This window comes from Vicugna pacos, chromosome X (genome assembly GCF_048564905.1).
Source record: "Vicugna pacos chromosome X, VicPac4, whole genome shotgun sequence".
NCBI lineage: Eukaryota > Metazoa > Chordata > Mammalia > Artiodactyla > Camelidae > Vicugna > Vicugna pacos.
Genome location: NC_133023.1, coordinates 104,144,943 through 104,280,259, shown reverse-complemented (window position 1 = coordinate 104,280,259; position 135,317 = coordinate 104,144,943). Strand labels below are relative to the sequence as shown.

Here is a 135,317-nt window from a genome sequence, read left to right as displayed (position 1 = left end):
AAATGGAAAAAATCCCAAACAATTAACAAAAGGACAATAAGAATCTACTGATTGATAATCTCTTTAATTGTGCAAGAACTAAATACTCCAATCATAGACATAGACTGGCTGAATGGATACAAAAGAAGGCCCATATATATATGCTGCCTACAAGAGGCTCAACTGAGATCTAAAGACATACATAGATTAAAAGTGAGGGGATTGAAAATGTTATTCCATGCAAATGGAAATAAAAACTAAGCCAGGGTAGCCATACTTATATCAGACAAAACAGAATTTAAAACAGAGACTGTAACAAGACACAAAGAATTACAAAGTGATGAAGGGATCCATCCAAAAAGAAGATATAACATTATAAGTATATGTGCACCCAACATAGGAGCACCTAAATACAGAAAGCAATTATTAACAGACGTGAAGAGAAAAATCGGTAGTAACACAATAATGGTAGGAGACTGTAACACCCCACTTCTATGAATGAATCGATCATCCAGGCAAAAAAATCCATGTGGAAACACTGGCCTTAATGACACTTTAGACCTGATGGACTTTACATATCTATGTTATAAATAACTGTATATATATTTACACACACACACACACACACACACACACACACACACAAACACTTCATCCCAAAGCAGCAGAATAGATATTCTTTCAAAGTGTGCATGGAACATTCCCAGGATACATTACAAGCTAGATCACAAAAAAAGTCTCAGCAAACTTAAGAAGATTGAAATCACATCAAGCAACTTTTCCCATCACAGTTCTTTGAGACTAGAAGTCATATACAAATAAACCCCTGCAAAACCCACAGACTGGTGGAGGCTAAACAACATGCTATTTAACAGCCAGTGGGTCACCGAAGAAATCAGAGTGGAAATCAAAAATACCTGGAGGTGAATGAAAATGAAAATGAAAACACAACCATCCAAAATCTATGGGACTGTAAGAGCAGACGCAGCTTTTGCAAGCATGTTCATAACAATGCCCTTCTAAGGTAGATGGGTTAATGAAGTTGCCATCTGCTGTAACTTGCAGTGTGGAGAGTGAAAGATTTCGAACCTTTGAATGACTTTTTTCTATTCTCTGATAGACATCTCTGGTGTATACTGGGCAAGACATAGATTGTCAGAAATCGTTAGAGTCTGGGGCACTTTTTTCTTACTGAGAAATAATTGACATACCATACCATCACCCTTCTGAAGTGTACACTTCAGAGTGGCTTTTAGGAACTGCACACATTTTTGTATCCATCACTGCTATCTAAGTCCAGAACATTTTCATCATTCTGATTTGACTCTATAAATTTTACAAAATCTTAGAGAACCAAAATCACAAAGATTTTCTCTTATGGTTTCTTCTATAAGCATTCTAGTTTTCATCCGTACATTTAAGCCTATCTTCATTTTTGAGGTGTGGGTTGAGATCTCTGGTTTTTGTTTCTCAGTGTTTTATACACACACACACACAGACAGACATACACACACATCACACACGCACACACATACACACACACACACGTCCAATTATTCTAGCATAATTGGATTGCTTTGCAACTTTTGTCAGGTCTATTCTGAACTTTCTGTTACGTTCATTTGGCCTATTTGACTGGCCCTTTGCTAATAACGCTAGGGACTGGCCAAGTATGGCTAATAGTCCAAACTCCTTCTGCCACCTATTTCTGTAAGCAAAGTTCATATTGGAACACAGCAATGCCTCTTCATTTACACGTTACCTATGCCTGTTTCTGCACTACAACAGCAGAGTTGAATAGTTGCAACAGAAGCTATATGACACACAAAATCTACCAAAACCACATGAAAAGATTGCATCCCCTGTTATATAGTAAAGTCTTGACATTAAATTGTGTGGGACCTTTGATACTGATACTCTCTTTTGTTTAGACTATTCTAGTTCTTTGACTTTACATAAAGACGTTACTCATAATACATTTGGGAATCAGACATTTATATTTAGAAAAAAATCCTGCTGGAATTTAAAAAATATACTGTGGTAAAATTCATACAAAATTAACCCGTTTAAAGTAAACACTTCAGTGGCATTTAGTTGTGCAACCAAGACATCTACCCATTTCCAAAACATTCCCATCACCTCAAATGGAAAATTCTTGCCCATTAAGCAGCTTCTCCCTGTCCCAAGCCCCTGACAACTAGTAATCTAACTTCTGTCTCCACGGATTTCTCTAGTTTCAATATTTCGTACACATGGAATCATACAACATATGACCTTTTGTGTCTGCTTTATTTCACTTGGTATCATGTTTTTGAGGATATAACCATTACATAGCATATACCAGACTTCATTCCTCTTTAAGGCTGGATATGATTCCATGGTACGTATGTATCAATATACACATACATACACATGCACACATACATACATAATACATATATATACATACATGTAGGTAGATATATCGCTATAGCTATAGATATAGATACGTGACACAATTTGTTTACTCATTCCTCCACTGGTGGACTTTTGGGCTGTTTCCACTTCTTGGCTCTTGTGAAGAGTTGCAACGAGCATGCGTGTACACGTACTTGTTTGAGTATCTAGTTTCAAGCCTTTTTGGTATATACCTAAGAATGGAATTAAGGGGTCATATGTTAATTTCTACGTTTAGCTTTTGAAGAACTACCAAGCTGTTTCCTTCCTGCTGGGATTTTCCTTGTGATTGTGATGATTCTATAGAACAATGTGAGGATGATTAACATCGTGACAATATTGACTCATGATTCATGAAAACCACACATCTCTCTATTTATCTCTTTCTTGATGACTTCCATCAGTGTTTTGTGGTGTTCAGCACACATATCTCACACATATTTTGTTGGACTTATACTAAGGATTTCGTTCCACGTTTCTTAGTTCTTAGTTATAAATGACATTGATCTTTTTTTCCAATTTTCAATTTTAAGAACAATGATAGTGTACAAAAATATATAATTAATATTTCTATATTGTTCTCATGTCCAGTGACCTTGCTAAACGCACTTAGGAATTTTCTAGGCAGATGTTGATGTCATTTTCTAATAGGGACTGTTTTGTTTTTCCTTCTCCTATCTGTTTATCTTTTTTTCTTCTTATACCTGCTTCGTTACATTGGTCTAGACTTCCATGTTTTCTATGCCTCGAAAGAATTTGCTTAAGAATGTACACCCTGGGCTTTTGTAAGTCTTAGAAGGAAGTCATTCAGGCTTTTACTATTAAGTATGAGGTTAGCTGTAGGATTCGTTGTTTGTGTGTTTGCTTTGGTGTTTGAATCAAGGCGTGAAAGCTGTATAAACATCCAGGCCAAAGTCACTCACATAGAAAAAGATCCAAATTAAATGAATAACATAGTCAACATAGCAGTGAAATAAACAGACAGTCTGCCTTAGTCTGTTTGGGCTGCTGTGACAAATTATCATAGACTGCAGACCTTACAAAAGATAGGAATTTCTTTCTCACCATCCTCGGGCTGGAAGTCCAAGTTCAGGGTGCCAGCATGGTTGGGTGAGGTCCCTCTTCAGGGTACTAATAGACTTTTCCTGGTATCTCCCGTGACAGAAAGGGTGAGGGACCTCTCTGAGTCCCTTTGATAAGGCACTAATCCCTCTCAGGAGGGTTCTTCCCCTGTGAAATTAATACTTCTCAAAGCTCAAAGGTCACACATCCTAGTACGATCACATCAGGCGTTAGAATTTTAGCATATGAATTCAGAGGGACATAAGACAGACCAGAGCACAGGCTGTGTTCAAGACATAAACATTGATACAGACTTGTGGTTACCGGGGGGAGGGGCGGGGTAGAGGGTGGGAAGGGATAGACTGGGATTTCAAAATTGTAGAACAGATAAACAAGATTACACTGTATAGCACAGGGAAATATACACAAAATGTTATGATAAATCACAAAGAAAAAAATGTGACAATGAGTGTGTATATGTCCATGTATGACTGAAAAATTGTACTGAACACTGGAATTTGACACAACACTGTAAAATGATTATGAATCAATAAAAATGTAAAAAAAAAAAGACATAAACATTGAACATTATAAAAATACTTCATGTGTAAATCCCTGTGTTAACAAATCCGCAGAGAAAAAAAGTTTTGATCAGGTCAACGGAGACAGAAAAGCCTTTGAAAGATATTCAGCACGAGTTCATGGCAGGAACTTCAGCAAGGTAAGATTGGAAGGTAAATTCCCTTTCCTACAATTGGCAGCAAACATACAGAAATGTGAAATGTTAGAAGCATTCTTGTCATGAACAGGTCCTAAAAAGATGTGATCACCTCTGATTTCTGAAGCTGCCCTGAAACAGAAAGCCCGAGCTACGGATATCAAAATAAATAAGAAATACATATATTGAAAAGAAAGAATGAATGTTCCTCGTCACAACACGATGACGTATCTAAGCAGATTCAAAGGAATGGGCCCATGGAAGAGTCAAATGAATACGAGATTTCAGAAAAATAGTGGATGGAAGATCACCACAGCAAAACCAAGAGCCTTGCCATACAAAAGCGATGACTATTTAGAACACGTAACAGAAAAATACCTCAATTTATAACTGCAATAAAAGTTAAATGTTACCTAAAAAGAAGCCTAACAAATATGTATACAAGGCCTTGACGGAGGCATTATACAAGTTTACTGGTAGATTCAGGCTAAAGAGCTCCCCCAAAGAGCAGTATGCCATATCCATTGATGGGGAATGAACTATTGTGACCATATCAATTCCCCTTTTGCTTTTCTTTCTCTTTCTCTCTTTCTTTTCTTTTTTCTGTCTTTTTTCCCCCCACAGATTTAGTGCTCTAAGTTTATCTGCCAAGATGACAGTCAATCTTGAGATTTTGTCTTCTGTTTCCAAAATCAACCCCGGAAAACATTACACGGGAGAATGGAATTAAGTGTGTGTGTGTGTGTGTGTGTGTGTGTGTGTGTGTGTGTGTGTGTGTGTTGGATAAAAGCAGATGGCAGGATGGGTAAGAGGAAAAGTTTAAACTTCTACCCTTGTTTCACTGTGAAAATTGGGAGAGAGCTCAGCATCTCTGGCCACAGAGGCCAGAAGCCATGGGGAAATATCAGGGCAGTGTGAAGGATGGGATGATTAAGGGCAGCAGAATTTGTGCTAATAACCACCTGAAGTCACCTTAGTGGATGAGGCCTGTCCTTTTCAAAATTGACCATTTAAATAGCAGAGAAAGTCTGGACGAGAAACAAGAGTATGGAGCATCGGAGTGAATCAGGCAGCCTAAGAGTGGCTATGCTTTCCGGAAACTTGGTGAGATGTAAAATGTATTTCTGACTCTGAATGAGGCTTAAGAGAATGAAAATCAGTGCTCTGAACTATGAAATGTTAGATAACCTCGAAAGAGCAGGACGTCCCCAAGTCCGGCTGCTCAGCCGCTTCCTTTTAGAGGGAAACGTTTCCGAAGTCTGGCTGGCTGGTGCTTCTTCTCTGACCCTCCGCGGCGGTCAGGGGCGCTGCAGCTCCCCACCCAGCATGGAGTCTAGGACTCAGAGTCATTTTCTGCAGGGGGTGCATCTGAGACACAAGCTCAGAGCTGACAGGGAGGGAGCCGGCCCAACCAGCATTTCATCAAGGACCCAGGAGCCAAGTTAGGAACTTCAGGAGCGAGTAATGGGGAGGGGCATCTTTCCCAGGGGGTCCGAGGAATCCAGCCTGGACCTGATTTCAGCCCTGGGAGACCCCGAGGCATGGCATCTGGATGTGATGTGCCCTGACTTCTGCCTGGGAGGTCTGAGAAAGGTACGGGCCTGGGTCTGGGAGGAGGCTCCAGACTGGCCCAGAGGAAGCCCAGCCCTACAGGGAGTCAAGGCAGGGGCCTGAGGGAGAACGAAGGCCCCACAGCATCCGTCTCCGCCCTAGGGGATCCTGGCCAGGCTTCTCGGGGGGACTAGGAGGAGGAGGGCCTGGTTCTCAGGGAAGGAAATTCAAGTGGGCAGAGGGAGGGCCCAGGGCCTGATAGGACCCAAGGTGAGCATGCAGATGGAGAAATGAGGGGATGCTGGACCCCAGAACTGGGGCGTGGGGTGGGGTGACCCAGAGAAACCTGCCCTGCTGAAAGCCCTAGGAGACACATGGCAGCGTGCCCTGACTTCCGCATCCGGGTCTCAGAGGGAGGGGGGACTTAGTTTAGAGAGGGGGACCTCAAGGGGGCAGAGCGGAGACTCGCAAGTCCTGCCAGGAGTCAAGGTGAGCACTCTGAGGGAGGACTGCGGTGACCCTGGACCCCAGAACAGAGTCTGTCCTGGGAGGCCATAGGGTGGAATGACCACAGGCACATTTCCTGACATCCGGGCTCTCAGAGGGACTGGGGACCTGGTATGAGGGGCGGGGCCTCAGGTGGGCAGAGGAGAGACTACAAGCCACCTGAGTCAAAGTGAGGACCCCGAGGGAGGACGGAGCGGACCCAGAAGCCCCGAAAAGAGGCCATCCCACAGAAAGGCGCCCCTGCTCTCAGCCATCCAGAGTCCCGAGGGCAGGACAGGCCCACGTGGTGTGTCCTGACTGCGGCACCTGGTCTCAGAGAGACCGGGGACTTAGTGTAAGTTCGCGGACGGGGGGGCTCAGAGAGGGAGAATCCCAGTTTCCGCCTGGCGTCAAGGTGAGGACCCAGAGGGAGGACTGCGGTAACCCTGGACCCCAGAACAGAGTCGGTCCCGGGAGGTCGTAGAGCGGGACCACCTCGGGCGGCATTTCCTCACATCCGGGTCCGCGTCCCAGAGCGAGCGGGGACCTGGTATGAGGGGCGGGGCCTCGGGTGCGCTGAGGGCAGAAACCCAGTTCCTGGCGGGAGTCACAATGAGGAACCTCAGGGAGGACTGACGAGACCCTGGACACCGGAAGAGAGGGGACCCCACGATTTCTACCTCGGCAGGCCGCGGGTGGACGAGCACATGGCAGCGTGCCGGGGCTTCCGCATCCGGGCCTCAGAGGGACCGGGGCGCTGGTATGGGGGGCGAAGCCTCAGGTCGGGAAGGCGGAGCTGAGGGCCTGTCAGGACAGAACGCAAGGACTGTGAGGGAGGACTGAGGGGACCCTGGACCCCAGAACAGAATCGGTCCTGGAAGGTCATAGGGCGGGATCACCCCAGGCCGCATTTCCTGACATCACGGTCTCGGAGAGACTGGGGTCCTGGTTTGAGGGGCGGGGCCTCAGGTGGGCCGAGGTGAGAATCCCAGTTCCTGCCGGGCATCAAAGTGGGGACCCGGAGGGAGGACTGCGGGGACCCTGGACCCCAGAACAGAATCGGTCCTGGAAGGTCATAGGGCGGGATCACCCCAGGCCGCATTTCCTGACATCACGGTCTCGTCTCGGAGAGACTGGGGTCCTGGGATGAGGGGCGGGGCCTCAAGTGGGCTGAGCGGGGAATCCCAGTTCCTGCCGAGAGTCAAGGTGAGGACGCGGAGGGAGGACTCAGGGGACCCTGGACCCCAGAAAAGAGTCAGTCCTGGGAGGTCATAGGGCAGGATGACCACAGGTGACATTTCCTGACATCCCAGTCTCGTAGAGAGTAGGGTCCTGGTATGGGGGGGGTCCTGCAGTGGGCAGAGGGGAGCCTACATGCCGTCTGACTCAAATTGAGGTCCCTGAGGGAAGACGGAAGGGACCCAGGACCCCAGAAAAGAGGCCATTCCACATAAATGTTCCCCTGCTGTCAGCCGTCTTGAGGGCCCAGGGCGGGATGAGCCCAATCGGAGTGTCCTGACTTCTGCATCTCCGTCAGAGAGACTCGGGACATAGCGTAAGGGGTGGGGGGGTCCTAGGTCTGTAGAAAAGAGAATCTGAGGTGCCAGTGGGAGTGAAGGAGACGACCGCGAGGGAGCACTGAGGGACCCTGGACCCCAGAACAGAGTCAGTCCTGGGAGGCCATAGGGTGGGATGACCTCAGGCAGCAGTTCCTGAAATGCCGGTCACAGAGGGACTGGGATCCTGGTATGATGGGCGGGGCCTCAGGTGGGCTGAGAGGGGAATCCCAGGTCCTGCCAGGAGTCAAGGTGAGGACCCCAAGGGAGGAGTGAGGGGACCAGAGACCCCAGAACAGAGGGGACACAACCGATCCTGCCCCTGCTGTCAGCCCTGGGAGGCCCCCAGGTGGGATGAGCACACGTGGTGTGTCCTGACTTCCGCATCCAGGGCTCAGAGAGACCGGGGACTTACTATAAGGAGGGGCTCTCAGGTGGTTGGAGCGCAGAATCCCAGGTCCCGCTTGGAGTCAAGTGAGGACCCTGAGCTAGCGCGGAGAGGACCTCCCACCCTAGAAGAGTGGGAACCAGGTCTCCTGCCAGCACGGGGGTCCAGGGCTGTGCCACAGTGTAGACCCGAGGTCTCCCCTCCTTTCTCTCCCAGGGGCTCCAGACAGCGGGAGGTGAAGGCCTAGGTCTGAGACACATGTCCTCGGGTCACAGAGCACAGGAGGCCGGCAGTGCCAGGACTGAAGGTGAGGTGTGGGCCCTGAGTGTGTGCCCGGTGGCTCCCGGAACAGAGGGGACCCCACGAGGCCAACATCCACTCCACCCACCCCCTGTCGCCCCCAAAGCCTCGGGCTGTGCCGGCTGCACCCTGAGGAGGCGCCTCACTTCCCCCGTCAGGTTCACAGACGACCGTCCACCAGGAGGAGAGCCCCTGTGAGGCCGAGGGCACCCCTGGAGAGGAGACCTGTAAGTGGCCTTTGTCAGAGCCCCCCAGGGTGGGTTTCTCAGCCCGGGCTGCTGACACTCCCTTTCTTCCCCAGGCCCGTGGGTCCCCATCTGTCACCCTTGCCTCCACTCCTGTCGGCTGCCGGACACCCGTCGTCATGCCTGTGGTTCAGATGGGTGACCTCCACCAGACTGAAGCCGACTTTCAGGACCCAAGAGAGGCTGAGGATGTGGTGGTTGCGCAGGAGATGGGGGCTGAGGAGGAGGAGGATGCATCCCCCTTGTCTCCCTCATCCTCTTCTTCCTCCTCCTCCTCCCCCTGCCCCTCCTCCTCCTCCTCCGTCCTGTTCCTGGACACCCTGGAGGAGGTGGATGACTCTGGGACACCCAGTGCCCCGCAGAGCCCTCGGGGTGTCTTCTCCTTCCCCACTGCTGACGACGCCGCCCCTCCATGGAGCCAGTCGGAAGACGACACCTCCAGCAGCCAAGATGAGGAGAGGCCCAGCACCGGCCTGGACCCCGCAGATGCCAAGTCCTCACACCCAGACCCATTCCATTTGAAGGCGGCTGACCTGGTGGGCTTCCTGCTCCTCAAGTACCGCACAAAGGAGCCAACCACAAAGGAAGACATGCTGAATGCGGTCCTCAGAGCTGACCAGGACCACTTCCCTGTGGTCTTGAGCCAAGCCTCTGAGTGTCTGCAGCTGGTCTTTGGGGTGGATGTGAAGAAGGTGGACCCCAGGGAGCACTTGTATGTCCTGGTCCCCACCCTGGGCCTCACCAGTGACGGGATGCTGGGCGGTGGGCAGAGCTTGCCCAAGAACGGCCTCCTGGTGATGCTCCTAGGTGTGATCCTCCTGGAGGTAGAGTGCGCCACTGAGGAGAAGATGTGGGAGGCACTGAGTGTCATGGGGGTGTATCCCGGGAGGGAGCACTTCATCTACGGGGAGCCCAGGGAGCTCATCACCAAAGCGTGGGTGCAGGAGGGGTACCTGGAGTACCGGCAGGTGGCCAACAGCGATCCCGCTCGCCACGAGTTCCTGTGGGGGCCCCGGGCCCATGCGGAGACCAGCAAGCTGCAAGTCCTGGAGCATTTCCTCAGGGTCAATACAAGGAATCTCTGTTCCTTCCTGTCCCTGTCTGAAGAGGTATTGAGTAATGAGGAAAATTGGCCCTGAGCCAGACTTGCAGCCGGGCTCCTTCCAGGCCCCTGTCCGGCAGCTTCTCCTGTCGGGCCGGAAGTGAGTCCATCCTTCACTGTGTATTTGGAGGGCGAGCAGGCAGCCTCCTAAGGGGTGACAGCCCGGGCCAGTTGGGGGGACACGGTGTACAGCATCTCTGGGCTCCTCCCGTCCCTTATGATGACACGGAAATTGATCTTTGTTTCCTGTAGGAATTTTTCAGTGGTGTTCCTTGTATCAGAAGATTTAATAAGCTTCACCATCTAACTTTGTCAATGGCATTAATCCCAATGTCTGTATCCTTATCCAGTTCAAACACAAGAGTTTTGCTGTTTTGTGAAACCAGTTGTAAATCTCCCATCTTACTGTGTCATCCTGAACAAGATAACATGGAATTAGAATTTGGGGGAGCAATGAGAAGAAAATGTCTCCCTCCCTCGGCCTCGCCCCAAGTGCCCTGAAGAGGGACGCCGGTACCTCGGAAATGCTCAGCCAGAGCGACCCAGTTCACTCTGGGTCCACGTGCTGATATCGCCTCCGTCTCCAGTGGTCGTGACCTTGAATAACCATGTTCTCTTAGGGGCAGGCCTGGTTTGTGGAAGGGAAGACATCTGGGTGCTTCTCTCTTTGTGCACAGGGCTCGTTGACGTTGGGGACACTTTGCTGTGCCCAGAAAACTTAGGTCCCGAGGAGGTTGTGGAACTGAAGAATCGAGCCGTCCTGAGCAACCTGCAGCAGAAGTACCTGAGCACGCTCTCCAACCCCCGGTGGTTACTGGAGCCCGTGCCCAGGAGAGGCAGAAAGGGCGTCTTCCAGGTAGACGTCCCCAAGCACCTGATCCCCTTTGGGCAGGAGGCCTGAGCAGTGTGGGCTCTTGAGGGGAGGTGACCGAGAGACCAAGCTAAACCGTGACACGGTCAGCTCGCCGTCACGCCCTGGACGTGCTCCCCTGGTTCGCTCTGAATCGGCGCCGCCCTGGAGGGCACTCCCCACTCTGTGCTGTTCCCGGAAACAGATGTGTCCACTGGGACGCGGGGACGGGGGAGCGGGACCCCTGCAGGGAGATGCCTCCCTGGGCTCGGTGACAGAGTCTCAAGGACTTTGGACCTCTAGGACAAGGGGAAGCGGCCTTGCAGACCGCTCATTCTGGCCCTGCTGATTCTGGATTGTGTAGAGAAATATGTTTTGAGAGAGCTGGTGAGTGTTTTCCCCGCCTTTGTTCTGGTCACAACCCCTAGAGGGTCTGAAGAGCATCCAGGAGACGATGTGGGACGGCTGGAGCAGGCGCTGAGTGCTTGCCAGAGAGTCACCAGCCAGCGACGGCCTGACTCACGGGCAAGAGGACATCGGACTCAGAAACAGCACCGTCTGCCTCGCAGATGACTCTCGCCCTGTTGTAAAGTGTCCCTTGGCTCACGGAGCCGGTGTGTTAGACGTGCCGCACGGCCGCTTCACGTGCCAAGAAAGGGTCCTAACTACAGCCCTGATGGAAGTGAGCAGTGCTGGTGTTCGCCTGGTGGGAGATCTTTTATACATTTGTGGGGGGTTTGGTCACTTGAGAGTAGGGATTCCAGTGGTTGTTACCTTCGAGGGTGACGGGCTTCCCCCCAGGCGTTTGACTGCAACCCCCCGTCTCTTCGGAGCCAGGCTGCAGCGCTCTCAGCCCTTGGTGGAGGGGGTGGCCCTACGTTTCGGCGGGCCTCTGTGGGGGGGGCCCCTGGATCGGGAGCTGGAGACGCTGAGCTGCTGGTCAGAAACTTCTGGCATCCTTGGGGGACCCAGGAGGAAGACCCTCCTGCTCCGGGATGCATGAGTAGTGGGGGGGAGACACCCCCGAGGTCAGAAGCCAGGCTGTCTGTCCCCTGACGGGCAGGCCCGGCCCAGGGGACCAGACCTCCCTGGGCTCGCCTCAGTGCTCGCTCCCCACCTCCTTGGGCGGGTGTCCGAAATGCCACAGCTTCAGATGAAAGAGGCCGATGGGGACCAAAGCCTGCCCCCGGCCGGGGTCTCCAGCCTCCGCGGGCTTATCTGGTGAGACGTGTGCGGAATTGAACGCGAGAAAGAACACGGACCCGCGGTTCTCGCAGATTCTTTATTTAGCCCCGGGGAGTTTTGCTTGTCTTTATTAAAGCCCAAAATGTTCATGGTTACAGGACGGTGCTCTTCGTGTGTCTCTAGTGGTCTGTGAGCTCAGGGCTTTGGGTTGTCCTTGAACCGTTCGCAGAGAGCACACTTGTAATCTGAAGAGCCCTCGGGCTCTTCATCTGCCGCGGGCCTCCTGGTTGGGGGCCATGAGCAGAAGGGCCGCGAGCAGCATGCAGTAACCCGTGTTGCACGTGGACACCACCGAGCTGGGATCGGGGCAAACGGGGGGGCTTCTGGGCAGCTCCCCTGCACCGTCCCTTCCGGCAGTAGCCGGGGGCACTAGCGTGACATTCCTGGAGGTGCCCTCCCCACTCGGGCCGCCCTGCTCGCTGGAGGGACGCTGCACTACCACCAACCTGGCCACCCGGCCGGCAGACAGGACGCCAGGGAGCATGAAGGCCCGGATGCCGCTGGGCACCTGAGCACGGGGGGCTTCCCTCTGGGTCTTCCTGTCGGCATCTTTGGTGGAGTCATTCTGATGGAAAAACTGGGTGCATCTCATAGGTGGGGCGGCTTGCTTCTTTCTCTTTGGGGTGGTTGCGCTGGAAGCGGGCCGAGCAGTTGCTCTCGGGTCACCTTTTCTCCACATGTTCTCGATCAGCAGGGGCTTCTCTCTCTGAAAGTTGCAGTTGTGGTAGATCTGAAAGGACATGAATCATTCTCGTCATTTCGGGGGAAATATTCACTCCTCCCCGCCCACCTCCATCATAAAGGTCTTGTTTGACTGTGGAGAAAAGGTCTTTTTAAATTCCTGGCAAGGTTTATTTCGCCCTGGAGTGTGCGCTCACTAAAGCTACGTGGTGCCTGGGCTGAGGTGTCACTCTAGCTCCCTGACGTGAAGTGGCCCCTGGGTCTTCGGTCACACCCGCAGGGCATCTCTAAGGGGCGAGCCTTACATGACACGCCGGACTGCCTCAGCCTTCATTCAGTACTGGCTCGCAGGAAAAAAGTCCCCCTCGGGAATGAACCCCGTTCAGCACATCACTCATCCGCTCAGGACTGGGAAGCTGTTCCAGGAACAGAGAACTCGGGAGACGGAAGGGCTGTCTACGTTACCATCAGCCTTTTCTTCCCCGGAGAGCGACCCAGAGTGCCGGGCAGGTGTATTTTCCTGAACCCGTAGAGGTTCAGTTGGCGGATGAAGCTCTTCAAGCTGTTTCAAAGATCCTGTCTGCGCCGCGCCGGCGAAGAACCTCCCGCTGGAAAAGGTCTTCCTCGATGATCAGCATGTCTCCCTTGTCGTTCCAGCGCACGGACTTGAAGGCCTCGTCCTCCACTATCATCCAGAGCTTTCTCGGGAAGGAGAGCCCAAGAACACCGTGGGTTCCGTCCACGTTGGCGGGACCTGGGTTTGGGTCCTGTGGTGGCTGGTTGTCTTGGGAGCCTGGATCTTGGCTCTCGGCCTGGTCGCCGGGCTTCTCCAAAATCTCCCTCGAATCCACCTTTGGATCCGGGGATGAACCCGATGGGGCCCCCGCTGGGGGCTCTCCATCAGCTGCGGGGGCCGCCGTGGCCGTATATTCCTCGTCGGGGCTCTGACTCGCCATGCAGCTAGTCTAGACCAGGCACATGCTCTCCCTGAGACCAGATCACTGAGCTCTCAGGGCAGAAGTGCCTTCAGTCTGAGCAGGGACGCCCAGTAAATAGTGTCCGCAGAATTCTAGAATCTCGGTAGCAGGGCAACCAGCGACTTTGGTCATCGTCCTCTTTATGTGTCACGTGAGGTCCCAGAGTTGGTCTGGACAGGGAGCCCTGGCCGAGGGGAGGGGAGGGGAGGGGTACAGAGCCCCCAGCTTCTCTGTTTTCCAGAAGTGTAGGAAGGTATGTTCAAGGTCCCGGCGAAAGGCTCCCATCTGCTGCCAGGCACCTTTCTCCCAGGGGCCAGGCCCTGAGTGGGCGGAGAGACATGATCCTGTTTCCATCCCCAAAGGTTGGGGAGGCCTGTTGCCAGCCTCCGATTTGTTCAAGGGCCAGGCCCTGGCTGGCCCTGGCTGGCCCTGGCTTGGCTGCCACCAAGGCGGCAGGGGTGAGATGGGCCCCGGGCGACTGCACCTCCCGGAAGTGGTGGTCCGAGTGGGCTGGTTGGCCCGGGCTGGCTGGCAGCGCCCGCCCCCCCCCCAACAGCTCCTGCCTTGGTCTCTTCCAGCTGCTCCTGCTGGCTGGTCGGTCCAGCTCTGATGGGCCATAAGGAAGTGTCCCGTTCTCCTGCCCCTGGGTCGAGCTGTCCCCAGAGTGGGGCTGTGTGGGAGCGTGTGGGGGCACTCCCCACGTCCCACTTCAGTGTCACCAAAGCACCTGGCACATAGGGTTCCCCCCGTGCCGCGTGAGCGGATGGCCGCATCCTCCCCTGTGCTTTGGAGCCTCCTTTTGAGCTCTGCTGTCCGCAGCCCCACCCCTCTCCAGAGCACATGGGATCCTCTTTAGTGCCCATTTCTTGCCATAGAAACTCCTCGTGGCCCGAGAGCACTCACTTTCAGAACACCTGCCTTAGTCCGCGTCAGAACACCTCCCTCAGACCTCGGATTCAGCCTCCCCTGAGGCTGCTCTAAGGCCCTCTTTCCTCTTCCCTGTCACTGGGGGGGTTAGGCTCCTGCCCTGCCAGATTGCTGGCCTTCCGCTTCCAACTCGGCTCTGCCCTGCTTCTTCCCCTTTGCAGTCCTTGATCTGGGGGTTCAGCATGTATTCTGATCTGTTGAGAGCAAGCATTTCCCTGGTCTGCTCCCAGGCCTGCCCTGCTCGCCTTCCCTGAGCCAGCCCCGCCCACAGCCCTGGGTACCCGTCCCGCCGTCACCTCGGTGGCAGGTACACTGAATAATTTTGCCTGCCCTGGGTCCGGTACTTTTCAAGGGGCCTACTCTACAGACTCACTGCCAAGGACAGTTCCTACTTGTTGAGCTAGACGTGACCAACGGAAAGCCCGTCCACGTGTGACTGAAAATAGATGAGGCTCTGTGTGTGGGATGGGACAAGTCCCGCCCGAGAGCCGTCTTCACCACAGATGGCAGGACAGACAGGACAGCGGTCTGGGGGGACACGTGTTCTGTAGCCGCTGTGGTGACTGTTCTTCATAGTCACTGCACAGGGAGAGAGAATGGGACCTGGAAAGGCCCGTCTGCCGGGCTCCTAGGTCCTCATCCCAGCTCTGCCGCTAAGGAGAGGCGTCTGTCCTCTCTGAGGGCCACTCCCTGTTCCAGAAGGGGAGGGCAAGGGGTTCGAAAGAGATTCTCCCAAGGGGCCTTCGAGTCTGAGGGCTGTCAGCCTTCGTGGAGCTCCTAGGCCGAGACTGGAGCTTGGGCGCAGGTCTTTGTGCCTCTAAACAGGTTTACAGAGCACTTGTTCGGGTCACTCCCTCCTGCAGGGACGTGTCCTTAGAGTTCGAACTTCAGTGGAGGCCACGGGGACGTCTCAGGAGGGGGCCAAAAGGCTGGGACATCGGCGGGCCGATCCCAGCCCTGTGGCCTCGCCTGCCGCCCGCTCCTTCCAGCCCTCCCTCACACCCTGGGTCTGGTGGGCCTGCCCCCTCACAGGTCTGCCTCCCTCCATCCCACGCACCCCTGCCCTCCCTGCCCCCGCCCCCGCCCCGGGCCGGCTGGGCCGTGGCTTTGTGTCGCGCCCCAGGGGTCGCTCTCAGCCATGGCTCAGGACACCTGTTACTCAGATACCAGCCCTCACGACGTCCAAGGCCTGCCTTTCCCAGCCTGGCCCGCCGGCCGCTGCGCCTGCCTTAGCCCCCGGTGTCCGCCAGCCCAGAGGACCCCCAACCGCTCTCCGTCACCGTCCATGGGCCCTGGGCCAGACCCGCACCCAGTCCCCGGCTGCTCTGGGACCCGCCAAGAACTCCCCTGTCTGGGCATGTCCTCAAGCTGCCTCGTCGGGTGGCAATGCCCGTCTCTATCCACAGGCCGCTCTGCATGTTGGGGCCCGGCTTCAAGGCCGGCCCGGCTTCAAGGCCACCTCGGCAGTCGGGTCTTCCTGTGGTCCCAGGCTCCCTCCCAAGGCTCCCACAGCCCGCCTTGCATGTCCAGTCCCAAGGTGGGGTGCTCCTGTCTCCCTGAGAGCTTGGGTGTATCTGCCTCCCCCTCCAGACCCGGAAAGAGGTCCTTGAGGACAGCAGACTAGGACAGGACGTGAACGTGGTCCCCAGCGTATCTTGGAACGAACAAATTTGTATGTCGCCCAGGAGCTGGCTTCAGTGTCCTTGAAAGCAGCTGTGCACGGTCACTGCGACAGTTCGAGCAGGTCGGAGGGCGCCTGCCGTCCCTTGGCGGTGCTGAGCGCTCTGCGGCGCAGCGCCGTGGACTCTTCCCGTCTGACCCGGGGCAGGTGGCAGGGAAGGCCCGGCCCGGGCCGGGGAAGGTGGAGTCGTGGGCCTAGGATCCGCCTGACGGAGAAGTAGAGCCGGCCTGTGGTCCACTGCGGACGCCCGAGCCCACGGCCTCAGCCCAGACTGGGGGCCTTGTGTCTGCCCGGAAGCCACCTGCACCCCACAGGGACAGCAGCAAAGGGGAGTCTTCCTTGTCCAGTGATGACTCATTTCGTAGTTGTCCAAAGCCAAGGAGACCCGGGAAAGCCATCCTTAGAAGCTCAAATGGCACAGGGGCCGTCGGGTGCAATGCACTTTCCAAAGGAGCCCCAGGCAAGCTCTGTTACGGCCGCTCCCCTCCCCCACTGGGGACAGGGAGACGGTGTCAGGATGTTCCCTAGTGTTAACTTTTCTGCAGCTTCTGAAAAGTCTACGTTAGGGATGTTATCCCATAAGAAATGTGGCCTTCAAGACCCAGTCAACCACAAACCCAATCCCAGTCTCAAGCCCGGTCTCGCGCTCTGGCTCTCGCTCTGTCCCTGTGTCTGTCTCCGTGACTGTCTCTCTGTCTCTGTCTCTCTCTGTCTCTGCCTCTGCCTCTGTCTCTGTCTCTCTCTGTCTCTCTCTGTCTCTGTCTCTGTCTCTCTCTCCACACCCCCACCCCCTGTGATGACCAAGTCAGCAGGTCAGGTTCGAGTTGGCCAGGAGGGCCCCGGGGAAGGAGGGGACCAGGGCAGGGTGCTGTCGTGTGGGATAAGGGCTGGGACTGGACAGCAGTGCCACCAACTGGCAGGGTCAGCTCTCAAGAAACCGCAGACAGTCCTCACCCTGGCTTTGACTGTCACAGTCACCTTCCTTTCTTGGTCCAGCTTTTACTACCTGGGCCTCAGGATCCTACTTTCTGTCACCCGACAGACACCACGAGGACACTGAGGAGAGAAGTGGACTCTGGGTCAGGAGGTGGGCCGCAGGCTGCGATGGGTGGGCGCAGCGTGGGCTCTAGATGAATTCAGACCAGGGGTCTCGGCCCCACCCCGTCACTTACTAGCACGTGATCCTGGGAAGGTTCCCGAGCCCCACGACCTCAGGGTCTTCATCTGTGCAGTGGGCGGGTGTGAGGAGGCCCGTCCCGCAGGACTGCAGGGGTGCGTGTGATGTGCGCCAAGCACCTCGCGCGGGGCGCGCTGCCTGTTGGAACCGCGATGACTGGCAGGTGCTTCTGATTTTCTTTGGCCCCAGACCCTCCCACTCCCTCCTCTGGCACTTGGCTGGTTGGTTTGTTATCCAGGTCATGTTAGAGAACACGCAGCTCAGTAGGATGTGGAAGAGCTAATCAGCCAAAAAGCATGTCTCCTAAATGAAACTAAGTAAATTCTCCCGATTAGAGGCTAGGTTACACTGAGGGGTGGGGGAGGGTTCCCAGCTGGACTCAACACCGAGCTCCTACGAAGGGAGTCAAGGAACAACCTTTGCCCCCTCCCAGCCGCCCTTCCATCCGAACTGTGGCTTCTCAAACCCAAAACACGCCTTCTTCAAGTCTGGCCGCCGCCACCACCCGGCTTCATTACCGTCACCTCCCACAGAAGGAAGCCCAGCTTCCCAAAGCCCCCACCTGCCCTGGCTCTGCGCACTTGCACTTGGGTGCTCTCTCCCGGACCCCCTCCGCCTCGCCGCTTCTTTCCCTTGTTCTGTGGGACTTCAGGGACATGTCACCATCTTCCTGATGTGACTGGGCTCCTAGCCTGTCCTTCTAGGTGTGGGGTGTGTCTTGCTTTTCCTAGTGTCCCCACTAACACAGAGCCCTCCGGACAGCAGAGGCTCGGTGAATGTGTGCGGATGAAGTGAGATGGTGAGCAGGGATCCTGTTGATTCACACTGATTTTCTCCTACTTTCTTAAATAACCCATGGAAACCCAATTAAACATAGGGATATTACACGTATAAAATGACAAACAAGAAGGGGTAAGAAGCAAGTTAATTATTTTTACTTTTATTGTTCTAAATCTTCCCTCATCTGTATCATTGCTAATTACTCTCACATTTCCCAAACAATTCTAATTGCAATTCCATATTATGTCATCCAGGATGACCAAAAAAAAAAAAAGAGAGAGGGAGAGAGAGAGAGAGATTTCAGTCTCCTTTACAGAAGAGGAAAACTGTTGTGTTTGAACTGGATAAGCATACACACGTTGTGATCACTGTCATTCACAAAGTTAGATACTGAAGCTTATTAAATCTTCTATTAATAGGAACAGCACTGAAAAACACCTACAGGAAACAAAGATCAATTTCCATGTCACCGTAAAGGACGGGAGGAGCCCAGAGATGCTGTACGCCGTGCCCCCCGAGCTGGCCCGGGCCCTCACTCCTTCCAAGGCTGACTGCTCGCTCTGCAAACACAGAGTGAAGGATGGGCTCCCTTCCTGCCCGGCAGGAGAAGCTGCTGGACAGGGGCCTGGAAGGAGCGCGGCTGCAAGTCTGGCTCAGGCCCCCTCTTCCTCATTGCTCACGGCCTCCTCAGACAGGGACGGGAAGGAAATGGGACCCTCACTGTTGAGTCTAAACAAATGCTCCAGGACTTGCAGCTTGCTGGTCTCCGCGTGGGCCCGGGGCCCCCACAGGAACTCGTGGCGAGCGGGATCGCTGTTGGCCACCTGCCGGTACTCCAGGTACCCCTCCTGCACCCACGCTTTGGTGATCAGCTCCCTGGGCTCCCCGTAGATGAAGTGCTCCCTCCCAGGATACACCCCCATGACACCGAGTGCTCCCCACACCTCTTCCTCAGGCACCCCCCCTCCCCCCAGGACGATGACACCCAGAAGTATCACCAGGAGGCCGTTCTTGGGCATGCTCTGCTCACCACCCTGCATCCCATCACAGGTGAGGCCCAGGGTGGGGACCAGGATGTACAAGTGCTCCTTGGGGTCCACCTCCTTCACATCCACCCCAAAGACCAGCTGCATGCACTCAGAGGCCTGGCTGAAGACCGCAGGGAAGTGGTCCTGGTATTCTCTGAGGATACTCAGCATTTCTGCCCTGGTGGTCGGCTGCTTCCGGTGATACTTGAGGAGCAGGAAGCTCACCAGGTCAGCCATCATTGAAAGCTCTGCACCTTGGCGCAGGGACTCGGCACCGGCAGAGTAGGAAGAGGAGACTGAGGAGGAGCAGGGGTACCGGGGGGATGCGGCCCCCTCCTGCTCAGCCTCCAGCTGCTGCACATCCACCAGGCCCTGGGCGTCTCTTGGGTCCTGAAGGTCTTCCACAGCCTGGCGGAGCTCACTCATCTGAACCAGGGACATAATGACAGGTGTTGGCAGCTGACAGGAGTCTGGGCAGCGGTGACAGGTGGGGACCCAGTGGCCTTGTGGGAGGACAAGCTTATCGACCTTCCCAGGGTTTCTAGGGCTGAACGAGGTTTACTTTGGTGTCCCATCTTTGTTGTGGGCGTGCGGGTCCCCTCACCCTTCCCTCGGGCCCTCACCTTGACTCCTGGGAGGACCCGGGACTCTTCTCTCTGTCGCCAAGGCGTGGTTCCTTCAGATAGGATCTGACCCGTCCTCTCACACCAAGGTCCTCACCTCCCTGAAAGCCGGGAGAGAAAGGAGAGGAGGCCCCTTCCCTGCTGTGATTCAGGACAAGGATACCTCTGGTCATTGACTTTGGTTTCTGTGCACAGTTCCTTGTTCACAGCTCCCAAAGCCCTTGGGATGTCCTCAGTGTTGAGAGTGATGAATGTGCTGTTTTTGTTTTTCATGTCAATGAGATGTGTTTGCAAAGCACCTAAAATGGGGCTGGTTGCCAGAAGAGCCAATCATGTGATTAAAAGTTTGGATCTTTTGGCCCCTCCCCAGCACCACCAGGGAGGGGAGAAAGGCTGGAGATTTGAGTTCAATTGCCAATGGCCAATGGTTTAACCAATCGTGCTTATGTAATGAAGCCTCCGTCAAACCCCAAGAGGATGGGTTTGGAGAGCTTCTGGGTTGGTGAGCAGGTAGAGAGCTGGGGCAAGTGGCACTGTCTGAGAGAGCGGGGAAGTCGGCCCCGCTCCCGCACACCTTGGCCCTAGCACCTCTTCCATCTGGCTCTTCGTGACTCATGCCCTTTATGTTCAGCTGGTGATCTAGGAAGTAATACGTTTGTCAGAGACCTGTGAGCCACTCTAGCAAATCAACCAAACCTGAGGAGGAGGGCGTGGCAACCTCTGGAGGTCTTTCAGAAGGACACGTCTTTCAGAAGGACAAGTAACAGCCTCGACTTGTCACCAGCGGTGGAAACCCAAGGAGGAGGGAGTTGGAATCCCCAACCTACAGCTGGCCATTTAGCAGCACAGGGAAGAACCTTGCCTTGCGGTGGGCTTCTGAAGTGGTGGGGGGAGGGCAGTCTTGGAGGACTGAGCCTGAACCAGAGGGTCTGATGCCATCTCTGGCTAGACGGTGTCAGAACGCAGTTGAATTCTTGAACACTCTGCTGCTGTCTGAGAACTGTTGTTGGTCCGGGGAACCTCTCCCCTACGTGGAAACTGGTCCCAGGATCCATTTACACAACATCCACCCCCAGCCCCCCGAAAAAACCAGAAGCACTGGCAGCGGGGATCGGCCCCTCTGCCCTGGGCGGAGGTGCCCTCAGTGCCTGGAGGCCATGCATCTCACTCCCGCCAGGGCCTGCTCTTCCCCCCTGCCCCCACCTGGGATGACGAGTTGACATCTGCCCGTCAGACCCAGACCTCAACTCCCTGAAGACTCCCACCTTCCCACCCAGGATGGAAGTGAGCACGGCACTTAGGGCCACCACTGACTGTTCCTTCCAGGGCTGGGAACACGGGTCAGCTGGACCCGGTGGGGTCCTTCCTCTCCTGAGATGGCGGGGTACATTTGGTCCTCACGGAGAGTCCTTGCCTTGACACGTGGGATATCCTAGGACCGCTCCCTCTGCTGGCCTGATGCTTCCCCTCAGACCAAGGTCCTCACACCCTGAGATACCCCACCCCCAACCACGTGACGGAAGTGATGGCAGGCCCCATCCGGCCAGACCTGACTGGGGACTCCTAGGGCTGAAACAGCTCAAGCCGGACACTGTAAGTTCCCATCTCTTTTGGGGTGAGGGTCTCCTCATGCCCTGCATCCACCCAAAGGGTCCTTTTCCTGAGCCCTGGCACATCCTGTGAGTCCTTCTGCTGCTGACCGGTTGTGGCTCCTTCTGCCAACCTCAGAACTAGGTCTGAATTCCCTGAGAGCCTGGGGCAGAGGTGAGGGGGCAGCACCATTGGCCACTCCTGCCCAGGGACTTCAGGGATGACAGGGGGCAGGGCCGGATTCTGTGGGCTCGCTCTCTACTCTCAGTATCAAGACATTCACATTTACGCCCAGCAAGTCCTGGAACCCTCCCCTCCGCTAACATGAGGTTGTCCCCTGCAGGCCGACACCACCATCGCACTGAGTTTGAGGATAAAGTGGGGAGGTGATGCCTCCTGACTTACACCCGGGCCTCCCAGGAAGGACCAGAGGAGCAAGTTTCTGTTGAGGCCCCCTCTACCTGGGGAGGGGGTCTGCCCAGTCCTACTGGGGGTTCCGGGGAGACCACCCTCTGCACATCTGAGCCACACTCCTCAGACCAGGGACTTCACCTCCCAAGGACCTCTGAGTAAGAGGTCAGAAAACATCTCACCTGGTCACCCTGCTCTGGGGCCTCCAAGACCCAGCACAAGGGCAAAGGCTCCCTCACGGTCCTCACATTGCCCCCTGGTAATTTAGGATTCTGTCCTCTGCCCATCTGACGCCCCGCCCCTCATACCAGGAGCCCTGTCCCTCTGAGACCGGGATGTCAGGAAATGCTGCCTTTGGTCATCCTGCCCTATAGCCCCCCATGGCCGACTCTGTTCCGGGGTGCAGGGTCTCTTGGTCCTCCCTCAGGGTCCTCACCTTGACTACCAGGGGGACCGGGGATACCCTGCTCTGCATACCTGAGGTCCCCCCTCCTTATATTAAGGCCCCAGTCTCTCTGAGACCCGGATGGGGAAGTCGAGACACCAAAGAGCAACGTGTGCTCATCTCGCCCTGGGGCCTCCCAGGGATAAAAGCAGGGGCAGGATCGGTTCGGCGGGTCCCCACTGATCTGGGGTCTCTGGTTCCCTCAGTCCTCCCTCAGGATCCTCACCGTGACGCCAGGCAGGAACGGGGATTCCCACCTCAGCCCATCTGAGGCCCCGCCCCTCAAACCTGGGCCCCATTCCCTCTGAGACGCGGATGTCAGGAAATGTGCCTGTGGTCATGCCACCCTATGATCTCCCAGGAACGACTCTGTACTGGGGTCCAGGGTCCCGCAGTCCTCCCTCACAGTCCTTGCTCACTGTCCTGACAGGCCCTCCGCCCTGCGTTTCCCAAGCTGAGGCTTCGCTCCCCACAGCAGCGCCCCAGTCCCTCCGAGGCCCGGATGCGGAAGTCCCGGCACGCTGCCGTGGGCTCGTCCGGCCTGAGGCCTCCGAGGGCTGACTGCCGGGGTAGATATCTTGGGGTCCCCTCAATTCTGGAGTCCAGGGTGTCCCCAGTCCTTCCTCAGGGTCCTCACCTCGGCGCCCGGCAGGAACTGGGATTCTCTCCTCAGCCCACCCGAGGCCCCGCCCCTCAAACCAGGTCCGCAGTCCCTCTGAGACCCGGATGTCAGGAAATGCTGCCTGAGGTGATCCGGCCCCATGACCTCCCGGGACCGACTCTGTGCTGGGGTCTCTGGTCCCCTCAGGCCTCCCTCAGGGTCCTCACCTTGACGCCCGGCAGGAACTGGGATTCTCCACTCTGCCCCCTTGAGCTCCCCCTCCTTGTACTACATCCCGACTCCGTCTGAGACCCGGATGCGGAAGTCAGGGCACGCTGCCATGTGCTCATCAGCACAGGGCCTACCAGGGCTGACTGCAGGGGTAGATAGCTTGGGGTCCCCTCTATTCTGGAGTCCAGAGTCTCCTAGATCCTCCCTCAAGGTCCTCAGATTCACTCAGGCGGCATGGAGCCTCCCTTCAGCCCACCCGAGGCCCCGCCCCTCAAACCAGGTCCGCAGTCCCTCTGAGACCCGGATGTCAGGAAATGCCGCCGGTGCTCACCCTGCCCTGTGGCCTCCAAGGTGCAACACTGTCCCGGGGTGCAGGATCCCTCCGTTCTCCCTCGGGGTCCTCACCTTGACTCAGGCGGCATGTGATCTCCCCTCTGGCCACCCGAGGCCCCGCCCCTCATCCCAGGACCCCCGTCCTTCCGAGACCCGGATGTCAGGAAGTCAGGACCCCACGAGTGCTCATCCCACCCTGGCCCTCCCAGGGCTGACAGCAGGGGCGGGGATCTGTGGGGCCCCTTCTGTCCTCCCTCAGCGTCCTCAGCTTGAGCCCCATCAGGTCCTGGGACGCCCCCTTGTTGACCCGAGCCCACACCCTCACACCAAGGCCCTCACTGCCCTGAGACCCCCCAGGGGAGTCTCTGGACTCACATGAGGCCACCAGGCCCAGGGCTTCCCAGGACTGTGGACGCCAGGGGCTGAGATGGATTCCATGGGTTCCCTCAGCCCTCCCTCTGCTCCTCACCTGGACTCCTGGCTGGGCCTGGACACCTCCCTCTGCCCACCTGAGCTTGGTCCCCTTGGACTCAGACCCTCCAGAGCCAGGACACCAGAGAGGGAAGCAGGGATGAGGGGGTGGGGATCTGATCCTTGCAACCCTGCCTGGGGTCTCCCAGGGGTGACCGCAGAACCGACCTGGATGCCTGCAAACCGAGTCCCCACACACGGTTCTACCTTGACTCCTGGCAGCGCTGGGCTCCTTCACTAGCAAACCTGAAGCCGGCCTCCCTCACCCAGGCCCTCACCTCACTCACCTCCCAAGGTTGGGGCATCAGTGCCCATCACATCTGGACCCCGAGCCCAGGGGTTTCCGAGGGCTGTCGGGGGTGGGGCGGAGGTGGATTCCCTGGGGGCCTCAGTCTCCTGTGTCCTCACCTTGCCTCCTGACAGGACTTGGGAGCCGCCCTCTACCCTCCTGAGACTGCGTCTCTCAGACCTAGCCTCTGACTCCCCGAGTTCACTGAAGAAATGGGGGCCGGGGAATGATCAGCCTGACAGCCCCGCCCGGGGGTCCCCAGGATTCTGGCGCGGGGCCGATTTGCATTCTTAGGGTCCCTGTGTTGTGGGGTGGTTGGACCCCTCTGTCCTTACCCCGGAGGGCCCTCACCCACCCTCGCACACAAAAGCTGCAGTCCCAGCAAAGATGCTGGAGGGGACCTGCCTCCTGGTGACCGTGAAGGGGCAGAGAGCAACACACCTTCCCTCGCGGGCTCCCCGACAACTAGCCTGACTTCGTAGACGGTCTATTCGAAAGACTTACCTTTTCCTGAAGAGGCTGAGCAGTGGCAGGGGAGTTGCGGATCCCTTGGGTTGATGACTGGATAATAGTACGTGTTCCAGAGCCGTGATTTTCACTTGTTAATTCTCATCCATAGTAAGAACTACATTTTTCATCTGCAGCTACTGTGCGTGTATCTATATCATGTCTAGACTGTATGTGCTTATGTACACGTACATCCACACACCACACACATGGACCAAACATGCCACGTGTGCCCCATGTGGAAACCTGGGCAGTTCCCAGACACAGGTGCCTGCCCTGGGCCCTGAGGCGCGGATCCCCGTCCCCTTGCGGGAGCCCTGAGAGCCCACCGGACCCGAGGGCACCATGCTTTGAACTACAGGCCTGCCGCCTGCCTGACACCCCATCTGCCCAGGGCAGTGAGCCTGCAGGAGAACGTGGGCCCCCCAGTCGGCTGGGAGAGAAGCCGAGCAGAGTGGGCAGGAGGAAGTGGGAGCAGGGCCCCAGCCTGAACACAAGAGCAGACTTCAGAGGGCCGAGCCTTTACCCCCACGTCCAGGAGCCTTCTCCATCCTCACACCCTCTGTCCTAGACCCAGACCCGCCTCCTGGGGCCCCGTCTCCATTTCAGGATGGATGGTGATCCCGCGGGGCTGGGACAGGCCACGTGGGCAGAATCCGGTGTCAGGCTCTCCTGAGCACCGATGCCTGGCTTCCCTGTGTTCTCAGCTACGTGGCATGAGGCACCAGCTGGTAGGACAGCGTGCAGGACAGCTGGGGCCCCCGTGAGTGTTGGCGAGTCGGCTCAGACCAGTGGGGCACAGGGCTTTCGACACACACAAAGCTCAGACTGAATGTGTGTCCTGCGGCCGCTAAGCCGAGCCAGTCGTGGAAACCGTCTGTGCCTCGATTTCTGCCCGTCAAACGGGCATAGTGATCGTACCCGTTGAAAGCACTGGTGCGCGTTTACACACGGTGTGGCCTGTCCCTACAATGTCTGGGCCAAGGACGTGGACAGTAGATGCAGCTGTTGTCACTGTGCGTGTACGATGTGCCTTCCCCACAGTGTGAGGCTTCTGAACCAGTGTGTATCTCCCGGTCCACTGACTCAGGTGGGTTTCCTCTTCTCACCGCCGCTCTGTTATTGAGAATGGGACCCCTCGCGTGCCAGAAGTGCTTAGACATGACATAGCTTGTTCTAGACCCAGCATGGGTGACGCTCAGGGGCCCTGGACCAGCACAGGGGAATGGACTGTGCTGAGGGGCTTGGCCCTGGGGAGGAGGCATCAGGACCTCTGCAGGTGCTCCGTCCTGATCCACACAGCCCACCACAGAGCTCTGTGAGCGAGGGTGTTCTGGGGACTCTCTGAGTGTCAGGGAAAGTTTCCACCGTCGGCCTTTCCCCTGGCCCCCCGAGGAAACGTTTCCTCACCCAGAGCCACATTCCAAGTTCTCACGGTCACAGCTCCGACTTGGAGGATGTGCCCGCCACGTGGTTGCTTCAGAAGCGTTTGGGCTCACACACGGTCTCTCAAGGTGGGAACCAATCTGAGTTACCTAGAGCCATCCTAAATTCTTTTCCTCTGAGCTTTCCAGTTGCCTCTTCTGCTTTTCCTCCTAGAAAGAGGAATAGGAATGATGTCCAGAGGACAAAATCTTGCACACACAGTGTGACTGAAGCTGCCTCCTGATGCTTTGGGCAGGAGTCTCAAAATCTTTAGCTTGACTGTGCCTTTCCCAGCTTGATACCTAGTGATCAACAGGTGTGAGGAGTCACTTGATGATCACACACACACACACATCGTAACTAGACACGTACTGGAATTGGGAAAATCTGGTACAGTGACAACACCAAATGCTGGGGAGGATTTGGAGCAGCAGGAACTCCCATTCATTGCTGGTGGGAATACAAGATGGTACAGCTACATTGGAACAGCTTGGCAGGTTCTTATAAAAGTAAACAAACTCTTACCGTATGATCCAGAAACCATATGGGTATTTACCCAAAGAAGTTGAAAACTTGTGTCCGCACAGAAACCTACACATGGATGTTTATAGCAGCTTTACTTAGAACTGCCAAACTATAGATGCAAACAAGAGGTCCTTACGTCGGTCAATAAATACACTTTGGTATGTGTAGGAAATGGAGTGTCGCCCAGTGCAAAAAAGAAATGAGTTATCAAGCAAGGAATAGACATGAAGAACCTTCGATGCAATTACAAACTGAGTGATTCTGAAAAGGCAACATACGGTATTATTTCAACTATGTGACGTTCTGTGAAGGCAAAATGATGGAGACGCTAAGAAGATGAGTGTTTGCAGGCGCTGTGGGGAGAGGAATGAATAGGCGCTGTACAGCACAGGGTGGTTAGTGACGTGAAATAGTCTGCATGATACCCCAGTGATGAGGGCATGTCATACACGTTTGCCAAAACCCAGGGAATGTGCAACAGCAAGAGTGAACCCCAAGGGAAACTCTAATTTCTAGGTGACAACGTAGGTCCATCAATTCTGACACATGGACGACTCTGGTGGGTTGCTGATAAGGAGGCAGGCTATGTAGGTGTGGGGGCGGGAAGTAAATGGGAAATCCCTGTACCTTCTCTTTGTTATTCTGTGCACCTAAAGGTGCTATAAAAATAAAGGCTTTAAAATAACATGAGGACACCCGAAGGGATGACTGCTGTCTGTGGGGAGCTGACTCCTCTGTTGCGGGATGGCGGGGGCAGCAGGGAGTGGGGGAGGGGCTGTGGGCTGCATAGACGCAGATGGCAGGACCGGTAGGAGGAAAGATCTCCCGCTTCTGAGCGGTTTCGTGCCTACAGCTGGGGCAGGGCCCCGGACACACATGCCTCAGCCCTGGGGCTCTACCGGGACAGCAAGAAAGATGGGTCAGTTGAGGCATTTCCCTCCTGAGACTCTGCTAATACCCACCTGACATCAAACCTGGGTGAGGACTGGCCTGTGCAAAACACGTCACTTAAACAGAACGTAAGGAAGACACGGACAATAAGGTGGCGGTACCAGAGCCATTCACACGTGGTTATAGCAGGTGCACTTTTACACCTTAAGTATGTATACCGTCTGCACGTACATACGAACCCTCGTAAAATATAAACATGCATCCAGATACACGCGTTAGTGCATACACAGGTGGTGCGTGGATGTACGCGTACATAAGCACACACAGCCTACACACGTGTCATAGATACACGCACAGTAGGTGCAGATGAGAAACGTACTTCTTACTATGCATGAGAATTAACAAGTGAAAGTCACGGCTCTGGAACAGGTACTATTACCTAGTCATCAACGCAAGGGATCCGCAACTCCCCTGCCACTGCTCAGCCTCTTCAGGAAAAGGTAAGTCTTTCAAACAGACCGTCTCTGAAGTCAGGTTGGTGGTCGAGGAGGCCCCGAGGGAAGGTGTGTTGCTCTCTACCCCTTCACGGTCACCAGGAGGCAGGTCCCCTCCAGCATCTTTGCGGGGACTGCAGCCTTTGTGTGCGAGGATGGGTGAGGACCCTCCTGGATGAGGACAGAGAGATCCAACCACCCCACAACAGAGGGTCCCTAAGAATGCAAACCGGCCCCGCGTGGGAATCCTGGGGGCCCCCGGATGGGGCTGTCAGGCTGAACAGTCCCCGGCCCCCACCTCCTCAGTGAACTCGGGGAGTCAGAGGCTAGGTCTGAGAGACGCAGTCTCAGGAGGGCAGAGGGTGGCTCCCAGATCCTGTCAGGAGTCAAGGTGAGGACACAGGAGACTGAGGACCCCAGGGAATCCACCTCCGGCACCCCTAGCTGCCCCCGACAGCCCTGGCAGACTCCAGGGCACTGGGTCCGGATGTCACGTGCACTGATGCCCCACCCTTGGGAGGTGAGAGAGGTGAGGGCCTGGGTGAGGGAGGCCGGCTTCAGGTCTGCACAGGGAAGGAGCCCAGTGCTGCCAGGAGTCAAGGTAGAACCGTGTGAGGGGACGCGGGGGCGGGGGCAGGCATCCAGGACGGTTTTGCGGTCTCCCCTGGGAGACTCCAGGCAGGGTTGCGAGGATCAGATCCCCACCCCCTCATCCCCACTTCCCTCTCGGGGGTCCTGGCTGTGGAGGGTCGGAGTACAATGGGATCATAATCTGTTGGGCAGAGGGAGAGGCCCAGGCCCAGGCCCAGCCTCGAGCCCAGGTGAGGAGCAGAGGGAGGGCTGCGGGATCCCCGGGGAATCCATCTCAGCCCCTGGCGTCCACAGTCCTGGGAAGCCCTGGGCCTGGTGGCCTCATGTGAGTCCACAGACTCCTCTGGGGGTCTCAGGGCAGTGAGGGCCTTGGTGTGAGGGTGTGGGCTCGGGTCAACAAGGGGGCGTCCCAGGACCCGGCCAGGGCTGAAGCTGAGGACGCTGAGGGAGGACAGAAGGGGCCCCAAAGATCCCCGGCCCTGCTGTCAGCCCTGGGAGGGCCAGGGTGGGATGAGCACTCGTGGGGTCCTGACTTCCTGACATCCGGGTCTCGGAGGGACTGGGGTCCTGGGATGAGGGGCGGGGCCTCGGGGGTTCCAAGGGGTGGCTACATGCCGCCTGAGTCAAGGTGAGGACCCCGAGGGAGAACGCAGGGATCCTGCACCCCGGGACAGTGTTGGACCTTGGAGGCCACAGGGCAGGGTGACCACCGGCGGCATTTCCTGACACCCGGGTCTCCGAGGGACTGGGGTCCTGGGGTGAGGGACGGGGCCTCGGGTGGCCAGAGGCTAGACGACATGGCGCCTAAGTGACGACCCTGAGGGAGAACTGAGGGGTCCCCGAACCCGGAAAAGAGGCCATCCCACAGACAGGGAACCTTGCTAGCAGCTGTCCGGAGGCCCGAGGGCAGGACAGGCCCACGTGTTGTGCCCTGACTGCGGCACCCTGGCCTCAGAGAGACCGGGGACTTAGTGTGAGATGGCGGGGAACGCTCAGATCTGCAGAGGAGAGAATCCCACGTTCCACTGGGAGTGAAGGTGAAGAACGCGAGCGAGCAGTGAGGGACCCTGGACCCCAAAACACAGTCGGTCCTGGGAGGTCATGGGGCGGGATCACGTCAGGCAGCATTTCCTGACATCCGGGTCTCAGAGGGACTGGGGTCCTGGGATGAGGGGCGGGGCTTCGGGGGTTCCAAGGGGAGGCTACATGCCGCCTGAGTGAAAGTGAGGACCCCGAGGGAGAACGGAGGATTCCTGCACCCCGGGACAGTGTTGGGCCTTGGAGACCTTGGGGCAGGGTGAGCACCGGCTGCATTTCCTGCCATCCGGGTCTCAGAGGGGCTGGGGTCTTGGGGTGAGGGGCGGGGCTTCGGGTTGCCAGAAGGTAGACCACATGCTGCCTGAGTCAAAGTGAGGACCCTGAGTGAGGAAGGAAGGGCCCCGGAACCCAGAAAAGAGACCATCCACAGACAGGGAACCTTGCTATCAGCTGCCCAGAGGCCCGAGGGCAGGACAGGCCCACGTGTTGTGTCGTGACTGCGGCTCCCTGGTCTCAGAGAGACCGGGGACTTTGTGTGAGGTGGCGGGGAACCCTCAGATCTGCAGAAGAGAGAATCCCAGGTCCCACTGGGAGTGAAGGTGACGACTGCGAGCGAGCAGTGAAGGACCCTGGACCCCAAAACACAGTCGGTCCTGGGAGGTCATAGGGCGGGATCACGTCAGGCAGCATTTCCTGACATCCGGGTCTCCGAGGGACTGGGGTCCAGGGATGAGGGGCGGGGCCTCGGGTGGGCAGAGGGGAGATGACATGCCGCCTGAGTGACGACGCTGAGGGAGAACTGAGGGGACCCGGGACCCAGAAGATAGGCCACGCCACAGAAAGGCGCCCTTGCTATCAGCTGTCCGGAGGCCCGAGGGGAGGTCAGGCCCACGAGGTTTGTCCTGACTTCCGCATCAGGGTCTCAGAGAGACTGGGGACGTAGTGAAAGGGAGGCGGGGATCTCAGGTCTGCGGAGGCGAGAATCTCAGAGCCGCCTGGGAGTGAGGGTGACGACCGCGACTTAGCATTCAGGGACCCTGGACCCCAGAACAGAGCCAGTCCTGGGAGACCACGGGGCGGGATGACCTCACGCAGCAGTTCGTGAAATGCGGGTCTCGGAGGGACTGGCGTCTTGATATGACGGGCGGGGCCTCAGGCGGGCTGAGGGGGGAATCTCAGCTCCTGCCAAGACTCAAGGTGAGGACCCCGAGGGAGGAGTGAGGGGACCATAAACCCCAGAACAGAGGGGACGCAACCGATCCTGCCCCTGCTGTCAGCCCTGGGAGGCCCCCAGGCGGGATGAGCACACGTGGTGTGTCTTGACTTCCGCATCCAGGGCTCAGAGAGACCGGGGACTTATTATAAGGAGGGGCACTCAGGTGGTTGGAGAGCAGAATCCCAGGTCCCGCTTGGAGTCACGGTGAGGACCCTGAGCTAGCGGGGACAGGACCTCCCACCCTAGAAGACTGGGAACCTGCCAGAGCCCAGGCCTCCTGCCAACACGCGGGTCCAGGGCTGTGCCACAGTGTAGACCCGAGGTCTCCCCTCCTTTCTCTCCCAGGGGCTCCAGACACCGGGAGGTGAAGGCCTCGGTGTGAGACACGTGTCCTCGGGTCACAGAGCACAGGAGGCCGGCAGTGCCAGCTGAGGTGTGGGCCCTGAGTGTGTACCCGGGGGCTCCCAGAACAGAGGGGAACCCACAAGGCCAACGTCCACTCCACACACCCCCTGTTGCCCCCAGAACCTCGGCTGTGCCGGCTGCACCCTGAGGAGTTGCCTCACTTCCCCCGACAGGTTCACAGACGACCGTCCACCAGCAGGAGAGCCCCTGTGAGGCCGAGGGCACCCCTGGAGAGGAGACCAGTAAGTGGCCTTTGTCAGAGCCCCCCAGGGTGGGTTTCTCAGCCCAGCCTGCTGACACACCCTCTCTCCCCCAGGCCCGTGGGTCCCCATTTGTCACCCCTTCCCTCGCTCCTCTCGGCTGCCCGACACCACTCATCGTGCCTCCCGTTGAGATGAGTGAGCTCCGCAAGGCTGCGGAAGACCTTCAGGACCCGAGAGACTCCCGGGGCCTGATGGATGTTCAGCAGATGGAGGCTGAGCGGGAGGGGGGCGCATCCCCCTGGTCCTCCTCCTCCTCAGTCTCCTCTTCCTACTCTGCCTGTGCCGTGTCCCTGCTCCATGATGCAGCGCCTTCGATGGTGACTGACCTGGTGGGTTTCCTGCTCCTCAAGTATCACCGGAAGCAGCCGACCACCAGGGCAGAAATGCTGAGTATCTTCCTCAGAGAATACCAGGACCACTTCCCTGCGGTCTTCAGCCAGGCCTCTGAGTACATGCAGCTGGTCTTTGGGGTGGATGTGAAGGAGGTGGATCCCGGGGGCCACTGGTATGTCCTGGTCCCCACCCTGGGCCTCACCTGTGATGGGATGCTGGGCGATGGGCAGAGCATGCCCAAGAACGGCCTCCTGGTGATGCTCCTTTGCATGATCCACCTGGAGGGAGAGCGCCTCCCTGAGGAGGAGGTGTGGGGAGCACTGAGCAAGCTGGGGCTGCGTGCTGGGAGGGAGCACTTCATCTACGGGGAGCCCAGGGAGCTCATCACCAAAGTGTGGGTGCAGGAGGGGTACCTGGAGTACCGGCAGGTGGCCAACAGCGATCCCGCTCGCTTCGAGTTCCTGTGGGGCCCCCGGGCCCACGCGGAGATCAGCAACTTGCAAGTCCTGGAGCATTTACACAGGGCCAGTAGACGGGGTCCCAGTTCCTTCCCATCCCTGTCAGATGAGGCTGCTAGTGATGAGGAAGAGGAGGCCTGAGCCAGACTTGCAGCCGGGCTCCTCCAGGCCCCTGTCCAGCAGCTTCTCCTGCCGGGCAGGAAGGGAGTCCATCCTTCACCCTGTGTTTGGAGAGCGAGCAGTCAGCCTTCTAAGGAGTGAGGCCCCAGGCCAGGTGGAGTATAGTCTTTGTTGGTTAGTATTCCTTACGATTACAAAGAAATTTGTCTCTGTTTTATCAGAAATCTTTTAAGTGCTGATCCTCTTAATAGAAGGAATAAATGTTGTCAGTGTCTCTGTCAGTGACGTCTATCTCTCGTGTATTTTTGCGGATCCATTCAAGTCTAAGAGTTTTCCTATTTTGTAAAGCAACATGATTAACCTTCCAGATTAGTTTGCATTCCTGGACGAGGTAACGTGGTATCTGGATGAAGTTTCCCTGGAAATATGAAAGGAGTTATCGATGGAATTGACGTGGGTCAGTCAATGGAGAAATACATGTAAAAAATATATTGTTTGACCTAATTTTTTCATTCACCTCTGTCATTCTATAAAACAAACAAAACAAAACCAAAAAAACCCATATACATGGACATATCTATCTATCTATCTCTTGGATTTTCTTGGCTAGTAAAGAGAGGAGAAATGTAGTGTGAATCAGTAGGATCCCTGCTCAACATTTCATTTATTCCGCAGATGTTCGCTGAGCCTCTGCTCTCTGGAGGGCTCGGGGTTAGCAGCGGGGACAGTCGGAAAAGCAGGACAGCCCACACCTAGGATAGTCTAGGAGCCGCAGTCACGTCGGGACGTTGGTGAAATGTCTCCTAAGTCCCACAGGGCAAATAAAAATAGGGCGAGGGGTTGGGGGTGCGGGAAAGAGCACCCAAGTGTAAGTGCCCAGCGCCAGGGCAGTTCGGGGCTTTGGGAAGCTGGGGGGACGGGGGTCCTTCTGTGGGAGGTGATGGTAATGAAGCTGGGTGGTGGCGGCAGGCAGACGTGCAGACGGCACTTGTTAGTGGTGAGAGGAACGTGTCAGGTGGGAGGTTGCTCTGAGCAGTCCCTCTGGGATCGTGGATACATCTCCTGGGCGAGAGGGGAAGATGCACTTTGTTCAGGGATGCTTAGAGACCTGGTTATCCTGCCTGAGCTGCTAGGACACTCAGAATGCTCCAGCTGCAGGGAGGAGTGGCGTTTGATGTGGCTCACAGTGTACTCCGTCCTGGCATATATAGTTGAAGAGGTTTGGTAAGCGCCCCAAACGCGGGGTAGGATACACTGGGGTGTGTTCTTGGAAACGGTCTGCTGGACACTTACACTGATGGCGCAGCTCCCCTCGATGGTCAGACTCCAAAGCCATAGGTGCGGAATGGTCCTGGAAATCGCAGGGAGGCAATGGCCGCCGAGGCTGAATACAAAACAGCTCAGAATCCTCCTTGGAGATGAAAGATGGTTCTTGGTGGGTATTCTAGCCTGATTTGTAAAGAGAAACTAGTTAACCATCCTTCCTCTGTGTCTAGTCTGCTGCCTGCCGCACAGGAAGGTCCTGGCTTTCAGGGTCCCTGATGCCACCTGAGCAGGTGCTCGGGCACTTCCGGTCCCGTGGAGGGCTGCTGAGTTTCCGAGGCTGAGCCTGTGTCCTGGCTTCAGGGCCAGAGAGCACCTTGCCAGCCCGCAGGCATTGTGGCCGTTACTGCAGAGGATAGGGCAGGAAAGTGCTGTGGAGCGAGCGGGGTGAACCCTCCCTGCGGACAGGTACTAGGTCCTGCGAGAGCACATGGAATGTTGTATTTGAAAGGACCTGTCACAGGCAAGTGATTAGAGAACGTTGGAGGATTTCGAGGCAAATGTGGCTTCTCAGAAGCTCCTCCAGCGGATGAAGGGAACTGCTTTCATCCCCAATTACACTAGCTGCTTTTCGTCGAGCACCTAGTACCCAGCGGTGTTCCGGAGAGACCTTGAGTGTGGCCCACGTCTTGTCTTCCTCTCCTTCCTGGAAGCTGAGTGGAGGGAATATGAGATTCTTTGTGTAAACCTACAAATATTTTGTAGGAAAAAGGTGTTAAAGATCACTTTAGTAAATCTAAAGACAGGAAATAAAGTCCGTTTAAGAATTAATAGCACATTGGCAGACAAAAAGATACCACGTGCCCTGGCTGCTGGGTTATGTGGAAAGGTATTTGGGGTCCAGGCGGTCCTTACTCCAGGGGCTGAGCTCCCAAAGAAGCAGGAAATGCTCCTGAGAGACTGTTTGATGCAACCTCAGACCAGGCGAAGTCCCTTCAGGGCCAAGGGGAGGAGCCAGACAGCTCCTCCCAATGGCACAGTCACAAGGTGTGTGTGTCTCCTTGGACTGCTGTCTTCCTAGAGCCTTCCAGGACAGCTGTGATGTAGAGACGGGGGAGGAGGGAGGAGCATTTTGGACTGTGGGCACTGCAGAAGCTGTCCTGGTGGTGGTACAACAGAGGGACCAGGGAGGGGCCAAGACCCCTGGTAGCAGGATGCAGGGACACAGCACAGGAGTCTGTAGCTGAGATGAAAGGCAAGAACTGCACGAAGACGGTGCAATCCTCTCCCCACTGCCCTCCTCCCGGGATCCACCCCTCTCTCCCTGTTCCCTTACCCACGGGGCAGGTCAGGCCTGGCCAGGAGGAGGGGATTGACGTGGATGGGGATCCGGTGACTGATCTGCTGGGGATGGTGAGAAGAACCTGGATCCAGGAAGCTGTGTGAGGCAGCAGCCCAAATGGCTCTGTAGAGATTGGAGTGCCCTGTGCCTGGGGTTCAACCCAGGGCTTCCCTGACCCCTGTGGTATATAGCACCTTGGCCCTACCCTCTCGAACTTGGCGTCACTCTGCCCAGCTTGGGGTTTCATCCTTCCTGTCCATTTACCAACAAACGCTCAGCCCACGATGGGACCCAGTGTTGAAGGTTGTCTGCAATCATCTGTAAGTGAAAGTCCCCGGATAGGAATCTCCTTTCACAATCACAAATGATTCAGGTAAGTTGACAGGAGTCGATGTAGCCTGTTGGTGTCCCAGTGGCTGGTTAATAAGAACCCTTCACTATGTGAGTAAGTGACAAAATGCTACAATTATCAATCATTCTTCAGATGATTCCCCATGTAATTCCCAAACTTTGATGAAACTGGTCACCTTGGCTGGGTAATGATGAGAGTTCCTTTCTGAGATTTATCCTGAAAAGTGGTGCAGCGTTGGCCCTTCAGCCACCCATCAAGCCAGCTAGGCCTTAGTGTCCTCAAACAGGCAGTTGGAGCAGACAAAAGGCGGGAGCAGATGGCAGGAATGGTCACCAGGGTGCCCCCCAGACCCCAGACATCCTTGGACTCAGACGAGGATGGAACGAGCTGCCTTCATCCCTTGGAGCATTTTATGCCTGTGCAGGTCACAGGCACTTCCTCACTGAGCCTTGAAGTCACCCAGCTGTTTTGATTGCAGGGTGCAGTGCCTGTGCGTGACCACACGGACTTACTGTGAGATACGGAAACTTTGTTCTCCTCATACTAACGGTACCTGCTTACCAGTACTGTCCCGTTTATTCACGGGGTCGAGGAGATGATCTCATTTGCTAAAACAAGAGACAGGATACAGTCGCCTTGAGATTCTGGCTTTTGATAGAGTTCCATTCATACACCTGGGGAACATCACTCCTGGAATTTCTGACAGATGGCAGCGATTGCCCCTGTCCACGTCTTACGCCTCCAATAGCTGAGTTTCCATGTCTGATTTGCACTTGACTCTTTCGTTCGCTTCTGCTGCCATTTCAGAATCCAGTGGTCTTAGTAATTTTTGGAAAACGGACATCCCCTGGTAGCCCCTGCAGAGACAAGCCTAATCAAAGCAGCAGTGTCAGGCCTCTTTATCCTCCCCTTTGATCCCATGACTAGTCTTTCAAAGGAGCTGACCCTGGGGAGGCAGGCCCCTTCAACGGAGGGCCATTCTGGAGAAGCTCTTCACTGTGGGTCATCATCCACCATCACCCATAGCAGCTGGGCGAACGAGTGCCTAGTCATGACGAGGAGATCTGGGGGGTAGCACCCCATCTGTTGTAATCCGTCCCTGGCAACACTCATCGGGCAAGTTCACTTCATTTGAAGATGGCTCCTTGAGGATTCTGGTTGGTCTCTTCCTAAAGAATCGCAGACGACAAGGATCGTGGACAGATAATGGGCCCTCTGTGGCAGCAGGCTGCTAAGCCACAACTGCTGGTCACTCTCTTCTGCCTCCTGTCCATTCTAGAGTCCCCGTAGTCTCGGCCAGGACCTCTGCTGTCTTCGGTGTCTCTTACTTGGTGAAGTAATGCAGACTTCTGTCCCTGAGGGCTCTGAGCCCCTGGTCCGATGCCCTTCTCAGGCTGTTGCTCCTGCACTTGAGCATTTACATAGAAAGTGAGCAGGGATACCAAGACACATTCAAGTGCACCACCCGGGCATTCGGCATGTCACTCTCTGTTCCCATTGTGCCCGAGTAACCGTGCCCCCTCCTTGTGATCAGGGTCAACTATCCCTGGCAGGATGGCGACTCCTCTGTGCGTCTGCTGGTCCCCAAGTAGGAGGAGCCCAATGTGCCCTGGGAGGACCCATGGCTTCTAGGTCAATAGGATTCTTATCTTGCCTCCTGGTGGAAACATTCTCACTTTTTGAACAATATGTCTAGCCAGCACTGACCAGTATCCACATGAGGCTGAGTATGAGTACTGAAATGTGCTTAGTGTGTCTGATGGCCTAAACGTTTAACTTAAGATAATACAGTGAAATGTACATAGGTAGATGTGGCTAAAGGCTAGACAGCACAGGAGTGGACCTACAGAACCTAAACTTGGGGGACACGAAGCACAGATTCCCATGAAGGTCACAGGGAGTGATGGCAAGTGGGGGCACTCAACCCTCTGGTTCATGGATCATGTATTTTATCTCTTGCTGGGAAACGATGATGATATATTTAGAGTGTGTCCAGTAACCTGGAGGATGACACCCCATCCTCTGGGGCTGTCGTCTCCCACTTGGCACCTCGTTTGTGCTTGGAAGAGGCCATTTCACTGCTCCAGAAGACCAGCAGCTTCTGGAAGGTGTGGGCTGAGGTAGCAGCTTTGGATCTCATGGCCTCCCTCTGAGCACCTCGTTTGCTGTAAGAGAGTCTCTTGGTCCCAGGTGGTCAAAGGAGATATCCTGTTAGTCAATCGGGCATTCTGTGAGCCCTCAGTTAGTAGCACCAGACAAGGCACTACAAGTAGGAAAGTCAAAGCCATACCTAGAATGTGTATAAATTTCAGTAAACTTGAACTTCTCCCCCTTCAAGGATGGAAGTGAGATGTCAACAAGCAGCCATATTGGCTCATTGGTCTACTTGAGCAGTGGTGCAACACTGGAGATTAGGCATTAATGTCTGTACTGGCAGGGTCAACATGTGGCAGCAGCAGTAGCTAATCTGCCTTGGGTGGGTGGGTATGCTGTTGAACCCATACCTAGCATCTGCCCCTGCCACCATGGCTACTCCGTGTATCAGAACATTGTGCAGCAACAATGTGGCCACTTACAGAGGCTGGCTGCTGTCAATTAGTCAGGCCATTCTGTCTTCGTCACCGTTTAGTGCCTCCACTGTGGTGGATGCTTCTGTGAGCATTAAGGTGTCATATACATATCTTCATGTCCAGTGCCCCTTGCAATAAGTCCGTTGATATAGCCCTTCTCCAAACCTACTTGTTGCAATCTCCAAATAGGTCTCATTCTAGGTCCATGACCAACTGGCCAATCCCTTTCCCGTCGTCTTTAAGTCCATGTATATTCTTAGCTTGGGCCACTTCTTTTATCCATACAACGTGGATCACTAGATGCACCACGTGAGGCTCTGCCCACTGGGAGAATGCTTCTGCTCACCACTGCCTTTCAAGGACACTCTTGATTAAGGCAGTATTGCAGCAGGAGTCCATTTTCACCTTGTGCCTGAAATTCAAGCAACCCGCTGATTAACTATGCTCAGCATTTCTACCCTCCTGTAGCTGGTCATGAAAGAAGTTCCTGGTCCGTTAAGCTACAGGAATGAGCTGAGGGGCAGGTGCTGGTGCAACATCTACTGGTGCTGTTGGGTCTAGGTCACCTTCTTGTAATCCATGGCCCTGCTTGTGTCTGGTCCCAGACACACCACTTCCATTTGATGGTGGATGACTGTTGCAATCACCTCACTTTGTGGTTCTGGCAGAACTGACCTCATGAGGACCGATGGCTGCATGTCAGATGCCGAGGCAGTTGTGATCTGTTCTAGCAAAGATAACAAATCTGGTAAAGCAGTAGCCATTGAGTATGCGGTAGTCTGTAGTCCTCCTTTAGTATCCATCCGGTTTCAGTAGGGTCCAGACTGCTGAGGAGGTATGATGGGGACCACCAGCCCTGCATCCTGTTGGTCTTAAGGGTGTCATTAATATTTGGCATCTCCCCAGATGAAATCTTGGTTTCTGTTTACTCTCATGGTCAAGGTACCAGGAGTACACTCAGCCTTCCCCACTCTAATAGCTCTTATAATAACGGCCCCAGACCCAGGCGGGACTTGTGCCCATCATCAAGCCAATCCATTTTAATTACACATTTGGAGACTGCAGACACAAGTGCTCTGGGTCAGACCTAGGGCAAAACGCCACATACTCCTGGTCTACACATGCTTCCACTCTAACAGGGGGCCTTGATGAAGCTAAAGGTACAGAGTATCAGGGCCAAAGCACATCCTGTATCCAGGAGTTCTCACAGCATTTCGATATTGCCTCTTTCCCCAGTGTTCGGTTGCCAAGGTGAATGGACGTAGGTCTCTTTGTGTGATAGACTTGGGGAGCCATTACTATAGAAATTTGCCATGATGTTTTGGGTTCTTTCCTCAGAGGGGCCCCTCCTACCCTTCAGTCAATGGATTCTGTCTCTGACAGTTGGCTCAGGTCTGGAAACCAGGGAGGAGATCTCGACTTTGGTTGGAGCAGTTTACCCCTGCCTCTTGCTGACACACCCTTGATTTCTTTTGTTTATACAAGTTAAGCAACATACTTGTTGACTGTCCATCTGTCTTGACAGTAAAAATACTGTGTCCTGTTGACAATCTCTATACCTCTCTGCAGGTCAGAGCCTCGGATGCTGTCAACTTTGTTGCTTATCACAATCATTGTGACCACTTTTTATTTGAACATTTTTTTATTGAGTTACAGTCATTTTACAATGTTGTGTCAATTTCCAGTGTAGATGGCAATTTTTCAGTCATACATGAACATACATATATTCATTGTCACATTCTTTTTCACTGTGCGCTAACACAAGATCTTGTATATATTCCCCTGTGCTGTACAGTACAATCTTGTTTATCTGTTCTGCATATGCCTGTCAGTATCTACAAATTTCGAACTCCCAGTCTGTCCCTTCTCACCCCTTTCCCCCTTGGCAACCACAAGTTTATATTCTATGTCTATGAGTCTGTTTCTGTTTCGTATTTATGTTCATTTTTGTTTGTTTTAGATTCCACATATGAGCGACCTCATATGGTATTTTTCTTTCTCTTTCTGGCTTACTTCACTTTGAATGACATTCTCCAGGGACATCCATGTTGCTGCAAATGGCGTTATGTTGTCGGTTTTTATGGCTGAGTAGTATTCCATTGTATAATACACCACCATTTCTTTATCCAGTCATCTGTCGATGGACATTTAGGCTGTTTCCACTTCTTGGCTACTGTAAATCATGCTGCTATGAACAATGAGGTGCAGGAGTCTTTTTGAAGTAGGGTTCCTTCTGGATATTTCCCAGGAGCAGGATTACTGGGTCATAGGGTAAGTGTATTGCTATTCTTTTGGTGGAAACTCCATACTGTTTTCCACAGTGGCTGCACCAAACTGCATTCCCACCAGCGGTGCAGGAGGGTTCCCTTTACTCCACAGCCTCTCCAGCATTTGTCATTTGTGGACTTTTGAATGATGGCCATTCTGACTGGTGTGAGGTGATACCTCATTGTAGTTGTGATTTGCATTTCTCTGATGAATAGTGATATTAAGCATTTTTTCATGTGCCTATTGATCATTTGTATTTCTTCCTTGGAGAATTGCTTGTTTAGGTCTTCTGCCCATTTTTGGATTGGGTTGTTTGTGTCTTTCTTATTAAGTCGTATGAGCTGCTTTTATATTCTGGAGATCAAGCCTTTGTTGGTTTCATTGTTTGCAAACACTTTCTCCCATTTTGTAGGTTGTCGTTTTGTTTTGCTTATGGTTTCCTTTGCCTTGCAGAAGCGTGTAAGTTTCATTAAGTCCCATTGGTTTATTCTTGCTTTTATTTCTATTGCTTGGGTAGACTACCCTAGGAGCACATTTTTGAGATGTGTGTCATAATGTTTTGCCTACATTTTCTTCTAGGAGGTTTATTGTATCTTGTCTTATGTTTAAGTCTTCGGTCCATTTTGAGCTTATTTTTGTGTATGGTGTAAGGGAGTGTTCTAGCTTCATTGATTTACATGCTCCTGTCCAGTTTCCCCAAAACCATTTGCTGAAGAGACTGTCTTTATTCCGTTGCATATTCTTGCCTCCTTTCTCGAAGATGAGTTAACCAAAAGTTTGTGGGTTCATTTCTGGGCTCTATGTTCTGTTCCATTGGTCCATATGTGTGTTTTTGTACTAATACCATGCTGTCTTGATGACTGTAGCTCTGTAGTATTGTGGGAAGTCTGGGAGAGTTATTCCTCCAGCCTCTTTCTTTCTCTTCAGTGATGCTTTGGCAATTCTAGGTCTTTTGTGGTTCTATATAAATTTTATTATGATTTGTTCTAGTTCTGTGAAATATATCCTGGGTAATTGGATAGGGATTGCATTAAATCTGTAGATTGCCTTGGGCAGTGTGACCATTTTAACAATATTGATTCTTCCAATCCAGGAGCATGGGATATCTTTCCATTTTTTAAAGCCTTCTTTAATTTCCTTAATCAGTGTTTTACAGTTCTCCTTGTATAAGTCTTTCACCTCCTTGGTTAGATTTATTCCTAGGTATTTTTTTACTTTGGGTGCTATTTTATAGGGGATTGTTTCTTTACTTTCTTTTCCTGTTGATTCATCGTTAGCATAAAGAAATGCAACTGATTTTTGAACATTAATCTTGTAACCTGCTACCTTGCTGAATTCTTCGCTCAGCTCTAGTAGTTTTTGTGTGGACCTTTTAGGGTTTTCTGTATATAGAATCATGTCATGTGTATCGAGTGACACTTTTACCTCTTCTTTTCCAATTTGGATCCCTCTTATTTCTCTCTCTTGCCTGATTGCTATGGCTAAGACTTCCAAGACTACGTTGAATAGGAGTGGTGATAGTTGGCAGCCTTGTCTTGTCCCAGATTTTAGTGGGAAGCTTTTGAGTTTTTCACCGTTGAGTACTATGCTGGCTGTATTTTTGTCATATATAGCTTTTACTATGTTGAGATATGTTCCCTCTATACCCACTTTGGTGAGAGTTTTTATCGTAAATGGGTGTTGAATTTTATCAAATGCTTTTTCTGTGTCTGTTGAGATGATCATGTGGTTTTTGTCCTTTGTCTTGTTGATGTGATGTATTACACTGATTGCTTTGCATATGTTGAACCACCCTTGTGTCCCTGGAATGAACCCCACTTGATAATGATGTATAATCTGTCTTATGTGCTGTTGGATTCTATTTGCTAAGAATTTGGTAAGGATTTTTGCATCTTTCTTCATCAGGGATATTGGTCTGTAATTCTCTTTTTTGCTAGTGTCTTTGCCTGGTTTTGGTATCAGGGTGATGGTGGTTTCATAGAATGAATTTGGGAGTATTTCCTCCTTTTCCATCGTCTGGAAGACTTTGAGAAGGACTGGTATGAGTTCTTCTTTGTATGTTTGATAAAATTCCCTGGTGAAGCCGTGTGGTTGTGGACTTTTATTTGTAGGGAGGTTTTTTTATTTGCTAAATTGGTTTCATTTCTAGTGATCGGTTTGTTAAAGTGGTCGGTTTCTTCTTGGTTCAGTAGTGGTGGACTGTATGTTTCCAGTAACTTCTCCATCTCCTCTAGGTTATCCATTTTGGTTCCATATAGTTTTTCATAATATTCTCATATGATATTCTGTATTTCTATGTTACTTGTTGTAATTTCTCCGTTTTCCTTTCTTATTTTGCTTGTTTGTGCTCTCCCTTTTTTCTTCTTTGTGAGTTTGGCCAGAGGTTTGTCGATCTTATTTACTTTTTCAAAAAACCAGCTTATGGTTTGATTGATTTTTTTCTGTTGTTTTTTTAGTCTCTATTTTGTTTCTTTCCTCCCTGATCTTTCTTATTTCCTTCCTTCTGCTGCCTTTTGTGGTTTTTTTTTTTTTGCTCTTCTTTTTCTAATTCTTTTAGTTGGTGGGTTAAATTGTTTATTTGAGATTGTGCTTCTTTTTTGAGGATAGCCTGTATCGCTATAAACTTCCCTTGTAACACTGCCTTTGCTGCATCCCATAAATTTTGTGTGATTGTGTTTTCATTTTCATTCGTCTCAAGGTATTTTTTCATCTCAACTTTGATTTCATCATTGACCCATTGGTTTTTTAATAGCATGCTGTTTAATCTCCATCTTCCAAACAGAAAATAAATGAGGCAACAGAGAAATTAAATGATACAATATAAAAATTAGATTTGGTGGATATTTTGAGAGCATTACATCCCCCCAAAATAGAATATACATTCTTTTCAACTGCACATGGAACATTTTCTAGGATTGCTCATGTACTTGGACACAAAAGAAGCCTCAACAATTTTAAGAAGATAGAAATTATCTCAAGCATCTTTACTGACCACAATGCCATGAAACTTGAAATCAACTACAGTGACCACTTTCTTTTGAAATTTAAGACGCACCTCCTGAACTGAAGGGCCACATGATCAAAAACTTCTGCTTCTTTTTTTTTTTAATGACATTGCAAGAAACGGGGACTCTGAAGTCAGCACCTGCACATCACTAACGCCAGAATGCACTGACCACAGGTGCTGCTGTGGGCACCACCTTCCTGTGTCTTCCCACGATCTGAACCAGGGGAGTATGAATACATTGGATTCAGGCACTACTCGTGAGCACACAGGAGGCAGCTCCAGGAATTCTACAAAATCACCTGGTCATGATTTTCAGAGGTTAGAGATGCCATATCAGGCGAGAGTGAGTGCAGCTGGTGAAGTTTAAATTGTTACTGTTAACACAATTCCTAAGGAAAAGGGAGAACTGATTATCATTTGTAGTCAATATGATCTTGTATATAGAAAATTCTAGTGAACACACCCCCCAAAAAAACCTATAGAAACTATTAAATGAGTTCATCAAGGATGTAGAACACAAGATCAATGTTTCAGAAAATGAATTGCATTTCCATGTACTAGCAGTGTATAATCCCAAGGTGAAATTCTGAAAACCATTCCTTTCACAATAGCATCAAAGAAGAGATATTTGAAGAAGACAATAAATCACATGAATTATTCACTAAATACTACAAAACATTGCTGAAAGGAGTTTTTCACAACAACAACAAAAACAACCTGAAAGAGAGAGATGAACTCTGCTCATGAGTCAGGAGATGCAATGTTGTTAAATGCCAGGTTGCTCCAAATCGATGTATGGATTCTACACCGTCCCTATCCAAATTCCAGCAGAGTTTTGTGTAGAAATGGATGAGCTGATGTGAAATTCATCTTATGATGCAAAATGCCCAGCATAGCAACAAAATGTTTGGAAAAAAAGCTAGAGGACTTCCTTGCACTTGGTGATATCAAAACCTAAAGTAATGATATAGGAACCATGACAATACAATTGTGTTGTAAGGTTAGACGTATAGACCTACGGAACAGAATGGAGGTTTCCTAGGTAAACTCATTTACCTGTGGTTAATGGATTTTTAAAAGGTGCTTATATGGTAAATACACAGGGATAGGATCATCGTTTCAACAATTGGTGCTGGGAAAAGTCGGTATCCACCTGCAAGAATGTACATTTATAGCATTTCCTCAGATCACACTCAAAAATTCTTCAAGTACAGCTGAAATCTTCAACCCCATTACCGCCTGCAAGGGTGGTTTCTGCATCTGCGCTTCTGCTCTGTAAGCTGTCATTGTCTCTATCTGCCTGTCTGTCTCTTCCACTTGGGGGAGCAGTGGTTTTGCCTGCCACCTCCATTCTCTCATGGATCTGAGAAGAGTCACTGATTTTCAATGTGCTCACCTGTTTTCTCTCTGTGAGGATGGGTTGTGCTGACTTCCAAGCTCCTCACATGCCTGACCAGAAACCACAAGTCTCCAGTAAATGTTTGGTTCTTGAAAGGTGGTATTAAGACCCCTTGTATGCCAGCAGGAGTGATCAGGTCGAGAGCAAGGGTTAAATGATGCAAGAAAAAAAAGGGGCAGAATTTAAAGAGAAAAGTGCTTGGGAAAGAGTGGGCTTCTGGTCTTAAATAGGTGCCTGGAAGTTTGTAACCCTTTAAGGGATCGGGGCACAGAATGCAGGCATCTGGGTGGGGTCATGAGAAGAGGGAGAAAACAGGTGGCAACATGACCAGGTACAGAAGTAGACCCGCACACATATGCAGGCACGGACAACCGCTCATCAGTAACACGACAAAACTCCGAGGTGAAAACGTAATCTTATCAACAATTAGGTCTGGAACAACCGGATAGCCACATGCCAGAAATAAAGCTTAATCTGTTTATTTCAGATTGTTCTTTTTTGAGGAAGGCCTGTATCGCTATAAACTTCCCTCTTAGCACTGCCTTTGCTGTGTCCCATAGGTTTTGAGTGGTTGTGCTTTCATTATCATTTGTCTCAAGGTATTTTTTAATTTCAGCTTTGATTTCCTCATTGATCCATTGTTTTTTCAATAACATATTGTTTAATCTCCATGCTTTCCTTTTTTTCTCCTTTGTTTCTCTGTTGTTGATTTCCAGTTTCATGACATTGTGGTCAGTAAAGATGCTTGAGATAATTTAGCTACTAGAGCTCATTGAAGAATTCAGCAAGGTAGCAGGTTACAAAATGAACGTTCAAAAATCAGTTGCATTACTTTACACTAACGATAAATCAACAGAAAAAGAAAGTAAAGAAACAATCCCCTATAAAATAGCACCCAAAGTAATAAAATATCTGGGAATAAATCTAACCAAGGAGGTGAAAGAATTATACACAGAAAACTATAAACCATTGATGAAGGAAATTAAAGAAGACTTTAAAAAGTGGAAAGATATCCCATGCTCTTGGATTGGAAGAATCAATATTGTTAAAATGGTCACACTGCCCAAGGCAATCTACAGATTTAATGCAATCCCTATTCAATTACCCAGGATATATTTCACAGAACTAGAACAAATCATAATAAAATTTGTATGGAACCACAAAAGACCTAGAATTGCCAAAGCATTACTGAAGAGAAAGAAAGAGGCGGGAGGAATAACTCTCCCAGACTTCCCACAATACTACAGAGCTACAGTCATCAAGACAGCATGGTATTGGTACCAAAACAGACATATAGACCAATGGAACAGAATAGAGAGCCCAGAAATGAACCCACAAACTTTTGGTCAACTCATCTTCGACAAAGGAGGCAAGAATATACAATGGAATAAAGACAGTCTCTTCAGCAAATGGTGTTGGGAAAACTGGACAGCAGCATGTAAAACAATGGAGCTAGAACACTCCCTTACACCATATACAAAAATAAGCTCAAAATGGATCAAAGACTTAAACATAAGACAAGATACAACAAACCTCCTAGAAGAAAACATAGGCAAAACATTATCTGACATACATTTCAAAAATTTTCTCCTAGAAGAAATAAAAGCAAGAATAAACCAATGGGACCTAATGAAACTTACAAGCTTCTGCATAGCAAAGGAAACCAGAAGTAAAACAAGAAGAAAACCTATGGAATGGGAGAAAATTTTTGCAAGTGAAACTGACAAAGGCTTGATCTCCAGAATATATAAGCAGCTCATACGACTCAATAAGAAAAAAATAAACAACCCAATCCAAAAATGGGCAGAAGACCTAAACAAGCAATTCTCCAAGGAAGACATGCAAATGATCAAAAAGCACATGAGAAAATGCTCAATATCACTAATTATCAGAGAAATGCAAATCAAAACTACAATGAGGTATCACCTCACACCAGTCAGAATGGCTGTCATTCAAAAATCCACAAATGACAAATGCTGGAGAGGCTGTGGAGAAAGGAGAACCCTCCTACACTGCAGGTGGGAATGCAGTTTGGTGCAGCCACTTTGGAAATCAGTGTGGAGATTCCTCAAAAGACTAGGAATAGACTTACCGTATGACCCAGGAATCCCACTCCTGGGCTTGTATCCAGAAGGAAATCTACTTCAGGATGACACCTGCACCCCAATGTTCATAGCAGCACTATTTACAATAGCCAAAACATGGAAACAGCCTAAATGTCCATCAACAGGTGACTGGATAAAGAAGAGGTGGTATATTTATACAATGGAATACTATTCAGCCGTAAAAACCGACAACATAATGCCATTTGCAGCAACATGGATGCTCCTGGAGAATGTCATTCTAAGTGAAGTAAGCCAGAAAAAGAAAGAAAAATACCATATGAGATCACTCATATGTGGAATCTAAAAAACAAAAACAAAAACAAACAAACAAACAAAAACAAAGCATAAATACAGGACAGAAATAGACTCACAGACAGAGAATACAGACTTGTGGTTACCGGGGGGGGGGTGGAGGGTGGGAAGGGATAGACTGGGATTTCAAAATTGTAGAATAGATAAACAAGATTACACTGTATACCACAGGGAAATATACACAAAATGTTATGATAACTCACAGAGAAAAAAATGTGACAATGAGTGTGTATATGTCCATGAATGACTGAAAAATTGTGCTGAACACTGGAATTTGACACAACATTGTAAGATGATTATAAATCAATAAAAAATGTTAAAAAAAGCTTAATCTGTACCTTGCTCCATATAACAAATAACACAAAATGGATGGTAGAAGTCCATGGCAAAAGTAAAAGTGTGATGCTTCCTGGAGAACACCTCGGAGACGATCTTTGTCACCTTTGGTGAGTGTGGTAAGTTTGAAGATATCAAGGTTGATCAAGGAAGAGCCCGGGCCAGGAGAGGCAGGAACACACAAGCATCGTGGAGCAGCACTTGGATGCGGTTTCCTGAGAGGAGAGTCCCTCCCAGGAAGGACCTTCTAGAGGCAGAGGCACCAGGCCACTTCCCAGGAGGGGCACAACGCCAGGGACCTCCCAGGAGAGATGGGGAATCGGACGGGGGCTTCACACATCTGGAAGGTGCTGCTCGGCAGCAAGGTGGCAGTCTCTGGGCTAGAGAGCTCCAGGGGGCACTGGCAGTCACAGACCTTTACCGCTGCAGGGTTTGTCTTCTGGAGGGTTAGTGACGGTGGGACGGCGGGTGCCGTTTGTGGCGCCTGCAAAGTGGGGAGGTTCTAAGTAGCTGCGTAGCACAGGACTGGATTTCAACTTTCAAAGAAATGTCTTCCTCGACCTCCCATTGTCCTTGTGTTTCGTGGCTCACTCCAGAACTTGGTAAAATTCTTTGCAGAACTGTCCAGGTGTTGGGCTCCAAATGCTACCTTTGTCAGCTCCCGTCAGACAACTCCCCCCACGGCTGCATGGGAGCAGCTCCTCTCAAGGTCACCAGTTACCTACATTTTCACCAACTAACAGTAAATTCTCACCAGCACTCAGCAGAGCTGACCAGGTACTCCCAGAGACTGTTCCACACTTGCATTTCCTTCACTCTCACTGACTCTTCCTTCCCAGCTCCTTTCCCTGAAGACCTAGCCAAATGGCTCCAAGTGGCTCACAGCCTCGAACTTGGTCTTGGTCGCTGTCTCTCTCACCTGGTGATCATGTCCAGTCCCGTGGCTTCACATGCCATCTGTCCCCTAGGAACTCTCAGTTTCTACCAATAGTGAACTCTTTCCTGAGTTCCAGACTCCTCTATACATCCTCTGGGTTGCCTAGCAAATTCACAGACAGAGCTCGGGTTAATTAGAGCTCTTTCCGTCCTCCCGCCCCTCCCCAGTCTGGTTCCACTTGCATCTTCGGAATGTCCATCCATGGAAACTCTGGTTTCCAGGTGTTCGAGCCCAAATTGCCATAGTCTTTCTGGGCCACCTGCTTTCCCTTGCATTCAGCATCCAAACAGCCAGTGAGGCCTGGATGGCTCTCACTCCAATTGCTTCAGGACCGCAAAGGAGGCAGGGATCACTGGGAAGCATCGTGGAGGCTGCTCCTCTAGGCAGGGACTCTGTTGTTCACAGCTGCTTTGCTGGTGCCAAGCACAGTAGCCCTTAGTGCCTGCTGACCTCCTGATGGTTCACATCTCCTAGGAGCCTTCTGTTCTGAAGAACAGAGGTTGTGAAACACCAGCTGAAACATGTTCGTCTCCACTGCTTGGAACAGAGTTCTTCAGAACAAGTCTTCTTTTTTGTTCCAAAGGGTATTCGTACAACCTAGCACAGTGTCTGGCATGTGATAGGTGCTCAGTACAGGAAGAGATGCATAAAGGAATAATGAATCCTTGACTGAGTGATTATATACATGGAACAAAATCTATGGGTACAACAGAATCATTTTTAAGGCTTTATTGACATATCATTTAAATACCATAAAATTTTCCCGTTTAAAGTGGTCAGTTAAATATGGGTATTAAATGTCCTGAGTTGTACAGCCATCATCAAAGGCAAAGGTTCGAAAATGTCCGCCACCTTCGTAAGATCCCTCGTGCCACCTGTAGGCAAATCCTGCTCTCACCCTCCACCGCAGGCAAATGCTGCTCCACTGTCTGTCTCTAAGGGTGTGATTGTCTCCGAGCTTGTTATGAACGGGCTCCTGTCTCACGGCTTACAGGGACCATCCTTGTTAGCACATGCAGCGGTGGTTGTTTTGGCTTCCTTGTATTCACTTTATCTTCGAATACTATGTCATTACATCACACGGACTGATCACATGTTGCTTATTCACTCACCAGTTGAGGGACATTTGGGTTGCTTCCCTTTGCAGTTACCCTGACTATCGTCCAAGTCACAGTCACGTGGCAATCTTAAGATGAGCACATATTTCCTTTTTCCTCACTTAGTGGAATTGCTGGCCATAGGGTAATTTTATGGTGAAAACTTTCAGTATTGGATTGCCTTCATTTTTGAGTTGAAGAGGGCTTTTTTGGTTTGTTCTGTTTCATTGGCTAATCTGGAAATGAGTCCCTCATCAGGGTCAGGGACATGATTTGCATATATTTTCTCCTCGACTGTGGTTTTCATTTTCTTAGTTGTGCCTTTTACTATGAAAAAGTATTTATTAATTTTTTTTTCATTCAGGGATGGTGGTTTTGGTGTCTTACTTAAGAATTCTTTACTAAATCCAAGGTTGTGAAGATTTTTTCCTATGACGGATCCCTTCCCGTGGGCCAGCACAGACCCCAGGACTGGCTGCACACCCCACTGTGGGGGAGCACCAGCCGGGACTCCCTGGGCTCCGCCCTGCCCCCCTACCAGCAGGTCAACAGCAACACCGGAACCCCTAGAGCCCTGAAGCCAGCACCCCAGGGACCCAGCTGCCTACTGGGCGGCCCGCACCTGCAAGAAGCAGAGATGGATGGAGGGGCCCACGGGGGAAGACCAGGCAAGGGCACCTGGGCAACGTCAGCTCTCAAGGACCCGGGGACTTGGGCAGGAGGACCCTAGATTCATAAAGCCCACAGACAGTCCCCAAATTCTGTCTGATGTGCCTTGTCACTTTCTGTCGTTAAGCCTGCTTTTGTATTTTGGAAATAGAGTCCTGCCGTTTGTTCCTTTAGCACATCATGAAGTCGTGAGAATAGAAATGAATGAAGTCACGGAAGTTTGGTCTCAGCGAGGAAGAGGGGAACAGGGCAGCGTGGACACATTCAGAGCAGCCTGATCTTTACTAAAAGGCTCTACAATCTTGGGAACAGTACCAAGCACCATGTAGGGTTCTACATCTGTAACATGGGTTTCACAACCTGCACTTTGTGACACTGTTGGAATGGAGGCCATGTAGTAAAACACCTGGTTCCATGCCTGGTGTGTATTGGATCTTCAGTGGCTGGTACATATTTCTAGTATTATTTTCACCCCAGACCCTACCACTCCCTCTCTGGAAATGATTTTGCTTCCATGACATCTCTGAGAACTTCTAACTCAGTAGGAAACAGAAAGGAAATTCAGACGAATGGCCACTCTGCATATTTCCCTCCTGTAGGATACATTATACAGTCTGGCTGTGTGTGAGCTGAGGTCTTCCCCGGCTGGGAGTAATGAGCTCAAAGCTCCAGAATTTCAGTTAAAAACCAGCTCCTTCCCTGTTTTGCAGCTTCTCTTCCATCCAAACCATTATTTTCACTCATTTCATCCCCACAAAAATCTAGATCTTGCTTAAAATTGGCTAAATGGCACTCAAGGTAACAAAGATTTTCTCAGCTCAGTGGAATCGATCCTGGCTTTCTGAGACTGGGAAGAAGACTTCCTACCCAGTGGGTTCTGGGCCTCACTTCAGGGAAGTTTCACTCTGCTCCTAAGGAAAACCTTGGGAGATGATGGATTATAAAACACCTAGCTCGTAACTGCATTCGAGTGCAATGTGACAGGACCCCAGAATGACTTCCTTCTTTCCCCAAGAGGAGCGCTCTCTTTGCTTTCTTCAGGATCCAGAAGGATCCTCTCAGTGCCTCATGTCCAATTTTCCTCTCAGCCTTAACACATGCTCTTTGATTCTGGCCACCGCCACGCCACCACCACCCAGCTACTTTAGGAACACCTCCCACAGAAGGACCCCCAGCTTCCCAAGGCCCCCAACTGCCCTGGCTCCTGGCACCCATACTTGAGTGCTCATTCCCAGACCTCCACTGCCTCACTCCATTTTTACTTGCTCTATGGGGCTTAAGGGACATCTCAACATCTTCCCGATGTGACTGCAGTTCCTACACTATCATTCTAGGTGTGGGGCGTCCTGCTTTTCCTAGTGTCCCCACTACTAACACAGGGTCCTCCAGAGAGCAGAGGCTCAGTGAATGTCTGTGGAATAAATGAGATGGGGAGCAGGAATCCTACTGATTCATAATGATTTTCTCCATGTTCTTCAATAGCCCATGCAAATCCAACTCAACATGGATATCTTAGTTTTACAGAATGACAGACACGATGGGATAAGAAGCTAGAAATTGATGGGGCATGCTTAACCCCATCAAATTTATTCTTACATTTTCTTCTCTTTGCTCCCTCGAAGGTAACAACCACTGGAATCCCTACTCTCAAGTGACCAAACCCCCCACAAATGTATAAAAGATCTCCCACCAGGCGAACACCAGCACTGCTCACTTCCATCAGGGCTGTAGTTAGGACCCTTTCTTGGCACGTGAAGCGGCCGTGCGGCACGTCTAACACACCGGCTCCGTGAGCCAAGGGACACTTTACAACAGGGCGAGAGTCATCTGCGAGGCAGACGGTGCTGTTTCTGAGTCCGATGTCCTCTTGCCCGTGAGTCAGGCCGTCGCTGGCTGGTGACTCTCTGGCAAGCACTCAGCGCCTGCTCCAGCCGTCCCACATCGTCTCCTGGATGCTCTTCAGACCCTCTAGGGGTTGTGACCAGAACAAAGGCGGGGAAAACACTCACCAGCTCTCTCAAAACATATTTCTCTACACAATCCAGAATCAGCAGGGCCAGAATGAGCGGTCTGCAAGGCCGCTTCCCCTTGTCCTAGAGGTCCAAAGTCCTTGAGACTCTGTCACCGAGCCCAGGGAGGCATCTCCCTGCAGGGGTCCCGCTCCCCCATCCCCGCGTCCCAGTGGACACATCTGTTTCCGGGAACAGCACAGAGTGGGGAGTGCCCTCCAGGGCGGCGCCGATTCAGAGCGAACCAGGGGAGCACGTCCAGGGCGTGACGGCGAGCTGACCGTGTCACGGTTTAGCTTGGTCTCTCGGTCACCTCCCCTCAAGAGCCCACACTGCTCAGGCCTCCTGCCCAAAGGGGATCAGGTGCTTGGGGACGTCTACCTGGAAGACGCCCTTTCTGCCTCTCCTGGGCACGGGCTCCAGTAACCACCGGGGGTTGGAGAGCGTGCTCAGGTACTTCTGCTGCAGGTTGCTCAGGACGGCTCGATTCTTCAGTTCCACAACCTCCTCGGGACCTAAGTTTTCTGGGCACAGCAAAGTGTCCCCAACGTCAACGAGCCCTGTGCACAAAGAGAGAAGCACCCAGATGTCTTCCCTTCCACAAACCAGGCCTGCCCCTAAGAGAACATGGTTATTCAAGGTCACGACCACTGGAGACGGAGGCGATATCAGCACGTGGACCCAGAGTGAACTGGGTTGCTCTGGCTGAGCATTTCCGAGGTACCGGCGTCCCTCTTCAGGGCACTTGGGGCGAGGCCGAGGGAGGGAGACATTTTCTTCTCATTGCTCCCCCAAATTCTAATTCCATGTTATCTTGTTCAGGATGACACAGTAAGATGGGAGATTTACAACTGGTTTCACAAAACAGCAAAACTCTTGTGTTTGAACTGGATAAGGATACAGACATTGGGATTAATGCCATTGACAAAGTTAGATGGTGAAGCTTATTAAATCTTCTGATACAAGGAACACCACTGAAAAATTCCTACAGGAAACAAAGATCAATTTCCGTGTCATCATAAGGGACGGGAGGAGCCCAGAGATGCTGTACACCGTGTCCCCCCAACTGGCCCGGGCTGTCACCCCTTAGGAGGCTGCCTGCTCGCCCTCCAAACACACAGTGAAGGATGGACTCACTTCCGGCCCGACAGGAGAAGCTGCCGGACAGGGGCCTGGAAGGAGCCCGGCTGCAAGTCTGGCTCAGGGCCAATTTTCCTCATTACTCAACACCTCTTCAGACAGGGACAGGAAGGAACAGAGATTCCTTGTATTGACCCTGAGGAAATGCTCCAGGACTTGCAGCTTGCTGGTCTCCGCATGGGCCCGGGGCCCCCACAGGAACTCGTGGCGAGCGGGATCGCTGTTGGCCACCTGCCGGTACTCCAGGTACCCCTCCTGCACCCACGCTTTGGTGATCAGCTCCCTGGGCTCCCCGTAGATGAAGTGCTCCCTCCCGGGATACACCCCCATGACACTCAGTGCCTCCCACATCTTCTCCTCAGTGGCGCACTCTCCCTCCAGGAGGATCACACCTAGGAGCATCACCAGGAGGCCGTTCTTGGGCAAGCTCTGCCCACCGCCCAGCATCCCGTCACTGGTGAGGCCCAGGGTGGGGACCAGGACATACAAGTGCTCCCTGGGGTCCACCTTCTTCACATCCACCCCAAAGACCAGCTGCAGACACTCAGAGGCTTGGCTCAAGACCACAGGGAAGTGGTCCTGGTCAGCTCTGAGGACCGCATTCAGCATGTCTTCCTTTGTGGTTGGCTCCTTTGTGCGGTACTTGAGGAGCAGGAAGCCCACCAGGTCAGCCGCCTTCAAATGGAATGGGTCTGGGTGTGAGGACTTGGCATCTGCGGGGTCCAGGCCGGTGCTGGGCCTCTCCTCATCTTGGCTGCTGGAGGTGTCGTCTTCCGACTGGCTCCATGGAGGGGCGGCGTCGTCAGCAGTGGGGAAGGAGAAGACACCCCGAGGGCTCTGCGGGGCACTGGGTGTCCCAGAATCATCCACCTCCTCCAGGGTGTCCAGGAACAGGACGGAGGAGGAGGAGGAGGGGCAGGGGGAGGAGGAGGAGGAAGAAGAGGATGAGGGAGACAAGGGGGATGCATCCTCCTCCTCCTCAGCCCCCATCTCCTGCGCAACCACCACATCCTCAGCCTCTCTTGGGTCCTGAAAGTCGGCTTCAGTCTGGTGGAGGTCACCCATCTGAACCACAGGCATGACGACGGGTGTCCGGCAGCCGACAGGAGTGGAGGCAAGGGTGACAGATGGGGACCCACGGGCCTGGGGAAGAAAGGGAGTGTCAGCGGCCCGGGCTGAGAAACCCACCCTGGGGGGCTCTGACAAAGGCCACTTACAGGTCTCCTCTCCAGGGGTGCCCTCGGCCTCACAGGGGCTCTCCTGCTGGTGGACGGTCGTCTGTGAACCTGACGGGGGAAGTGAGGCGCCTCCTCAGGGTGCAGCCGGCACAGCCCGAGGCTTTGGGGGCGACAGGGGGTGGGTGGAGTGGATGTTGGCCTCGTGGGGTCCCCTCTGTTCCGGGAGCCACCGGGCACACACTCAGGGCCCACACCTCACCTTCAGTCCTGGCACTGCCGGCCTCCTGTGCTCTGTGACCCGAGGACATGTGTCTCAGACCTAGGCCTTCACCTCCCGCTGTCTGGAGCCCCTGGGAGAGAAAGGAGGGGAGACCTCGGGTCTACACTGTGGCACAGCCCTGGACCCCCGTGCTGGCAGGAGACCTGGTTCCCACTCTTCTAGGGTGGGAGGTCCTCTCCGCGCTAGCTCAGGGTCCTCACTTGACTCCAAGCGGGACCTGGGATTCTGCGCTCCAACCACCTGAGAGCCCCTCCTTATAGTAAGTCCCCGGTCTCCCTGAGCCCTGGATGCGGAAGTCAGGACACACCACGTGTGCTCATCCCACCTGGGGGCCTCCCAGGGCTGACAGCAGGGGCAGGATCGGTTGTGTCCCCTCTGTTCTGGGGTCTCTGGTACCCTCACTCCTCCCTTGGGGTCCTCACCTTGACTCCTGGCAGGACCTGGGATTCCCCTCTCAGCCCACCTGAGGCCCCGCCCATCATACCAGGATCCCAGTCCCTCTGTGACCGGCATTTCAGGAACTGCTGCCTGAGGTCATCCCACCCTATGGCCTCCCAGGACTGACTCTGTTCTGGGGTCCAGGGTCCCTCAGTGCTCCCTCGCGGTCGTCTCCTTCACTCCCACTGGCACCTCAGATTCTCTTTTCTACAGACCTAGGACCCCCCCACCCCTTACGCTATGTCCCGAGTCTCTCTGACGGAGATGCAGAAGTCAGGACACTCCGATTGGGCTCATCCCGCCCTGGGCCCTCAAGACGGCTGACAGCAGGGGAACATTTATGTGGAATGGCCTCTTTTCTGGGGTCCTGGGTCCCTTCCGTCTTCCCTCAGGGACCTCAATTTGAGTCAGACGGCATGTAGGCTCCCCTCTGCCCACTGCAGGACCCCCCCCATACCAGGACCCTACTCTCTACGAGACTGGGATGTCAGGAAATGTCACCTGTGGTCATCCTGCCCTATGACCTCCCAGGACTGACTCTTTTCTGGGGTCCAGGGTCCCCTGAGTCCTCCCTCCGCGTCCTCACCTTGACTCTCGGCAGGAACTGGGATTCCCCGCTCAGCCCACTTGAGGCCCCGCCCCTCATCCCAGGACCCCAGTCTCTCCGAGACGAGACCGTGATGTCAGGAAATGCGGCCTGGGGTGATCCCGCCCTATGACCTTCCAGGACCGATTCTGTTCTGGGGTCCAGGGTCCCCGCAGTCCTCCCTCCGGGTCCCCACTTTGATGCCCGGCAGGAACTGGGATTCTCACCTCGGCCCACCTGAGGCCCCGCCCCTCAAACCAGGACCCCAGTCTCTCCGAGACCGTGATGTCAGGAAATGCGGCCTGGGGTGATCCCGCCCTATGACCTTCCAGGACCGATTCTGTTCTGGGGTCCAGGGTCCCCTCAGTCCTCCCTCACAGTCCTTGCGTTCTGTCCTGACAGGCCCTCAGCTCCGCCTTCCCGACCTGAGGCTTCGCCCCCCATACCAGCGCCCCGGTCCCTCTGAGGCCCGGATGCGGAAGCCCCGGCACGCTGCCATGTGCTCGTCCACCCGCGGCCTGCCGAGGTAGAAATCGTGGGGTCCCCTCTCTTCCGGTGTCCAGGGTCTCGTCAGTCCTCCCTGAGGTTCCTCATTGTGACTCCCGCCAGGAACTGGGTTTCTGCCCTCAGCGCACCCGAGGCCCCGCCCCTCATACCAGGTCCCCGCTCGCTCTGGGACGCGGACCCGGATGTGAGGAAATGCCGCCCGAGGTGGTCCCGCTCTACGACCTCCCGGGACCGACTCTGTTCTGGGGTCCAGGGTTACCGCAGTCCTCCCTCTGGGTCCTCACCTTGACGCCAGGCGGAAACTGGGATTCTCCCTCTCTGAGCCCCCCCGTCCGCGAACTTACACTAAGTCCCCGGTCTCTCTGAGACCAGGTGCTGCAGTCAGGACACACCACGTGGGCCTGTCCTGCCCTCGGGACTCTGGATGGCTGAGAGCAGGGGCGCCTTTCTGTGGGATGGCCTCTTTTCGGGGCTTCTGGGTCCGCTCCGTCCTCCCTCGGGGTCCTCACTTTGACTCAGGTGGCTTGTAGTCTCTCCTCTGCCCACCTGAGGCCCCGCCCCTCATACCAGGTCCCCAGTCCCTCTGAGAGCCCGGATGTCAGGAAATGTGCCTGTGGTCATTCCACCCTATGGCCTCCCAGGACAGACTCTGTTCTGGGGTCCAGGGTCACCGCAGTCCTCCCTCAGAGTGCTCACCTTGACTCCTGGCAGGACTTGCGAGTCTCCGCTCTGCCCCCTTGAGGTCCCCCTCTCTAAACTAAGTCCCCCCTCCCTCTGAGACCCGGATGCGGAAGTCAGGGCACGCTGCCATGTGCCTCCTAGGGCTTTCAGCAGGGCAGGTTTCTCTGGGTCACCCCACCCCACGCCCCAGTTCTGGGGTCCAGCATCCCCTCATTTCTCCATCTGCATGCTCACCTTGGGTCCTATCAGGCCCTGGGCCCTCCCTCTGCCCACTTGAATTTCCTTCCCTGAGAACCAGGCCCTCCTCCTCCTAGTCCCCCCGAGAAGCCTGGCCAGGATCCCCTAGGGCGGAGACGGATGCTGTGGGGCCTTCGTTCTCCCTCAGGCCCCTGCCTTGACTCCCTGTAGGGCTGGGCTTCCTCTGGGCCAGTCTGGAGCCTCCTCCCAGACCCAGGCCCGTACCTTTCTCAGACCTCCCAGGCAGAAGTCAGGGCACATCACATCCAGATGCCATGCCTCGGGGTCTCCCAGGGCTGAAATCAGGTCCAGGCTGGATTCCTCGGACCCCCTGGGAAAGATGCCCCTCCCCATTACTCGCTCCTGAAGTTCCTAACTTGGCTCCTGGGTCCTTGATGAAATGCTGGTTGGGCCGGCTCCCTCCCTGTCAGCTCTGAGCTTGTGTCTCAGATGCACCCCCTGCAGAAAATGACTCTGAGTCCTAGACTCCATGCTGGGTGGGGAGCTGCAGCGCCCCTGACCGCCGCGGAGGGTCAGAGAAGAAGCACCAGCCAGCCAGACTTCGGAAACGTTTCCCTCTAAAAGGAAGCGGCTGAGCAGCCGGACTTGGGGACGTCCTGCTCTTTCGAGGTTATCTAACATTTCATAGTTCAGAGCACTGATTTTCATTCTCTTAAGCCTCATTCAGAGTCAGAAATACATTTTACATCTCACCAAGTTTCCGGAAAGCATAGCCACTCTTAGGCTGCCTGATTCACTCCGATGCTCCATACTCTTGTTTCTCGTCCAGACTTTCTCTGCTATTTAAATGGTCAATTTTGAAAAGGACAGGCCTCATCCACTAAGGTGACTTCAGGTGGTTATTAGCACAAATTCTGCTGCCCTTAATCATCCCATCCTTCACACTGCCCTGATATTTCCCCATGGCTTCTGGCCTCTGTGGCCAGAGATGCTGAGCTCTCTCCCAATTTTCACAGTGAAACAAGGGTAGAAGTTTAAACTTTTCCTCTTACCCATCCTGCCATCTGCTTTTATCCAACACACACACACACACACACACACACACACTTAATTCCATTCTCCCGTGTAATGTTTTCCGGGGTTGATTTTGGAAACAGAAGACAAAATCTCAAGATTGACTGTCATCTTGGCAGATAAACTTAGAGCACTAAATCTGTGGGGGGAAAAAAGACAGAAAAAAGAAAAGAAAGAGAGAAAGAGAAAGAAAAGCAAAAGGGGAATTGATATGGTCACAATAGTTCATTCCCCATCAATGGATATGGCATACTGCTCTTTGGGGGAGCTCTTTAGCCTGAATCTACCAGTAAACTTGTATAATGCCTCCGTCAAGGCCTTGTATACATATTTGTTAGGCTTCTTTTTAGGTAACATTTAACTTTTATTGCAGTTATAAATTGAGGTATTTTTCTGTTACGTGTTCTAAATAGTCATCGCTTTTGTATGGCAAGGCTCTTGGTTTTGCTGTGGTGATCTTCCATCCACTATTTTTCTGAAATCTCGTATTCATTTGACTCTTCCATGGGCCCATTCCTTTGAATCTGCTTAGATACGTCATCGTGTTGTGACGAGGAACATTCATTCTTTCTTTTCAATATATGTATTTCTTATTTATTTTGATATCCGTAGCTCGGGCTTTCTGTTTCAGGGCAGCTTCAGAAATCAGAGGTGATCACATCTTTTTAGGACCTGTTCATGACAAGAATGCTTCTAACATTTCACATTTCTGTATGTTTGCTGCCAATTGTAGGAAAGGGAATTTACCTTCCAATCTTACCTTGCTGAAGTTCCTGCCATGAACTCGTGCTGAATATCTTTCAAAGGCTTTTCTGTCTCCGTTGACCTGATCAAAACTTTTTTTCTCTGCGGATTTGTTAACACAGGGATTTACACATGGAAGTATTTTTATAATGTTCAATGTTTATGTCTTTTTTTTTTACATTTTTATTGATTCATAATCATTTTACAGTGTTGTGTCAAATTCCAGTGTTCAGTACAATTTTTCAGTCATACATGGACATATACACACTCATTGTCACATTTTTTTCTTTGTGATTTATCATAACATTTTGTGTATATTTCCCTGTGCTATACAGTGTAATCTTGTTTATCTGTTCTACAATTTTGAAATCCCAGTCTATCCCTTCCCACCCTCTACCCCGCCCCTCCCCCCAGTAACCACAAGTCTGTATCAATGTTTATGTCTTGAACACAGCCTGTGCTCTGGTCTGTCTTATGACCCTCTGAATTCATATGCTAAAATTCTAACGCCTGATGTGATCGTACTAGGATGTGTGACCTTTGAGCTTTGAGAAGTATTAATTTCACAGGGGAAGAACCCTCCTGAGAGGGATTAGTGCCTTATCAAAGGGACTCAGAGAGGTCCCTCACCCTTTCTGTCACGGGAGATACCAGGAAAAGTCTATTAGTACCCTGAAGAGGGACCTCACCCAACCATGCTGGCACCCTGAACTTGGACTTCCAGCCCGAGGATGGTGAGAAAGAAATTCCTATCTTTTGTAAGGTCTGCAGTCTATGATAATTTGTCACAGCAGCCCAAACAGACTAAGGCAGACTGTCTGTTTATTTCACTGCTATGTTGACTATGTTATTCATTTAATTTGGATCTTTTTCTATGTGAGTGACTTTGGCCTGGATGTTTATACAGCTTTCACGCCTTGATTCAAACACCAAAGCAAACACACAAACAACGAATCCTACAGCTAACCTCATACTTAATAGTAAAAGCCTGAATGACTTCCTTCTAAGACTTACAAAAGCCCAGGGTGTACATTCTTAAGCAAATTCTTTCGAGGCATAGAAAACATGGAAGTCTAGACCAATGTAACGAAGCAGGTATAAGAAGAAAAAAAGATAAACAGATAGGAGAAGGAAAAACAAAACAGTCCCTATTAGAAAATGACATCAACATCTGCCTAGAAAATTCCTAAGTGCGTTTAGCAAGGTCACTGGACATGAGAACAATATAGAAATATTAATTATATATTTTTGTACACTATCATTGTTCTTAAAATTGAAAATTGGAAAAAAAGATCAATGTCATTTATAACTAAGAACTAAGAAACGTGGAACGAAATCCTTAGTATAAGTCCAACAAAATATGTGTGAGATATGTGTGCTGAACACCACAAAACACTGATGGAAGTCATCAAGAAAGAGATAAATAGAGAGATGTGTGGTTTTCATGAATCATGAGTCAATATTGTCACGATGTTAATCATCCTCACATTGTTCTATAGAATCATCACAATCACAAGGAAAATCCCAGCAGGAAGGAAACAGCTTGGTAGTTCTTCAAAAGCTAAACGTAGAAATTAACATATGACCCCTTAATTCCATTCTTAGGTATATACCAAAAAGGCTTGAAACTAGATACTCAAACAAGTGCGTGTACACGCATGCTCGTTGCAACTCTTCACAAGAGCCAAGAAGTGGAAACAGCCCAAAAGTCCACCAGTGGAGGAATGAGTAAACAAATTGTGTCACGTATCTATATCTATAGCTATAGCGATATATCTACCTACATGTATGTATATATATGTATTATGTATGTATGTGTGCAAGTGTATGTATGTGTATATTGATACATACGTACCATGGAATCATATCCAGCCTTAAAGAGGAATGAAGTCTGGTATATACTATGTAATGGTTATATCCTCAAAAACATGATACCAAGTGAAATAAAGCAGACACAAAAGGTCATATGTTGTATGATTCCATGTGTACGAAATATTGAAACTAGAGAAATCCGTGGAGACAGAAGTTAGATTACTAGTTGTCAGGGGCTTGGGACAGGGAGAAGCTGCTTAATGGGCAAGAATTTTCCATTTGAGGTGATGGGAATGTTTTGGAAATGGGTAGATGTCTTGGTTGCACAACTAAATGCCACTGAAGTGTTTACTTTAAATGGGTTAATTTTGTATGAATTTTACCACAGTATATTTTTTAAATTCCAGCAGGATTTTTTTCTAAATATAAATGTCTGATTCCCAAATGTATTATGAGTAACGTCTTTATGTAAAGTCAAAGAACTAGAATAGTCTAAACAAAAGAGAGTATCAGTATCAAAGGTCCCACACAATTTAATGTCAAGACTTTACTATATAACAGGGGATGCAATCTTTTCATGTGGTTTTGGTAGATTTTGTGTGTCATATAGCTTCTGTTGCAACTATTCAACTCTGCTGTTGTAGTGCAGAAACAGGCATAGGTAATGTGTAAATGAAGAGGCATTGCTGTGTTCCAATATGAACTTTGCTTACAGAAATAGGTGGCAGAAGGAGTTTGGACTATTAGCCATACTTGGCCAGTCCCTAGCGTTATTAGCAAAGGGCCAGTCAAATAGGCCAAATGAACGTAACAGAAAGTTCAGAATAGACCTGACAAAAGTTGCAAAGCAATCCAATTATGCTAGAATAATTGGACGTGTGTGTGTGTGTATGTGTGTGCGTGTGTGATGTGTGTGTATGTCTGTCTGTGTGTGTGTGTGTATAAAACACTGAGAAACAAAAACCAGAGATCTCAACCCACACCTCAAAAATGAAGATAGGCTTAAATGTACGGATGAAAACTAGAATGCTTATAGAAGAAACCATAAGAGAAAATCTTTGTGATTTTGGTTCTCTAAGATTTTGTAAAATTTATAGAGTCAAATCGGAATGATGAAAATGTTCTGGACTTAGATAGCAGTGATGGATACAAAAATGTGTGCAGTTCCTAAAAGCCACTCTGAAGTGTACACTTCAGAAGGGTGATGGTATGGTATGTCAATTATTTCTCAGTAAGAAAAAAGTGCCCCAGACTCTAACGATTTCTGACAATCTATGTCTTGCCCAGTATACACCAGAGATGTCTATCAGAGAATAGAAAAAAGTCATTCAAAGGTTCGAAATCTTTCACTCTCCACACTGCAAGTTACAGCAGATGGCAACTTCATTAACCCATCTACCTTAGAAGGGCATTGTTATGAACATGCTTGCAAAAGCTGCGTCTGCTCTTACAGTCCCATAGATTTTGGATGGTTGTGTTTTCATTTTCATTTTCATTCACCTCCAGGTATTTTTGATTTCCACTCTGATTTCTTCGGTGACCCACTGGCTGTTAAATAGCATGTTGTTTAGCCTCCACCAGTCTGTGGGTTTTGCAGGGGTTTATTTGTATATGACTTCTAGTCTCAAAGAACTGTGATGGGAAAAGTTGCTTGATGTGATTTCAATCTTCTTAAGTTTGCTGAGACTTTTTTTGTGATCTAGCTTGTAATGTATCCTGGGAATGTTCCATGCACACTTTGAAAGAATATCTATTCTGCTGCTTTGGGATGAAGTGTTTGTGTGTGTGTGTGTGTGTGTGTGTGTGTGTGTAAATATATATACAGTTATTTATAACATAGATATGTAAAGTCCATCAGGTCTAAAGTGTCATTAAGGCCAGTGTTTCCACATGGATTTTTTTGCCTGGATGATCGATTCATTCATAGAAGTGGGGTGTTACAGTCTCCTACCATTATTGTGTTACTACCGATTTTTCTCTTCACGTCTGTTAATAATTGCTTTCTGTATTTAGGTGCTCCTATGTTGGGTGCACATATACTTATAATGTTATATCTTCTTTTTGGATGGATCCCTTCATCACTTTGTAATTCTTTGTGTCTTGTTACAGTCTCTGTTTTAAATTCTGTTTTGTCTGATATAAGTATGGCTACCCTGGCTTAGTTTTTATTTCCATTTGCATGGAATAACATTTTCAATCCCCTCACTTTTAATCTATGTATGTCTTTAGATCTCAGTTGAGCCTCTTGTAGGCAGCATATATATATGGGCCTTCTTTTGTATCCATTCAGCCAGTCTATGTCTATGATTGGAGTATTTAGTTCTTGCACAATTAAAGAGATTATCAATCAGTAGATTCTTATTGTCCTTTTGTTAATTGTTTGGGATTTTTTCCATTTTTTTGTTGAGTTCTAGTCATTTTACAATATTGTGTCAAATTCCAGTGTAGAGCACAATTTTTCAGTTATACATGAACATACATACATATATTCATTGTCACTTTTATTTTGCTGTGAGCTACCACAAGATCTTGCATATATTTCCCTGCACTATACAGTATAATCTTGTTTATCTATGCTATATATGCCTGTCAAGATCTACAAATTTTGAAACCCCAGTCTGTCCCTTCCCACCGCCCCCCCGCCCCCTTGGCAACCACAAGTATATATTCTATCTCTATGAGTCTGTTTCTGTTTGGTATTTATGTTCTTCTTCTTCTTTTTTTTTTTTTTTTTAGATTCCACATATGAGCAACCTCATATGGTATTTTTCTTTCTCTTTCTGGCTTACTCCACAGCACTTTCCTGCCCTGTCCTCTGCAGTAACGCCCACAATGCCGGCGGGCTGGCAAGGTGCTCTCTGGCGCTGAAGCCAGGACACAGGCTCAGCCTCGGAAACTCAGCAGCCCTCCACGGGACCGGAAGTGCCCGAGCACCTGCTCAGGTGGCATCAGGGACCCTGAAAGCCAGGACCTTCCTGTGCGGCAGGCAGCAGACTAGACACAGAGGAAGGATGGTTAACTAGTTTCTCTTTACAAATCAGGCTAGAATACCCACCAAGAACCATCTTTCATCTCCAAGGAGGATTCTGAGCTGTTTTGTATTCAGCCTCGGCGGCCGTTGCCTCCCTGCGATTTCCAGGACCATTCCGCACCTATGGCTTTGGAGTCTGACCATCGAGGGAAGCTGCGCCATCAGTGTAAGTGTCCAGCAGACCGTTTCCAAGAACACACCCCAGTGTATCCTACCGCGCGTTTGGGGCGGTTACCAAACCTCTTCAACTATATATGCCAGGACGGAGTACACTGTGAGCCACATCAAACGCCACTCCTCCCTGCAGCTGGAGCATTCTGAGTGTCCTAGCAGCTCAGGCAGGATAACCAGGTCTCTAAGCATCCCTGAACAAAGTGCATCTTCCCCTCTCGCCCAGGAGATGTATCCACGATCCCAGAGGGACTGCTCAGAGCAACCTCCCACCTGACACGTTCCTCTCACCACTAACAAGTGCCGTCTGCACGTCTGCCTGCCGCCACCACCCAGCTTCATTACCATCACCTCCCACAGAAGGACCCCCGTCCCCCCACCTTCCCAAAGCCCCGAACTGCCCTGGCGCTGGGCACTTACACTTGGGTGCTCTTTCCCGCACCCCCAACCCCTCGCCCTATTTTTATTTGCCCTGTGGGACTTAGGAGACATTTCACCAACGTCCCGACGTGACTGCGGCTCCTAGACTATCCTAGGTGTGGGCTGTCCTGCTTTTCCGACTGTCCCCGCTGCTAACCCCGAGCCCTCCAGAGAGCAGAGGCTCAGCGAACATCTGCGGAATAAATGAAATGTTGAGCAGGGATCCTACTGATTCACACTACATTTCTCCTTTCTTTACTAGCCAAGAAAATCCAAGAGATAGATAGATAGATATGTCCATGTATATGGGTTTTTTTGGTTTTGTTTTGTTTGTTTTATAGAATGACAGAGGTGAATGAAAAAATTAGGTCAAACAATATATTTTTTACATGTATTTCTCCATTGACTGACCCACGTCAATTCCATCGATAACTCCTTTCATATTTCCAGGGAAACTTCATCCAGATACCACGTTACCTCGTCCAGGAATGCAAACTAATCTGGAAGGTTAATCATGTTGCTTTACAAAATAGGAAAACTCTTAGACTTGAATGGATCCGCAAAAATACACGAGAGATAGACGTCACTGACAGAGACACTGACAACATTTATTCCTTCTATTAAGAGGATCAGCACTTAAAAGATTTCTGATAAAACAGAGACAAATTTCTTTGTAATCGTAAGGAATACTAACCAACAAAGACTATACTCCACCTGGCCTGGGGCCTCACTCCTTAGAAGGCTGACTGCTCGCTCTCCAAACACAGGGTGAAGGATGGACTCCCTTCCTGCCCGGCAGGAGAAGCTGCTGGACAGGGGCCTGGAGGAGCCCGGCTGCAAGTCTGGCTCAGGCCTCCTCTTCCTCATCACTAGCAGCCTCATCTGACAGGGATGGGAAGGAACTGGGACCCCGTCTACTGGCCCTGTGTAAATGCTCCAGGACTTGCAAGTTGCTGATCTCCGCGTGGGCCCGGGGGCCCCACAGGAACTCGAAGCGAGCGGGATCGCTGTTGGCCACCTGCCGGTACTCCAGGTACCCCTCCTGCACCCACACTTTGGTGATGAGCTCCCTGGGCTCCCCGTAGATGAAGTGCTCCCTCCCAGCACGCAGCCCCAGCTTGCTCAGTGCTCCCCACACCTCCTCCTCAGGGAGGCGCTCTCCCTCCAGGTGGATCATGCAAAGGAGCATCACCAGGAGGCCGTTCTTGGGCATGCTCTGCCCATCGCCCAGCATCCCATCACAGGTGAGGCCCAGGGTGGGGACCAGGACATACCAGTGGCCCCCGGGATCCACCTCCTTCACATCCACCCCAAAGACCAGCTGCATGTACTCAGAGGCCTGGCTGAAGACCGCAGGGAAGTGGTCCTGGTATTCTCTGAGGAAGATACTCAGCATTTCTGCCCTGGTGGTCGGCTGCTTCCGGTGATACTTGAGGAGCAGGAAACCCACCAGGTCAGTCACCATCGAAGGCGCTGCATCATGGAGCAGGGACACGGCACAGGCAGAGTAGGAAGAGGAGACTGAGGAGGAGGAGGACCAGGGGGATGCGCCCCCCTCCCGCTCAGCCTCCATCTGCTGAACATCCATCAGGCCCCGGGAGTCTCTCGGGTCCTGAAGGTCTTCCGCAGCCTTGCGGAGCTCACTCATCTCAACGGGAGGCACGATGAGTGGTGTCGGGCAGCCGAGAGGAGCGAGGGAAGGGGTGACAAATGGGGACCCACGGGCCTGGGGGAGAGAGGGTGTGTCAGCAGGCTGGGCTGAGAAACCCACCCTGGGGGGCTCTGACAAAGGCCACTTACTGGTCTCCTCTCCAGGGGTGCCCTCGGCCTCACAGGGGCTCTCCTGCTGGTGGACGGTCGTCTGTGAACCTGTCGGGGGAAGTGAGGCAACTCCTCAGGGTGCAGCCGGCACAGCCGAGGTTCTGGGGGCAACAGGGGGTGTGTGGAGTGGACGTTGGCCTTGTGGGTTCCCCTCTGTTCTGGGAGCCCCCGGGTACACACTCAGGGCCCACACCTCAGCTGGCACTGCCGGCCTCCTGTGCTCTGTGACCCGAGGACACGTGTCTCACACCGAGGCCTTCACCTCCCGGTGTCTGGAGCCCCTGGGAGAGAAAGGAGGGGAGACCTCGGGTCTACACTGTGGCACAGCCCTGGACCCGCGTGTTGGCAGGAGGCCTGGGCTCTGGCAGGTTCCCAGTCTTCTAGGGTGGGAGGTCCTGTCCCCGCTAGCTCAGGGTCCTCACCGTGACTCCAAGCGGGACCTGGGATTCTGCTCTCCAACCACCTGAGTGCCCCTCCTTATAATAAGTCCCCGGTCTCTCTGAGCCCTGGATGCGGAAGTCAAGACACACCACGTGTGCTCATCCCGCCTGGGGGCCTCCCAGGGCTGACAGCAGGGGCAGGATCGGTTGCGTCCCCTCTGTTCTGGGGTTTATGGTCCCCTCACTCCTCCCTCGGGGTCCTCACCTTGAGTCTTGGCAGGAGCTGAGATTACCCCCTCAGCCCACCTGAGGCCCCGCCCGTCATATCAAGACGCCAGTCCCTCCGAGAACCGCATTTCACGAACTGCTGCCTGAGGTCATCCCGCCCCGTGGTCTCCCAGGACTGGCTCTGTTCTGGGGTCCAGGGTCCCTGAATGCTAAGTCGCGGTCGTCACCCTCACTCCCAGGCGGCTCTGAGATTCTCGCCTCCGCAGACCTGAGATCCCCGCCTCCCTTTCGCTATGTCCCCAGTCTCTCTGAGACCCTGATGCGGAAGTCAGGACAAACCTCGTGGGCCTGACCTCCCCTCGGGCCTCCGGACAGCTGATAGCAAGGGCGCCTTTCTGTGGGGTGGCCTATCTTCTGGGTCCCGGGTCCCCTCAGTTCTCCCTCAGCGTCGTCACTCAGGCGGCATGTCGTCTCCCCTCTGCCCACCCGAGGCCCCGCCCCTCATCCCTGGACCCCAGTCCCTCGGAGACCCGGATGTCAGGAAATGCTGCCTGACGTGATCCCGCCCTATGACCTCCCAGGACCGACTGTGTTTTGGGGTCCAGGGTCCTTCACTGCTCGCTCGCAGTCGTCACCTTCACTCCCAGTGGGACCTGGGATTCTCTCTTCTGCAGATCTGAGGGTTCCCCGCCACCTCACACAAAGTCCCCGGTCTCTCTGAGACCAGGGAGCCGCAGTCACGACACAACACGTGGGCCTGTCCTGCCCTCGGGCCTCTGGGCAGCTGATAGCAAGGTTCCCTGTCTGTGGATGGTCTCTTTTCTGGGTTCCGGGGCCCTTCCTTCCTCACTCAGGGTCCTCACTTTGACTCAGGCAGCATGTGGTCTACCTTCTGGCAACCCGAAGCCCCGCCCCTCACCCCAAGACCCCAGCCCCTCTGAGACCCGGATGGCAGGAAATGCAGCCGGTGCTCACCCTGCCCCAAGGTCTCCAAGGCCCAACACTGTCCCGGGGTGCAGGAATCCTCCGTTCTCCCTCGGGGTCCTCACTTTCACTCAGGCGGCATGTAGCCTCCCCTTGGAACCCCCGAAGCCCCGCCCCTCATCCCAGGACCCCAGTCCCTCTGAGACCCGGATGTCAGGAAATGCTGCCTGACGTGATCCCGCCCCATGACCTCCCAGGACCGACTGTGTTTTGGGGTCCAGGGTCCCTCACTGCTCGCTCGCGTTCTTCACCTTCACTCCCAGTGGAACGTGGGATTCTCTCCTCTGCAGATCTGAGCGTTCCCCGCCATCTCACACTAAGTCCCCGGTCTCTCTGAGGCCAGGGTGCCGCAGTCAGGGCACAACACGTGGGCCTGTCCTGCCCTCGGGCCTCCGGACAGCTGCTAGCAAGGTTCCCTGTCTGTGGGATGGCCTCTTTTCCGGGTTCGGGGACCCCTCAGTTCTCCCTCAGGGTCGTCACTTAGGCGCCATGTCGTCTAGCCTCTGGCCACCCGAGGCCCCGTCCCTCACCCCAGGACCCCAGTCCCTCGGAGACCCGGGTGTCAGGAAATGCCGCCGGTGGTCACCCTGCCCTGTGGCCTCCAAGGTCCAACACTGTCCCGGGGTGCAGGATCCCTGCGTTCTCCCTCGGGGTCCTCACCTTGACTCAGGCGGCATGTAGCCACCCCTTGGAACCCCCGAGGCCCCGCCCCTCATCCCAGGACCCCAGTCCCTCCGAGACCCGGATGTCAGGAAGTCAGGACCCCACGAGTGCTCATCCCACCCTGGCCCTCCCAGGGCTGACAGCAGGGCCGGGGATCTTTGGGGCCCCTTCTGTCCTCCCTCAGCGTCCTCAGCTTCAGCCCTGGCCGGGTCCTGGGACGCCCCCTTGTTGACCCGAGCCCACACCCTCACACCAAGGCCCTCACTGCCCTGAGACCCCCAGAGGAGTCTGTGGACTCACATGAGGCCACCAGGCCCAGGGCTTCCCAGGACTGTGGACGCCAGGGGCTGAGATGGATTCCCCGGGGATCCCGCAGCCCTCCCTCTGCTCCTCACCTGGGCTCGAGGCTGGGCCTGGGCCTGGGCCTCTCCCTCTGCCCAACAGATTATGATCCCATTGTACTCCGACCCTCCACAGCCAGGACCCCCGAGAGGGAAGTGGGGATGAGGGGGTGGGGATCTGATCCTCGCAACCCAGCCTGGAGTCTCCCAGGGGAGACCGCAAAACCGTCCTGGATGCCTGCCCCCGCCCCCGCGTCCCCTCACACGGTTCTACCTTGACTCCTGGCAGCACTGGGCTCCTTCCCTGTGCAGACCTGAAGCCGGCCTCCCTCACCCAGGACCTCACCTCTCTCACCTCCCAAGGGTGGGGCATCAGTGCACGTGACATCCGGACCCAGTGCCCTGGAGTCTGCCAGGGCTGTCGGGGGCAGGTAGGGGTGCCGGAGGTGGATTCCCTGGGGTCCTCAGTCTCCTGTGTCCTCACCTTGACTCCTGACAGGATCTGGGAGCCACCCTCTGCCCTCCTGAGACTGCGTCTCTCAGACCTAGCCTCTGACTCCCCGAGTTCACTGAGGAGGTGGGGGCCGGGGACTGTTCAGCCTGACAGCCCCATCCGGGGGCCCCCAGGATTCCCACGTGGGGCCGGTTTGCATTCTTAGGGACCCTCTGTTGTGGGGTATTTGGACCCCTCTGTCCTCATCCAGGAGGGTCCTCACCCATCCTCGCACACAAAGGCTGCAGTCCCCGCAAAGATGCTGGAGGGGACCTGCCTCCTGGTGACCGTGAAGGGGTAGAGAGCAACACACCTTCCCTCGGGGCCTCCTCGACCACCAACCTGACTTCGGAGACGGTCTGTTTGAAAGACTTACCTTTTCCTGAAGAGGCTGAGCAGTGGCAGGGGAGTTGCGGATCCCTTGCGTTGATGACTAGGTAATAGTACCTGTTCCAGAGCCGTGACTTTCACTTGTTAATTCTCATGCATAGTAAGAAGTACGTTTCTCATCTGCACCTACTGTGCGTGTATCTATGACACGTGTGTAGGCTGTGTGTGCTTATGTACGCGTACATCCACGCACCACCTGTGTATGCACTAACGCGTGTATCTGGATGCATGTTTATATTTTACGAGGGTTCGTATGTACGTGCAGACGGTATACATACTTAAGGTGTAAAAGTGCACCTGCTATAACCACGTGTGAATGGCTCTGGTACCGCCACCTTATTGTCCGTGTCTTCCTTACGTTCTGTTTAAGTGACGTGTTTTGCACAGGCCAGTCCTCACCCAGGTTTGATGTCAGGTGGGTATTAGCAGAGTCTCAGGAGGGAAATGCCTCAACTGACCCATCTTTCTTGCTGTCCCGGTAGAGCCCCAGGGCTGAGGCATGTGTGTCCGGGGCCCTGCCCCAGCTGTAGGCACGAAACCGCTCAGAAGCGGGAGATCTTTCCTCCTACCGGTCCTGCCATCTGCGTCTGTGCAGCCCACAGCCCCTCCCCCACTCCCTGCTGCCCCCGCCATCCCGCAACAGAGGAGTCAGCTCCCCACAGACAGCAGTCATCCCTTCGGGTGTCCTCATGTTATTTTAAAGCCTTTATTTTTATAGCACCTTTAGGTGCACAGAATAACAAAGAGAAGGTACAGGGATTTCCCATTTACTTCCCGCCCCCACACCTACATAGCCTGCCTCCTTATCAGCAACCCACCAGAGTCGTCCATGTGTCAGAATTGATGGACCTACGTTGTCACCTAGAAATTAGAGTTTCCCTTGGGGTTCACTCTTGCTGTTGCACATTCCCTGGGTTTTGGCAAACGTGTATGACATGCCCTCATCACTGGGGTATCATGCAGACTATTTCACGTCACTAACCACCCTGTGCTGTACAGCGCCTATTCATTCCTCTCCCCACAGCGCCTGCAAACACTCATCTTCTTAGCGTCTCCATCATTTTGCCTTCACAGAACGTCACATAGTTGAAATAATACCGTATGTTGCCTTTTCAGAATCACTCAGTTTGTAATTGCATCGAAGGTTCTTCATGTCTATTCCTTGCTTGATAACTCATTTCTTTTTTGCACTGGGCGACACTCCATTTCCTGCACATACCAAAGTGTATTTATTGACCGACGTAAGGACCTCTTGTTTGCATCTATAGTTTGGCAGTTCTAAGTAAAGCTGCTATAAACATCCATGTGTAGGTTTCTGTGCGGACACAAGTTTTCAACTTCTTTGGGTAAATACCCATATGGTTTCTGGATCATACGGTAAGAGTTTGTTTACTTTTATAAGAACCTGCCAAGCTGTTCCAATGTAGCTGTACCATCTTGTATTCCCACCAGCAATGAATGGGAGTTCCTGCTGCTCCAAATCCTCCCCAGCATTTGGTGTTGTCACTGTACCAGATTTTCCCAATTCCAGTACGTGTCTAGTTACGATGTGTGTGTGTGTGTGATCATCAAGTGACTCCTCACACCTGTTGATCACTAGGTATCAAGCTGGGAAAGGCACAGTCAAGCTAAAGATTTTGAGACTCCTGCCCAAAGCATCAGGAGGCAGCTTCAGTCACACTGTGTGTGCAAGATTTTGTCCTCTGGACATCATTCCTATTCCTCTTTCTAGGAGGAAAAGCAGAAGAGGCAACTGGAAAGCTCAGAGGAAAAGAATTTAGGATGGCTCTAGGTAACTCAGATTGGTTCCCACCTTGAGAGACCGTGTGTGAGCCCAAACGCTTCTGAAGCAACCACGTGGCGGGCACATCCTCCAAGTCGGAGCTGTGACCGTGAGAACTTGGAATGTGGCTCTGGGTGAGGAAACGTTTCCTCGGGGGGCCAGGGGAAAGGCCGACGGTGGAAACTTTCCCTGACACTCAGAGAGTCCCCAGAACACCCTCGCTCACAGAGCTCTGTGGTGGGCTGTGTGGATCAGGACGGAGCACCTGCAGAGGTCCTGATGCCTCCTCCCCAGGGCCAAGCCCCTCAGCACAGTCCATTCCCCTGTGCTGGTCCAGGGCCCCTGAGCGTCACCCATGCTGGGTCTAGAACAAGCTATGTCATGTCTAAGCACTTCTGGCACGCGAGGGGTCCCATTCTCAATAACAGAGCGGCGGTGAGAAGAGGAAACCCACCTGAGTCAGTGGACCGGGAGATACACACTGGTTCAGAAGCCTCACACTGTGGGGAAGGCACATCGTACACGCACAGTGACAACAGCTGCATCTACTGTCCACGTCCTTGGCCCAGACATTGTAGGGACAGGCCACACCGTGTGTAAACGCGCACCAGTGCTTTCAACGGGTACGATCACTATGCCCGTTTGACGGGCAGAAATCGAGGCACAGACGGTTTCCACGACTGGCTCGGCTTAGCGGCCGCAGGACACACATTCAGTCTGAGCTTTGTGTGTGTCGAAAGCCCTGTGCCCCACTGGTCTGAGCCGACTCGCCAACACTCACGGGGGCCCCAGCTGTCCTGCACGCTGTCCTACCAGCTGGTGCCTCATGCCACGTAGCTGAGAACACAGGGAAGCCAGGCATCGGTGCTCAGGAGAGCCTGACACCGGATTCTGCCCACGTGGCCTGTCCCAGCCCCGCGGGATCACCATCCATCCTGAAATGGAGACGGGGCCCCAGGAGGCGGGTCTGGGTCTAGGACAGAGGGTGTGAGGATGGAGAAGGCTCCTGGACGTGGGGGTAAAGGCTCGGCCCTCTGAAGTCTGCTCTTGTGTTCAGGCTGGGGCCCTGCTCCCACTTCCTCCTGCCCACTCTGCTCGGCTTCTCTCCCAGCCGACTGGGGGGCCCACGTTCTCCTGCAGGCTCACTGCCCTGGGCAGATGGGGTGTCAGGCAGGCGGCAGGCCTGTAGTTCAAAGCATGGTGCCCTCGGGTCCGGTGGGCTCTCAGGGCTCCCGCAAGGGGACGGGGATCCGCGCCTCAGGGCCCAGGGCAGGCACCTGTGTCTGGGAACTGCCCAGGTTTCCACATGGGGCACACGTGGCATGTTTGGTCCATGTGTGTGGTGTGTGGATGTACGTGTACATAAGCACATACAGTCTAGACATGATATAGATACACGCACAGTAGCTGCAGATGAAAAATGTAGTTCTTACTATGGATGAGAATTAACAAGTGAAAATCACGGCTCTGGAACACGTACTATTATCCAGTCATCAACCCAAGGGATCCGCAACTCCCCTGCCACTGCTCAGCCTCTTCAGGAAAAGGTAAGTCTTTCGAATAGACCGTCTACGAAGTCAGGCTAGTTGTCGGGGAGCCCGCGAGGGAAGGTGTGTTGCTCTCTGCCCCTTCACGGTCACCAGGAGGCAGGTCCCCTCCAGCATCTTTGCTGGGACTGCAGCTTTTGTGTGCGAGGGTGGGTGAGGGCCCTCCGGGGTAAGGACAGAGGGGTCCAACCACCCCACAACACAGGGACCCTAAGAATGCAAATCGGCCCCGCACCAGAATCCTGGGGACCCCCGGGCGGGGCTGTCAGGCTGATCATTCCCCGGCCCCCATTTCTTCAGTGAACTCGGGGAGTCAGAGGCTAGGTCTGAGAGACGCAGTCTCAGGAGGGTAGAGGGCGGCTCCCAAGTCCTGTCAGGAGGCAAGGTGAGGACACAGGAGACTGAGGCCCCCAGGGAATCCACCTCCGCCCCACCCCCGACAGCCCTCGGAAACCCCTGGGCTCGGGGTCCAGATGTGATGGGCACTGATGCCCCAACCTTGGGAGGTGAGTGAGGTGAGGGCCTGGGTGAGGGAGGCCGGCTTCAGGTTTGCTAGTGAAGGAGCCCAGCGCTGCCAGGAGTCAAGGTAGAACCGTGTGTGGGGACTCGGTTTGCAGGCATCCAGGTCGGTTCTGCGGTCACCCCTGGGAGACCCCAGGCAGGGTTGCAAGGATCAGATCCCCACCCCCTCATCCCTGCTTCCCTCTCTGGTGTCCTGGCTCTGGAGGGTCTGAGTCCAAGGGGACCAAGCTCAGGTGGGCAGAGGGAGGTGTCCAGGCCCAGCCAGGAGTCCAGGTGAGGAGCAGAGGGAGGGCTGAGGGAACCCATGGAATCCATCTCAGCCCCTGGCGTCCACAGTCCTGGGAAGCCCTGGGCCTGGTGGCCTCATGTGAGTCCAGAGACTCCCCTGGGGGGTCTCAGGGCAGTGAGGGCCTTGGTGTGAGGGTGTGGGCTCGGGTCAACAAGGGGGCGTCCCAGGACCTGATGGGGCTCAAGCTGAGGACGCTGAGGGAGGACAGAAGGGGCCCCACAGATCCCCGCCCCTGCTGTCAGCCCTGGGAGGGCCTGGGTGGGATGAGCACTCGTGGGGTCCTGACTTCCTGACATCCGGGTCTCGGAAGGACGGGGGTCCTGGGATGAGGGGCGGGGCCTCGGGTGGCCAGAGGGGAGATCACATGCCGCCTGAGTCAAGGTGAGGACCCCGAGGGAGAACGGAGGGATCCTGCACCCCGGGACAGTGTTGCACCTTGGAGGCCACAGGGCAGGGTGAGCACCGGCGGCATTTCCTGACATCCGGGTCTCAGAGGGACTGCGGACCTGGTTTGAGGGGCGGGGCCTCGGGTGGGCTGAAGGGAGGCTCCATGCCGCCTGAGTGAATCTGAGGACCTTGAGGGAGGATCTAGGAGACTCTGGACTCCAGAATAGAGGGGACCCCAAGCTATCTACCCCTGCAGTCAGCCCTGGTAGGCCCTGTGCTGATGAGCACATGGCAGCGTGCCCTGACTTCCGCATCCGGGTCTCAGACGGAGTCGGGATGTAGTACAAGGAGGGGGAGCTCAAGGGGGCAGAGTGGAGAATCCCAGTTCCTGCCGGGCGTCAAGGTGAGGACCCTGAGGGAGGCCTGAGGGGACCAGAGACCCCAGCACAGAGTCGGTCCCGGGAGGTCATGGGGCCGGATCACCTCAGGCAGCATTTCCTGACATCCGGGTCTCAGAGGGACTGCGGACCTGGTTTGAGGGGCGGGGCCTCGGGTGGGCTGAGGAGAGAATCCCAGTTCCTGCCGGGCGCCGAGGTGAGGACCCTGAGGAAGGACTGGGGACACCCTGGACTCCAGAATTGAGGGGACCCCAAGATATCTACCCCGGCAGTCAGCCCTCGGAGGCCTCAGGCCGGACGAGCCCACGGCAGCGTGCCGGGACTTCCGCATCCGGGCCTCGGAGGGACTGGGGCGCTGCTGTGGGGAGCGAAGCCTCAGCTTGGGAAACGCAGGGCGGAGGGCCTGTCAGGACAGTGAGCAAGGACTGTGAGGGAGGACTGCGGGACCCTGGACCCCAGTACAGAGTCGTTCCTGGGAGATCATAGGGTGGCATGACCACAGGCACATTTCCTGACATCCGCGTCTCAGAGGGAATGGGGCCCAGGTTTGAGGGGCGGGGCCTCAGATGGGCTGAGGTGGGAATCCCCGTTCCTGCCTGGCGTCACGGTGAGGATCCTGAGGGAGGACTGAGGGAACCAGAGACCCCAGATCAGTGGGGACCCGCCGAACCGATCCTGCCCCTGCTTTTATCCCTGGGAGGCCCCAGGGCGAGATGAGCACACGTTGCTCTTTGGTGTCTCGACTTCCCCATCCGGGTCTCAGAGAGACTGGGGCCTTAATATAAGGAGGGGGGACCTCAGGTATGCAGAGCAGGGTATCCCCGGTCCCCCTGGTAGTCAAGGTGAGGACCCTGAGGGAGGACCAAGAGACCCTGCACCCCGGAACAGAGTCGGCCATGGGGGGCTATAGGGCAGGATGACCAAAGGCAGCATTTCCTGACATCCCGGTCTCAGAGGGACAGGGCTCCTGGTATGAGGGGCGGGGCGTCAGATGGGCAGAGGACAGAATCCTAAATTACCAGGGGGCAATGTGAGGACCGTGAGGGAGCCTTTGCCCTTGTGCTGGGTCTTGGAGGCCCCAGAGCAGGGTGACCAGGTGAGATGTTTTCTGACCTCTTACTCAGAGGTCCTTGGGAGGTGAAGTCCCTGGTCTGAGGAGTGTGGCTCAGATGTGCAGAGGGTGGTCTCCCCGGAACCCCCAGTAGGACTGGGCAGACCCCCTCCCCAGGTAGAGGGGGCCTCAACAGAAACTTGCTCCTCTGGTCCTTCCTGGGAGGCCCGGGTGTAAGTCAGGAGGCATCACCTCCCCACTTTATCCTCAAACTCAGTGCGATGGTGGTGTCGGCCTGCAGGGGACAACCTCATGTTAGCGGAGGGGAGGGTTCCAGGACTTGCTGGGCGTAAATGTGAATGTCTTGATACTGAGAGTAGAGAGCGAGCCCACAGAATCCGGCCCTGCCCCCTGTCATCCCTGAAGTCCCTGGGCAGGAGTGGCCAATGGTGCTGCCCCCTCACCTCTGCCCCAGGCTCTCAGGGAATTCAGACCTAGTTCTGAGGTTGGCAGAAGGAGCCACAACCGGTCAGCAGCAGAAGGACTCACAGGATGTGCCAGGGCTCAGGAAAAGGACCCTTTGGGTGGATGCAGGGCATGAGGAGACCCTCACCCCAAAAGAGATGGGAACTTACAGTGTCCGGCTTGAGCTGTTTCAGCCCTAGGAGTCCCCAGTCAGGTCTGGCCGGATGGGGCCTGCCATCACTTCCGTCACGTGGTTGGGGGTGGGGTATCTCAGGGTGTGAGGACCTTGGTCTGAGGGGAAGCATCAGGCCAGCAGAGGGAGCGGTCCTAGGATATCCCACGTGTCAAGGCAAGGACTCTCCGTGAGGACCAAATGTACCCCGCCATCTCAGGAGAGGAAGGACCCCACCGGGTCCAGCTGACCCGTGTTCCCAGCCCTGGAAGGAACAGTCAGTGGTGGCCCTAAGTGCCGTGCTCACTTCCATCCTGGGTGGGAAGGTGGGAGTCTTCAGGGAGTTGAGGTCTGGGTCTGACGGGCAGATGTCAACTCGTCATCCCAGGTGGGGGCAGGGGGGAAGAGCAGGCCCTGGCGGGAGTGAGATGCATGGCCTCCAGGCACTGAGGGCACCTCCGCCCAGGGCAGAGGGGCCGATCCCCGCTGCCAGTGCTTCTGGTTTTTTCGGGGGGCTGGGGGTGGATGTTGTGTAAATGGATCCTGGGACCAGTTTCCACGTAGGGGAGAGGTTCCCCGGACCAACAACAGTTCTCAGACAGCAGCAGAGTGTTCAAGAATTCAACTGCGTTCTGACACCGTCTAGCCAGAGATGGCATCAGACCCTCTGGTTCAGGCTCAGTCCTCCAAGACTGCCCTCCCCCCACCACTTCAGAAGCCCACCGCAAGGCAAGGTTCTTCCCTGTGCTGCTAAATGGCCAGCTGTAGGTTGGGGATTCCAACTCCCTCCTCCTTGGGTTTCCACCGCTGGTGACAAGTCGAGGCTGTTACTTGTCCTTCTGAAAGACGTGTCCTTCTGAAAGACCTCCAGAGGTTGCCACGCCCTCCTCCTCAGGTTTGGTTGATTTGCTAGAGTGGCTCACAGGTCTCTGACAAACGTATTACTTCCTAGATCACCAGCTGAACATAAAGGGCATGAGTCACGAAGAGCCAGATGGAAGAGGTGCTAGGGCCAAGGTGTGCGGGAGCGGGGCCGACTTCCCCGCTCTCTCAGACAGTGCCACTTGCCCCAGCTCTCTACCTGCTCACCAACCCAGAAGCTCTCCAAACCCATCCTCTTGGGGTTTGACGGAGGCTTCATTACATAAGCACGATTGGTTAAACCATTGGCCATTGGCAATTGAACTCAAATCTCCAGCCTTTCTCCCCTCCCTGGTGGTGCTGGGGAGGGGCCAAAAGATCCAAACTTTTAATCACATGATTGGCTCTTCTGGCAACCAGCCCCATTTTAGGTGCTTTGCAAACACATCTCATTCACATGAAAAACAAAAACAGCACATTCATCACTCTCAACACTGAGGACATCCCAAGGGCTTTGGGAGCTGTGAACAAGGAACTGTGCAGAGAAACCAAAGTCAATGACCAGAGGTATCCTTGTCCTGAATCACAGCAGGGAAGGGGCCTCCTCTCCTTTCTCTCCCGGCTTTCAGGGAGGTGAGGACCTTGGTGTGAGAGGACGGGTCAGATCCTATCTGAAGGAACCACGCCTTGGCGACAGAGAGAAGAGTCCCGGGTCCTCCCAGGAGTCAAGGTGAGGGCCCGAGGGAAGGGTGAGGGGACCCGCACGCCCACAACAAAGATGGGACACCAAAGTAAACCTCGTTCAGCCCTAGAAACCCTGGGAAGGTCGATAAGCTTGTCCTCCCACAAGGCCACTGGGTCCCCACCTGTCACCGCTGCCCAGACTCCTGTCAGCTGCCAACACCTGTCATTATGTCCCTGGTTCAGATGAGTGAGCTCCGCCAGGCTGTGGAAGACCTTCAGGACCCAAGAGACGCCCAGGGCCTGGTGGATGTGCAGCAGCTGGAGGCTGAGCAGGAGGGGGCCGCATCCCCCCGGTACCCCTGCTCCTCCTCAGTCTCCTCTTCCTACTCTGCCGGTGCCGAGTCCCTGCGCCAAGGTGCAGAGCTTTCAATGATGGCTGACCTGGTGAGCTTCCTGCTCCTCAAGTATCACCGGAAGCAGCCGACCACCAGGGCAGAAATGCTGAGTATCCTCAGAGAATACCAGGACCACTTCCCTGCGGTCTTCAGCCAGGCCTCTGAGTGCATGCAGCTGGTCTTTGGGGTGGATGTGAAGGAGGTGGACCCCAAGGAGCACTTGTACATCCTGGTCCCCACCCTGGGCCTCACCTGTGATGGGATGCAGGGTGGTGAGCAGAGCATGCCCAAGAACGGCCTCCTGGTGATACTTCTGGGTGTCATCGTCCTGGGGGGAGGGGGGGTGCCTGAGGAAGAGGTGTGGGGAGCACTCGGTGTCATGGGGGTGTATCCTGGGAGGGAGCACTTCATCTACGGGGAGCCCAGGGAGCTGATCACCAAAGCGTGGGTGCAGGAGGGGTACCTGGAGTACCGGCAGGTGGCCAACAGCGATCCCGCTCGCCACGAGTTCCTGTGGGGGCCCCGGGCCCACGCGGAGACCAGCAAGCTGCAAGTCCTGGAGCATTTGTTTAGACTCAACAGTGAGGGTCCCATTTCCTTCCCGTCCCTGTCTGAGGAGGCCGTGAGCAATGAGGAAGAGGGGGCCTGAGCCAGACTTGCAGCCGCGCTCCTTCCAGGCCCCTGTCCAGCAGCTTCTCCTGCCGGGCAGGAAGGGAGCCCATCCTTCACCCTGTGTTTGCAGAGCGAGCAGTCAGCCTTGGAAGGAGTGAGGGCCCGGGCCAGCTCGGGGGGCACGGCGTACAGCATCTCTGGGCTCCTCCCGTCCTTTACGGTGACATGGAAATTGATCTTTGTTTCCTGTAGGTGTTTTTCAGTGCTGTTCCTATTAATAGAAGATTTAATAAGCTTCAGTATCTAACTTTGTGAATGACAGTGATCACAACGTGTGTATGCTTATCCAGTTCAAACACAACAGTCTTCCTCTTCTGTAAAGGAGACTGAAATCTCTCTCTCTCTCTCTCTTTTTTTTTTTTTTTGGTCATCCTGGATGACATAATATGGAATTGCAATTAGAATTGTTTGGGAAATGTGAGAGTAATTAGCAATGATACAGATGAGGGAAGATTTAGAACAATAAAAGTAAAAATAATTAACTTGCTTCTTACCCCTTCTTGTTTGTCATTTTATACGTGTAATATCCCTATGTTTAATTGGGTTTCCATGGGTTATTTAAGAAAGTAGGAGAAAATCAGTGTGAATCAACAGGATCCCTGCTCACCATCTCACTTCATCCGCACACATTCACCGAGCCTCTGCTGTCCGGAGGGCTCTGTGTTAGTGGGGACACTAGGAAAAGCAAGACACACCCCACACCTAGAAGGACAGGCTAGGAGCCCAGTCACATCAGGAAGATGGTGACATGTCCCTGAAGTCCCACAGAACAAGGGAAAGAAGCGGCGAGGCGGAGGGGGTCCGGGAGAGAGCACCCAAGTGCAAGTGCGCAGAGCCAGGGCAGGTGGGGGCTTTGGGAAGCTGGGCTTCCTTCTGTGGGAGGTGACGGTAATGAAGCCGGGTGGTGGCGGCGGCCAGACTTGAAGAAGGCGTGTTTTGGGTTTGAGAAGCCACAGTTCGGATGGAAGGGCGGCTGGGAGGGGGCAAAGGTTGTTCCTTGACTCCCTTCGTAGGAGCTCGGTGTTGAGTCCAGCTGGGAACCCTCCCCCACCCCTCAGTGTAACCTAGCCTCTAATCGGGAGAATTTACTTAGTTTCATTTAGGAGACATGCTTTTTGGCTGATTAGCTCTTCCACATCCTACTGAGCTGCGTGTTCTCTAACATGACCTGGATAACAAACCAACCAGCCAAGTGCCAGAGGAGGGAGTGGGAGGGTCTGGGGCCAAAGAAAATCAGAAGCACCTGCCAATCATCGCGGTTCCAACAGGCAGCGCGCCCCGCGCGAGGTGCTTGGCGCACATCACACGCACCCCTGCAGTCCTGCGGGACGGGCCTCCTCACACCCGCCCACTGCACAGATGAAGACCCTGAGGTCGTGGGGCTCGGGAACCTTCCCAGGATCACGTGCTAGTAAGTGACGGGGTGGGGCCGAGACCCCTGGTCTGAATTCATCTAGAGCCCACGCTGCGCCCACCCATCGCAGCCTGCGGCCCACCTCCTGACCCAGAGTCCACTTCTCTCCTCAGTGTCCTCGTGGTGTCTGTCGGGTGACAGAAAGTAGGATCCTGAGGCCCAGGTAGTAAAAGCTGGACCAAGAAAGGAAGGTGACTGTGACAGTCAAAGCCAGGGTGAGGACTGTCTGCGGTTTCTTGAGAGCTGACCCTGCCAGTTGGTGGCACTGCTGTCCAGTCCCAGCCCTTATCCCACACGACAGCACCCTGCCCTGGTCCCCTCCTTCCCCGGGGCCCTCCTGGCCAACTCGAACCTGACCTGCTGACTTGGTCATCACAGGGGGTGGGGGTGTGGAGAGAGAGACAGAGACAGAGACAGAGAGAGACAGAGAGAGACAGAGACAGAGGCAGAGGCAGAGACAGAGAGAGACAGAGACAGAGAGACAGTCACGGAGACAGACACAGGGACAGAGCGAGAGCCAGAGCGCGAGACCGGGCTTGAGACTGGGATTGGGTTTGTGGTTGACTGGGTCTTGAAGGCCACATTTCTTATGGGATAACATCCCTAACGTAGACTTTTCAGAAGCTGCAGAAAAGTTAACACTAGGGAACATCCTGACACCGTCTCCCTGTCCCCAGTGGGGGAGGGGAGCGGCCGTAACAGAGCTTGCCTGGGGCTCCTTTGGAAAGTGCATTGCACCCGACGGCCCCTGTGCCATTTGAGCTTCTAAGGATGGCTTTCCCGGGTCTCCTTGGCTTTGGACAACTACGAAATGAGTCATCACTGGACAAGGAAGACTCCCCTTTGCTGCTGTCCCTGTGGGGTGCAGGTGGCTTCCGGGCAGACACAAGGCCCCCAGTCTGGGCTGAGGCCGTGGGCTCGGGCGTCCGCAGTGGACCACAGGCCGGCTCTACTTCTCCGTCAGGCGGATCCTAGGCCCACGACTCCACCTTCCCCGGCCCGGGCCGGGCCTTCCCTGCCACCTGCCCCGGGTCAGACGGGAAGAGTCCACGGCGCTGCGCCGCAGAGCGCTCAGCACCGCCAAGGGACGGCAGGCGCCCTCCGACCTGCTCGAACTGTCGCAGTGACCGTGCACAGCTGCTTTCAAGGACACTGAAGCCAGCTCCTGGGCGACATACAAATTTGTTCGTTCCAAGATACGCTGGGGACCACGTTCACGTCCTGTCCTAGTCTGCTGTCCTCAAGGACCTCTTTCCGGGTCTGGAGGGGGAGGCAGATATACCCAAACTCTCAGGGAGACAGGAGCACCCCACCTTGGGACTGGACATGCAAGGCGGGCTGTGGGAGCCTTGGGAGGGAGCTTGGGACCACAGGAAGACCCGACTGCCGAGGTGGCCTTGAAGCCGGGCCGGCCTTGAAGCCGGGCCCCAACATGCAGAGCGGCCTGTGGATAGAGACGGGCATTGCCACCCGACGAGGCAGCTTGAGGACATGCCCAGACAGGGGAGTTCTTGGCGGGTCCCAGAGCAGCCGGGGACTGGGTGCGGGTCTGGCCCAGGGCCCATGGACGGTGACGGAGAGCAGTTGGGGGTCCTCTGGGCTGGCGGACACCGGGGGCTAAGGCAGGCGCAGCGGCCGGCGGGCCAGGCTGGGAAAGGCAGGCCTTGGACGTCGTGAGGGCTGGTATCTGAGTAACAGGTGTCCTGAGCCATGGCTGAGAGCGACCCCTGGGGCGCGACACAAAGCCACGGCCCAGCCGGCCCGGGGCGGGGGCGGGGGCGGGGAGGGCAGGGGTGCGTGGGATGGAGGGAGGCAGACCTGTGAGGGGGCAGGCCCACCAGACCCAGGGTGTGAGGGAGGGCTGGAAGGAGCGGGCGGCAGGCGAGGCCACAGGGCTGGGATCGGCCCGCCGATGTCCCAGCCTTTGGGCCCCCTCCTGAGACGCCCCCGTGGCCTCCACTGAAGTTCGAACTCTAAGGACACGTCCCTGCAGGAGGGAGTGACCCGAACAAGTGCTCTGTAAACCTGTTTAGAGGCACAAAGACCTGCGCCCAAGCTCCAGTCTCGGCCTAGGAGCTCCACGAAGGCCGACAGCCCTCAGACTCGAAGGCCCCTTGGGAGAATCTCTTTCGAACCCCTTGCCCTCCCCTTCTGGAACAGGGAGTGGCCCTCAGAGAGGACAGACGCCTCTCCTTAGCGGCAGAGCTGGGATGAGGACCTAGGAGCCCGGCAGACGGGCCTTTCCAGGTCCCATTCTCTCTCCCTGTGCAGTGACTATGAAGAACAGTCACCACAGCGGCTACAGAACACGTGTCCCCCCAGACCGCTGTCCTGTCTGTCCTGCCATCTGTGGTGAAGACGGCTCTCGGGCGGGACTTGTCCCATCCCACACCCAGAGCCTCATCTATTTTCAGTCACACGTGGACGGGCTTTCCGTTGGTCACGTCTAGCTCAACAAGTAGGAACTGTCCTTGGCAGTGAGTCTGTAGAGTAGGCCCCTTGAAAAGTACCGGACCCAGAGCAGGCAAAATTATTCAGTGTACCTGCCACCGAGGTGACGGCGGGACGGGGACCCAGGGCTGGGGGCGGGGCTGGCTCGGGGAAGGCGAGCAGGGCAGGCCTGGGAGCAGACCAGGGAAATGCTTGCTCTCAACAGATCAGAATACATGCTGAACCCCCAGATCAAGGACTGCAAAGGGGAAGAAGCAGGGCAGAGCCGAGTTGGAAGCGGAAGGCCAGCAATCTGGCAGGGCAGGAGCCTAACCCCCCCAGTGACAGGGAAGAGGAAAGAGGGCCTTAGAGCAGCCTCAGGGGAGGCTGAATCCGAGGTCTGAGGGAGGTGCTCTGACGCGGACTAAGGCAGGTGTTCTGAAAGTGAGTGCTCTCGGGCCACGAGGAGTTTCTATGGCAAGAAATGGGCACTAAAGAGGATCCCATGTGCTCTGGAGAGGGGTGGGGCTGCGGACAGCAGAGCTCAAAAGGAGGCTCCAAAGCACAGGGGAGGATGCGGCCATCCGCTCACGCGGCACGGGGGGAACCCTATGTGCCAGGTGCTTTGGTGACACTGAAGTGGGACGTGGGGAGTGCCCCCACACGCTCCCACACAGCCCCACTCTGGGGACAGCTCGACCCAGGGGCAGGAGAACGGGACACTTCCTTATGGCCCATCAGAGCTGGACCGACCAGCCAGCAGGAGCAGCTGGAAGAGACCAAGGCAGGAGCTGTTGGGGGGGGGGGCGGGCGCTGCCAGCCAGCCCGGGCCAACCAGCCCACTCGGACCACCACTTCCGGGAGGTGCAGTCGCCCGGGGCCCATCTCACCCCTGCCGCCTTGGTGGCAGCCAAGCCAGGGCCAGCCAGGGCCAGCCAGGGCCTGGCCCTTGAACAAATCGGAGGCTGGCAACAGGCCTCCCCAACCTTCGGGGATGGAAACAGGATCATGTCTCTCCGCCCACTCAGGGCCTGGCCCCTGGGAGAAAGGTGCCTGGCAGCAGATGGGAGCCTTTCGCCGGGACCTTGAACATACCTTCCTACACTTCTGGAAAACAGAGAAGCTGGGGGCTCTGTACCCCTCCCCTCCCCTCCCCTCGGCCAGGGCTCCCTGTCCAGACCACCTCTGGGACCTCACGTGACACATAAAGAGGACGATGACCAAAGTCGCTGGTTGCCCTGCTACCGAGATTCTAGAATTCTGCGGACACTATTTACTGGGCGTCCCTGCTCAGACTGAAGGCACTTCTGCCCTGAGAGCTCAGTGATCTGGTCTCAGGGAGAGCATGTGCCTGGTCTAGACTAGCTGCATGGCGAGTCAGAGCCCCGACGAGGAATATACGGCCACGGCGGCCCCCGCAGCTGATGGAGAGCCCCCAGCGGGGGCCCCATCGGGTTCATCCCCGGATCCAAAGGTGGATTCGAGGGAGATTTTGGAGAAGCCCGGCGACCAGGCCGAGAGCCAAGATCCAGGCTCCCAAGACAACCAGCCACCACAGGACCCAAACCCAGGTCCCGCCAACGTGGACGGAACCCACGGTGTTCTTGGGCTCTCCTTCCCGAGAAAGCTCTGGATGATAGTGGAGGACGAGGCCTTCAAGTCCGTGCGCTGGAACGACAAGGGAGACATGCTGATCATCGAGGAAGACCTTTTCCAGCGGGAGGTTCTTCGCCGGCGCGGCGCAGACAGGATCTTTGAAACAGACAGCTTGAAGAGCTTCATCCGCCAACTGAACCTCTACGGGTTCAGGAAAATACACCTGCCCGGCACTCTGGGTCGCTCTCCGGGGAAGAAAAGGCTGATGGTAACGTAGACAGCCCTTCCGTCTCCCGAGTTCTCTGTTCCTGGAACAGCTTCCCAGTCCTGAGCGGATGAGTGATGTGCTGAACGGGGTTCATTCCCGAGGGGGACTTTTTTCCTGCGAGCCAGTACTGAATGAAGGCTGAGGCAGTCCGGCGTGTCATGTAAGGCTCGCCCCTTAGAGATGCCCTGCGGGTGTGACCGAAGACCCAGAGGCCACTTCACGTCAGGGAGCTAGAGTGACACCTCAGCCCAGGCACCACGTAGCTTTAGTGAGTGCACACTCCAGGGCGAAATAAACCTTGCCAGGAATTTAAAAAGACCTTTTCTCCACAGTCAAACAAGACCTTTATGATGGAGGTGGGCGGGGAGGAGTGAATATTTCCCCCGAAATGACGAGAATGATTCATGTCCTTTCAGATCTACCACAACTGCAACTTTCAGAGAGAGAAGCCCCTGCTGATCGAGAACATGTGGAGAAAAGGTGACCCGAGAGCAACTGCTCGGCCCGCTTCCAGCGCAACCACCCCAAAGAGAAAGAAGCAAGCCGCCCCACCTATGAGATGCACCCAGTTTTTCCATCAGAATGACTCCACCAAAGATGCCGACAGGAAGACCCAGAGGGAAGCCCCCCGTGCTCAGGTGCCCAGCGGCATCCGGGCCTTCATGCTCCCTGGCGTCCTGTCTGCCGGCCGGGTGGCCAGGTTGGTGGTAGTGCAGCGTCCCTCCAGCGAGCAGGGCGGCCCGAGTGGGGAGGGCACCTCCAGGAATGTCACGCTAGTGCCCCCGGCTACTGCCGGAAGGGACGGTGCAGGGGAGCTGCCCAGAAGCCCCCCCGTTTGCCCCGATCCCAGCTCGGTGGTGTCCACGTGCAACACGGGTTACTGCATGCTGCTCGCGGCCCTTCTGCTCATGGCCCCCAACCAGGAGGCCCGCGGCAGATGAAGAGCCCGAGGGCTCTTCAGATTACAAGTGTGCTCTCTGCGAACGGTTCAAGGACAACCCAAAGCCCTGAGCTCACAGACCACTAGAGACACACGAAGAGCACCGTCCTGTAACCATGAACATTTTGGGCTTTAATAAAGACAAGCAAAACTCCCCGGGGCTAAATAAAGAATCTGCGAGAACCGCGGGTCCGTGTTCTTTCTCGCGTTCGATTCCGCACACGTCTCACCAGATAAGCCCGCGGAGGCTGGAGACCCCGGCCGGGGGCAGGCTTTGGTCCCCATCGGCCTCTTTCATCTGAAGCTGTGGCATTTCGGACACCCGCCCAAGGAGGTGGGGAGCGAGCACTGAGGCGAGCCCAGGGAGGTCTGGTCCCCTGGGCCGGGCCTGCCCGTCAGGGGACAGACAGCCTGGCTTCTGACCTCGGGGGTGTCTCCCCCCCACTACTCATGCATCCCGGAGCAGGAGGGTCTTCCTCCTGGGTCCCCCAAGGATGCCAGAAGTTTCTGACCAGCAGCTCAGCGTCTCCAGCTCCCGATCCAGGGGCCCCCCCCACAGAGGCCCGCCGAAACGTAGGGCCACCCCCTCCACCAAGGGCTGAGAGCGCTGCAGCCTGGCTCCGAAGAGACGGGGGGTTGCAGTCAAACGCCTGGGGGGAAGCCCGTCACCCTCGAAGGTAACAACCACTGGAATCCCTACTCTCAAGTGACCAAACCCCCCACAAATGTATAAAAGATCTCCCACCAGGCGAACACCAGCACTGCTCACTTCCATCAGGGCTGTAGTTAGGACCCTTTCTTGGCACGTGAAGCGGCCGTGCGGCACGTCTAACACACCGGCTCCGTGAGCCAAGGGACACTTTACAACAGGGCGAGAGTCATCTGCGAGGCAGACGGTGCTGTTTCTGAGTCCGATGTCCTCTTGCCCGTGAGTCAGGCCGTCGCTGGCTGGTGACTCTCTGGCAAGCACTCAGCGCCTGCTCCAGCCGTCCCACATCGTCTCCTGGATGCTCTTCAGACCCTCTAGGGGTTGTGACCAGAACAAAGGCGGGGAAAACACTCACCAGCTCTCTCAAAACATATTTCTCTACACAATCCAGAATCAGCAGGGCCAGAATGAGCGGTCTGCAAGGCCGCTTCCCCTTGTCCTAGAGGTCCAAAGTCCTTGAGACTCTGTCACCGAGCCCAGGGAGGCATCTCCCTGCAGGGGTCCCGCTCCCCCATCCCCGCGTCCCAGTGGACACATCTGTTTCCGGGAACAGCACAGAGTGGGGAGCGCCCTCCAGGGCGGCGCCGATTCAGAGCGAACCAGGGGAGCACGTCCAGGGCGTGACGGCGAGCTGACCGTGTCACGGTTTAGCTTGGTCTCTCGGTCACCTCCCCTCAAGAGCCCACACTGCTCAGGCCTCCTGCCCAAAGGGGATCAGGTGCTTGGGGACGTCTACCTGGAAGACGCCCTTTCTGCCTCTCCTGGGCACGGGCTCCAGTAACCACCGGGGGTTGGAGAGCGTGCTCAGGTACTTCTGCTGCAGGTTGCTCAGGACGGCTCGATTCTTCAGTTCCACAACCTCCTCGGGACCTAAGTTTTCTGGGCACAGCAAAGTGTCCCCAACGTCAACGAGCCCTGTGCACAAAGAGAGAAGCACCCAGATGTCTTCCCTTCCACAAACCAGGCCTGCCCCTAAGAGAACATGGTTATTCAAGGTCACGACCACTGGAGACGGAGGCGATATCAGCACGTGGACCCAGAGTGAACTGGGTCGCTCTGGCTGAGCATTTCCGAGGTACCGGCGTCCCTCTTCAGGGCACTTGGGGCGAGGCCGAGGGAGGGAGACATTTTCTTCTCATTGCTCCCCCAAATTCTAATTCCATGTTATCTTGTTCAGGATGACACAGTAAGATGGGAGATTTACAACTGGTTTCACAAAACAGCAAAACTCTTGTGTTTGAACTGGATAAGGATACAGACATTGGGATTAATGCCATTGACAAAGTTAGATGGTGAAGCTTATTAAATCTTCTGATACAAGGAACACCACTGAAAAATTCCTACAGGAAACAAAGATCAATTTCCGTGTCATCATAAGGGACGGGAGGAGCCCAGAGATGCTGTACACCGTGTCCCCCCAACTGGCCCGGGCTGTCACCCCTTAGGAGGCTGCCTGCTCGCCCTCCAAACACACAGTGAAGGATGGACTCACTTCCGGCCCGACAGGAGAAGCTGCCGGACAGGGGCCTGGAAGGAGCCCGGCTGCAAGTCTGGCTCAGGGCCAATTTTCCTCATTACTCAACACCTCTTCAGACAGGGACAGGAAGGAACAGAGATTCCTTGTATTGACCCTGAGGAAATGCTCCAGGACTTGCAGCTTGCTGGTCTCCGCATGGGCCCGGGGCCCCCACAGGAACTCGTGGCGAGCGGGATCGCTGTTGGCCACCTGCCGGTACTCCAGGTACCCCTCCTGCACCCACGCTTTGGTGATGAGCTCCCTGGGCTCCCCGTAGATGAAGTGCTCCCTCCCGGGATACACCCCCATGACACTCAGTGCCTCCCACATCTTCTCCTCAGTGGCGCACTCTCCCTCCAGGAGGATCACACCTAGGAGCATCACCAGGAGGCCGTTCTTGGGCAAGCTCTGCCCACCGCCCAGCATCCCGTCACTGGTGAGGCCCAGGGTGGGGACCAGGACATACAAGTGCTCCCTGGGGTCCACCTTCTTCACATCCACCCCAAAGACCAGCTGCAGACACTCAGAGGCTTGGCTCAAGACCACAGGGAAGTGGTCCTGGTCAGCTCTGAGGACCGCATTCAGCATGTCTTCCTTTGTGGTCGGCTCCTTTGTGCGGTACTTGAGGAGCAGGAAGCCCACCAGGTCAGCCGCCTTCAAATGGAATGGGTCTGGGTGTGAGGACTTGGCATCTGCGGGGTCCAGGCCGGTGCTGGGCCTCTCCTCATCTTGGCTGCTGGAGGTGTCGTCTTCCGACTGGCTCCATGGAGGGGCGGCGTCGTCAGCAGTGGGGAAGGAGAAGACACCCCGAGGGCTCTGCGGGGCACTGGGTGTCCCAGAGTCATCCACCTCCTCCAGGGTGTCCAGGAACAGGACGGAGGAGGAGGAGGAGGGGCAGGGGGAGGAGGAGGAGGAAGAAGAGGATGAGGGAGACAAGGGGGATGCATCCTCCTCCTCCTCAGCCCCCATCTCCTGCGCAACCACCACATCCTCAGCCTCTCTTGGGTCCTGAAAGTCGGCTTCAGTCTGGTGGAGGTCACCCATCTGAACCACAGGCATGACGACGGGTGTCCGGCAGCCGACAGGAGTGGAGGCAAGGGTGACAGATGGGGACCCACGGGCCTGGGGAAGAAAGGGAGTGTCAGCGGCCCGGGCTGAGAAACCCACCCTGGGGGGCTCTGACAAAGGCCACTTACAGGTCTCCTCTCCAGGGGTGCCCTCGGCCTCACAGGGGCTCTCCTGCTGGTGGACGGTCGTCTGTGAACCTGACGGGGGAAGTGAGGCGCCTCCTCAGGGTGCAGCCGGCACAGCCCGAGGCTTTGGGGGCGACAGGGGGTGGGTGGAGTGGATGTTGGCCTCGTGGGGTCCCCTCTGTTCCGGGAGCCACCGGGCACACACTCAGGGCCCACACCTCACCTTCAGTCCTGGCACTGCCGGCCTCCTGTGCTCTGTGACCCGAGGACATGTGTCTCAGACCTAGGCCTTCACCTCCCGCTGTCTGGAGCCCCTGGGAGAGAAAGGAGGGGAGACCTCGGGTCTACACTGTGGCACAGCCCTGGACCCCCGTGCTGGCAGGAGACCTGGTTCCCACTCTTCTAGGGTGGGAGGTCCTCTCCGCGCTAGCTCAGGGTCCTCACTTGACTCCAAGCGGGACCTGGGATTCTGCGCTCCAACCACCTGAGAGCCCCTCCTTATAGTAAGTCCCCGGTCTCTCTGAGCCCTGGATGCGGAAGTCAGGACACACCACGTGTGCTCATCCCACCTGGGGGCCTCCCAGGGCTGACAGCAGGGGCAGGATCGGTTGTGTCCCCTCTGTTCTGGGGTCTCTGGTCCCCTCACTCCTCCCTTGGGGTCCTCACCTTGACTCCTGGCAGGACCTGGGATTCCCCTCTCAGCCCACCTGAGGCCCCGCCCATCATACCAGGATGCCAGTCCCTCTGTGACCGGCATTTCAGGAACTGCTGCCTGAGGTCATCCCACCCTATGGCCTCCCAGGACTGACTCTGTTCTGGGGTCCAGGGTCCCTCAGTGCTCCCTCGCGGTCATCTCCTTCACTCCCACTGGCACCTCAGATTCTCTTTTCTACAGACCTAGGACCCCCCCACCCCTTACGCTATGTCCCGAGTCTCTCTGACCGAGATGCAGAAGTCAGGACACTCCGATTGGGCTCATCCCGCCCTGGGCCCTCAAGACGGCTGACAGCAGGGAAACATTTATGTGGAATGGCCTCTTTTCTGGGGTCCTGGGTCCCTTCCGTCTTCCCTCAGGGACCTCAATTTGAGTCAGACGGCATGTAGGCTCCCCTCTGCCCACTGCAGGACCCCCCCCATACCAGGACCCTACTCTCTACGAGACTGGGATGTCAGGAAATGTCACCTGTGGTCATCCTGCCCTATGACCTCCCAGGACTGACTCTTTTCTGGGGTCCAGGGTCCCCTGAGTCCTCCCTCCGCGTCCTCACCTTGACTCTCGGCAGGAACTGGGATTCCCCGCTCAGCCCACTTGAGGCCCCGCCCCTCATCCCAGGACCCCAGTCTCTCCGAGACGAGACCGTGATGTCAGGAAATGCGGCCTGGGGTGATCCCGCCCTATGACCTTCCAGGACCGATTCTGTTCTGGGGTCCAGGGTCCCCGCAGTCCTCCCTCCGGGTCCCCACTTTGATGCCCGGCAGGAACTGGGATTCTCACCTCGGCCCACCTGAGGCCCCGCCCCTCAAACCAGGACCCCAGTCTCTCCGAGACCGTGATGTCAGGAAATGCGGCCTGGGGTGATCCCGCCCTATGACCTTCCAGGACCGATTCTGTTCTGGGGTCCAGGGTCCCCTCAGTCCTCCCTCACAGTCCTTGCGTTCTGTCCTGACAGGCCCTCAGCTCCGCCTTCCCGACCTGAGGCTTCGCCCCCCATACCAGCGCCCCGGTCCCTCTGAGGCCCGGATGCGGAAGCCCCGGCACGCTGCCATGTGCTCGTCCACCCGCGGCCTGCCGAGGTAGAAATCGTGGGGTCCCCTCTCTTCCGGTGTCCAGGGTCTCGTCAGTCCTCCCTGAGGTTCCTCATTGTGACTCCCGCCAGGAACTGGGTTTCTGCCCTCAGCGCACCCGAGGCCCCGCCCCTCATACCAGGTCCCCGCTCGCTCTGGGACGCGGACCCGGATGTGAGGAAATGCCGCCCGAGGTGGTCCCGCTCTACGACCTCCCGGGACCGACTCTGTTCTGGGGTCCAGGGTTACCGCAGTCCTCCCTCTGGGTCCTCACCTTGACGCCAGGCGGAAACTGGGATTCTCCCTCTCTGAGCCCCCCCGTCCGCGAACTTACACTAAGTCCCCGGTCTCTCTGAGACCAGGTGCCGCAGTCAGGACACACCACGTGGGCCTGTCCTGCCCTCGGGACTCTGGATGGCTGAGAGCAGGGGCGCCTTTCTGTGGGATGGCCTCTTTTCGGGGCTTCTGGGTCCGCTCCGTCCTCCCTCGGGGTCCTCACTTTGACTCAGGTGGCTTGTAGTCTCTCCTCTGCCCACCTGAGGCCCCGCCCCTCATACCAGGTCCCCAGTCCCTCTGAGAGCCCGGATGTCAGGAAATGTGCCTGTGGTCATTCCACCCTATGGCCTCCCAGGACAGACTCTGTTCTGGGGTCCAGGGTCACCGCAGTCCTCCCTCAGAGTGCTCACCTTGACTCCTGGCAGGACTTGCGAGTCTCCGCTCTGCCCCCTTGAGGTCCCCCTCTCTAAACTAAGTCCCCCCTCCCTCTGAGACCCGGATGCGGAAGTCAGGGCACGCTGCCATGTGCCTCCTAGGGCTTTCAGCAGGGCAGGTTTCTCTGGGTCACCCCACCCCACGCCCCAGTTCTGGGGTCCAGCATCCCCTCATTTCTCCATCTGCATGCTCACCTTGGGTCCTATCAGGCCCTGGGCCCTCCCTCTGCCCACTTGAATTTCCTTCCCTGAGAACCAGGCCCTCCTCCTCCTAGTCCCCCCGAGAAGCCTGGCCAGGATCCCCTAGGGCGGAGACGGATGCTGTGGGGCCTTCGTTCTCCCTCAGGCCCCTGCCTTGACTCCCTGTAGGGCTGGGCTTCCTCTGGGCCAGTCTGGAGCCTCCTCCCAGACCCAGGCCCGTACCTTTCTCAGACCTCCCAGGCAGAAGTCAGGGCACATCACATCCAGATGCCATGCCTCGGGGTCTCCCAGGGCTGAAATCAGGTCCAGGCTGGATTCCTCGGACCCCCTGGGAAAGATGCCCCTCCCCATTACTCGCTCCTGAAGTTCCTAACTTGGCTCCTGGGTCCTTGATGAAATGCTGGTTGGGCCGGCTCCCTCCCTGTCAGCTCTGAGCTTGTGTCTCAGATGCACCCCCTGCAGAAAATGACTCTGAGTCCTAGACTCCATGCTGGGTGGGGAGCTGCAGCGCCCCTGACCGCCGCGGAGGGTCAGAGAAGAAGCACCAGCCAGCCAGACTTCGGAAACGTTTCCCTCTAAAAGGAAGCGGCTGAGCAGCCGGACTTGGGGACGTCCTGCTCTTTCGAGGTTATCTAACATTTCATAGTTCAGAGCACTGATTTTCATTCTCTTAAGCCTCATTCAGAGTCAGAAATACATTTTACATCTCACCAAGTTTCCGGAAAGCATAGCCACTCTTAGGCTGCCTGATTCACTCCGATGCTCCATACTCTTGTTTCTCGTCCAGACTTTCTCTGCTATTTAAATGGTCAATTTTGAAAAGGACAGGCCTCATCCACTAAGGTGACTTCAGGTGGTTATTAGCACAAATTCTGCTGCCCTTAATCATCCCATCCTTCACACTGCCCTGATATTTCCCCATGGCTTCTGGCCTCTGTGGCCAGAGATGCTGAGCTCTCTCCCAATTTTCACAGTGAAACAAGGGTAGAAGTTTAAACTTTTCCTCTTACCCATCCTGCCATCTGCTTTTATCCAACACACACACACACACACACACACACACACACACACACACACACACACTTAATTCCATTCTCCCGTGTAATGTTTTCCGGGGTTGATTTTGGAAACAGAAGACAAAATCTCAAGATTGACTGTCATCTTGGCAGATAAACTTAGAGCACTAAATCTGTGGGGGGAAAAAAGACAGAAAAAAGAAAAGAAAGAGAGAAAGAGAAAGAAAAGCAAAAGGGGAATTGATATGGTCACAATAGTTCATTCCCCATCAATGGATATGGCATACTGCTCTTTGGGGGAGCTCTTTAGCCTGAATCTACCAGTAAACTTGTATAATGCCTCCGTCAAGGCCTTGTATACATATTTGTTAGGCTTCTTTTTAGGTAACATTTAACTTTTATTGCAGTTATAAATTGAGGTATTTTTCTGTTACGTGTTCTAAATAGTCATCGCTTTTGTATGGCAAGGCTCTTGGTTTTGCTGTGGTGATCTTCCATCCACTATTTTTCTGAAATCTCGTATTCATTTGACTCTTCCATGGGCCCATTCCTTTGAATCTGCTTAGATACGTCATCGTGTTGTGACGAGGAACATTCATTCTTTCTTTTCAATATATGTATTTCTTATTTATTTTGATATCCGTAGCTCGGGCTTTCTGTTTCAGGGCAGCTTCAGAAATCAGAGGTGATCACATCTTTTTAGGACCTGTTCATGACAAGAATGCTTCTAACATTTCACATTTCTGTATGTTTGCTGCCAATTGTAGGAAAGGGAATTTACCTTCCAATCTTACCTTGCTGAAGTTCCTGCCATGAACTCGTGCTGAATATCTTTCAAAGGCTTTTCTGTCTCCGTTGACCTGATCAAAACTTTTTTTCTCTGCGGATTTGTTAACACAGGGATTTACACATGAAGTATTTTTATAATGTTCAATGTTTATGTCTTTTTTTTTTTACATTTTTATTGATTCATAATCATTTTACAGTGTTGTGTCAAATTCCAGTGTTCAGTACAATTTTTCAGTCATACATGGACATATACACACTCATTGTCACATTTTTTTCTTTGTGATTTATCATAACATTTTGTGTATATTTCCCTGTGCTATACAGTGTAATCTTGTTTATCTGTTCTACAATTTTGAAATCCCAGTCTATCCCTTCCCACCCTCTACCCCGCCCCTCCCCCCGGTAACCACAAGTCTGTATCAATGTTTATGTCTTGAACACAGCCTGTGCTCTGGTCTGTCTTATGTCCCTCTGAATTCATATGCTAAAATTCTAACGCCTGATGTGATCGTACTAGGATGTGTGACCTTTGAGCTTTGAGAAGTATTAATTTCACAGGGGAAGAACCCTCCTGAGAGGGATTAGTGCCTTATCAAAGGGACTCAGAGAGGTCCCTCACCCTTTCTGTCACGGGAGATACCAGGAAAAGTCTATTAGTACCCTGAAGAGGGACCTCACCCAACCATGCTGGCACCCTGAACTTGGACTTCCAGCCCGAGGATGGTGAGAAAGAAATTCCTATCTTTTGTAAGGTCTGCAGTCTATGATAATTTGTCACAGCAGCCCAAACAGACTAAGGCAGACTGTCTGTTTATTTCACTGCTATGTTGACTATGTTATTCATTTAATTTGGATCTTTTTCTATGTGAGTGACTTTGGCCTGGATGTTTATACAGCTTTCACGCCTTGATTCAAACACCAAAGCAAACACACAAACAACGAATCCTACAGCTAACCTCATACTTAATAGTAAAAGCCTGAATGACTTCCTTCTAAGACTTACAAAAGCCCAGGGTGTACATTCTTAAGCAAATTCTTTCGAGGCATAGAAAACATGGAAGTCTAGACCAATGTAACGAAGCAGGTATAAGAAGAAAAAAAGATAAACAGATAGGAGAAGGAAAAACAAAACAGTCCCTATTAGAAAATGACATCAACATCTGCCTAGAAAATTCCTAAGTGCGTTTAGCAAGGTCACTGGACATGAGAACAATATAGAAATATTAATTATATATTTTTGTACACTATCATTGTTCTTAAAATTGAAAATTGGAAAAAAAGATCAATGTCATTTATAACTAAGAACTAAGAAACGTGGAACGAAATCCTTAGTATAAGTCCAACAAAATATGTGTGAGATATGTGTGCTGAACACCACAAAACACTGATGGAAGTCATCAAGAAAGAGATAAATAGAGAGATGTGTGGTTTTCATGAATCATGAGTCAATATTGTCACGATGTTAATCATCCTCACATTGTTCTATAGAATCATCACAATCACAAGGAAAATCCCAGCAGGAAGGAAACAGCTTGGTAGTTCTTCAAAAGCTAAACGTAGAAATTAACATATGACCCCTTAATTCCATTCTTAGGTATATACCAAAAAGGCTTGAAACTAGATACTCAAACAAGTACGTGTACATGCATGCTCGTTGCAACTCTTCACAAGAGCCAAGAAGTGGAAACAGCCCAAAAGTCCACCAGTGGAGGAATGAGTAAACAAATTGTGTCACGTATCTATATCTATAGCTATAGCGATATATCTACCTACATGTATGTATATATATGTATTATGTATGTATGTGTGCATGTGTATGTATGTGTATATTGATACATACGTACCATGGAATCATATCCAGCCTTAAAGAGGAATGAAGTCTGGTATATGCTATGTAATGGTTATATCCTCAAAAACATGATACCAAGTGAAATAAAGCAGACACAAAAGGTCATATGTTGTATGATTCCATGTGTACGAAATATTGAAACTAGAGAAATCCGTGGAGACAGAAGTTAGATTACTAGTTGTCAGGGGCTTGGGACAGGGAGAAGCTGCTTAATGGGCAAGAATTTTCCATTTGAGGTGATGGGAATGTTTTGGAAATGGGTAGATGTCTTGGTTGCACAACTAAATGCCACTGAAGTGTTTACTTTAAACGGGTTAATTTTGTATGAATTTTACCACAGTATATTTTTTAAATTCCAGCAGGATTTTTTTCTAAATATAAATGTCTGATTCCCAAATGTATTATGAGTAACGTCTTTATGTAAAGTCAAAGAACTAGAATAGTCTAAACAAAAGAGAGTATCAGTATCAAAGGTCCCACACAATTTAATGTCAAGACTTTACTATATAACAGGGGATGCAATCTTTTCATGTGGTTTTGGTAGATTTTGTGTGTCATATAGCTTCTGTTGCAACTATTCAACTCTGCTGTTGTAGTGCAGAAACAGGCATAGGTAACGTGTAAATGAAGAGGCATTGCTGTGTTCCAATATGAACTTTGCTTACAGAAATAGGTGGCAGAAGGAGTTTGGACTATTAGCCATACTTGGCCAGTCCCTAGCGTTATTAGCAAAGGGCCAGTCAAATAGGCCAAATGAACGTAACAGAAAGTTCAGAATAGACCTGACAAAAGTTGCAAAGCAATCCAATTATGCTAGAATAATTGGACGTGTGTGTGTGTGTATGTGTGTGCGTGTGTGATGTGTGTGTATGTCTGTCTGTGTGTGTGTGTGTATAAAACACTGAGAAACAAAAACCAGAGATCTCAACCCACACCTCAAAAATGAAGATAGGCTTAAATGTACGGATGAAAACTAGAATGCTTATAGAAGAAACCATAAGAGAAAATCTTTGTGATTTTGGTTCTCTAAGATTTTGTAAAATTTATAGAGTCAAATCAGAATGATGAAAATGTTCTGGACTTAGATAGCAGTGATGGATACAAAAATGTGTGCAGTTCCTAAAAGCCACTCTGAAGTGTACACTTCAGAAGGGTGATGGTATGGTATGTCAATTATTTCTCAGTAAGAAAAAAGTGCCCCAGACTCTAACGATTTCTGACAATCTATGTCTTGCCCAGTATACACCAGAGATGTCTATCAGAGAATAGAAAAAAGTCATTCAAAGGTTCGAAATCTTTCACTCTCCACACTGCAAGTTACAGCAGATGGCAACTTCATTAACCCATCTACCTTAGAAGGGCATTGTTATGAACATGCTTGCAAAAGCTGCGTCTGCTCTTACAGTCCCATAGATTTTGGATGGTTGTGTTTTCATTTTCATTTTCATTCACCTCCAGGTATTTTTGATTTCCACTCTGATTTCTTCGGTGACCCACTGGCTGTTAAATAGCATGTTGTTTAGCCTCCACCAGTCTGTGGGTTTTGCAGGGGTTTATTTGTATATGACTTCTAGTCTCAAAGAACTGTGATGGGAAAAGTTGCTTGATGTGATTTCAATCTTCTTAAGTTTGCTGAGACTTTTTTTGTGATCTAGCTTGTAATGTATCCTGGGAATGTTCCATGCACACTTTGAAAGAATATCTATTCTGCTGCTTTGGGATGAAGTGTTTGTGTGTGTGTGTGTGTGTGTGTGTGTGTGTGTGTGTAAATATATATACAGTTATTTATAACATAGATATGTAAAGTCCATCAGGTCTAAAGTGTCATTAAGGCCAGTGTTTCCACATGGATTTTTTTGCCTGGATGATCGATTCATTCATAGAAGTGGGGTGTTACAGTCTCCTACCATTATTGTGTTACTACCGATTTTTCTCTTCACGTCTGTTAATAATTGCTTTCTGTATTTAGGTGCTCCTATGTTGGGTGCACATATACTTATAATGTTATATCTTCTTTTTGGATGGATCCCTTCATCACTTTGTAATTCTTTGTGTCTTGTTACAGTCTCTGTTTTAAATTCTGTTTTGTCTGATATAAGTATGGCTACCCTGGCTTAGTTTTTATTTCCATTTGCATGGAATAACATTTTCAATCCCCTCACTTTTAATCTATGTATGTCTTTAGATCTCAGTTGAGCCTCTTGTAGGCAGCATATATATATGGGCCTTCTTTTGTATCCATTCAGCCAGTCTATGTCTATGATTGGAGTATTTAGTTCTTGCACAATTAAAGAGATTATCAATCAGTAGATTCTTATTGTCCTTTTGTTAATTGTTTGGGATTTTTTCCATTTTTTTGTTGAGTTCTAGTCATTTTACAATATTGTGTCAAATTCCAGTGTAGAGCACAATTTTTCAGTTATACATGAACATACATACATATATTCATTGTCACTTTTATTTTGCTGTGAGCTACCACAAGATCTTGCATATATTTCCCTGCACTATACAGTATAATCTTGTTTATCTATGCTATATATGCCTGTCAAGATCTACAAATTTTGAAACCCCAGTCTGTCCCTTCCCACCGCCCCCCCGCCCCCTTGGCAACCACAAGTATATATTCTATCTCTATGAGTCTGTTTCTGTTTGGTATTTATGTTCTTCTTCTTCTTTTTTTTTTTTTTTTTAGATTCCACATATGAGCAACCTCATATGGTATTTTTCTTTCTCTTTCTGGCTTACTCCACAGCACTTTCCTGCCCTGTCCTCTGCAGTAACGCCCACAATGCCGGCGGGCTGGCAAGGTGCTCTCTGGCGCTGAAGCCAGGACACAGGCTCAGCCTCGGAAACTCAGCAGCCCTCCACGGGACCGGAAGTGCCCGAGCACCTGCTCAGGTGGCATCAGGGACCCTGAAAGCCAGGACCTTCCTGTGCGGCAGGCAGCAGACTAGACACAGAGGAAGGATGGTTAACTAGTTTCTCTTTACAAATCAGGCTAGAATACCCACCAAGAACCATCTTTCATCTCCAAGGAGGATTCTGAGCTGTTTTGTATTCAGCCTCGGCGGCCGTTGCCTCCCTGCGATTTCCAGGACCATTCCGCACCTATGGCTTTGGAGTCTGACCATCGAGGGAAGCTGCGCCATCAGTGTAAGTGTCCAGCAGACCGTTTCCAAGAACACACCCCAGTGTATCCTACCGCGCGTTTGGGGCGGTTACCAAACCTCTTCAACTATATATGCCAGGACGGAGTACACTGTGAGCCACATCAAACGCCACTCCTCCCTGCAGCTGGAGCATTCTGAGTGTCCTAGCAGCTCAGGCAGGATAACCAGGTCTCTAAGCATCCCTGAACAAAGTGCATCTTCCCCTCTCGCCCAGGAGATGTATCCACGATCCCAGAGGGACTGCTCAGAGCAACCTCCCACCTGACACGTTCCTCTCACCACTAACAAGTGCCGTCTGCACGTCTGCCTGCCGCCACCACCCAGCTTCATTACCATCACCTCCCACAGAAGGACCCCCGTCCCCCCAGCTTCCCAAAGCCCCGAACTGCCCTGGCACTGGGCACTTACACTTGGGTGCTCTTTCCCGCACCCCCAACCCCTCGCCCTATTTTTATTTGCCCTGTGGGACTTAGGAGACATTTCACCAACGTCCCGACGTGACTGCGGCTCCTAGACTATCCTAGGTGTGGGCTGTCCTGCTTTTCCGACTGTCCCCGCTGCTAACCCCGAGCCCTCCAGAGAGCAGAGGCTCAGCGAACATCTGCGGAATAAATGAAATGTTGAGCAGGGATCCTACTGATTCACACTACATTTCTCCTTTCTTTACTAGCCAAGAAAATCCAAGAGATAGATAGATAGATATGTCTATGTATATGGGTTTTTTTGGTTTTGTTTTGTTTGTTTTATAGAATGACAGAGGTGAATGAAAAAATTAGGTCAAACAATATATTTTTTACATGTATTTCTCCATTGACTGACCCACGTCAATTCCATCGATAACTCCTTTCATATTTCCAGGGAAACTTCATCCAGATACCACGTTACCTCGTCCAGGAATGCAAACTAATCTGGAAGGTTAATCATGTTGCTTTACAAAATAGGAAAACTCTTAGACTTGAATGGATCCGCAAAAATACACGAGAGATAGACGTCACTGACAGAGACACTGACAACATTTATTCCTTCTATTAAGAGGATCAGCACTTAAAAGATTTCTGATAAAACAGAGACAAATTTCTTTGTAATCGTAAGGAATACTAACCAACAAAGACTATACTCCACCTGGCCTGGGGCCTCACTCCTTAGAAGGCTGACTGCTCGCTCTCCAAACACAGGGTGAAGGATGGACTCCCTTCCTGCCCGGCAGGAGAAGCTGCTGGACAGGGGCCTGGAGGAGCCCGGCTGCAAGTCTGGCTCAGGCCTCCTCTTCCTCATCACTAGCAGCCTCATCTGACAGGGATGGGAAGGAACTGGGACCCCGTCTACTGGCCCTGTGTAAATGCTCCAGGACTTGCAAGTTGCTGATCTCCGCGTGGGCCCGGGGGCCCCACAGGAACTCGAAGCGAGCGGGATCGCTGTTGGCCACCTGCCGGTACTCCAGGTACCCCTCCTGCACCCACACTTTGGTGATGAGCTCCCTGGGCTCCCCGTAGATGAAGTGCTCCCTCCCAGCACGCAGCCCCAGCTTGCTCAGTGCTCCCCACACCTCCTCCTCAGGGAGGCGCTCTCCCTCCAGGTGGATCATGCAAAGGAGCATCACCAGGAGGCCGTTCTTGGGCATGCTCTGCCCATCGCCCAGCATCCCATCACAGGTGAGGCCCAGGGTGGGGACCAGGACATACCAGTGGCCCCCGGGATCCACCTCCTTCACATCCACCCCAAACACCAGCTGCATGTACTCAGAGGCCTGGCTGAAGACCGCAGGGAAGTGGTCCTGGTATTCTCTGAGGAAGATACTCAGCATTTCTGCCCTGGTGGTCGGCTGCTTCCGGTGATACTTGAGGAGCAGGAAACCCACCAGGTCAGTCACCATCGAAGGCGCTGCATCATGGAGCAGGGACACGGCACAGGCAGAGTAGGAAGAGGAGACTGAGGAGGAGGAGGACCAGGGGGATGCGCCCCCCTCCCGCTCAGCCTCCATCTGCTGAACATCCATCAGGCCCCGGGAGTCTCTCGGGTCCTGAAGGTCTTCCGCAGCCTTGCGGAGCTCACTCATCTCAACGGGAGGCACGATGAGTGGTGTCGGGCAGCCGAGAGGAGCGAGGGAAGGGGTGACAAATGGGGACCCACGGGCCTGGGGGAGAGAGGGTGTGTCAGCAGGCTGGGCTGAGAAACCCACCCTGGGGGGCTCTGACAAAGGCCACTTACTGGTCTCCTCTCCAGGGGTGCCCTCGGCCTCACAGGGGCTCTCCTGCTGGTGGACGGTCGTCTGTGAACCTGTCGGGGGAAGTGAGGCAACTCCTCAGGGTGCAGCCGGCACAGCCGAGGTTCTGGGGGCAACAGGGGGTGTGTGGAGTGGACGTTGGCCTTGTGGGTTCCCCTCTGTTCTGGGAGCCCCCGGGTACACACTCAGGGCCCACACCTCAGCTGGCACTGCCGGCCTCCTGTGCTCTGTGACCCGAGGACACGTGTCTCACACCGAGGCCTTCACCTCCCGGTGTCTGGAGCCCCTGGGAGAGAAAGGAGGGGAGACCTCGGGTCTACACTGTGGCACAGCCCTGGACCCGCGTGTTGGCAGGAGGCCTGGGCTCTGGCAGGTTCCCAGTCTTCTAGGGTGGGAGGTCCTGTCCCCGCTAGCTCAGGGTCTTCACCGTGACTCCAAGCGGGACCTGGGATTCTGCTCTCCAACCACCTGAGTGCCCCTCCTTATAATAAGTCCCCGGTCTCTCTGAGCCCTGGATGCGGAAGTCAAGACACACCACGTGTGCTCATCCCGCCTGGGGGCCTCCCAGGGCTGACAGCAGGGGCAGGATCGGTTGCGTCCCCTCTGTTCTGGGGTCTCTGGTACCCTCACTCCTCCCTTGGGGTCCTCACCTTGAGTCTTGGCAGGAGCTGAGATTCCCCCCTCAGCCCGCCTGAGGCCCCGCCCGTCATATCAAGACGCCAGTCCCTCCGAGACCCGCATTTCACGAACTGCTGCGTGAGGTCATCCCGCCCCGTGGTCTCCCAGGACTGGCTCTGTTCTGGGGTCCAGGGTCCCTGAATGCTAAGTCGCGGTCGTCACCCTCACTCCCAGGCGGCTCTGAGATCCCCGCCTCCTTTCACTATGTCCCCAGTCTCTCTGAGACCCTGATGCGGAAGTCAGGACAAACCTCGTGGGCCTGACCTCCCCTCGGGCCTCCGGACAGCTGATAGCAAGGGCGCCTTTCTGTGGGGTGGCCTATCTTCTGGGTCCCGGGTCCCCTCAGTTCTCCCTCAGCGTCGTCACTCAGGCGGCATGTCGTCTCCCCTCTGCCCACCCGAGGCCCCGCCCCTCATCCCTGGACCCCAGTCCCTCGGAGACCCGGATGTCAGGAAATGCTGCCTGACGTGATCCCGCCCCATGACCTCCCAGGACCGACTGTGTTTTGGGGTCCAGGGTCCTTCACTGCTCGCTCGCAGTCGTCACCTTCACTCCCAGTGGGACCTGGGATTCTCTCTTCTGCAGATCTGAGGGTTCCCCGCCACCTCACACAAAGTCCCCGGTCTCTCTGAGACCAGGGAGCCGCAGTCACGACACAACACGTGGGCCTGTCCTGCCCTCGGGCCTCTGGGCAGCTGATAGCAAGGTTCCCTGTCTGTGGATGGTCTCTTTTCTGGGTTCCGGGGCCCTTCCTTCCTCACTCAGGGTCCTCACTTTGACTCAGGCAGCATGTGGTCTACCTTCTGGCAACCCGAAGCCCCGCCCCTCACCCCAAGACCCCAGCCCCTCTGAGACCCGGATGGCAGGAAATGCAGCCGGTGCTCACCCTGCCCCAAGGTCTCCAAGGCCCAACACTGTCCCGGGGTGCAGGAATCCTCCGTTCTCCCTCGGGGTCCTCACTTTCACTCAGGCGGCATGTAGCCTCCCCTTGGAACCCCCGAAGCCCCGCCCCTCATCCCAGGACCCCAGTCCCTCTGAGACCCGGATGTCAGGAAATGCTGCCTGACGTGATCCCGCCCCATGACCTCCCAGGACCGACTGTGTTTTGGGGTCCAGGGTCCCTCACTGCTCGCTCGCGTTCTTCACCTTCACTCCCAGTGGAACGTGGGATTCTCTCCTCTGCAGATCTGAGGGTTCCCCGCCATCTCACACTAAGTCCCCGGTCTCTCTGAGGCCAGGGTGCCGCAGTCAGGGCACAACACGTGGGCCTGTCCTGCCCTCGGGCCTCCGGACAGCTGCTAGCAAGGTTCCCTGTCTGTGGGATGGCCTCTTTTCCGGGTTCGGGGACCCCTCAGTTCTCCCTCAGGGTCGTCACTTAGGCGCCATGTCGTCTAGCCTCTGGCCACCCGAGGCCCCGTCCCTCACCCCAGGACCCCAGTCCCTCGGAGACCCGGGTGTCAGGAAATGCCGCCGGTGGTCACCCTGCCCTGTGGCCTCCAAGGTCCAACACTGTCCCGGGGTGCAGGATCCCTGCGTTCTCCCTCGGGGTCCTCACCTTGACTCAGGCGGCATGTAGCCACCCCTTGGAACCCCCGAGGCCCCGCCCCTCATCCCAGGACCCCAGTCCCTCCGAGACCCGGATGTCAGGAAGTCAGGACCCCACGAGTGCTCATCCCACCCTGGCCCTCCCAGGGCTGACAGCAGGGCCGGGGATCTTTGGGGCCCCTTCTGTCCTCCCTCAGCGTCCTCAGCTTCAGCCCTGGCCGGGTCCTGGGACGCCCCCTTGTTGACCCGAGCCCACACCCTCACACCAAGGCCCTCACTGCCCTGAGACCCCCAGAGGAGTCTGTGGACTCACATGAGGCCACCAGGCCCAGGGCTTCCCAGGACTGTGGACGCCAGGGGCTGAGATGGATTCCCCGGGGATCCCGCAGCCCTCCCTCTGCTCCTCACCTGGGCTCGAGGCTGGGCCTGGGCCTGGGCCTCTCCCTCTGCCCAACAGATTATGATCCCATTGTACTCCGACCCTCCACAGCCAGGACCCCCGAGAGGGAAGTGGGGATGAGGGGGTGGGGATCTGATCCTCGCAACCCAGCCTGGAGTCTCCCAGGGGAGACCGCAAAACCGTCCTGGATGCCTGCCCCCGCCCCCGCGTCCCCTCACACGGTTCTACCTTGACTCCTGGCAGCACTGGGCTCCTTCCCTGTGCAGACCTGAAGCCGGCCTCCCTCACCCAGGACCTCACCTCTCTCACCTCCCAAGGGTGGGGCATCAGTGCACGTGACATCCGGACCCAGTGCCCTGGAGTCTGCCAGGGCTGTCGGGGGCAGGTAGGGGTGCCGGAGGTGGATTCCCTGGGGTCCTCAGTCTCCTGTGTCCTCACCTTGACTCCTGACAGGATCTGGGAGCCACCCTCTGCCCTCCTGAGACTGCGTCTCTCAGACCTAGCCTCTGACTCCCCGAGTTCACTGAGGAGGTGGGGGCCGGGGACTGTTCAGCCTGACAGCCCCATCCGGGGGCCCCCAGGATTCCCACGTGGGGCCGGTTTGCATTCTTAGGGACCCTCTGTTGTGGGGTGTTTGGACCCCTCTGTCCTCATCCAGGAGGGTCCTCACCCATCCTCGCACACAAAGGCTGCAGTCCCCGCAAAGATGCTGGAGGGGACCTGCCTCCTGGTGACCGTGAAGGGGTAGAGAGCAACACACCTTCCCTCGGGGCCTCCTCGACCACCAACCTGACTTCGGAGACGGTCTGTTTGAAAGACTTACCTTTTCCTGAAGAGGCTGAGCAGTGGCAGGGGAGTTGCGGATCCCTTGCGTTGATGACTAGGTAATAGTACCTGTTCCAGAGCCGTGACTTTCACTTGTTAATTCTCATGCATAGTAAGAAGTACGTTTCTCATCTGCACCTACTGTGCGTGTATCTATGACACGTGTGTAGGCTGTGTGTGCTTATGTACGCGTACATCCACGCACCACCTGTGTATGCACTAACGCGTGTATCTGGATGCATGTTTATATTTTACGAGGGTTCGTATGTACGTGCAGACGGTATACATACTTAAGGTGTAAAAGTGCACCTGCTATAACCACGTGTGAATGGCTCTGGTACCGCCACCTTATTGTCCGTGTCTTCCTTACGTTCTGTTTAAGTGACGTGTTTTGCACAGGCCAGTCCTCACCCAGGTTTGATGTCAGGTGGGTATTAGCAGAGTCTCAGGAGGGAAATGCCTCAACTGACCCATCTTTCTTGCTGTCCCGGTAGAGCCCCAGGGCTGAGGCATGTGTGTCCGGGGCCCTGCCCCAGCTGTAGGCACGAAACCGCTCAGAAGCGGGAGATCTTTCCTCCTACCGGTCCTGCCATCTGCGTCTGTGCAGCCCACAGCCCCTCCCCCACTCCCTGCTGCCCCCGCCATCCCGCAACAGAGGAGTCAGCTCCCCACAGACAGCAGTCATCCCTTCGGGTGTCCTCATGTTATTTTAAAGCCTTTATTTTTATAGCACCTTTAGGTGCACAGAATAACAAAGAGAAGGTACAGGGATTTCCCATTTACTTCCCGCCCCCACACCTACATAGCCTGCCTCCTTATCAGCAACCCACCAGAGTCGTCCATGTGTCAGAATTGATGGACCTACGTTGTCACCTAGAAATTAGAGTTTCCCTTGGGGTTCACTCTTGCTGTTGCACATTCCCTGGGTTTTGGCAAACGTGTATGACATGCCCTCATCACTGGGGTATCATGCAGACTATTTCACGTCACTAACCACCCTCTGCTGTACAGCGCCTATTCATTCCTCTCCCCACAGCGCCTGCAAACACTCATCTTCTTAGCGTCTCCATCATTTTGCCTTCACAGAACGTCACATAGTTGAAATAATACCGTATGTTGCCTTTTCAGAATCACTCAGTTTGTAATTGCATCGAAGGTTCTTCATGTCTATTCCTTGCTTGATAACTCATTTCTTTTTTGCACTGGGCGACACTCCATTTCCTGCACATACCAAAGTGTATTTATTGACCGACGTAAGGACCTCTTGTTTGCATCTATAGTTTGGCAGTTCTAAGTAAAGCTGCTATAAACATCCATGTGTAGGTTTCTGTGCGGACACAAGTTTTCAACTTCTTTGGGTAAATACCCATATGGTTTCTGGATCATACGGTAAGAGTTTGTTTACTTTTATAAGAACCTGCCAAGCTGTTCCAATGTAGCTGTACCATCTTGTATTCCCACCAGCAATGAATGGGAGTTCCTGCTGCTCCAAATCCTCCCCAGCATTTGGTGTTGTCACTGTACCAGATTTTCCCAATTCCAGTACGTGTCTAGTTACGATGTGTGTGTGTGTGTGATCATCAAGTGACTCCTCACACCTGTTGATCACTAGGTATCAAGCTGGGAAAGGCACAGTCAAGCTAAAGATTTTGAGACTCCTGCCCAAAGCATCAGGAGGCAGCTTCAGTCACACTGTGTGTGCAAGATTTTGTCCTCTGGACATCGTTCCTATTCCTCTTTCTAGGAGGAAAAGCAGAAGAGGCAACTGGAAAGCTCAGAGGAAAAGAATTTAGGATGGCTCTAGGTAACTCAGATTGGTTCCCACCTTGAGAGACCGTGTGTGAGCCCAAACGCTTCTGAAGCAACCACGTGGCGGGCACATCCTCCAAGTCGGAGCTGTGACCGTGAGAACTTGGAATGTGGCTCTGGGTGAGGAAACGTTTCCTCGGGGGGCCAGGGGAAAGGCCGACGGTGGAAACTTTCCCTGACACTCAGAGAGTCCCCAGAACACCCTCGCTCACAGAGCTCTGTGGTGGGCTGTGTGGATCAGGACGGAGCACCTGCAGAGGTCCTGATGCCTCCTCCCCAGGGCCAAGCCCCTCAGCACAGTCCATTCCCCTGTGCTGGTCCAGGGCCCCTGAGCGTCACCCATGCTGGGTCTAGAACAAGCTATGTCATGTCTAAGCACTTCTGGCACGCGAGGGGTCCCATTCTCAATAACAGAGCGGCGGTGAGAAGAGGAAACCCACCTGAGTCAGTGGACCGGGAGATACACACTGGTTCAGAAGCCTCACACTGTGGGGAAGGCACATCGTACACGCACAGTGACAACAGCTGCATCTACTGTCCACGTCCTTGGCCCAGACATTGTAGGGACAGGCCACACCGTGTGTAAACGCGCACCAGTGCTTTCAACGGGTACGATCACTATGCCCGTTTGACGGGCAGAAATCGAGGCACAGACGGTTTCCACGACTGGCTCGGCTTAGCGGCCGCAGGACACACATTCAGTCTGAGCTTTGTGTGTGTCGAAAGCCCTGTGCCCCACTGGTCTGAGCCGACTCGCCAACACTCACGGGGGCCCCAGCTGTCCTGCACGCTGTCCTACCAGCTGGTGCCTCATGCCACGTAGCTGAGAACACAGGGAAGCCAGGCATCGGTGCTCAGGAGAGCCTGACACCGGATTCTGCCCACGTGGCCTGTCCCAGCCCCGCGGGATCACCATCCATCCTGAAATGGAGACGGGGCCCCAGGAGGCGGGTCTGGGTCTAGGACAGAGGGTGTGAGGATGGAGAAGGCTCCTGGACGTGGGGGTAAAGGCTCGGCCCTCTGAAGTCTGCTCTTGTGTTCAGGCTGGGGCCCTGCTCCCACTTCCTCCTGCCCACTCTGCTCGGCTTCTCTCCCAGCCGACTGGGGGGCCCACGTTCTCCTGCAGGCTCACTGCCCTGGGCAGATGGGGTGTCAGGCAGGCGGCAGGCCTGTAGTTCAAAGCATGGTGCCCTCGGGTCCGGTGGGCTCTCAGGGCTCCCGCAAGGGGACGGGGATCCGCGCCTCAGGGCCCAGGGCAGGCACCTGTGTCTGGGAACTGCCCAGGTTTCCACATGGGGCACACGTGGCATGTTTGGTCCATGTGTGTGGTGTGTGGATGTACGTGTACATAAGCACATACAGTCTAGACATGATATAGATACACGCACAGTAGCTGCAGATGAAAAATGTAGTTCTTACTATGGATGAGAATTAACAAGTGAAAATCACGGCTCTGGAACACGTACTATTATCCAGTCATCAACCCAAGGGATCCGCAACTCCCCTGCCACTGCTCAGCCTCTTCAGGAAAAGGTAAGTCTTTCGAATAGACCGTCTACGAAGTCAGGCTAGTTGTCGGGGAGCCCGCGAGGGAAGGTGTGTTGCTCTCTGCCCCTTCACGGTCACCAGGAGGCAGGTCCCCTCCAGCATCTTTGCTGGGACTGCAGCTTTTGTGTGCGAGGGTGGGTGAGGGCCCTCCGGGGTAAGGACAGAGGGGTCCAACCACCCCACAACACAGGGACCCTAAGAATGCAAATCGGCCCCGCGCCAGAATCCTGGGGACCCCCGGGCGGGGCTGTCAGGCTGATCATTCCCCGGCCCCCATTTCTTCAGTGAACTCGGGGAGTCAGAGGCTAGGTCTGAGAGACGCAGTCTCAGGAGGGTAGAGGGCGGCTCCCAAGTCCTGTCAGGAGGCAAGGTGAGGACACAGGAGACTGAGGCCCCCAGGGAATCCACCTCCGCCCCACCCCCGACAGCCCTCGGAAACCCCTGGGCTCGGGGTCCAGATGTGATGGGCACTGATGCCCCAACCTTGGGAGGTGAGTGAGGTGAGGGCCTGGGTGAGGGAGGCCGGCTTCAGGTTTGCTAGTGAAGGAGCCCAGCGCTGCCAGGAGTCAAGGTAGAACCGTGTGTGGGGACTCGGTTTGCAGGCATCCAGGTCGGTTCTGCGGTCACCCCTGGGAGACCCCAGGCAGGGTTGCAAGGATCAGATCCCCACCCCCTCATCCCTGCTTCCCTCTCTGGTGTCCTGGCTCTGGAGGGTCTGAGTCCAAGGGGACCAAGCTCAGGTGGGCAGAGGGAGGTGTCCAGGCCCAGCCAGGAGTCCAGGTGAGGAGCAGAGGGAGGGCTGAGGGAACCCATGGAATCCATCTCAGCCCCTGGCGTCCACAGTCCTGGGAAGCCCTGGGCCTGGTGGCCTCATGTGAGTCCAGAGACTCCCCTGGGGGGTCTCAGGGCAGTGAGGGCCTTGGTGTGAGGGTGTGGGCTCGGGTCAACAAGGGGGCGTCCCAGGACCTGATGGGGCTCAAGCTGAGGACGCTGAGGGAGGACAGAAGGGGCCCCACAGATCCCCGCCCCTGCTGTCAGCCCTGGGAGGGCCTGGGTGGGATGAGCACTCGTGGGGTCCTGACTTCCTGACATCCGGGTCTCGGAAGGACGGGGGTCCTGGGATGAGGGGCGGGGCCTCGGGTGGCCAGAGGGGAGATCACATGCCGCCTGAGTCAAGGTGAGGACCCCGAGGGAGAACGGAGGGATCCTGCACCCCGGGACAGTGTTGCACCTTGGAGGCCACAGGGCAGGGTGAGCACCGGCGGCATTTCCTGACATCCGGGTCTCAGAGGGACTGCGGACCTGGTTTGAGGGGCGGGGCCTCGGGTGGGCTGAAGGGAGGCTCCATGCCGCCTGAGTGAATCTGAGGACCTTGAGGGAGGATCTAGGAGACTCTGGACTCCAGAATAGAGGGGACCCCAAGCTATCTACCCCTGCAGTCAGCCCTGGTAGGCCCTGTGCTGATGAGCACATGGCAGCGTGCCCTGACTTCCGCATCCGGGTCTCAGACGGAGTCGGGATGTAGTACAAGGAGGGGGAGCTCAAGGGGGCAGAGTGGAGAATCCCAGTTCCTGCCGGGCGTCAAGGTGAGGACCCTGAGGGAGGCCTGAGGGGACCAGAGACCCCAGCACAGAGTCGGTCCCGGGAGGTCATGGGGCCGGATCACCTCAGGCAGCATTTCCTGACATCCGGGTCTCAGAGGGACTGCGGACCTGGTTTGAGGGGCGGGGCCTCGGGTGGGCTGAGGAGAGAATCCCAGTTCCTGCCGGGCGCCGAGGTGAGGACCCTGAGGAAGGACTGGGGACACCCTGGACTCCAGAATTGAGGGGACCCCAAGATATCTACCCCGGCAGTCAGCCCTCGGAGGCCTCAGGCCGGACGAGCCCACGGCAGCGTGCCGGGACTTCCGCATCCGGGCCTCGGAGGGACTGGGGCGCTGCTGTGGGGAGCGAAGCCTCAGCTTGGGAAACGCAGGGCGGAGGGCCTGTCAGGACAGTGAGCAAGGACTGTGAGGGAGGACTGCGGGACCCTGGACCCCAGTACAGAGTCGTTCCTGGGAGATCATAGGGTGGCATGACCACAGGCACATTTCCTGACATCCGCGTCTCAGAGGGAATGGGGCCCAGGTTTGAGGGGCGGGGCCTCAGATGGGCTGAGGTGGGAATCCCCGTTCCTGCCTGGCGTCACGGTGAGGATCCTGAGGGAGGACTGAGGGAACCAGAGACCCCAGATCAGTGGGGACCCGCCGAACCGATCCTGCCCCTGCTTTTATCCCTGGGAGGCCCCAGGGCGAGATGAGCACACGTTGCTCTTTGGTGTCTCGACTTCCCCATCCGGGTCTCAGAGAGACTGGGGCCTTAATATAAGGAGGGGGGACCTCAGGTATGCAGAGCAGGGTATCCCCGGTCCCCCTGGTAGTCAAGGTGAGGACCCTGAGGGAGGACCAAGAGACCCTGCACCCCGGAACAGAGTCGGCCATGGGGGGCTATAGGGCAGGATGACCAAAGGCAGCATTTCCTGACATCCCGGTCTCAGAGGGACAGGGCTCCTGGTATGAGGGGCGGGGCGTCAGATGGGCAGAGGACAGAATCCTAAATTACCAGGGGGCAATGTGAGGACCGTGAGGGAGCCTTTGCCCTTGTGCTGGGTCTTGGAGGCCCCAGAGCAGGGTGACCAGGTGAGATGTTTTCTGACCTCTTACTCAGAGGTCCTTGGGAGGTGAAGTCCCTGGTCTGAGGAGTGTGGCTCAGATGTGCAGAGGGTGGTCTCCCCGGAACCCCCAGTAGGACTGGGCAGACCCCCTCCCCAGGTAGAGGGGGCCTCAACAGAAACTTGCTCCTCTGGTCCTTCCTGGGAGGCCCGGGTGTAAGTCAGGAGGCATCACCTCCCCACTTTATCCTCAAACTCAGTGCGATGGTGGTGTCGGCCTGCAGGGGACAACCTCATGTTAGCGGAGGGGAGGGTTCCAGGACTTGCTGGGCGTAAATGTGAATGTCTTGATACTGAGAGTAGAGAGCGAGCCCACAGAATCCGGCCCTGCCCCCTGTCATCCCTGAAGTCCCTGGGCAGGAGTGGCCAATGGTGCTGCCCCCTCACCTCTGCCCCAGGCTCTCAGGGAATTCAGACCTAGTTCTGAGGTTGGCAGAAGGAGCCACAACCGGTCAGCAGCAGAAGGACTCACAGGATGTGCCAGGGCTCAGGAAAAGGACCCTTTGGGTGGATGCAGGGCATGAGGAGACCCTCACCCCAAAAGAGATGGGAACTTACAGTGTCCGGCTTGAGCTGTTTCAGCCCTAGGAGTCCCCAGTCAGGTCTGGCCGGATGGGGCCTGCCATCACTTCCGTCACGTGGTTGGGGGTGGGGTATCTCAGGGTGTGAGGACCTTGGTCTGAGGGGAAGCATCAGGCCAGCAGAGGGAGCGGTCCTAGGATATCCCACGTGTCAAGGCAAGGACTCTCCGTGAGGACCAAATGTACCCCGCCATCTCAGGAGAGGAAGGACCCCACCGGGTCCAGCTGACCCGTGTTCCCAGCCCTGGAAGGAACAGTCAGTGGTGGCCCTAAGTGCCGTGCTCACTTCCATCCTGGGTGGGAAGGTGGGAGTCTTCAGGGAGTTGAGGTCTGGGTCTGACGGGCAGATGTCAACTCGTCATCCCAGGTGGGGGCAGGGGGGAAGAGCAGGCCCTGGCGGGAGTGAGATGCATGGCCTCCAGGCACTGAGGGCACCTCCGCCCAGGGCAGAGGGGCCGATCCCCGCTGCCAGTGCTTCTGGTTTTTTCGGGGGGCTGGGGGTGGATGTTGTGTAAATGGATCCTGGGACCAGTTTCCACGTAGGGGAGAGGTTCCCCGGACCAACAACAGTTCTCAGACAGCAGCAGAGTGTTCAAGAATTCAACTGCGTTCTGACACCGTCTAGCCAGAGATGGCATCAGACCCTCTGGTTCAGGCTCAGTCCTCCAAGACTGCCCTCCCCCCACCACTTCAGAAGCCCACCGCAAGGCAAGGTTCTTCCCTGTGCTGCTAAATGGCCAGCTGTAGGTTGGGGATTCCAACTCCCTCCTCCTTGGGTTTCCACCGCTGGTGACAAGTCGAGGCTGTTACTTGTCCTTCTGAAAGACGTGTCCTTCTGAAAGACCTCCAGAGGTTGCCACGCCCTCCTCCTCAGGTTTGGTTGATTTGCTAGAGTGGCTCACAGGTCTCTGACAAACGTATTACTTCCTAGATCACCAGCTGAACATAAAGGGCATGAGTCACGAAGAGCCAGATGGAAGAGGTGCTAGGGCCAAGGTGTGCGGGAGCGGGGCCGACTTCCCCGCTCTCTCAGACAGTGCCACTTGCCCCAGCTCTCTACCTGCTCACCAACCCAGAAGCTCTCCAAACCCATCCTCTTGGGGTTTGACGGAGGCTTCATTACATAAGCACGATTGGTTAAACCATTGGCCATTGGCAATTGAACTCAAATCTCCAGCCTTTCTCCCCTCCCTGGTGGTGCTGGGGAGGGGCCAAAAGATCCAAACTTTTAATCACATGATTGGCTCTTCTGGCAACCAGCCCCATTTTAGGTGCTTTGCAAACACATCTCATTGACATGAAAAACAAAAACAGCACATTCATCACTCTCAACACTGAGGACATCCCAAGGGCTTTGGGAGCTGTGAACAAGGAACTGTGCACAGAAACCAAAGTCAATGACCAGAGGTATCCTTGTCCTGAATCACAGCAGGGAAGGGGCCTCCTCTCCTTTCTCTCCCGGCTTTCAGGGAGGTGAGGACCTTGGTGTGAGAGGACGGGTCAGATCCTATCTGAAGGAACCACGCCTTGGCGACAGAGAGAAGAGTCCCGGGTCCTCCCAGGAGTCAAGGTGAGGGCCCGAGGGAAGGGTGAGGGGACCCGCACGCCCACAACAAAGATGGGACACCAAAGTAAACCTCGTTCAGCCCTAGAAACCCTGGGAAGGTCGATAAGCTTGTCCTCCCACAAGGCCACTGGGTCCCCACCTGTCACCGCTGCCCAGACTCCTGTCAGCTGCCAACACCTGTCATTATGTCCCTGGTTCAGATGAGTGAGCTCCGCCAGGCTGTGGAAGACCTTCAGGACCCAAGAGACGCCCAGGGCCTGGTGGATGTGCAGCAGCTGGAGGCTGAGCAGGAGGGGGCCGCATCCCCCCGGTACCCCTGCTCCTCCTCAGTCTCCTCTTCCTACTCTGCCGGTGCCGAGTCCCTGCGCCAAGGTGCAGAGCTTTCAATGATGGCTGACCTGGTGAGCTTCCTGCTCCTCAAGTATCACCGGAAGCAGCCGACCACCAGGGCAGAAATGCTGAGTATCCTCAGAGAATACCAGGACCACTTCCCTGCGGTCTTCAGCCAGGCCTCTGAGTGCATGCAGCTGGTCTTTGGGGTGGATGTGAAGGAGGTGGACCCCAAGGAGCACTTGTACATCCTGGTCCCCACCCTGGGCCTCACCTGTGATGGGATGCAGGGTGGTGAGCAGAGCATGCCCAAGAACGGCCTCCTGGTGATACTTCTGGGTGTCATCGTCCTGGGGGGAGGGGGGGTGCCTGAGGAAGAGGTGTGGGGAGCACTCGGTGTCATGGGGGTGTATCCTGGGAGGGAGCACTTCATCTACGGGGAGCCCAGGGAGCTGATCACCAAAGCGTGGGTGCAGGAGGGGTACCTGGAGTACCGGCAGGTGGCCAACAGCGATCCCGCTCGCCACGAGTTCCTGTGGGGGCCCCGGGCCCACGCGGAGACCAGCAAGCTGCAAGTCCTGGAGCATTTGTTTAGACTCAACAGTGAGGGTCCCATTTCCTTCCCGTCCCTGTCTGAGGAGGCCGTGAGCAATGAGGAAGAGGGGGCCTGAGCCAGACTTGCAGCCGCGCTCCTTCCAGGCCCCTGTCCAGCAGCTTCTCCTGCCGGGCAGGAAGGGAGCCCATCCTTCACCCTGTGTTTGCAGAGCGAGCAGTCAGCCTTGGAAGGAGTGAGGGCCCGGGCCAGCTCGGGGGGCACGGCGTACAGCATCTCTGGGCTCCTCCCGTCCTTTACGGTGACATGGAAATTGATCTTTGTTTCCTGTAGGTGTTTTTCAGTGCTGTTCCTATTAATAGAAGATTTAATAAGCTTCAGTATCTAACTTTGTGAATGACAGTGATCACAACGTGTGTATGCTTATCCAGTTCAAACACAACAGTTTTCCTCTTCTGTAAAGGAGACTGAAATCTCTCTCTCTCTCTCCCTCTCTCTTTTTTTTTTTTTGGTCATCCTGGATGACATAATATGGAATTGCAATTAGAATTGTTTGGGAAATGTGAGAGTAATTAGCAATGATACAGATGAGGGAAGATTTAGAACAATAAAAGTAAAAATAATTAACTTGCTTCTTACCCCTTCTTGTTTGTCATTTTATACGTGTAATATCCCTATGTTTAATTGGGTTTCCATGGGTTATTTAAGAAAGTAGGAGAAAATCAGTGTGAATCAACAGGATCCCTGCTCACCATCTCACTTCATCCGCACACATTCACCGAGCCTCTGCTGTCCGGAGGGCTCTGTGTTAGTGGGGACACTAGGAAAAGCAAGACACACCCCACACCTAGAAGGACAGGCTAGGAGCCCAGTCACATCAGGAAGATGGTGACATGTCCCTGAAGTCCCACAGAACAAGGGAAAGAAGCGGCGAGGCGGAGGGGGTCCGGGAGAGAGCACCCAAGTGCAAGTGCGCAGAGCCAGGGCAGGTGGGGGCTTTGGGAAGCTGGGCTTCCTTCTGTGGGAGGTGACGGTAATGAAGCCGGGTGGTGGCGGCGGCCAGACTTGAAGAAGGCGTGTTTTGGGTTTGAGAAGCCACAGTTCGGATGGAAGGGCGGCTGGGAGGGGGCAAAGGTTGTTCCTTGACTCCCTTCCTAGGAGCTCGGTGTTGAGTCCAGCTGGGAACCCTCCCCCACCCCTCAGTGTAACCTAGCCTCTAATCGGGAGAATTTACTTAGTTTCATTTAGGAGACATGCTTTTTGGCTGATTAGCTCTTCCACATCCTACTGAGCTGCGTGTTCTCTAACATGACCTGGATAACAAACCAACCAGCCAAGTGCCAGAGGAGGGAGTGGGAGGGTCTGGGGCCAAAGAAAATCAGAAGCACCTGCCAATCATCGCGGTTCCAACAGGCAGCGCGCCCCGCGCGAGGTGCTTGGCGCACATCACACGCACCCCTGCAGTCCTGCGGGACGGGCCTCCTCACACCCGCCCACTGCACAGATGAAGACCCTGAGGTCGTGGGGCTCGGGAACCTTCCCAGGATCACGTGCTAGTAAGTGACGGGGTGGGGCCGAGACCCCTGGTCTGAATTCATCTAGAGCCCACGCTGTGCCCACCCATCGCAGCCTGCGGCCCACCTCCTGACCCAGAGTCCACTTCTCTCCTCAGTGTCCTCGTGGCATCTGTCGGGTGACAGAAAGTAGGATCCTGAGGCCCAGGTAGTAAAAGCTGGACCAAGAAAGGAAGGTGACTGTGACAGTCAAAGCCAGGGTGAGGACTGTCTGCGGTTTCTTGAGAGCTGACCCTGCCAGTTGGTGGCACTGCTGTCCAGTCCCAGCCCTTATCCCACACGACAGCACCCTGCCCTGGTCCCCTCCTTCCCCGGGGCCCTCCTGGCCAACTCGAACCTGACCTGCTGACTTGGTCATCACAGGGGGTGGGGGTGTGGAGAGAGAGACAGAGACAGAGACAGAGAGAGACAGAGAGAGACAGAGACAGAGGCAGAGGCAGAGACAGAGAGAGACAGAGACAGAGAGACAGTCACGGAGACAGACACAGGGACAGAGCGAGAGCCAGAGCGCGAGACCGGGCTTGAGACTGGGATTGGGTTTGTGGTTGACTGGGTCTTGAAGGCCACATTTCTTATGGGATAACATCCCTAACATAGACTTTTCAGAAGCTGCAGAAAAGTTAACACTAGGGAACATCCTGACACCGTCTCCCTGTCCCCAGTGGGGGAGGGGAGCGGCCGTAACAGAGCTTGCCTGGGGCTCCTTTGGAAAGTGCATTGCACCCGACGGCCCCTGTGCCATTTGAGCTTCTAAGGATGGCTTTCCCGGGTCTCCTTGGCTTTGGACAACTACGAAATGAGTCATCACTGGACAAGGAAGACTCCCCTTTGCTGCTGTCCCTGTGGGGTGCAGGTGGCTTCCGGGCAGACACAAGGCCCCCAGTCTGGGCTGAGGCCGTGGGCTCGGGCGTCCGCAGTGGACCACAGGCCGGCTCTACTTCTCCGTCAGGCGGATCCTAGGCCCACGACTCCACCTTCCCCGGCCCGGGCCGGGCCTTCCCTGCCACCTGCCCCGGGTCAGACGGGAAGAGTCCACGGCGCTGCGCCGCAGAGCGCTCAGCACCGCCAAGGGACGGCAGGCGCCCTCCGACCTGCTCGAACTGTCGCAGTGACCGTGCACAGCTGCTTTCAAGGACACTGAAGCCAGCTCCTGGGCGACATACAAATTTGTTCGTTCCAAGATACGCTGGGGACCACGTTCACGTCCTGTCCTAGTCTGCTGTCCTCAAGGACCTCTTTCCGGGTCTGGAGGGGGAGGCAGATACACCCAAGCTCTCAGGGAGACAGGAGCACCCCACCTTGGGACTGGACATGCAAGGCGGGCTGTGGGAGCCTTGGGAGGGAGCTTGGGACCACAGGAAGACCCGACTGCCGAGGTGGCCTTGAAGCCGGGCCGGCCTTGAAGCCGGGCCCCAACATGCAGAGAGGCCTGTGGATAGAGACGGGCATTGCCACCCGACGAGGCAGCTTGAGGACATGCCCAGACAGGGGAGTTCTTGGCGGGTCCCAGAGCAGCCGGGGACTGGGTGCGGGTCTGGCCCAGGGCCCATGGACGGTGACGGAGAGCGGTTGGGGGTCCTCTGGGCTGGCGGACACCGGGGGCTAAGGCAGGCGCAGCGGCCGGCGGGCCAGGCTGGGAAAGGCAGGCCTTGGACGTCGTGAGGGCTGGTATCTGAGTAACAGGTGTCCTGAGCCATGGCTGAGAGCGACCCCTGGGGCGCGACACAAAGCCACGGCCCAGCCGGCCCGGGGCGGGGGCGGGGGCGGGGAGGGCAGGGGTGCGTGGGATGGAGGGAGGCAGACCTGTGAGGGGGCAGGCCCACCAGACCCAGGGTGTGAGGGAGGGCTGGAAGGAGCGGGCGGCAGGCGAGGCCACAGGGCTGGGATCGGCCCGCCGATGTCCCAGCCTTTTGGCCCCCTCCTGAGACGCCCCCGTGGCCTCCACTGAAGTTCGAACTCTAAGGACACGTCCCTGCAGGAGGGAGTGACCCGAACAAGTGCTCTGTAAACCTGTTTAGAGGCACAAAGACCTGCGCCCAAGCTCCAGTCTCGGCCTAGGAGCTCCACAAAGGCCGACAGCCCTCAGACTCGAAGGCCCCTTGGGAGAATCTCTTTCGAACCCCTTGCCCTCCCCTTCTGGAACAGGGAGTGGCCCTCAGAGAGGACAGACGCCTCTCCTTAGCGGCAGAGCTGGGATGAGGACCTAGGAGCCCGGCAGACGGGCCTTTCCAGGTCCCATTCTCTCTCCCTGTGCAGTGACTATGAAGAACAGTCACCACAGCGGCTACAGAACACGTGTCCCCCCAGACCGCTGTCCTGTCTGTCCTGCCATCTGTGGTGAAGACGGCTCTCGGGCTGGACTTGTCCCATCCCACACCCAGAGCCTCATCTATTTTCAGTCACACGTGGACGGGCTTTCCGTTGGTCACGTCTAGCTCAACAAGTAGGAACTGTCCTTGGCAGTGAGTCTGTAGAGTAGGCCCCTTGAAAAGTACCGGACCCAGAGCAGGCAAAATTATTCAGTGTACCTGCCACCGAGGTGACGGCGGGACAGGGACCCAGGGCTGGGGGCGGGGCTGGCTCGGGGAAGGCGAGCAGGGCAGGCCTGGGAGCAGACCAGGGAAATGCTTGCTCTCAACAGATCAGAATACATGCTGAACCCCCAGATCAAGGACTGCAAAGGGGAAGAAGCAGGGCAGAGCCGAGTTGGAAGCGGAAGGCCAGCAATCTGGCAGGGCAGGAGCCTAACCCCCCCAGTGACAGGGAAGAGGGAAGAGGGCCTTAGAGCAGCCTCAGGGGAGGCTGAATCCGAGGTCTGAGGGAGGTGTTCTGACGCGGACTAAGGCAGGTGTTCTGAAAGTGAGTGCTCTCGGGCCACGAGGAGTTTCTATGGCAAGAAATGGGCACTAAAGAGGATCCCATGTGCTCTGGAGAGGGGTGGGGCTGCGGACAGCAGAGCTCAAAAGGAGGCTCCAAAGCACAGGGGAGGATGCGGCCATCCGCTCACGCGGCACGGGGGGAACCCTATGTGCCAGGTGCTTTGGTGACACTGAAGTGGGACGTGGGGAGTGCCCCCACACGCTCCCACACAGCCCCACTCTGGGGACAGCTCGACCCAGGGGCAGGAGAACGGGACACTTCCTTATGGCCCATCAGAGCTGGACCGACCAGCCAGCAGGAGCAGCTGGAAGAGACCAAGGCAGGAGCTGTTGGGGGCGGGGGGGCGGGCGCTGCCAGCCAGCCCGGGCCAACCAGCGCACTCGGACCACCACTTCCGGGAGGTGCAGTCGCCCGGGGCCCATCTCACCCCTGCCGCCTTGGTGGCAGCCAAGCCAGGGCCAGCCAGGGCCAGCCAGGGCCTGGCCCTTGAACAAATCGGAGGCTGGCAACAGGCCTCCCCAACCTTTGGGGATGGAAACAGGATCATGTCTCTCCGCCCACTCAGGGCCTGGCCCCTGGGAGAAAGGTGCCTGGCAGCAGATGGGAGCCTTTCGCCGGGACCTTGAACATACCTTCCTACACTTCTGGAAAACAGAGAAGCTGGGGGCTCTGTACCCCTCCCCTCCCCTCCCCTCGGCCAGGGCTCCCTGTCCAGACCAACTCTGGGACCTCACGTGACACATAAAGAGGACGATGACCAAAGTCGCTGGTTGCCCTGCTACCGAGATTCTAGAATTCTGCGGACACTATTTACTGGGCGTCCCTGCTCAGACTGAAGGCACTTCTGCCCTGAGAGCTCAGTGATCTGGTCTCAGGGAGAGCATGTGCCTGGTCTAGACTAGCTGCATGGCGAGTCAGAGCCCCGACGAGGAATATACGGCCACGGCGGCCCCCGCAGCTGATGGAGAGCCCCCAGCGGGGGCCCCATCGGGTTCATCCCCAGATCCAAAGGTGGATTCGAGGGAGATTTTGGAGAAGCCCGGCGACCAGGCCGAGAGCCAAGATCCAGGCTCCCAAGACAACCAGCCACCACAGGACCCAAACCCAGGTCCCGCCAACGTGGACGGAACCCACGGTGTTCTTGGGCTCTCCTTCCCGAGAAAGCTCTGGATGATAGTGGAGGACGAGGCCTTCAAGTCCGTGCGCTGGAACGACAAGGGAGACATGCTGATCATCGAGGAAGACCTTTTCCAGCGGGAGGTTCTTCGCCGGCGCGGCGCAGACAGGATCTTTGAAACAGACAGCTTGAAGAGCTTCATCCGCCAACTGAACCTCTACGGGTTCAGGAAAATACACCTGCCCGGCACTCTGGGTCGCTCTCCGGGGAAGAAAAGGCTGATGGTAACGTAGACAGCCCTTCCGTCTCCCGAGTTCTCTGTTCCTGGAACAGCTTCCCAGTCCTGAGCGGATGAGTGATGTGCTGAACGGGGTTCATTCCCGAGGGGGACTTTTTTCCTGCGAGCCAGTACTGAATGAAGGCTGAGGCAGTCCGGCGTGTCATGTAAGGCTCGCCCCTTAGAGATGCCCTGCGGGTGTGACCGAAGACCCAGGGGCCACTTCACGTCAGGGAGCTAGAGTGACACCTCAGCCCAGGCACCACGTAGCTTTAGTGAGCGCACACTCCAGGGCGAAATAAACCTTGCCAGGAATTTAAAAAGACCTCTTCTCCACAGTCAAACAAGACCTTTATGATGGAGGTGGGCGGGGAGGAGTGAATATTTCCCCCGAAATGACGAGAATGATTCATGTCCTTTCAGATCTACCACAACTGCAACTTTCAGAGAGAGAAGCCCCTGCTGATCGAGAACATGTGGAGAAAAGGTGACCCGAGAGCAACTGCTCGGCCCGCTTCCAGCGCAACCACCCCAAAGAGAAAGAAGCAAGCCGCCCCACCTATGAGATGCACCCAGTTTTTCCATCAGAATGACTCCACCAAAGATGCCGACAGGAAGACCCAGAGGGAAGCCCCCCGTGCTCAGGTGCCCAGCGGCATCCGGGCCTTCATGCTCCCTGGCGTCCTGTCTGCCGGCCGGGTGGCCAGGTTGGTGGTAGTGCAGCGTCCCTCCAGCGAGCAGGGCGGCCCGAGTGGGGAGGGCACCTCCAGGAATGTCACGCTAGTGCCCCCGGCTACTGCCGGAAGGGACGGTGCAGGGGAGCTGCCCAGAAGCCCCCCTGTTTGCCCCGATCCCAGCTCGGTGGTGTCCACGTGCAACACGGGTTACTGCATGCTGCTCGCGGCCCTTCTGCTCATGGCCCCCAACCAGGAGGCCCGCGGCAGATGAAGAGCCCGAGGGCTCTTCAGATTACAAGTGTGCTCTCTGCGAACGGTTCAAGGACAACCCAAAGCCCTGAGCTCACATACCACTAGAGACACACGAAGAGCACCGTCCTGTAACCATGAACATTTTGGGCTTTAATAAAGACAAGCAAAACTCCCCGGGGCTAAATAAAGAATCTGCGAGAACCGCGGGTCCGTGTTCTTTCTCGCGTTCGATTCCGCACACGTCTCACCAGATAAGCCCGCGGAGGCTGGAGACCCCGGCCGGGGGCAGGCTTTGGTCCCCATCGGCCTCTTTCATCTGAAGCTGTGGCATTTCGGACACCCGCCCAAGGAGGTGGGGAGCGAGCACTGAGGCGAGCCCAGGAAGGTCTGGTCCCCTGGGCCGGGCCTGCCCATCAGGGGACAGACAGCCTGGCTTCTGACCTCGGGGGTGTCTCCCCCCCACTACTCATGCATCCCGGAGCAGGAGGGTCTTCCTCCTGGGTCCCCCAAGGATGCCAGAAGTTTCTGACCAGCAGCTCAGCGTCTCCAGCTCCCGATCCAGGGCCCCCTCCCCCCACAGAGGCCCGCCGAAACGTAGGGCCACCCCCTCCACCAAGGGCTGAGAGCGCTGCAGCCTGGCTCCGAAGAGACGGGGGGTTGCAGTCAAATGCCTGGGGGGAAGCCCATCACCCTCGAAGGTAACAACCACTGGAATCCCTACTCTCAAGTGACCAAACCCCCCACAAATGTATAAAAGATCTCCCACCAGGCGAACACCAGCACTGCTCACTTCCATCAGGGCTGTAGTTAGGACCCTTTCTTGGCACGTGAAGCGGCCGTGCGGCACGTCTAACACACCGGCTCCGCGAGCCAAGGGACACTTTACAACAGGGCGAGAGTCATCTGCGAGGCAGACGGTGCTGTTTCTGAGTCCGATGTCCCCTGATGCCCCACTGGTCTGAGCCGACTCGCCAACACTCACGGGGGCCCCAGCTGTCCTGCACGCTGTCCTACCAGCTGGTGCCTCATGCCACGTAGCTGAGAACACAGGGAAGCCAGGCATCGGTGCTCAGGAGAGCCTGACACCGGATTCTGCCCACGTGGCCTGTCCCAGCCCCGCGGGATCACCATCCATCCTGAAATGGAGACGGGGCCCCAGGAGGCGGGTCTGGGTCTAGGACAGAGGGTGTGAGGATGGAGAAGGCTCCTGGACGTGGGGGTAAAGGCTCGGCCCTCTGAAGTCTGCTCTTGTGTTCAGGCTGGGGCCCTGCTCCCACTTCCTCCTGCCCACTCTGCTCGGCTTCTCTCCCAGCCGACTGGGGGGCCCACGTTCTCCTGCAGGCTCACTGCCCTGGGCAGATGGGGTGTCAGGCAGGCGGCAGGCCTGTAGTTCAAAGCATGGTGCCCTCGGGTCCGGTGGGCTCTCAGGGCTCCCGCAAGGGGACGGGGATCCGCGCCTCAGGGCCCAGGGCAGGCACCTGTGTCTGGGAACTGCCCAGGTTTCCACATGGGGCACACGTGGCATGTTTGGTCCATGTGTGTGGTGTGTGGATGTACGTGTACATAAGCACATACAGTCTAGACATGATATAGATACACGCACAGTAGCTGCAGATGAAAAATGTAGTTCTTACTATGGATGAGAATTAACAAGTGAAAATCACGGCTCTGGAACACGTACTATTATCCAGTCATCAACCCAAGGGATCCGCAACTCCCCTGCCACTGCTCAGCCTCTTCAGGAAAAGGTAAGTCTTTCGAATAGACCGTCTACGAAGTCAGGCTAGTTGTCGGGGAGCCCGCGAGGGAAGGTGTGTTGCTCTCTGCCCCTTCACGGTCACCAGGAGGCAGGTCCCCTCCAGCATCTTTGCTGGGACTGCAGCTTTTGTGTGCGAGGGTGGGTGAGGGCCCTCCGGGGTAAGGACAGAGGGGTCCAACCACCCCACAACACAGGGACCCTAAGAATGCAAATCGGCCCCGCGCCAGAATCCTGGGGACCCCCGGGCGGGGCTGTCAGGCTGATCATTCCCCGGCCCCCATTTCTTCAGTGAACTCGGGGAGTCAGAGGCTAGGTCTGAGAGACGCAGTCTCAGGAGGGTAGAGGGCGGCTCCCAAGTCCTGTCAGGAGGCAAGGTGAGGACACAGGAGACTGAGGCCCCCAGGGAATCCACCTCCGCCCCACCCCCGACAGCCCTCGGAAACCCCTGGGCTCGGGGTCCAGATGTGATGGGCACTGATGCCCCAACCTTGGGAGGTGAGTGAGGTGAGGGCCTGGGTGAGGGAGGCCGGCTTCAGGTTTGCTAGTGAAGGAGCCCAGCGCTGCCAGGAGTCAAGGTAGAACCGTGTGTGGGGACTCGGTTTGCAGGCATCCAGGTCGGTTCTGCGGTCACCCCTGGGAGACCCCAGGCAGGGTTGCAAGGATCAGATCCCCACCCCCTCATCCCTGCTTCCCTCTCTGGTGTCCTGGCTCTGGAGGGTCTGAGTCCAAGGGGACCAAGCTCAGGTGGGCAGAGGGAGGTGTCCAGGCCCAGCCAGGAGTCCAGGTGAGGAGCAGAGGGAGGGCTGAGGGAACCCATGGAATCCATCTCAGCCCCTGGCGTCCACAGTCCTGGGAAGCCCTGGGCCTGGTGGCCTCATGTGAGTCCAGAGACTCCCCTGGGGGGTCTCAGGGCAGTGAGGGCCTTGGTGTGAGGGTGTGGGCTCGGGTCAACAAGGGGGCGTCCCAGGACCTGATGGGGCTCAAGCTGAGGACGCTGAGGGAGGACAGAAGGGGCGCCACAGATCCCCGCCCCTGCTGTCAGCCCTGGGAGGGCCTGGGTGGGATGAGCACTCGTGGGGTCCTGACTTCCTGACATCCGGGTCTCGGAAGGACGGGGGTCCTGGGATGAGGGGCGGGGCCTCGGGTGGCCAGAGGGGAGATCACATGCCGCCTGAGTCAAGGTGAGGACCCCGAGGGAGAACGGAGGGATCCTGCACCCCGGGACAGTGTTGCACCTTGGAGGCCACAGGGCAGGGTGAGCACCGGCGGCATTTCCTGACATCCGGGTCTCAGAGGGACTGCGGACCTGGTTTGAGGGGCGGGGCCTCGGGTGGGCTGAAGGGAGGCTCCATGCCGCCTGAGTGAATCTGAGGACCTTGAGGGAGGATCTAGGAGACTCTGGACTCCAGAATAGAGGGGACCCCAAGCTATCTACCCCTGCAGTCAGCCCTGGTAGGCCCTGTGCTGATGAGCACATGGCAGCGTGCCCTGACTTCCGCATCCGGGTCTCAGACGGAGTCGGGATGTAGTACAAGGAGGGGGAGCTCAAGGGGGCAGAGTGGAGAATCCCAGTTCCTGCCGGGCGTCAAGGTGAGGACCCTGAGGGAGGCCTGAGGGGACCAGAGACCCCAGCACAGAGTCGGTCCCGGGAGGTCATGGGGCCGGATCACCTCAGGCAGCATTTCCTGACATCCGGGTCTCAGAGGGACTGCGGACCTGGTTTGAGGGGCGGGGCCTCGGGTGGGCTGAGGAGAGAATCCCAGTTCCTGCCGGGCGCCGAGGTGAGGACCCTGAGGAAGGACTGGGGACACCCTGGACTCCAGAATTGAGGGGACCCCAAGATATCTACCCCGGCAGTCAGCCCTCGGAGGCCTCAGGCCGGACGAGCCCACGGCAGCGTGCCGGGACTTCCGCATCCGGGCCTCGGAGGGACTGGGGCGCTGCTGTGGGGAGCGAAGCCTCAGCTTGGGAAACGCAGGGCGGAGGGCCTGTCAGGACAGTGAGCAAGGACTGTGAGGGAGGACTGCGGGACCCTGGACCCCAGTACAGAGTCGTTCCTGGGAGATCATAGGGTGGCATGACCACAGGCACATTTCCTGACATCCGCGTCTCAGAGGGAATGGGGCCCAGGTTTGAGGGGCGGGGCCTCAGATGGGCTGAGGTGGGAATCCCCGTTCCTGCCTGGCGTCACGGTGAGGATCCTGAGGGAGGACTGAGGGAACCAGAGACCCCAGATCAGTGGGGACCCGCCGAACCGATCCTGCCCCTGCTTTTATCCCTGGGAGGCCCCAGGGCGAGATGAGCACACGTTGCTCTTTGGTGTCTCGACTTCCCCATCCGGGTCTCAGAGAGACTGGGGCCTTAATATAAGGAGGGGGGACCTCAGGTATGCAGAGCAGGGTATCCCCGGTCCCCCTGGTAGTCAAGGTGAGGACCCTGAGGGAGGACCAAGAGACCCTGCACCCCGGAACAGAGTCGGCCATGGGGGGCTATAGGGCAGGATGACCAAAGGCAGCATTTCCTGACATCCCGGTCTCAGAGGGACAGGGCTCCTGGTATGAGGGGCGGGGCGTCAGATGGGCAGAGGACAGAATCCTAAATTACCAGGGGGCAATGTGAGGACCGTGAGGGAGCCTTTGCCCTTGTGCTGGGTCTTGGAGGCCCCAGAGCAGGGTGACCAGGTGAGATGTTTTCTGACCTCTTACTCAGAGGTCCTTGGGAGGTGAAGTCCCTGGTCTGAGGAGTGTGGCTCAGATGTGCAGAGGGTGGTCTCCCCGGAACCCCCAGTAGGACTGGGCAGACCCCCTCCCCAGGTAGAGGGGGCCTCAACAGAAACTTGCTCCTCTGGTCCTTCCTGGGAGGCCCGGGTGTAAGTCAGGAGGCATCACCTCCCCACTTTATCCTCAAACTCAGTGCGATGGTGGTGTCGGCCTGCAGGGGACAACCTCATGTTAGCGGAGGGGAGGGTTCCAGGACTTGCTGGGCGTAAATGTGAATGTCTTGATACTGAGAGTAGAGAGCGAGCCCACAGAATCCGGCCCTGCCCCCTGTCATCCCTGAAGTCCCTGGGCAGGAGTGGCCAATGGTGCTGCCCCCTCACCTCTGCCCCAGGCTCTCAGGGAATTCAGACCTAGTTCTGAGGTTGGCAGAAGGAGCCACAACCGGTCAGCAGCAGAAGGACTCACAGGATGTGCCAGGGCTCAGGAAAAGGACCCTTTGGGTGGATGCAGGGCATGAGGAGACCCTCACCCCAAAAGAGATGGGAATTTACAGTGTCCGGCTTGAGCTGTTTCAGCCCTAGGAGTCCCCAGTCAGGTCTGGCCGGATGGGGCCTGCCATCACTTCCGTCACGTGGTTGGGGGTGGGGTATCTCAGGGTGTGAGGACCTTGGTCTGAGGGGAAGCATCAGGCCAGCAGAGGGAGCGGTCCTAGGATATCCCACGTGTCAAGGCAAGGACTCTCCGTGAGGACCAAATGTACCCCGCCATCTCAGGAGAGGAAGGACCCCACCGGGTCCAGCTGACCCGTGTTCCCAGCCCTGGAAGGAACAGTCAGTGGTGGCCCTAAGTGCCGTGCTCACTTCCATCCTGGGTGGGAAGGTGGGAGTCTTCAGGGAGTTGAGGTCTGGGTCTGACGGGCAGATGTCAACTCGTCATCCCAGGTGGGGGCAGGGGGGAAGAGCAGGCCCTGGCGGGAGTGAGATGCATGGCCTCCAGGCACTGAGGGCACCTCCGCCCAGGGCAGAGGGGCCGATCCCCGCTGCCAGTGCTTCTGGTTTTTTCGGGGGGCTGGGGGTGGATGTTGTGTAAATGGATCCTGGGACCAGTTTCCACGTAGGGGAGAGGTTCCCCGGACCAACAACAGTTCTCAGACAGCAGCAGAGTGTTCAAGAATTCAACTGCGTTCTGACACCGTCTAGCCAGAGATGGCATCAGACCCTCTGGTTCAGGCTCAGTCCTCCAAGACTGCCCTCCCCCCACCACTTCAGAAGCCCACCGCAAGGCAAGGTTCTTCCCTGTGCTGCTAAATGGCCAGCTGTAGGTTGGGGATTCCAACTCCCTCCTCCTTGGGTTTCCACCGCTGGTGACAAGTCGAGGCTGTTACTTGTCCTTCTGAAAGACGTGTCCTTCTGAAAGACCTCCAGAGGTTGCCACGCCCTCCTCCTCAGGTTTGGTTGATTTGCTAGAGTGGCTCACAGGTCTCTGACAAACGTATTACTTCCTAGATCACCAGCTGAACATAAAGGGCATGAGTCACGAAGAGCCAGATGGAAGAGGTGCTAGGGCCAAGGTGTGCGGGAGCGGGGCCGACTTCCCCGCTCTCTCAGACAGTGCCACTTGCCCCAGCTCTCTACCTGCTCACCAACCCAGAAGCTCTCCAAACCCATCCTCTTGGGGTTTGACGGAGGCTTCATTACATAAGCACGATTGGTTAAACCATTGGCCATTGGCAATTGAACTCAAATCTCCAGCCTTTCTCCCCTCCCTGGTGGTGCTGGGGAGGGGCCAAAAGATCCAAACTTTTAATCACATGATTGGCTCTTCTGGCAACCAGCCCCATTTTAGGTGCTTTGCAAACACATCTCATTCACATGAAAAACAAAAACAGCACATTCATCACTCTCAACACTGAGGACATCCCAAGGGCTTTGGGAGCTGTGAACAAGGAACTGTGCACAGAAACCAAAGTCAATGACCAGAGGTATCCTTGTCCTGAATCACAGCAGGGAAGGGGCCTCCTCTCCTTTCTCTCCCGGCTTTCAGGGAGGTGAGGACCTTGGTGTGAGAGGACGGGTCAGATCCTATCTGAAGGAACCACGCCTTGGCGACAGAGAGAAGAGTCCCGGGTCCTCCCAGGAGTCAAGGTGAGGGCCCGAGGGAAGGGTGAGGGGACCCGCACGCCCACAACAAAGATGGGACACCAAAGTAAACCTCGTTCAGCCCTAGAAACCCTGGGAAGGTCGATAAGCTTGTCCTCCCACAAGGCCACTGGGTCCCCACCTGTCACCGCTGCCCAGACTCCTGTCAGCTGCCAACACCTGTCATTATGTCCCTGGTTCAGATGAGTGAGCTCCGCCAGGCTGTGGAAGACCTTCAGGACCCAAGAGACGCCCAGGGCCTGGTGGATGTGCAGCAGCTGGAGGCTGAGCAGGAGGGGGCCGCATCCCCCCGGTACCCCTGCTCCTCCTCAGTCTCCTCTTCCTACTCTGCCGGTGCCGAGTCCCTGCGCCAAGGTGCAGAGCTTTCAATGATGGCTGACCTGGTGAGCTTCCTGCTCCTCAAGTATCACCGGAAGCAGCCGACCACCAGGGCAGAAATGCTGAGTATCCTCAGAGAATACCAGGACCACTTCCCTGCGGTCTTCAGCCAGGCCTCTGAGTGCATGCAGCTGGTCTTTGGGGTGGATGTGAAGGAGGTGGACCCCAAGGAGCACTTGTACATCCTGGTCCCCACCCTGGGCCTCACCTGTGATGGGATGCAGGGTGGTGAGCAGAGCATGCCCAAGAACGGCCTCCTGGTGATACTTCTGGGTGTCATCGTCCTGGGGGGAGGGGGGGTGCCTGAGGAAGAGGTGTGGGGAGCACTCGGTGTCATGGGGGTGTATCCTGGGAGGGAGCACTTCATCTACGGGGAGCCCAGGGAGCTGATCACCAAAGCGTGGGTGCAGGAGGGGTACCTGGAGTACCGGCAGGTGGCCAACAGCGATCCCGCTCGCCACGAGTTCCTGTGGGGGCCCCGGGCCCACGCGGAGACCAGCAAGCTGCAAGTCCTGGAGCATTTGTTTAGACTCAACAGTGAGGGTCCCATTTCCTTCCCGTCCCTGTCTGAGGAGGCCGTGAGCAATGAGGAAGAGGGGGCCTGAGCCAGACTTGCAGCCGCGCTCCTTCCAGGCCCCTGTCCAGCAGCTTCTCCTGCCGGGCAGGAAGGGAGCCCATCCTTCACTCTGTGTTTGCAGAGCGAGCAGTCAGCCTTGGAAGGAGTGAGGGCCCGGGCCAGCTCGGGGGGCACGGCGTACAGCATCTCTGGGCTCCTCCCGTCCTTTACGGTGACATGGAAATTGATCTTTGTTTCCTGTAGGTGTTTTTCAGTGCTGTTCCTATTAATAGAAGATTTAATAAGCTTCAGTATCTAACTTTGTGAATGACAGTGATCACAACGTGTGTATGCTTATCCAGTTCAAACACAACAGTTTTCCTCTTCTGTAAAGGAGACTGAAATCTCTCTCTCTCTCTCCCTCTCTCTTTTTTTTTTTTTTGGTCATCCTGGATGACATAATATGGAATTGCAATTAGAATTGTTTGGGAAATGTGAGAGTAATTAGCAATGATACAGATGAGGGAAGATTTAGAACAATAAAAGTAAAAATAATTAACTTGCTTCTTACCCCTTCTTGTTTGTCATTTTATACGTGTAATATCCCTATGTTTAATTGGGTTTCCATGGGTTATTTAAGAAAGTAGGAGAAAATCAGTGTGAATCAACAGGATCCCTGCTCACCATCTCACTTCATCCGCACACATTCACCGAGCCTCTGCTGTCCGGAGGGCTCTGTGTTAGTGGGGACACTAGGAAAAGCAAGACACACCCCACACCTAGAAGGACAGGCTAGGAGCCCAGTCACATCAGGAAGATGGTGACATGTCCCTGAAGTCCCACAGAACAAGGGAAAGAAGCGGCGAGGCGGAGGGGGTCCGGGAGAGAGCACCCAAGTGCAAGTGCGCAGAGCCAGGGCAGGTGGGGGCTTTGGGAAGCTGGGCTTCCTTCTGTGGGAGGTGACGGTAATGAAGCCGGGTGGTGGCGGCGGCCAGACTTGAAGAAGGCGTGTTTTGGGTTTGAGAAGCCACAGTTCGGATGGAAGGGCGGCTGGGAGGGGGCAAAGGTTGTTCCTTGACTCCCTTCCTAGGAGCTCGGTGTTGAGTCCAGCTGGGAACCCTCCCCCACCCCTCAGTGTAACCTAGCCTCTAATCGGGAGAATTTACTTAGTTTCATTTAGGAGACATGCTTTTTGGCTGATTAGCTCTTCCACATCCTACTGAGCTGCGTGTTCTCTAACATGACCTGGATAACAAACCAACCAGCCAAGTGCCAGAGGAGGGAGTGGGAGGGTCTGGGGCCAAAGAAAATCAGAAGCACCTGCCAATCATCGCGGTTCCAACAGGCAGCGCGCCCCGCGCGAGGTGCTTGGCGCACATCACACGCACCCCTGCAGTCCTGCGGGACGGGCCTCCTCACACCCGCCCACTGCACAGATGAAGACCCTGAGGTCGTGGGGCTCGGGAACCTTCCCAGGATCACGTGCTAGTAAGTGACGGGGTGGGGCCGAGACCCCTGGTCTGAATTCATCTAGAGCCCACGCTGTGCCCACCCATCGCAGCCTGCGGCCCACCTCCTGACCCAGAGTCCACTTCTCTCCTCAGTGTCCTCGTGGCATCTGTCGGGTGACAGAAAGTAGGATCCTGAGGCCCAGGTAGTAAAAGCTGGACCAAGAAAGGAAGGTGACTGTGACAGTCAAAGCCAGGGTGAGGACTGTCTGCGGTTTCTTGAGAGCTGACCCTGCCAGTTGGTGGCACTGCTGTCCAGTCCCAGCCCTTATCCCACACGACAGCACCCTGCCCTGGTCCCCTCCTTCCCCGGGGCCCTCCTGGCCAACTCGAACCTGACCTGCTGACTTGGTCATCACAGGGGGTGGGGGTGTGGAGAGAGAGACAGAGACAGAGACAGAGAGAGACAGAGAGAGACAGAGACAGAGGCAGAGGCAGAGACAGAGAGAGACAGAGACAGAGAGACAGTCACGGAGACAGACACAGGGACAGAGCGAGAGCCAGAGCGCGAGACCGGGCTTGAGACTGGGATTGGGTTTGTGGTTGACTGGGTCTTGAAGGCCACATTTCTTATGGGATAACATCCCTAACGTAGACTTTTCAGAAGCTGCAGAAAAGTTAACACTAGGGAACATCCTGACACCGTCTCCCTGTCCCCAGTGGGGGAGGGGAGCGGCCGTAACAGAGCTTGCCTGGGGCTCCTTTGGAAAGTGCATTGCACCCGACGGCCCCTGTGCCATTTGAGCTTCTAAGGATGGCTTTCCCGGGTCTCCTTGGCCTTGGACAACTACGAAATGAGTCATCACTGGACAAGGAAGACTCCCCTTTGCTGCTGTCCTGCGGGGTGCAGGTGGCTTCCGGGCAGACACAAGGCCCCCAGTCTGGGCTGAGGCCGTGGGCTCGGGCGTCCGCAGTGGACCACAGGCCGGCTCTACTTCTCCGTCAGGCGGATCCTAGGCCCACGACTCCACCTTCCCCGGCCCGGGCCGGGCCTTCCCTGCCACCTGCCCCGGGTCAGACGGGAAGAGTCCACGGCGCTGCGCCGCAGAGCGCTCAGCACCGCCAAGGGACGGCAGGCGCCCTCCGACCTGCTCGAACTGTCGCAGTGACCGTGCACAGCTGCTTTCAAGGACACTGAAGCCAGCTCCTGGGCGACATACAAATTTGTTCGTTCCAAGATACGCTGGGGACCACGTTCACGTCCTGTCCTAGTCTGCTGTCCTCAAGGACCTCTTTCCGGGTCTGGAGGGGGAGGCAGATACACCCAAGCTCTCAGGGAGACAGGAGCACCCCACCTTGGGACTGGACATGCAAGGCGGGCTGTGGGAGCCTTGGGAGGGAGCCTGGGACCACAGGAAGACCCGACTGCCGAGGTGGCCTTGAAGCCGGGCCGGCCTTGAAGCCGGGCCCCAACATGCAGAGCGGCCTGTGGATAGAGACGGGCATTGCCACCCGACGAGGCAGCTTGAGGACATGCCCAGACAGGGGAGTTCTTGGCGGGTCCCAGAGCAGCCGGGGACTGGGTGCGGGTCTGGCCCAGGGCCCATGGACGGTGACGGAGAGCGGTTGGGGGTCCTCTGGGCTGGCGGACACCGGGGGCTAAGGCAGGCGCAGCGGCCGGCGGGCCAGGCTGGGAAAGGCAGGCCTTGGACGTCGTGAGGGCTGGTATCTGAGTAACAGGTGTCCTGAGCCATGGCTGAGAGCGACCCCTGGGGCGCGACACAAAGCCACGGCCCAGCCGGCCCGGGGCGGGGGCGGGGGCGGGGAGGGCAGGGGTGCGTGGGATGGAGGGAGGCAGACCTGTGAGGGGGCAGGCCCACCAGACCCAGGGTGTGAGGGAGGGCTGGAAGGAGCGGGCGGCAGGCGAGGCCACAGGGCTGGGATCGGCCCGCCGATGTCCCAGCCTTTGGGCCCCCTCCTGAGACGCCCCCGTGGCCTCCACTGAAGTTCGAACTCTAAGGACACGTCCCTGCAGGAGGGAGTGACCCGAACAAGTGCTCTGTAAACCTGTTTAGAGGCACAAAGACCTGCGCCCAAGCTCCAGTCTCGGCCTAGGAGCTCCACAAAGGCCGACAGCCCTCAGACTCGAAGGCTCCTTGGGAGAATCTCTTTCGAACCCCTTGCCCTCCCCTTCTGGAACAGGGAGTGGCCCTCAGAGAGGACAGACGCCTCTCCTTAGCGGCAGAGCTGGGATGAGGACCTAGGAGCCCGGCAGACGGGCCTTTCCAGGTCCCATTCTCTCTCCCTGTGCAGTGACTATGAAGAACAGTCACCACAGCGGCTACAGAACACGTGTCCCCCCAGACCGCTGTCCTGTCTGTCCTGCCATCTGTGGTGAAGACGGCTCTCGGGCTGGACTTGTCCCATCCCACACCCAGAGCCTCATCTATTTTCAGTCACACGTGGACGGGCTTTCCGTTGGTCACGTCTAGCTCAACAAGTAGGAACTGTCCTTGGCAGTGAGTCTGTAGAGTAGGCCCCTTGAAAAGTACCGGACCCAGAGCAGGCAAAATTATTCAGTGTACCTGCCACCGAGGTGACGGCGGGACAGGGACCCAGGGCTGGGGGCGGGGCTGGCTCGGGGAAGGCGAGCAGGGCAGGCCTGGGAGCAGACCAGGGAAATGCTTGCTCTCAACAGATCAGAATACATGCTGAACCCCCAGATCAAGGACTGCAAAGGGGAAGAAGCAGGGCAGAGCCGAGTTGGAAGCGGAAGGCCAGCAATCTGGCAGGGCAGGAGCCTAACCCCCCCAGTGACAGGGAAGAGGGAAGAGGGCCTTAGAGCAGCCTCAGGGGAGGCTGAATCCGAGGTCTGAGGGAGGTGTTCTGACGCGGACTAAGGCAGGTGTTCTGAAAGTGAGTGCTCTCGGGCCACGAGGAGTTTCTATGGCAAGAAATGGGCACTAAAGAGGATCCCATGTGCTCTGGAGAGGGGTGGGGCTGCGGACAGCAGAGCTCAAAAGGAGGCTCCAAAGCACAGGGGAGGATGCGGCCATCCGCTCACGCGGCACGGGGGGAACCCTATGTGCCAGGTGCTTTGGTGACACTGAAGTGGGACGTGGGGAGTGCCCCCACACGCTCCCACACAGCCCCACTCTGGGGACAGCTCGACCCAGGGGCAGGAGAACGGGACACTTCCTTATGGCCCATCAGAGCTGGACCGACCAGCCAGCAGGAGCAGCTGGAAGAGACCAAGGCAGGAGCTGTTGGGGGCGGGGGGGCGGGCGCTGCCAGCCAGCCCGGGCCAACCAGCGCACTCGGACCACCACTTCCGGGAGGTGCAGTCGCCCGGGGCCCATCTCACCCCTGCCGCCTTGGTGGCAGCCAAGCCAGGGCCAGCCAGGGCCAGCCAGGGCCTGGCCCTTGAACAAATCGGAGGCTGGCAACAGGCCTCCCCAACCTTTGGGGATGGAAACAGGATCATGTCTCTCCGCCCACTCAGGGCCTGGCCCCTGGGAGAAAGGTGCCTGGCAGCAGATGGGAGCCTTTCGCCGGGACCTTGAACATACCTTCCTACACTTCTGGAAAACAGAGAAGCTGGGGGCTCTGTACCCCTCCCCTCCCCTCCCCTCGGCCAGGGCTCCCTGTCCAGACCAACTCTGGGACCTCACGTGACACATAAAGAGGACGATGACCAAAGTCGCTGGTTGCCCTGCTACCGAGATTCTAGAATTCTGCGGACACTATTTACTGGGCGTCCCTGCTCAGACTGAAGGCACTTCTGCCCTGAGAGCTCAGTGATCTGGTCTCAGGGAGAGCATGTGCCTGGTCTAGACTAGCTGCATGGCGAGTCAGAGCCCCGACGAGGAATATACGGCCACGGCGGCCCCCGCAGCTGATGGAGAGCCCCCAGCGGGGGCCCCATCGGGTTCATCCCCAGATCCAAAGGTGGATTCGAGGGAGATTTTGGAGAAGCCCGGCGACCAGGCCGAGAGCCAAGATCCAGGCTCCCAAGACAACCAGCCACCACAGGACCCAAACCCAGGTCCCGCCAACGTGGACGGAACCCACGGTGTTCTTGGGCTCTCCTTCCCGAGAAAGCTCTGGATGATGGTGGAGGACGAGGCCTTCAAGTCCGTGCGCTGGAACGACAAGGGAGACATGCTGATCATCGAGGAAGACCTTTTCCAGCGGGAGGTTCTTCGCCGGCGCGGCGCAGACAGGATCTTTGAAACAGACAGCTTGAAGAGCTTCATCCGCCAACTGAACCTCTACGGGTTCAGGAAAATACACCTGCCCGGCACTCTGGGTCGCTCTCCGGGGAAGAAAAGGCTGATGGTAACGTAGACAGCCCTTCCGTCTCCCGAGTTCTCTGTTCCTGGAACAGCTTCCCAGTCCTGAGCGGATGAGTGATGTGCTGAACGGGGTTCATTCCCGAGGGGGACTTTTTTCCTGCGAGCCAGTACTGAATGAAGGCTGAGGCAGTCCGGCGTGTCATGTAAGGCTCGCCCCTTAGAGATGCCCTGCGGGTGTGACCGAAGACCCAGGGGCCACTTCACGTCAGGGAGCTAGAGTGACACCTCAGCCCAGGCACCACGTAGCTTTAGTGAGCGCACACTCCAGGGCGAAATAAACCTTGCCAGGAATTTAAAAAGACCTCTTCTCCACAGTCAAACAAGACCTTTATGATGGAGGTGGGCGGGGAGGAGTGAATATTTCCCCCGAAATGACGAGAATGATTCATGTCCTTTCAGATCTACCACAACTGCAACTTTCAGAGAGAGAAGCCCCTGCTGATCGAGAACATGTGGAGAAAAGGTGACCCGAGAGCAACTGCTCGGCCCGCTTCCAGCGCAACCACCCCAAAGAGAAAGAAGCAAGCCGCCCCACCTATGAGATGCACCCAGTTTTTCCATCAGAATGACTCCACCAAAGATGCCGACAGGAAGACCCAGAGGGAAGCCCCCCGTGCTCAGGTGCCCAGCGGCATCCGGGCCTTCATGCTCCCTGGCGTCCTGTCTGCCGGCCGGGTGGCCAGGTTGGTGGTAGTGCAGCGTCCCTCCAGCGAGCAGGGCGGCCCGAGTGGGGAGGGCACCTCCAGGAATGTCACGCTAGTGCCCCCGGCTACTGCCGGAAGGGACGGTGCAGGGGAGCTGCCCAGAAGCCCCCCCGTTTGCCCCGATCCCAGCTCGGTGGTGTCCACGTGCAACACGGGTTACTGCATGCTGCTCGCGGCCCTTCTGCTCATGGCCCCCAACCAGGAGGCCCGCGGCAGATGAAGAGCCCGAGGGCTCTTCAGATTACAAGTGTGCTCTCTGCGAACGGTTCAAGGACAACCCAAAGCCCTGAGCTCACAGACCACTAGAGACACACGAAGAGCACCGTCCTGTAACCATGAACATTTTGGGCTTTAATAAAGACAAGCAAAACTCCCCGGGGCTAAATAAAGAATCTGCGAGAACCGCGGGTCCGTGTTCTTTCTCGCGTTCGATTCCGCACACGTCTCACCAGATAAGCCCGCGGAGGCTGGAGACCCCGGCCGGGGGCAGGCTTTGGTCCCCATCGGCCTCTTTCATCTGAAGCTGTGGCATTTCGGACACCCGCCCAAGGAGGTGGGGAGCGAGCACTGAGGCGAGCCCAGGGAGGTCTGGTCCCCTGGGCCGGGCCTGCCCGTCAGGGGACAGACAGCCTGGCTTCTGACCTCGGGGGTGTCTCCCCCCCACTACTCATGCATCCCGGAGCAGGAGGGTCTTCCTCCTGGGTCCCCCAAGGATGCCAGAAGTTTCTGACCAGCAGCTCAGCGTCTCCAGCTCCCGATCCAGGGGCCCCCCCCACAGAGGCCCGCCGAAACGTAGGGCCACCCCCTCCACCAAGGGCTGAGAGCGCTGCAGCCTGGCTCCGAAGAGACGGGGGGTTGCAGTCAAACGCCTGGGGGGAAGCCCGTCACCCTCGAAGGTAACAACCACTGGAATCCCTACTCTCAAGTGACCAAACCCCCCACAAATGTATAAAAGATCTCCCACCAGGCGAACACCAGCACTGCTCACTTCCATCAGGGCTGTAGTTAGGACCCTTTCTTGGCACGTGAAGCGGCCGTGCGGCACGTCTAACACACCGGCTCCATGAGCCAAGGGACACTTTACAACAGGGCGAGAGTCATCTGCGAGGCAGACGGTGCTGTTTCTGAGTCCGATGTCCTCTTGCCCGTGAGTCAGGCCGTCGCTGGCTGGTGACTCTCTGGCAAGCACTCAGCGCCCGCTCCAGCCGTCCCACATCGTCTCCTG

The 135,317-nt window shown here is 55.0% G+C and overlaps 14 protein-coding genes and 1 pseudogene across 51 annotated transcripts in view; 8 read left to right on the top strand and 7 right to left on the bottom strand.

The window, feature by feature from the left end:
* Positions 1–6,183: 6,183 nt before the first annotated feature.
* Positions 6,184–12,013, top strand: LOC140691953 (melanoma-associated antigen 8-like). Of its 4 annotated transcripts, XR_012067563.1 has the most exons (5): positions 6,881–6,992; positions 8,393–8,483; positions 8,635–8,703; positions 8,778–10,679; positions 11,102–12,013. XR_012067563.1 is itself a non-coding variant. In XM_072956487.1 (4 exons), the coding sequence occupies exon 4, from the start codon at positions 8,841–8,843 to the stop codon at positions 9,858–9,860; it is 1,020 nt and encodes a 339-aa protein (XP_072812588.1). In that variant the 5' UTR covers positions 6,184–6,235; positions 8,393–8,483; positions 8,635–8,703; positions 8,778–8,840; the 3' UTR covers positions 9,861–12,013. The 4 variants fall into 4 exon arrangements, 3 of the variants coding, with proteins under 3 accessions (XP_072812588.1, XP_072812586.1, XP_072812587.1); XM_072956487.1 differs by lacking the exon at positions 6,881–6,992 and adding an exon at positions 6,184–6,235 and having other exon boundaries at positions 8,778–12,013; XM_072956485.1 differs by having other exon boundaries at positions 8,778–12,013.
* LOC140691954 (heat shock transcription factor, X-linked member 3-like) lies at positions 11,942–13,662 on the bottom strand (annotated as a pseudogene).
* A 4,623-nt stretch (positions 13,663–18,285) lies between these two features.
* On the bottom strand, positions 18,286–23,496 carry LOC140685423 (melanoma-associated antigen 10-like). 5 transcript variants are annotated; one of them, XM_072956615.1, is made up of 3 exons: positions 23,402–23,496; positions 19,793–19,933; positions 18,286–19,595 (listed from the first exon to the last, which is right to left on the bottom strand). In XM_072956615.1, the coding sequence occupies exon 3, from the start codon at positions 19,593–19,595 to the stop codon at positions 18,795–18,797; it is 801 nt and encodes a 266-aa protein (XP_072812716.1). In that variant the 5' UTR covers positions 19,793–19,933; positions 23,402–23,496; the 3' UTR covers positions 18,286–18,794. The 5 variants fall into 5 exon arrangements, with proteins under 5 accessions (XP_072812716.1, XP_072812715.1, XP_072812717.1 ...); XM_072956614.1 differs by lacking the exon at positions 23,402–23,496 and adding an exon at positions 23,067–23,311; XM_072956616.1 differs by lacking the exon at positions 23,402–23,496 and adding an exon at positions 23,067–23,311 and having other exon boundaries at positions 19,793–19,893.
* Positions 23,497–30,636: 7,140 nt separating this feature from the next.
* On the top strand, positions 30,637–32,710 carry LOC140691865 (melanoma-associated antigen 8-like). The gene is made up of 3 exons (XM_072956161.1): positions 30,637–30,831; positions 31,429–31,497; positions 31,572–32,710. The coding sequence occupies exons 1-3, from the start codon at positions 30,772–30,774 to the stop codon at positions 32,448–32,450; spliced, it is 1,008 nt and encodes a 335-aa protein (XP_072812262.1). The 5' UTR covers positions 30,637–30,771; the 3' UTR covers positions 32,451–32,710.
* Positions 32,711–51,629: 18,919 nt separating this feature from the next.
* On the bottom strand, positions 51,630–56,972 carry LOC140691875 (melanoma-associated antigen 8-like). 4 transcript variants are annotated; one of them, XR_012067504.1, is made up of 5 exons: positions 56,164–56,301; positions 54,673–54,763; positions 54,453–54,521; positions 52,477–54,378; positions 51,630–52,054 (listed from the first exon to the last, which is right to left on the bottom strand). XR_012067504.1 is itself a non-coding variant. In XM_072956206.1 (4 exons), exon 4 carries the CDS (start codon positions 54,313–54,315, stop codon positions 53,296–53,298), a length of 1,020 nt encoding a protein of 339 aa, XP_072812307.1. In that variant the 5' UTR covers positions 54,316–54,378; positions 54,453–54,521; positions 54,673–54,763; positions 56,921–56,972; the 3' UTR covers positions 51,630–53,295. The 4 variants fall into 4 exon arrangements, 3 of the variants coding, with proteins under 3 accessions (XP_072812307.1, XP_072812306.1, XP_072812308.1); XM_072956206.1 differs by lacking the exon at positions 56,164–56,301 and adding an exon at positions 56,921–56,972 and having other exon boundaries at positions 51,630–54,378; XM_072956205.1 differs by having other exon boundaries at positions 51,630–54,378.
* A 7,970-nt stretch (positions 56,973–64,942) lies between these two features.
* On the bottom strand, positions 64,943–67,853 carry LOC140691861 (melanoma-associated antigen 10-like). Its single transcript, XM_072956155.1, has 3 exons — positions 67,760–67,853; positions 66,156–66,224; positions 64,943–66,081 (listed from the first exon to the last, which is right to left on the bottom strand). Exon 3 carries the CDS (start codon positions 66,001–66,003, stop codon positions 65,203–65,205), a length of 801 nt encoding a protein of 266 aa, XP_072812256.1. The 5' UTR covers positions 66,004–66,081; positions 66,156–66,224; positions 67,760–67,853; the 3' UTR covers positions 64,943–65,202.
* Positions 67,854–74,145: 6,292 nt separating this feature from the next.
* On the top strand, positions 74,146–79,363 carry LOC140691869 (melanoma-associated antigen 10-like). Of its 5 annotated transcripts, none has more exons than XM_072956176.1 (3): positions 74,146–74,251; positions 77,720–77,860; positions 78,058–79,363. In XM_072956176.1, exon 3 carries the CDS (start codon positions 78,058–78,060, stop codon positions 78,856–78,858), a length of 801 nt encoding a protein of 266 aa, XP_072812277.1. In that variant the 5' UTR covers positions 74,146–74,251; positions 77,720–77,860; the 3' UTR covers positions 78,859–79,363. The 5 variants fall into 5 exon arrangements, with proteins under 5 accessions (XP_072812277.1, XP_072812279.1, XP_072812276.1 ...); XM_072956178.1 differs by lacking the exon at positions 74,146–74,251 and adding an exon at positions 74,330–74,586 and having other exon boundaries at positions 77,760–77,860; XM_072956175.1 differs by lacking the exon at positions 74,146–74,251 and adding an exon at positions 74,330–74,586.
* A 4,646-nt stretch (positions 79,364–84,009) lies between these two features.
* LOC140691939 (heat shock transcription factor, X-linked member 3-like) lies at positions 84,010–85,712 on the top strand. Its single transcript, XM_072956436.1, has 2 exons — positions 84,010–84,589; positions 85,006–85,712. The coding sequence occupies exons 1-2, from the start codon at positions 84,095–84,097 to the stop codon at positions 85,528–85,530; spliced, it is 1,020 nt and encodes a 339-aa protein (XP_072812537.1). The 5' UTR covers positions 84,010–84,094; the 3' UTR covers positions 85,531–85,712.
* On the bottom strand, positions 85,641–91,470 carry LOC102538242 (melanoma-associated antigen 8-like). 4 transcript variants are annotated; one of them, XR_012067548.1, is made up of 5 exons: positions 90,662–90,794; positions 89,171–89,261; positions 88,951–89,019; positions 86,975–88,876; positions 85,641–86,552 (listed from the first exon to the last, which is right to left on the bottom strand). XR_012067548.1 is itself a non-coding variant. In XM_072956439.1 (4 exons), exon 4 carries the CDS (start codon positions 88,811–88,813, stop codon positions 87,794–87,796), a length of 1,020 nt encoding a protein of 339 aa, XP_072812540.1. In that variant the 5' UTR covers positions 88,814–88,876; positions 88,951–89,019; positions 89,171–89,261; positions 91,419–91,470; the 3' UTR covers positions 85,641–87,793. The 4 variants fall into 4 exon arrangements, 3 of the variants coding, with proteins under 3 accessions (XP_072812540.1, XP_072812539.1, XP_072812541.1); XM_072956439.1 differs by lacking the exon at positions 90,662–90,794 and adding an exon at positions 91,419–91,470 and having other exon boundaries at positions 85,641–88,876; XM_072956438.1 differs by having other exon boundaries at positions 85,641–88,876.
* An 8,161-nt stretch (positions 91,471–99,631) lies between these two features.
* On the bottom strand, positions 99,632–101,521 carry LOC140691846 (melanoma-associated antigen 8-like). The gene is made up of 3 exons (XM_072956077.1): positions 101,342–101,521; positions 100,676–100,744; positions 99,632–100,601 (listed from the first exon to the last, which is right to left on the bottom strand). The coding sequence occupies exons 1-3, from the start codon at positions 101,399–101,401 to the stop codon at positions 99,723–99,725; spliced, it is 1,008 nt and encodes a 335-aa protein (XP_072812178.1). The 5' UTR covers positions 101,402–101,521; the 3' UTR covers positions 99,632–99,722.
* Positions 101,522–108,640: 7,119 nt separating this feature from the next.
* On the top strand, positions 108,641–113,863 carry LOC140691868 (melanoma-associated antigen 10-like). Of its 5 annotated transcripts, none has more exons than XM_072956171.1 (3): positions 108,641–108,747; positions 112,216–112,356; positions 112,554–113,863. In XM_072956171.1, exon 3 carries the CDS (start codon positions 112,554–112,556, stop codon positions 113,352–113,354), a length of 801 nt encoding a protein of 266 aa, XP_072812272.1. In that variant the 5' UTR covers positions 108,641–108,747; positions 112,216–112,356; the 3' UTR covers positions 113,355–113,863. The 5 variants fall into 5 exon arrangements, with proteins under 5 accessions (XP_072812272.1, XP_072812274.1, XP_072812271.1 ...); XM_072956173.1 differs by lacking the exon at positions 108,641–108,747 and adding an exon at positions 108,827–109,082 and having other exon boundaries at positions 112,256–112,356; XM_072956170.1 differs by lacking the exon at positions 108,641–108,747 and adding an exon at positions 108,827–109,082.
* A 4,654-nt stretch (positions 113,864–118,517) lies between these two features.
* Positions 118,518–120,214, top strand: LOC140691910 (heat shock transcription factor, X-linked member 3-like). The gene is made up of 2 exons (XM_072956344.1): positions 118,518–119,091; positions 119,508–120,214. The coding sequence occupies exons 1-2, from the start codon at positions 118,597–118,599 to the stop codon at positions 120,030–120,032; spliced, it is 1,020 nt and encodes a 339-aa protein (XP_072812445.1). The 5' UTR covers positions 118,518–118,596; the 3' UTR covers positions 120,033–120,214.
* A 2,706-nt stretch (positions 120,215–122,920) lies between these two features.
* LOC102537716 (melanoma-associated antigen 10-like) lies at positions 122,921–128,144 on the top strand. 5 transcript variants are annotated; one of them, XM_072956166.1, is made up of 3 exons: positions 122,921–123,027; positions 126,496–126,636; positions 126,834–128,144. In XM_072956166.1, exon 3 carries the CDS (start codon positions 126,834–126,836, stop codon positions 127,632–127,634), a length of 801 nt encoding a protein of 266 aa, XP_072812267.1. In that variant the 5' UTR covers positions 122,921–123,027; positions 126,496–126,636; the 3' UTR covers positions 127,635–128,144. The 5 variants fall into 5 exon arrangements, with proteins under 5 accessions (XP_072812267.1, XP_072812269.1, XP_031527402.2 ...); XM_072956168.1 differs by lacking the exon at positions 122,921–123,027 and adding an exon at positions 123,119–123,362 and having other exon boundaries at positions 126,536–126,636; XM_031671542.2 differs by lacking the exon at positions 122,921–123,027 and adding an exon at positions 123,119–123,362.
* A 4,653-nt stretch (positions 128,145–132,797) lies between these two features.
* On the top strand, positions 132,798–134,494 carry LOC140691763 (heat shock transcription factor, X-linked member 3-like). Its single transcript, XM_072955810.1, has 2 exons — positions 132,798–133,371; positions 133,788–134,494. The coding sequence occupies exons 1-2, from the start codon at positions 132,877–132,879 to the stop codon at positions 134,310–134,312; spliced, it is 1,020 nt and encodes a 339-aa protein (XP_072811911.1). The 5' UTR covers positions 132,798–132,876; the 3' UTR covers positions 134,313–134,494.
* Positions 134,423–135,317, bottom strand: part of EOLA1 (endothelium and lymphocyte associated ASCH domain 1) — a 5,175-nt gene continuing 4,280 nt past the window's right edge. For all 13 annotated transcript variants that reach the window (XM_072955822.1, XM_072955815.1, XM_072955824.1 and 10 more), the window contains one exon: positions 134,423–135,317. This exon is cut by the window's right edge. The gene's annotated coding sequence lies outside the window, so the exon portion shown is untranslated.

Bases quoted from the DNA above. Each gene is read 5' to 3' on its own strand.
- LOC140691953 (XM_072956487.1), top strand. From the start codon at position 8,841: ATGCCTGTGGTTCAGATGGGTGACCTCCACCAGACTGAAGCCGACTTT.
- LOC140685423 (XM_072956615.1), bottom strand. From the start codon at position 19,595: ATGAGTGAGCTCCGCCAGGCTGTGGAAGACCTTCAGGACCCAAGAGAC.
- LOC140691865 (XM_072956161.1), top strand. From the start codon at position 30,772: ATGACGGGCGGGGCCTCAGGCGGGCTGAGGGGGGAATCTCAGCTCCTG. The intron at 30,832-31,428 runs GTGAGGACCCCG...TTCCCCCGACAG, and splicing joins AGCTCCTGCCAAGACTCAAG to GTTCACAGACGACCGTCCAC. The intron at 31,498-31,571 runs GTAAGTGGCCTT...TCTCTCCCCCAG, and splicing joins CACCCCTGGAGAGGAGACCA to GCCCGTGGGTCCCCATTTGT.
- LOC140691875 (XM_072956206.1), bottom strand. From the start codon at position 54,315: ATGCCTGTGGTTCAGATGGGTGACCTCCACCAGACTGAAGCCGACTTT.
- LOC140691861 (XM_072956155.1), bottom strand. From the start codon at position 66,003: ATGAGTGAGCTCCGCAAGGCTGCGGAAGACCTTCAGGACCCGAGAGAC.
- LOC140691869 (XM_072956176.1), top strand. From the start codon at position 78,058: ATGAGTGAGCTCCGCCAGGCTGTGGAAGACCTTCAGGACCCAAGAGAC.
- LOC140691939 (XM_072956436.1), top strand. From the start codon at position 84,095: ATGGCGAGTCAGAGCCCCGACGAGGAATATACGGCCACGGCGGCCCCC. The intron at 84,590-85,005 runs GTAACGTAGACA...ATGTCCTTTCAG, and splicing joins CGGGGAAGAAAAGGCTGATG to ATCTACCACAACTGCAACTT.
- LOC102538242 (XM_072956439.1), bottom strand. From the start codon at position 88,813: ATGCCTGTGGTTCAGATGGGTGACCTCCACCAGACTGAAGCCGACTTT.
- LOC140691846 (XM_072956077.1), bottom strand. From the start codon at position 101,401: ATGACGGGCGGGGCCTCAGGCGGGCTGAGGGGGGAATCTCAGCTCCTG. The intron at 100,745-101,341 runs GTGAGGACCCCA...TTCCCCCGACAG, and splicing joins AGCTCCTGCCAAGACTCAAG to GTTCACAGACGACCGTCCAC. The intron at 100,602-100,675 runs GTAAGTGGCCTT...TCTCTCCCCCAG, and splicing joins CACCCCTGGAGAGGAGACCA to GCCCGTGGGTCCCCATTTGT.
- LOC140691868 (XM_072956171.1), top strand. From the start codon at position 112,554: ATGAGTGAGCTCCGCCAGGCTGTGGAAGACCTTCAGGACCCAAGAGAC.
- LOC140691910 (XM_072956344.1), top strand. From the start codon at position 118,597: ATGGCGAGTCAGAGCCCCGACGAGGAATATACGGCCACGGCGGCCCCC. The intron at 119,092-119,507 runs GTAACGTAGACA...ATGTCCTTTCAG, and splicing joins CGGGGAAGAAAAGGCTGATG to ATCTACCACAACTGCAACTT.
- LOC102537716 (XM_072956166.1), top strand. From the start codon at position 126,834: ATGAGTGAGCTCCGCCAGGCTGTGGAAGACCTTCAGGACCCAAGAGAC.
- LOC140691763 (XM_072955810.1), top strand. From the start codon at position 132,877: ATGGCGAGTCAGAGCCCCGACGAGGAATATACGGCCACGGCGGCCCCC. The intron at 133,372-133,787 runs GTAACGTAGACA...ATGTCCTTTCAG, and splicing joins CGGGGAAGAAAAGGCTGATG to ATCTACCACAACTGCAACTT.